Source organism: Biomphalaria glabrata, chromosome 4 (assembly GCF_947242115.1).
Source record: "Biomphalaria glabrata chromosome 4, xgBioGlab47.1, whole genome shotgun sequence".
Taxonomy (NCBI): domain Eukaryota; kingdom Metazoa; phylum Mollusca; class Gastropoda; family Planorbidae; genus Biomphalaria; species Biomphalaria glabrata.
The window spans coordinates 18,374,098-18,518,276 of NC_074714.1; the positions used below are offsets into that span (position 1 = coordinate 18,374,098).

A 144,179-nucleotide genomic window follows, 5' to 3' on the forward strand; every position below is an offset into this window, starting at 1 on the left:
TGCGCCATGTTTTCTTTGACTCATACAGCCATATGCCATGTTTTCTTTGTGTCATACAGCCATGCGCCATGTTTTCTTTGTGTCATACAGCTATGTGTCATGTTTTCTTTGACTCATACAGCTATGCGCCATGTTTTCTTTGACTCATACTGCCATGCGCCATGTTTTCTTTGTGTCATACAGCTATGTGTCATGTTTTCTTTGACTCATACAGCTATGTGTCATGTTTTCTTTGACTCATACAGCCATGTGTAATGTTTTCTTTGACTCATACAGCTATGTGTCATGTTTTCTTTGACTCATACAGCTATGTGCCATGTTTTCTTTGACTCATACAGCCATGCGCCATGTTTTCTTTGTGTCATACAGCTATGTGTCATGTTTTCTTTGACTCATACAGCTATGTGTCATGTTTTCTTTGACTCATACAGCCATGTGTCATGTTTTCTTTGACTCATACAGCCATGTGTCATGTTTTCTTTGTGTCATACAGCTATGTGTCATGTTTTCTTTGACTCATACAGCCATGTGTCATGTTTTCTTTGACTCATACAGCCATGTGCCATGTTTTCTTTGACTCGTACAGCCATGTGTCATGTTTTCTTTGACTCATACAGCCATGTGCCATGTTTTCTTTGACTCATACAGCCATGTGTCATGTTTTCTTTGACTCATACAGCCATGTGCCATGTTTTTTTTGTGTCATACAGCTATGTGTCATGTTTTCTTTGACTCATACAGCTATGTGTCATGTTTTCTTTGACTCTTATAGCAATGCACCAGGTTTTCTTTTGTTTCAATCAGCTATGTGTCATGTTTTCTTTGACTCACACAGCTATGTGTCATGTTTTCTTTGTGTCATACAGCTATGTGTCATGTTTTCTTTGTGTCATACAGCTATGTGTCATGTTTTCTTTGACTCATACAGCTATGTGTCATGTTTTCTTTGACTCTTATAGCAATGCACCAGGTTTTCTTTGACTCATACAGCTATGTGTCATGTTTTCTTTGACTCATACAGCCATGTGTCATGTTTTCTTTGACTCATACAGCTATGTGTCATGTTTTCTTTGTGTCATACAGCTATGTGCCATGTTTTCTTTGTGTCATACAGCTATGTGTCATGTTTTCTTTGACTCATACAGCTATGTGTCATGTTTTCTTTGACTCTTATAGCAATGCACCAGGTTTTCTTTTGTTTCAATCAGCTATGTGTCATGTTTTCTTTGACTCACACAGCTATGTGTCATGTTTTCTTTGTGTCATACAGCTATGTGTCATGTTTTCTTTGTGTCATACAGCTATGTGTCATGTTTTCTTTGACTCATACAGCTATGTGTCATGTTTTCTTTGACTCTTATAGCAATGCACCAGGTTTTCTTTGACTCATACAGCTATGTGTCATGTTTTCTTTGACTCATACAGCTATGTGTCATGTTTTCTTTGTGTCATACAGCTATGTGTCATGTTTTCTTTGTTTCACACAGCTATGTGTCATGTTTTCTTTGACTCATACAGCTATGTGTCATGTTTTCTTTGACTCTTATAGCAATGCACCAGGTTTTCTTTGACTCATACAGCTATGTGTCATGTTTTCTTTGACTCATACAGCTATGTGTCATGTTTTCTTTGTGTCATACAGCTATGTGTCATGTTTTCTTTGTTTCACACAGCTATGTGTCATGTTTTCTTTGACTCATACAGCTATGTGTCATATTTTCTTTGACTCATACAGCTATGTGTCATGTTTTCTTTGTGTCATACAGCTATGTGCCATGTTTTCTTTGACTCATACAGCCATGTGTCATGTTTTCTTTGACTCATACAGCTATGTGCCATGTTTTCTTTGACTCATACAGCTATGTGTCATGTTTTCTTTGTGTCATACAGCTATGTGTCATGTTTTCTTTGTGTCATACAGCTATGTGTCATGTTTTCTTTGTGTCATACAGCTATGTGTCATGTTTTCTTTGACTCTTATAGCAATGCACCAGGTTTTCTTTGACTCATACAGCTATGTGTCATGTTTTCTTTGACTTATACAGCTATGTGTCATGTTTTCTTTGACTCATACAGCTATGTGTCATGTTTTCTTTGACTCATACAGCTATGTGTCATGTTTTCTTTGACTCATACAGCTATGTGTCATGTTTTCTTTGACTCTTATAGCAATGCACCAGGTTTTCTTTGACTTATACAGCTATGTGTCATGTTTTCTTTGACTCTTATAGCAATGCACCAGGTTTTCTTTGACTCATACAGCTATGTGTCATGTTTTCTTTGACTCATACAGCTATGCGTCATGTTTTATTTGTGTCATACAGCAATGCGACATGTTTTCTTTACGTCTTACAGCAATGCGTCATGTTTTCTTTGTGTCATGCAGACATGCGCCATGTTTTCTTTGTTGTACTTTTTTTGTACACTTCGGGGTGACAAGCGGGGTACGCGTGGCGATTACGTTTTCACGCAGTTTTGGCGTACGCCCTTTTCAAGTCGTTTTGGCTATGCGCTTTTTTTTTTGGGGGGGGGGGGCTAAATGTTTTAAACAGGTTATAAATGCTCATTTTATTTTTATCGCCCCAAAGGCAGACCACGAGTACGATGGCTTGATGACGTAGAGACAGATCTACAGCAGCTAAAAGCCCGGGCATGGAGACGTAAAGCACAGGATAGATCGGAATGGAGAGATGTGTTAAACCAGACCAGGACTTTCCATGGGCTGCAGCGCCAGTGGGATGGATGGATTTTAAAAGAATGATACATATCTAATTTGTTGATTGTTTGTGTTTAATTATTGTTATGTCTCTTTCCATCGTGCTATCGTATGTGGTTCATCATTTCTATGAAATTAAGTTGATCATTTTCTTTGGCACTAGAGGTTCAAATGAAAATGTGTGAATGCATTTAAAAAGATTTTTTTTTAATTATACGAATAGATCTTAACATTTAAAATAGCATTCCTATGTAGTCTTCTTTTATTCCCCCCCCCTTTTTTCCCTATTGGTTTCAATAAAGATTTTATTTATTTTACGAATAAATATTAGGAACTAATACATAACTAAATCACAGTCTTACCCCTCCCCTCTAAATTATAGAAAGGCATTAGATAGATATCAGAACCAAATTAGACAAGTATTTATAAATATATATATATATATAAAGATTATAAAATGTTGGTAGAGGCGATTTGTTCATGGAAGGAACATTGTTAAATGACCCCACTGGGTGACACAAACCCCCCAACGCCTCTGCTTCCACCTCACTGGGTGATACCAACCCTGCAACGCCTCTGCTTCCAACCCACTGGGTTACAACAACCCCACAACGCCTCTGCTTCCAACCCACTGGGTGACAACAACCCTACAACGCCTCTGCTCTCAACCCACTGGGTAACAACAACCCTACAACACCTCTGCTTCCAACCCACTGGGTGACAACAACCCTACAACGCCTCTGTATCCAACCCACTGGGTGACAACAACCTCACAACGCCTCTGTATCCAACCCACTGGGTGACAACAACCTCACAACGCCTCTGTATCCAACCCACTGGGTGACAACAACCTCACAACGCCTCTGTATCCAACCCACAGGGTGACAACAACCCCACAACGCCTCTGCTTCCAACCCACTGGGTGACAATAACCCCACAACGCCTCTGCTTCCAACCCACTGGGTGACAACAACCCTACAACGCCTCTGCTCTCAACCCACTGGGTAACAACAACCCTACAACACCTCTGCTTCCAACCCACTGGGTGACAACAACCCTACAACGCCTCTGTATCCAACCCACTGGGTGACAACAACCTCACAACGCCTCTGCTTCCAACCCACTGGGTAACAACAACCCTACAACGCCTCTGCTCCCAACCCACTGAGTGACAACAACCCTACAACGCCTCTGCTTCCAACCCAATTGGGTGACAACAACCCCACAACGCCTCTGCTCCCAACCCACTGGGTGACACCAACCCTACAATGCCTCTGCTCTCACCCCACTAGGTGACACAAACCCTACGACGCCTCTGCCATGACCCCACTGGGTGACAACCAATCACGCAACGCCTCTACGCCCACCCCAATGGGTGACACCAACCTAACAACGCATCTACTCCCAGCTGCCGCAACCCCATTGTAATAGTTTGCACTACAGAACTGTGGTTTCTTATTATCGCTTTGTACATAGCTCATCTAGTGATTTGACTTGCACTAAATGCACTCACTTTTCCAAAAAAAGCCTAAGGCTGCATAAAAAGAGTGCGCAGATTAAACAAGCGAAAGAAAGGGCTTGAAGAGAGACTGAAACCAGGGGAGTAGCAAGGAATTCGACATCATTTGGGGGGCCCCGGAACCTCTTTGGGGGTTGCTGCATTTCGCTTAATATTTAATATTTAATGTAAGAAAACAAACTTGTTTAGTGCCCCCCTCAAGTGGGGGCACTGGGGGATTTAAAAATTCTCCCTCTATTTCCTCCACCCTAGGTACGCCACTGAATGAAACCATCATTCCCGACATTTAAATCTCCAAGTTAACGACTTCGCCTATTAAGAAAATAAAATACTTTGAAAAACAATAAAGTTCTACAAATATCTAAATATGGAGGCGCAGTGGCTGAGTTGTAAAGCGCTTGGCTTCCGAAACGGAAGTACAGGGTTCAAATCCTGGTGAAGAGTTTTAATTTTTGGATCTTTGGGCGCCTCTGAGTCCACCCGGCTCCAGTATGAGGAAAAGTAAAAGCGGTTGGTCGTTGCGCTGTGGGCAACATAAACCTTAACATCATCTAAAAAGAAAAGTCATGCACAAACTAAAATGTTTGACTATTAAAAAATTGAAATCAAACACACATGCATAAATGATTAACCATTGGGTTTATGGACAATAGTAGAATAATAAATTCACTCCAAAAATAGGCACAAATTAATATTTATTATTTTTAAAGGGAAAAAATACATATAAAATGAACAAACCAAACAAGCACGGCGCTAAAACCAAACAAGCACGGCGCTAAAACCAAACAAGCACGGCGCTAAAACCAAACAAGCACGGTGCTAAAACCAAACAAGCACGGTGCTAAAACCAAACAAGCACGGCGCTAAAACCAAACAAGCACGGTGCTAAAACCAAACAAGCACGGCGCTAAAACCAAACAAGCACGGCGCTAAAACCAAACAAGCACGGCGCTAAAACCAAACAAGCACGGTGCTAAAACGGCATTGCCTTAACGTCCTTCTTCTAAATCAGCGGCTGCCCTTGAGTCATTTACTGGGAAGGCATAAGAAGGAGAAAGAGCAGCTCACTTCTAGGGAAACTATGGGAGCAGTGGCGTAGCAAGGTACCCGTGGGCCCGGGTTCAAGAATATATTAGTGGGCCCCCCTAACCCAATAAGATGAATGTAATGTGAGACAAAACAACTGAGTTATTTGAATATATATCGCTACATTTACCAAAAGACATTCCAATACAAGTAGTGTAGCTTTTTATTTCAAAGTAATAGTTACAAAGTCATTACGTTTGATTCAGTTAGGACTCGGACAAGTGTCTCTCAAGTCAACGTTTGTACAATGTCTTATAACAGAATTAAATGACTTAATTAAAGAGGTTTCAAATGAATAAAGAAATGTTTTATGAGTTATACATTCACACATTTACATGGTACTAAAACACTTCTAGTTGAAAACTTTGAAATATTGATATAAACTATAATCTAATTTTATTTCCATCATTTAACAGTAAATACATGGAACATTTTTCTGGCCTTCAAATAGTGAAGTCTATAACCAGTGCATCTATTTCTAATCTTTTGGCTGTTTCTCGCTCATTGGAAGAACACAGAGAGAAGCTAATCAAATTTCGAAAATGACCGCTAAAATAAACAAATTGTTACAGACAAAGTGAGACATAAGATGCATGCTGTGAAAATGTTTGGAAAACAAACTTTATTATAAAATGATAAAAACAGCCAAAATGTAGATTTTATGATTAGAAAGATCCGGCAAATCTTGGACAGACTTGATATGTCGTTATGAAAGACTTCTTTAAAGGATTGCATCCCTCAACAATTTCCTATGGCAATATCATCTGGGTCAAATACGACTAAGAGAATGGTGGCATCATAATTTTTTTGGTCATTATTTGTCGTTTGCACTTGAAATGAAAGTTGCCATTAACGACTCAAACATGATGACAATTTGTCTATGTCCATGAAATCTGTCAAATAATTGTGACACAATGACAATGATAGTTCTGTAAAATACGTTGAGTTTGAAATTATTGTCTTAAATCTTTAATTTGAATTATTTAATCACAGTAATTAATTGTAGGCTCATCTAATTCCCTTATAACTATCCGCAATGGTGTAGAGCAAAAAAAAAAAACTGCATCAATACCCCAAGATCGAGCTACTTCAGCATCCTCATTTATTACTCTATAAAAGTCATTTATCCAATGATTTACTTCAATCTAGATCTTCTTCAGTTGACTTTATGCTTTATGTAGGTCTTGCTGCTCACTTTCAAATATTTTGTTCTCAACTCTGACTGCCCTATACCATTGTGTACTAAACAATAAGTACAATTATATTATCGAATGTTTCTAATTTTCCTCGAAGTGCTGCAGTTTCCAGGCATTCTTTTTTTCCTATGCAGAACACAAAGTACTTTGTGCTAACAGGTTTAGGACATCAAACTATCTGAATCTCATTGGTGTAAGAGAATCATTCCTTGATGGTCACCTTGTTGGCAACAGTTTTTGAGTGTCCTAAGCTCTCCCTATTGTGTTCAAGACGCGCCCATCTTGAGATGCTGTGAGCCAAAAAACACATACACATTTTGAACCTAGTCATAGAAATCTGTAACGTTCTTATCACAGCTGACGGAATCAGTTCAGACCAAGTTTAGGTTGTGGTTAGCAGTGATTAATACCTAAGGGCCATTGTACTATCCACTCATACTGGAGACACCAGTATAGCTTTAGCCTCGCAGTTTATTTAAGAATAAATGGGGATTATTCATTACTTGGAGCATTTGTTCAGCCAATTCTGCAAAGTCTGGTTCTCACAAATATAAAAACCTAGAAATGACTCTCTAATTGCTATTTCTTTAGGTATTCCCAGATCGGAGATCACACACAAGTAAGATCATGTTAATTTGATCCATTTTCGGTATGTCTTGAGTTCTCTCACTAATGAAGAGAAAAATAGCGCGGATTGGACCCTCATGACAAACAGTAACGGTATTTGTGTCAGATCTGCAGGTCTATTAGCTCGTGTTCAATTGATGGGGCTTTGTTTTCCTCTCCAATTTCAATATTCATAGCAATTTTAAATAAAGCATGGTTATGGGTTTTTGTATAAATATAATGGTGTTAACTTTCTTTCTATGAACCGAATACTAAGCATTGGTCAGAGAATGACACAATTCCATGATCAATGTAGACATCTCTCTAGCTTCTAGATCTTTGTTGTAAATCTGCTCCGCTATTCGGTTTCGCCATTTATTGTAATAACACAAGCAAGATACCTATGGAACATGCTATGTTTCTTTTGCTTGCTTAATATTTCATGTTATTTGTTTGTTTAGATTTCATCTCCTTTTTTTTATTCTGTTATTAATTTTTTTTACACAATACAGAAGACAAAAAACAATGTGATGAGGGCTTACACTATTTCACAAGATCTACTTTTTCGGATCGGATAAAAAGTTTTAAAATGACATTTGTTTAGTTAGCTTAGATCACCAACTCGGATTTTACTTTGATTACAATAACACAATTGACAAACATGTACATATGACAAAAAAGTTATCATATAACTTTTTTTAAAAATAAAACCAACCAATGCGGCCCCACCATGTTAATATTTAGAATTTTAAATACGCAAAATAAAAGAAAGAAATAAAGCTTTGAGAAATTGAATAATTAGCAGATGTGTCAAAATATTAATTCGTGGCCACCAGGGCTATCCATATAGACCTTAATGAATTGTTACTTCGCCCCTTTCCTTATTTTTCTGTACAACACATTAATATTTTCTTAACAAAACTCTCTCTTTCTCTCTCTCTCTCTCTGCCCCCTCCTATTAATAATACTATCAATGGCAGCAATAGTCCCCTCAAACGTAAAGTAATGGCCAGCCACCTTTACAATAAACCTGATGGAAAGCAGATATTTACATTAAAGTAATCCAGGCCGTTGGTGCATTAACTCTAGCTGAAAACACGGGTTATTGTTTTAAAACTAATATAAAGTTTCCATCAGCGTTTAAGATATTTTGAAGGAGCTTTTCAGATCTATAGACACATTTCTCCATTAGTGTCATCCCTTAAGTTCTCACGTGGGCCTCAACTGGTCAAGAGTCATGGGCCCAAGTGCAATCAACTCCTTTGCGCCATTGCTGCTACGCCACAGGCTGTGGGACCCCTAATGGTCTTGGGCCCGGGTTCATTGGACCCCTACGCGCCCTGGACGCTACGTCACTGTATGGGAGAGCCTCACCGTGGCGGGCAGCAATAAGTCAAGGAAATAATACTTGTTTTTTTTGTTAAGGAGAGAAGTCGTAATATTAAAATGTGCTGCGTCAGTTTATGTTAATGTAAACCTGCTATAATTTGTTCTTCAATTTTCATTTTTAAATATTTAGAAAATGAATAGCAAATAAATTAAGACTGTGTTTTTAGTGGTATACATTTTTTTAAATACTATTACCATGTCTGTTATTTATTATTTCAGACATCATGCATTCAATACATGATCTAAACAAGCACTTTACATGTTCATGCAAATATTAATTAAGAAAGAAGCTATGTAACAAAACAAAACACAAATAATTGTGAAGTACATTAATACCATAATTAACATATGATAATGCACATGCAAGTGTTCTCTAGGAATTCTGACACGGATATACATTAATTTCACAAAGATTTACAATAATTAATTTTTCTTAACTTCTGCAGTTTCTTCATGATGTATTTTTGTCACTTGTGTAGAGACCAGAAATTTCTAACATTATGGTTTGATATATATATCATAAACGTATGTTTGAGGCAGCACATAAAGGCACTCTATTTTTGCAACGTTTCTCTTACGTCACTCTGTATGTATGTTTAGACTTTAAAAAAGCTCTTGACCTGGTTTGGCATGACGGCATGTGATGAGGGAGTTCATAATAGATACAAACATTATCAATGTTATCAAAGCCCTTTACCACAATGCGAATAGCTCAGTACTTCTGAACAACTAAATCTGAAAGTTTTAGGACATTCATAAGAGTGCGTCAATGATGCTTTCTCTCTTTTAACTTATTTCTGGAGAATATTAAAATGGAAAGTCCTAGAAGGATGAAGGATTTACTCCTAATTGGACAATAAACGGGCGGCCCATTTCCAATCTCACATTTGTTGATGATCTACACCTCATTGGAGAAAAGGCAGACCAGGTACAAGATCTTACTTTAAAACTGGACGCTGCAAGATGCTGGCATGGAAATCAATGCTGAAAAAAGCAAAATACTACTTCGTGGTGGAGATGTTGCATACAGTTGAATGGCCAAACATTAGAAGACGTTGACTCATTTAAATACTTAGGGTCATACATAAAAAGAGATGGAAGATCTATACTAGAGAATAAAAAAACACGTTTATGCCTGGAATCCGCTATCAAGTGCAGACTGTGGAAAATCTGGAAGAGTAACATCTGCTTCCCAGTCAAATTAAAACTTCCTTCTTTGCTAGTGGTGCATCTACTTCTTCTTTTGGGTACCTGACAGCAGTTGAGGAAAGTAAAAGTGGTTGGTCGTTGCGCTGGTCCCATGACACATACATTCATACACAAACTAAACTGTTTGACTAATTAAAACATGATATCAAACACATACACATGCCTAAATGATTAACCATATGAATTAATGGATGATTGTAGAACAATACTTTCACCCCCCAAAAAATGTTTTAACACTCGTACACAAATGAAATATGTTTATTATTTGTAAGGGGGAAAAAACATATCCAAAACAAAACGACCACGGCGCCAAAACGTCCTTCAGAAATCTTCATCGGTAGTCCATCGGTCATTTACTGGCAAGGCATCAGTGAGAGAAAGAGCAGCTTACTTCAAGGGAAGATAAGCCTAGACGTGTTCTCCTTGTGAAAGCTGGACACAGAAAGCTGAGCCTGAAAGAAGATTCCACGCCTTTGAGAGTAAATGCTCTAGATAAATGCTGGGTGTACGATACTCTAGTAACTCCAGGGGCGGACCGAAAGGGTTAATGACTCAGGCCAATCACACAGCTCAACGGGTCAACGGCTAGTACTCGCAAATATGACGAGTATTATGGTCATGTTACCTTCACGGTCGAGAGACAATGTGTTAGAAAGAGAATTGAGTCCAGGACAGCAAAGCAGTAAGGACTTGTGGTACCTTTAAGTCCTCGAGAATTTAGCTGTACGAGCAAGAGAGACTTGTAATGTTTAGTTAGTCAGTTCTGTTGTGTAGCAAAGCATTTGAAATTAGTGTAGCCAATTGTGTTGAATTGGCTGTCGATGTAATTGTAATTAAACCGCCACTTTGTTACTTGAAGCTCTTGTTGTCAAGTACTTGTATTATATGTGATGTGTTGTGTTTAGCAGTGTTTGCAGAAGGCCTGATTGAGAAGATCGTAACAATCCCTTGAAAAATAATGTTATACTTTTTCTAGTCAACAACATTCTGGCTGGCCATAGTATTAAAAGACGAAAGCTGGGAAAGTTTGGTCATTGTATAAGACTCTTATCAAAAGTCGTTATTTGACGCACAGTAGAGGCAGCACGAAGAAAGTGTCGTCCAAAGAAAAGCTGGCTGGACAACGTAAAAGAATGGCTCGGCCTCTCTCTTGATATCCTGCTAAGAACAGCAGCTGCCCTGGAACAATGGAGGGATTCTTTTTTACACGCACTGTCACAGCAACCCCTACGACAAGGTCAAGGGACGGATGAGATGATGTGTCTTGTATGTTTTGATTTTTACAATCGATTTTTTTGTCCAACTCTTTCTTTTGAAAATACAGATTTTTTGCACAAAGGGCACACGTTTCGAAGGTCCACATTGTACCACAGAATGGAATGTTTATCACAGGTCATAGGTCAGGGATGTAGCTAGGAATTTTCCAACATTTTGGGGCCCGGGGTATTGACCTCTATGGGGGCACCGCATTTTGCGTAATATTTAATATTTAATGTATTAGTATCGCACAAGAGAAAGAACGTGTACTGGACTGATGTAGTGGTATAACTTGAATAGTGCCCTTTATACTTTATAGAGAGCAGATCGCCATTTTAAAGTTTGAAACTTACGATAGATAACCTTCTATTTTCATAAGTGATAGGATCATAAGCTTATAGAGAAAGCTCAAACCATAGGACTGCGCTAAACAAACAAAAAAACAAACAAAAAAAGGTACAAAAAAAATTGGCAACAATATTTTTAATCCCAGAGACAGATCTTGTTTAGTGCCCCAATGGTGCTGTAGATCAGGGGATAGGTGCAAGTGAATGCAAAGCTAGATGTGAACCTAACCTAATTAGTTGCCCCTTCAGACCATGTGGTCTAAAGGGCAGATGATGTAAAGTTCATCTGTTTTTGTGGCCTACGGTTAACGAGGGTGTTATGTAGCCAGCACAACGACCAACCACCTTTACTTTTCCCCAACTAATGTCAGGTACCCATTAGAGCTGGGTAGACTCAGGGGCGCCCAAGGATTCCGAAGTTGAAGATCCCAGTCTTCACCAGGATTCGAACCTGGGACCCTCGGTTCGGAAGCTAAGCGCTTTACCGAGCCTCTCCTAATCTTAACATAATGTAATTGATTTGAAAAGACGTAATCTTTTAATCAGATCGATAGTAGAAATACATAATAAGGTTCAAGAAAATGAAGTTTATAAGATTACTATTCGTTTTAAATTAGGTCTAACTTATAATGCATACTAATTAGCTTTTTCTCTTTAAAAAACTGCTTGCATAACTGATTTTAAAAATTAGATTTTTCGCTTTCAGGAAAAAAAAAAAGTAGCACAAAACTAATAGCGTCTTTTCCCCTTTCGGGGGCCGCTAAAAATTCAACTTAAACAAGATTTTTTTTTTAAAATGTATTGTTATGTAAAAAAGTATTTAAAAATTATAGTATAATTTCAGATCTTGCTATCTGAGTTCGTCGGTTAACGAGGGTGGCCAGTATCCAGTAATACAATACATGTAGACTTCTATAGTAATATATAGCCTCCAGAAAAATCCTGCCTCGGGGCCTCCAAATACTCAATATTTGTTTGTAAATTGTTTTACATGTTTCGGATGAAAATAATTGAGTTCCTACTCCAAACCTCCCGCAGGACGACGGTGGACTGAAGCGAGCAGGTGTTAAGCCAGGGACCATCGATAAGTCCGAACGACAGTCAAGCGCGAAAACCGCACGATTTAAAACCGCTCTTGCGGAAAGGTGACATTCTTCTATAACTTTTTCTTAGTTAAAGCGACTCATGGAATTCTGGTATGGATGGTTAGTTGTTTTTTTTTTTTTGTTTTTTTTAATGTTTTTAATGGAAATGCTCTCACCAAGAATTCTATAAAGGAAATGAATCAGAAAATGTTTGACATTCTAGCTATTAGTTTAATCCAGTTTGTTCCCTTTACGTAATTAAGAATATCGTCTGGATAGGCCTTATCTGTATATATAATTCTCTTCGTCGACAAGCATGCGGGACACCACGCACGCACGCCGACTCTCTAACCTTCAATGAAAAAGTCCATTCTTTTATTTCTGCAAGTCGGACTAGAGATATCCCACGTAACTATCGAGGCGACAGAGAGTGTAGCTCCTAAAAAAAGGATGGGGGGGGGAGAGAACAAGTCTCTACGTCGCCCAACCATGCGGAAAATACGCACATACGCCTACTCAATTAGCCTCTTCTCTCCTTTCCCGCCAGCACCCGCGACTTCCTCGCTCTCCAGGCATGCACACACAGTCGTTTGCCCAAAACCACCACATTTGGACAACTGTGTCTTCAGGAAGACACCAAATAGCGGTGTATGCTACGCCGCGAGTCGGTTAATCTTATTATAATCTCATAAATTACAGATCTTACTTAAAATGAGAAGAACATGATTACGTCCAACTGGTATCCTTGCGTCAATCTAATCATGCATGTTTATCAATGACTTAAACTCTGACAAGTCGTTGCTTTCCATGGCTGATTCAGGCAACCCATCCCATGCTCAAATAATAGCACTAGGCGAAAAGAAGCATTTTAAAGTAACAAACTAACATAGGTAATGCAAAAGTCAGTAATGAAGGTCAAACTGTCATATTGTTTTCCTACATGAAATGTGGCAGTTTTTTTTTTTGTTTGTTTTTTTAAGCAAAATGTTTATCTCTATACGATATTTCACTTGTTAGATAACGAAGACAATGACTATGACTATTTAAAAAAATGTAGCCGTTAATACGTAACATAAACCATAACTTTTGTGGTTGTCGTGGCCGAGTGGTCAAGGCGATGGACTAAAAATCTATTGGGATTCTTCCCGCGCAGATTCGAATCCTGACGACAACGAAATTTGTTTCTTCTAAATCTAAAATAAGAGCTTCATACTTTTTTTTCTAACTTTACCGCGTTTCAAATAAAAAATGAAATCTGTAATATTAGGAGCATTGAAATCAATTTTTTTTCTGTACTGATAAGCTGCATCAGTTAGTAACTCTCACTTTAGTAACCGCTAACAAAAGGGACAAAAGCCGGTTTTAGTTTTATGTAATCTTGCCGTTCATTCGGCAGTCTCACAAACTAGAAATATATTTTTAAAACTCCTATTTCATGATAGTTTGCAGTTTGCGTTAGTACTGTTCTCACTGATATTTGTTTCCTTCTGAAATACATATATATTTTTTTTTACATTTTTTTATAGGAAAAAAAAAAGAGGAAGGAAATTTTCCATAGTGCATGTGATTTTTATGGATATTTTTTTTTACCTTTATTATACTAGAGAACGTTCTGATATTACGTAACACCACAACAACTTTTTATTTTTCTCTACTTTTCAACCAAAAATGTCAGTCTCATCCTATCAATTTTTGATTCGTTAATTGTATTAAACAGATAGGAAGCATTTGACTCAATGGTGTTTGTTTACAATTGATGAATGAGGTCCAAGATCACTTGTACAACATCCGTTAGGCTAGGCTTTAGTTAATAATGTCCCGCTTCTCTCAAGCCTGTAAGGAGTATGGCTTAACTATTAGCATGAAGAAAACAAATGTTATGGGACCACCTGCTACAGCACCACCCTCAATCCTCATAGACGGATAACAAGCTGGATGCCGTAAATGAATTCTGCTATCTGGGATCCACAATTACAGATGACCTGTCTCTAGAAGAGGAGATAAAAAAAAAACGCATAGGGAAGGCTGCCTCAACCTTCGCTAAATTCAGGTCAAGAGTTTGGGAAAACGAGAAGCTCACTACAGTGACCACAATGGAAGTCTACAAGGCATGCGTTATGAGTTCACTTCTGTATGGTAGTGAATCATGAACCACCAACGCAAAGCAAGAGAGAAAACTTAACTCATTCCATTTGCGATGTCTCCGTAGGATCTTAAAAATCACTTGGAAAGAAAAAGAGTGTAATACTGAGATCCTTGCACGAAATGGTATTCCCAGCATCTATACAGCTCTCAGACAACGCCGCCTGCGCTGGCTTGAACATGTTCGCAGGATGGAGGACAAACGCATCCCGAAAGTCAAATACGGACAACTCGCGACTGGCTCAAGAAAAACTGGTCGACCTCACCTTCGTTACATAGATGTAATAAAACGGGACCTCAAATCAGTGAACATCAATACTGACCATTGGGAACACATAGCTCTAGACCGTACCTGAGATGAACTCCTATTGAAAAATCAGAGCAGGAAGGACTAGTCCTCCCGTAGTGCTCTGGCAAGAAACTTAGCCGTCCGGCGTAGTGCCTCATAGCTACCATACAAGTCGAGTGACTGCACAGGCAAGTCCCCCCTTAGCTCGCGGAGCTGGGGACACTCGTACAAGACATGCGACACTGTTTCGACGCTCTCTCCACAGTGACGGCATCGGGAGTCAAAGTTAGTGCGGAACCGGGCAAAGTATGCCCCAATAGGACAGTGTTCCGTCCTGCACTGCGCAACTATTGACTGCTCTGACCTCCTCAGTCGCCACCATGGATCGTCGCGATCTGGGTGACGCATGCGCTGCCAGACACCACGTGCTCTGTCGGATTCCTCCCAGGACTTTAACCACTTCTCATGAATGAGTGCTCGGATTTGTGCCGTTGCTTGTAAGTACGTGCTTGGTGCTTCGAGCACCCTCCCTTGCGAGGGCGTCTGCCGTTTCATTGCCCTTCACGCCGCAATGTGGAGGCGCCCACTGCATATAAACGACAGCTCCAATAGCTCGGCGGATGTTATCTGCGGCGCCGATTGCCTCTTCTATTACGGGCGACCCTCCCCCGCCGCCACCCATAACTAGGAGACTGGAGCGAGAGTCAGTGACCAACACCACCGTAGTGGCGTTAGTCTCGCGTTCGAGCATTCGGGCCCTAATGGCCTCGAACGCCCTAGTTATCCCTGTCAGTTCGGCATCCATGGAGCATGCAGCGTAGCCGCATGGACCAGAGAGCCTATCTGGTTCAGTCCGGTCGGGGTAGACAATAAGGGCCCCATACCCCGATCTATCGGGGTCCCTCATTACCGACCCATCGGTATAACAGAATATGGCATCTGATGGGTAGGATTTTATAGTTATGGATGCCAAATTTTGGAGAATGGCAGGTGTTAATCGCCTCTTGGTGGCTCCCTCTTGCCCTAACAGGGACAGGTTTATTTGTGGGGCCGGAAATCTCCTCCACGGAGGGCACGTACTGATTCTTCTAATAGGAATTCTATCAGTGGAGAGTCCAGCTGTATTTGACAAATTGGCCGCTATGTGCAGGAACGATCGCATTTTAATGCGGTTCCTCTCTCTCCACTGTCGCACTAAAATTGAGGTGGGTAGCCTAGAGTCGCCCCTTTTATAGCGCTCGTAGGCCGTAAGTACTGCCCTCTCCCTCCTAAGATGTAAGGGTGCCACGTTTGTAAAAATTTCAGCAGCGTTTGTTGGGCTTGTCCTAAAGGTGCCACAAATGAACCGTAGAGCCTGTGCTTGTACCCGGTCGAGTGATTCGAGGGCAGTTTTACTAGCATATACTTGAACTGTATAGCTGTATTCGATTTGTGATCTGACTGCCCCTAGATACAATGTGCGTAGCATGTCAGCTTTAGCACCCCACTTTGTGCTGGCCAGCTTTCTTAATAACGCTAACTTCTCCGAGGCTTTTCGTTCAACTTCCTGGACGTGCTGGAGCATTGACAGTTTTCTATCCAGGGTCACCCCTAAATATTTTGGCGTATTTTCACGCTGGAGTCGCAGCCCACCGAGTTGAAGCTCGAATGGAGCCTTAAGGATGTCGATTCCTAGGCTGAACAGGGACCAGGTCGTTTTGGCAACGTTTATCTGAATCTGCCATTTGTCGCAATACGAGGAGATGGTATGGAGGTCTGCTTGAAGTGCCGCCTGAATTTGGTCGGCTTTCTTCCCGGTTGACCAGAGGACAATATCGTCAGCATATAGCAGTTTTTTGGACCGTAGTGAGCTGGGCAAATCATTAAGAAAGGCTATGAAAAGTGTACAGGACAGGGCGGAGCCCTGAGGCAGGCCATTAAGTTGTTGTTTTGGCTTGCTAAGGGAGTGCTGGTATTTTGTACGTGTGCTCCTCCCTGACAGAAAGGATTGTATCCAATTGTATATTTTGCCCCGCACACCCATAGCTCTTAGCTTAAGATAGAGGCCTTGCTTCCACACACGATCGTAGGCCTGTTTTAGGTCTATGAACACCGCGTATGTGTTCTCGGACCTCTGGAACCCGTCGGCCACCCCCTGTGCGAATGTCGTGACCTGGTCGATCGGGCTCAAGCCTGCCCTAAAGCCGGCCTGTTCTGGCGCCAGGATACCGGCACTCTCAAAGCACCAAACTAGCCGCTCGTTAACCATTCGCTCAGCAACTTTGCCAAGGGTTGAGGTTAGTGAAATGGGTCTGTAGGACTCCACGTTAGTCGCGTCTTTTCCCTTCTTAAGGACTGGTACAATGACAGCACTCTTCCAGGCCCCGGGCAGTCTGGACTCTGCCCAGGTTCGATTCATAAACTCCAGGAGTTTATCTCTCGCAATGCCCCCAAGGTGTTTTACCATCTCGGGGGTAACCTTGTCTGGCCCCGGAGCTTTTCGGTTTTTGCACTTAGCTATCGCTCTGTCCAGCTCAGCACGACAGAAGGGCGCGTTGCACATTGCTTGGCTTTCCGGCTCATCCGGCTCCCTCTCGAGCCTCTTACGTTCTTTGTTGAGGGCTTTGGACATGGCAGACTTCTTTTCGGGCTTGCTGATTTTAGCAAAATGTCGATTCAACAAGCCGGCCATTTTGGTTACCGTCGAGACCGGCCCTCCGGGTGACAATAGAGGGGCAGCCGTTCGCGCTGTGTCTTTGGCCTCTAGGTTTCGCAGAAGACGCCAGGCTTTCGAGGTATCCCGAAGATCCATCCCGGCGCAGGCAGCGTTCCAATGGTCCGACCGGACGCGTCGGGCCAGCTCACTCGTGGCTCTACAGAGCCGATTGTACTCCCGCCGGATTTCAGGGGTACCCTTCCGCTCAGCAAGCCTCCGGGCTCGCTTACGTCTCAGGACCAGCTTATTCAATTCCTGAGACCACACGCGTTTCTGCCTTACGCCAGGATAAGTCCGCGGGACAAACCTCTTGGCCGCACCCAACATAGCTGCTGTTAATTCGCCGTATATGATGTCAACGTCCCTATCCTCCACTGCAATATTCATAAGGGCAGTGTTGACTGCTGCCTCGTAGGCTGGCCAGTTCGCCTTGGTGTAACTCCATCTACGCGGGGCTTTTGGGGTTACACCACTGGCCTCTGAGAGGGCAATTGTGACTAATATGGGTCTATGGTCACTTCCAATGTCATCTAGGACTTGAAACTGAGTATGTGATTCTAGATTAGCTGTGATTAGAGTAAGGTCTGGTCTAGATTGGCTGCCATTTCCGGTATGGTATAGAGTTGGGGGAGTATGTTTATTTTGCAGACAGAACAAATTAGAGTTATTTAGAAGCTCATGAATTTTATGTCCCGATGAGTCGGTTGAATCATAGCCCCACTGCTGAGACTTAGCATTAAAGTCTCCTGCGATGACGTTGTGAGTATTGATATTAGTACAGTCATATTCGAGACTAATTTCATGCTTAGGGGGGTTATACAGATTAGTTACCGTGAGTTTGCGCCCTAATTTATGTATCTCGAGGGTGATGGCGTCGGTACGCCCATGCACTCGTGGACCGGGGACTTGTGTAGCAACCAGATTGTTGCGTACATAAGTAATGAGCCCCCGGCAGTCTGTGCATTTGCACTTAAATGCAGTATAACCGGTGATACTGGCATTACGTTTGCCAGTTAGTGTCTCTTGTAGTAAAGCCACGTCTATTGCCCTCTCGTGGAGGAGTTTTGAGAGCTCTAACACCTTTGGGATGACCCCGCAGATGTTAATTTGTAAAATCAGGAGGGACCTAGTGTTTATGGGCTTAGTCCCTGGAGTGGGTTGGATCCCACTAGTGTCAATTTGGGTTGTTTGGGGGCCGGAGGCTCCCGTCACTATTTCGCTTCCAGTCATATTTGCCTGCGGTGTATCTAGGTCCGCAGGAGGTTGTGGCAGACTTCCATCAACCTTATTCGAATCGGACCTCCGAAGGAGGTACGAATGCAGTGTTCGTTGAGAAGAGGACTTAGGTGGAGGAATTTTAGCTGACTTTTCACGACCTGACAAATTCCCCCTCATCGAGGTCGCGGGGCGACTAGTAGCTGACTTTTCGTGTCCAGGCCTGACGCCCACTGCCCGGCGCACGGAGCCTGTTCGGGTCTGCTCGTGCCCGCTTTTTACTGTGTCTGTGTCAATCATGGTTGTATGGTTAAGGCCGTTGGCGGCCTTAGTTACTGCTCTAATGCAGCAGCGTGCATGGCCTGTACTTATGTCGCCACTAAGGGCAAGGCAGAAACCTGCCCAAGCAATCACCGCCACAGATTGGCATATAAGTTTCCTGCAAGGCAGGAGTGGGGTGGCGCGCGTTTCTCGATATTCCCAGTGTCAGAGTCGCCATTGGTCGCGGCGGATTCCTCCACTAGCGCGCCAGGGAACGGGCTAGATAGAGCCTAGCTCGTGGACGCCAACCGGTCCGCCCGACGCAGCCCGCTAAGGCCGCGCCAGTCAGTCCAGTCTTTGCCCAAAGAGAGACCCGCGAATCAGCCGAGCCCCAGGAGAACCCGACCAACCCTCGAGTTGGTGTCCAGCGCTATCCGCTTTTCGGAGAACCCGTGGTCTCTTACTAACCGTTGCCCCGGGGCCCCACAGGGGGGGGCTGGACATAACCCCTTTGAGTTCCTTTTACACTTGCCGGCTGCTCATTCATCAGCGGCAAGCAACCAGTACCCTTGGCCACTCCAGGAGAGCGGAGTGTTCACGCGGCGACCACGATGAGGTGGTACTGGAACGACGCGCTAGACCGTACCAGATGGAGAGAGATAGTGACCAAGAAAGCTATGGATAGCGAAAGAACATGGACCTTAGCCCTGGAAGAAAAACGAACAATGCGAAAAATGGCCAGCTCCTCTACACCGAAGCAAAAGCCACCTTAACCTGCGATATTTGTGGACGGGGGTGTCTCTCCAAGTAGGGCTCCACAGCTACAAGAGGAAGTGTGCGAGATGAACCATGGTCGTCCTACGACTGAAGGAGGCCAATGAGTGAATGGGTGAGGCTTGAGTGAGGCTTGAGTGTGGCTTGAGTGAGGCTTGAGTGAGGCTTGAGTGAGGCTTGAGTGAGGCTTGAGTGAGGCTTGAGTGAGGCTTGGCCTAGATCATTCGTGATAGAAGGCCTCAACACTGACTAGCTACGTGGCAACCTGTGGGCAGTTTAGACCCATAGCTCCTAGCCACGTCGTACAGACCAGTGACGCGGCAAAGACCCATTGATCTCCACTGCCCACGGGTTCTATGACGATTGGTATCGGCCTGGGTCACGCTTCATAAGAATAAGTTCGTTGATGCTTATGAATATTAACAATATTGTAAAATGAATTATGACACCGGCAGGCCAGTCCAGTAACTTGTGCAATTTGGTAGGTCATTTATGTAAATTAGAAACAGTAGTGGGCCTAAGACTGTTCCTTGAAGTACTTCAGAGTTTTCTGTTATTAGCCATATACTAAGGGCTCGCAATGGCCTTCTTTCAGAGAACAGTACCGGGCAAAAGATGTGAAGACAATTTAAAAGAATGGACAGGCCTGTCAATGCGAGAAATTCTATCCATAGCAAGGGACACAGATGATTAGAGAAAGGGTCAACAGATGGTGCTCCAACGGTTCAACAGACTAAGAAATATGTTAAGGCGATGGAATTGATTTCGGCAGGGGTGGGCAAATTACGGCACGCGGGCCACATGCGGCCCTGCGGAGTGTTTTATGCGGCCCGCCGACATCTACTGAAATTAGGTGTGCCCACGGTATATACAGATTAAAAAGCATATATTTAAAAATAACATCTATATAAATTATTGAAACTGTCTCATTATAAAAAGTTTCAAGTAAACGAAGATTATGCTTATTGGTTATACTTCAATTCACTCAATTCAAGACAATTTCAGATCAGTATTTATTCAATACTATGAAAAACTGTGTTGAATGTTGGGTATGCTTGAAACAAGATGGCAAGTGTAACAACTGATGGAGCTCGATCTTTGATAGACTAATATTGTTTGTTTTTTTGTTTTTATATAAAAAAAATATATCCCAATCTTAAACTTTAAACAGGAAAGTTTGCACAAAGCTGCATAAATTTCAATATATTATTGATCCAAATGACGTAGTAGTCAACCTTACTAGAGTTAGGGGTGTTAACCACAGGTATTTCTTATTTATTAACAAAATAATCCAATGTATCCGCTATCTTAGCATGGGCAAGGCACAAGAGAACAATATAAAATCTCAAGGAAGAAATTGTTATGTTACTTGAAGGACATTGACTGTGACTTTGTTACCAATATTTACAATGAAGATTGGAAGACAGATTTCATGTGTTTCATGATTGCTATTGCGACGTTTGTTGTTTTTTTTTGCATATGAAATGTAAATGCATGTTAAATCCTTTCAAACAAGGCTTTCCCATTTCTACCAGCAAGCAAAAGAAAACAGGTTTTGTCATTTTCCTTTGGTGAAAGGTGAAAATATTTCTAGTGAAATGATTAAAAGTACACTTATTTAGATTTCTTAATTGTGCAATTTATAAAAGCAAATTTTAAGACGTCAAGAACCAGTTTTCAATACCATCAGCTCACCATTTAGCGCAGAAGCTGATTCAGCTTCAGAGGACCTATCTCCAAGCAAAGAGAAGTTCCAGTCAATACTTCCAAGGGAGTCTTATGGATGCCAGAAGCTGTATTTCCACACTTTAAAATATTTTCTGCTGTTCACACTATTTGTGTACACATACAACTATTCTTCTTCTTCTTCGTTCTCATTTTACATGTTGGAGAGTTCAGATCAGTAATCCAATTTCTGAATAGTTTTGGTTCTATAGGAGGGTTTTTGGGCCAAAGTCTTGTTCGGGTCTCTTGATTTAGAATGCACCATTGAAGGACATGGTCAGCATTCTCTGGTGATGGGCAAGTTTCTCTCGTCCCGACATTTAACTTCCGGAACATATACTGTCTCATTCAGTGAACAAGCATTTTCTTTTGTGGAAACTAAACAAGTATTATTACTCGTCGATTTTGACTGACTGTAATTTGACAGGATTTACAAGTATAAAAACTAGTAAGCTAGTTCCACAGTTCAGGAACATTATGCACGAGTGTAAAAAAAATACTGCACATTAAGTGCAACTGTATATTTGTCAGGATATTTTAATGTAAAATTACAACAGCAATTTGAAAAAAAAAATAGTTAAATTGGTTTCAAAAATTGCTATCTCTTGTTGTAATTCCTTAACGTGAATATAATTAAGTGAAAATATGAATTAAGTGACATTCTACAGTATTCTACACAGTAAGCTTGAGTATCTCTCTAAGTTGTATATACATATGCGGCCCGCCATTCCTAATTTTTTTTTCAAATGCGGCCCTCGATACAAAAAAGTTGCCCACCCCTGATTTAAAGCCATTTATTATTGAAGTTTGTCTTCTCTGTATCAGGAAATTATGAATTCATTGGTGTAACTGTAGCGGACCGGAGATCCCAAAATATTTTTGAAAGCTATGGTGGTGAACTAGTCCATTGTTCATTATTATGCAAGACCTTTGAAGAATCATCAATTAGTTCTTTTAGTTTAGTTTCACAAGATCTAAATATCCTAAGGCGAAGGCCATGTTGGTATAAAGTTAGGACATTGTGTTTCTAGGCGATGTATAATGATACTCCGTATTATGTGTTCAAATATTTTACTCGTGATGGTTGATAGTGATATTGGTCTTCAGTTTCCTAGAACAGATTTTTCTCATTTTTTAAATAGGAGACTTCCATTATTATCTTTACTGTCCCTTGGTACTTGAGACCCTAGAAAAAAGTATTTTAAACTAGCTCATGCTGGCTCATTGCTTAGTTCTTTCAGTTTTTTAAGTCTGTCTTAAATACCATCAGGCCCAGATGCTTTGTTTGGTTTTATGCTAGATAATGGTTTGTGGGATTCCCTTTTCTAGCACATCTATTTCCTACATCCTATATTTTAACTTGGTTTCAATTAAGCAATATGTCTTTTGTCTTCTAGGACTGGGAATGCTGGTGCTAAGTATTTATTTAGCATGTTATATTTAAGTTCGCTCTCTTTTTGTGTAATCTTCAGCTTCTAATGGGGCTAATTATGTGGCTTCAATTGTCTTAGCTATGAAGTACGGTGTTTCAGTGTTATTTTTAGATATTATTACTTTGTATATATATTCACTCTGTCTGATAACTTTTTGGATCAGATGTTTAATTTTAAAAGAATATCTATAACTATAGAAAAGATCTCAATTAACTAGTAAACAGATAATTGATATAAAATATTTTAAAAAGTATTTTTTTCATTACTGGTTTATTGTTTAGTTGTTGTTTTTTACACGGAAACTGGTGAGCACATGTTACAGACTCCGCAAATTTAAAACAATAATTAGTTAATTTATAATGTCATAACGTTATTTTAACAGACAGTATGTTAGAAATTAGTATCTATGGCGGAGAAAATACAAATATAAAAATATACTTTTGGTGAATCCGGTATAGAAAAGTAAGGAAGTTTTGATGAGGTGTGTATTTTTTAAAGAATTTTTTTTTTTTATTTCTTGGCACCGCATAATCCAATTTGCAAAGCTTTTCTATTTATAAAGCTCAGTTGGAGTAACATAGCATTGTGGACCATAATAGTTTGGCCATGCCTTTCGATTATATATTACATTGCTTTTTATTAGAGTGATGTCCCTTTCTTTCAATAGATATTTATATTGTGTGCCAAACTATTATGGTCTACTATGCCATGTTACAGTTGGTAAAATAGAAGCTTCTTTGAATAACCTTGACATTTTTTTTAAACGTTAAAATCCCCCTTTACACACACACAGCAATAGAAGAGTAGACCATAACAATCCATGTTTTTGATGGTCTTAAGTGACCCCTGGCAAATCGTCAATCGACCCCCAAAGGGGTTGCGAACCACAGGCTGAGAACCCCTGGTATAGAGGGACTTATGATCCGACAGTTACGCTAGGCAGGGCACGTATCCCATATGGAGGACGATCGTAAACCAAAAGCAGTCTTTTTTTTTCGAGCTGAAAGGTGGTCGACGTGACAGAGGTGCCCCACAGAAACGCTTTATAGAGAAGCTATGGCGCCAACTAGCTTTAACTGACATAGAATAGAGCACCTGGTTGCATGTGGCTTCAGAATGAGACAGCTGAATGTCATTTACAAAGGCCGCGGGGTACACATTTGAGACTAAAAGAAAATCCGCAGCGTAGGACAGAGGTGGACGACGAAAAGAAAATCTTAATCGACCACCGGCAGACAATGGTTATGCCTGCATAAAATGTGGCAAAATATGTAGGTCACTGCTGGTGCTGCATAGCAACGGAAATACTGCATTTCTCATTAATTTTCTGACTCGAAGACAAGCCTTATTATTATTATATTTATTATTATTATTATTATTATTATTAAATTAACTCACTCTGCCTGGTAAAACGTTTCTCCCACACTCAATCTCGTATCAAGCTGAACTTTTGCACATTTCTTTTACATTTCAACTCAAAAATGAAAAAAAAACAACAATTAGTTCATTAGCTATTAGTAATTAATTTTATTGGGTATTCCAAACAAGGAAAATACATTATACTGAACTGATAAGGTGTTTTAAGTTGAATTAATTTTTATAGAAAGAAAATTGTTTAAGTAGCTATAGATCTTACACTTATAAGCACCTCCCTGGTACATTGGTTAGCGTGTTGGCTGGAGGACAGCTTCAATTGAAATACGTGATTGAAACTCATTTCTTCTGTTCTAAATGATTTTAAGTGATGTAAATGTCTGAAAAAAATATTTTGCCTACAAATTTCTGTACATTTATGAGGAAAATTTTGTTTTTAAATGTATTTTGAGGCGAAAATAAAACAAAAATATGTACATTTTTGTACACAATGTTTCGTAAACTAACAAAGATATTCAAATAAAACTTTACACATATATAGTTTGTTATATCTAAATCTATGTGAACTAGAATAAATATGAATGCTGTAACAACTTTTCTTTTTAATTTTACAAATTTGCAATGGACTTTTTCTTAAAAAAAGAGGGGGTAGGGAAAAGAAAATTATTTTGGGGAAAAAAAGTATTATAGCACAGATGCCTACATGCCAAAATGGAAATGCGTATTCCCTGAGCTGGAAATGCATATTTTGAGTGGTAAATGTGTATTTTCCCTAAATATTAAGAAATATATTCAGGAAAGACTAAAAATCATTTAAGCACGTAGTATACACGAAATGCAGCAATCCCAGAGTAAGCACAGCATTAGGTTATTTAAAACATTTTGTTTATTTGTCAAAATGTGTACACTTTTGTCATAGACATTTCTAGAAAACGTTAGACTGTGCCGTTCTTGTCACTTGGCAATGATTTTATGATCATAATGTCTCTAGTGTATTCCACATTCCATAATAGCGACAACAAAATTTCATTAAAAAAAGAATGGGAATTTTTGTTACAAGTGAAATGAGACATACACTTTACAAGATATCCAGACACTGGAAATATTTTATCACATTTTGAAAGAATTTAAAATTTTCTTCTTTAAGACCAATCTTTGCAGAGTTAGCGATGAAAGTTTTGGCATCCTCTACACTAGAGTCACTAATAATAAACATTTTAAAGATTTTTACCAGGCAGATAATCCTAATTAGCCACTGAATGTGTTTATAATATAAAAGATGAACTGTTGAGATAAAGCTTTGTGTTCTGGTTTCTGATGCTTCAAGTTGTTCTGTAATATAAACTAGAAGTAGATTTAGATCTATATCTAGATCAAAATCTAGCATAATCTAGACCTATTTAGATCTAGATCTTAATTCTAAATCTAGATGTACGTACATTCTAGTATAGGTGTCTGACATCGTAAACTATCTCTAGTTCTAGATCAAGTCGAGATGAATTAGAACTTATCAATCAATTCCCAATCAGTCTGAAGACTTCATATAAATGGACCTTATTCACCAATCGTAAACAAACAACATTTAGCCACGTGATTCTCTATATCTTCTATACAAATTATGTAATCAATAAAGGTTGTCACATGATACGTATTTTGCACTGTTTTATCAATATTATGACGTGGCTAAATGTGTTTATTTACGATTAGTGAATGATGTCCATCGACACACTGAAAGAAACTTTGTTCTAATTAGATCGGTAAAATCTAGTAAATATTTAAATCTTCGCGCGCGCCAAAACAAAAAGTGATATTATCTCGTGGTAGATCAAATAAAAATAGCCAATTCAGTATCGACGCACTGATCTCTCTATTTTGTGTGTGTGTGCTTTAGACTACTTTAGAGGGGAAAATGCGTATTTTCAGATGATAAACCTTACTCGCGCTCGCGTATTTTCGTGTCCATTTGCGTGCAAAATACGCAAGATGCCTACTTGTAGACTGTCACAGTCTTAGTTGACATTGCATGATCTAAAGTTCACGTCATGTTAAGAGTTTAAAAGACACGTGGAATTCCTGATGTAGAAAACAGGAAGTAGAATGAATAAAGTTAGACTTTGAGTTCAGTCAGTGAAGTTAAGCAGACAAGTGAAGTCAAGTTAGTTAAGTCAGTTGTATTCTTTGGACCGAGTGGTCAAGTATATTATGGTCCGGGATGGACAGTAGCGACTTAGAAAAGTCGGTAGTAATTTCAGTTAGAAAGTAACTTGTGGGCAGTTGTTGCCAGTGGTCTTTTGAGACATGTATTAGTTGATCTATATTTCTGCACAGTGTTACCCGCTGAGATGCGGACGTGATTTGTAACTAACATATATTGGATACATTTGATACCGCTGTTATGCGGATAGGATTGTATATTATTTCTTGACTTGTAGCACTAACAAGGAGTGCAGTATTATTATTATTGTGTTGTAAATAAAAAAAATAAAATTCATATTTGTCTGCTGAAACGGACTTCAGTCAGTTTATAATATTTGCCTTGTCACGTGTCAAGAGTACTTCAGGAAGCAAGAAGCCAGCATTACACGACATTCGCATTCTGCAACCTTACACCATTCAACATACATTTACACAGACAACTGTGTATTACAGATATAGAAATAAATGTAGTTCACTAGTGGCTAGATAATGTCGAATGTATATCAGAATCTAGATATGAGAGATTTAGATTTACTATAATTCAAAGCTTGATTTTATTTTTTTACTTTTTCAACTAAATTTTTATCTCTGGGGTCTATAATGTCGAACATAAGGTAGATAATAAGAATACTGAAAAGATAAATGATTGACGCTATCGCTAAGGATTACCGGGAAATATAAGTAACAATGTTTGGGAAATAAACAATGCCAGTTTTGTAAGGCGCTTTCTGATTGGCTGAAAAGTGTGCTTTTTAGTTTGCTTTTCAAAATACTAACCAATAAAAATTAAGTTTACATACATAACAGGAATGAAAAAATGTGTTTTTGTATTTTAATTCTGAAAACATTTTGAAAATAGGTTAAATAATATAAAGTTGTGCTGTTTTTTTTTTCTTGGCATAATAATGAGCTAAAATATACCTATAGTGACCTCTTTAAAAAAAAATTAAAAATATAATTTAAAGTATTTAAATTACAATAAATACATAGAATTGTAGGAAATTAAATAAACTTTATCATAGAATCATTGGTACAAATTAAACATTTTTGTCCCGATTTTTTTAAATTGGGGGTTTAAGCTGTCCTTGAGATTGCTAAAAATGCCCTAGCTCTCGAGTTTCAATTCAGGTCGCTCAGTTAAAAAAAATACTTTTAAAAAGCGATCACCAGATATCACCTTTATTTCACCCCCTTACTCAAGTGATAGGATCATGAGGCCAAAGGCCGAGCACTTTACGGTAGTATAGATTAGTTCTTTTTTTAGCATACAACTGATGACGTAGGAAGCCCGGAAAAGTGCTAAGACCGGCTCTGTTTAAACATTTGCACTGAACATTTATAAAAAAACAAACGAGGATTTCTTCTTGTAGAACACATATTTAATACACAAGTAGAATATATAAGTCACAGTACACCTTAGCTTGGAAGGAAAATATTTTAAAACCATATAAAATGTAGACAAACATAAAAAATATAGTTGACATAATCAGTATGTATTACCTTAATAACAACCACAGTAAAAATTAAATTTAAAAAAAGATGACATTTACAAAAATTTTGGTAAAAAAAGTCTCCCAATTTAAAAACTCATTATATAGTAGTACACTAAATAGAAGAAAAAAACATTGCTATAAGTATAAGGTGATTAACTAATCTGAAGTCGTATATAGCATGTTATTAATATAGCTAAGTAGTGTTACCCTGGTTTGAGTATTTATATCAAACTAAAATTAAGGAAGGATCTCATGTTGAGTTAGTAATCGTAATAATATTGCAAGTTGCTGCCCCCTACGTTATATTTTTGGACGTCCTTGAAAGTGCCAATATGAAAATAAAGACAAGAATGTGTGTTGAAGTTGGCACTCTTTCGTTGGGATTATTATGGTTAAAACGCTTCTGCGATGTGTCACACTGGCGAAGATGCAATTTTCACGTTTTATTAACAGCACTTTTTGGTACTGTCGATCGAAATTTCGTTGAAGCTATTTCGTTGGTTCTTTGCTTCTTCTTAATCCCATTTTTGGCGTGTGTGTGTGTGTGTTTGCTGGAGATGGTGTCAGGTATGAAATTCATGTATTGTGCATGGTCTAATATCAAAATTGTTGGCCTTGGTGTCATTTGTGTTGCATTGTACACGATGTGCTCAGATAGTTGCTCCATTGTCCCACTGGCGATCTCAACTGATGATGTATGCCAGTGGTGATGTTACGAATAATGCCAGGGGCGTAGTCTTGTACGACGACGACAAGTTGGGCATCTCAGTCTCCAAAAAATTATCTCGAAGTGGGAGCAAAAGAACTTTGGTATTGTTCGGTAAAATGTTTGGGGCTTGTGATGTGGGCGAATGTACAGGACATCATGGAACTTTCGTATTGTTCGGTATGATGTTTAAGGCTTGTGATGTGAATGTACAGGACATGGAACTTTTGTATTGTTCGGTATGATGTTTGGGGCTTGTGATGTGAATGTACAGGACATGGAACTTTCGTATTGTTCGGTATGATGTTTGGGGCTTGTGATGTGAATGTACAGGACATGGAACTTTTGTATGTGAGGCCGAGGACGATTTTGTTTATGGTGGCAAAGAAATGTATTTTGCAGGTGACATTGTCATTCCAGTGGCCAAATAATGTGTGTTGTGTAGTGCGTCCCTATGTAATGTGGCGCGTATTTCGGCATGGATTCTGCTGGTGACATTGGCAAATAGGGTACCGGTGGCATAGAAAAATATGGTGCCGGTGGCAATGACACGTGTTGTGCCGGTGGCAATGACACGTATTGTTCCGGATGCATTGACATGTATTGTTCCGGTGGCAATGACATGTGTTGTTCCGGTGGCAATGACACGTTTTGTTCCGGTTGCAATGACATGTGTTGTTCCGGTTGCAATGACACGTTTTGTTCCGGTTGCAATGACATGTATTGTTCCGGTGGCAATGACAGGTGTTGTTCCTGTGGCATCGACACGTATTGTTCCGGTGGCATCGACACGTATTGTTCCGGTGGCATCGACACGTATTGTGCAGGTGGCATTGACAAGTGTTGTGCTTGTGGCAATGATGAAGTGTTTTCTCTCAGCGGGAATTTTATGTGCTGTTCCAATGAAGATGTGAAGTGCGGTGATGTGAATGGTAGCGATGTCATTTGCCCCGACATGGGCGTTGTCATTTGCCCCTGTCTGTGCATTGTCATTTGCCCCTGCCTGGGCGTCGTCATTTGCTCCTGCCTGGGCGTTGTCATTTGCCCCTGCCTGGGCGTTGTCATTTGCCCCTGCCTGGGCGTACTCATTTTCCCCGGCGTAGGCATTGTCATTTGCCCCGGCGTGGGCGTTGTCATTTGCCTTGGCATGGGCGTTGTCATTGGCCTTGGAATGGACGATGTCATTTGCCCCGGCATGGTCAATGTCATTTGTCCTGGTAAGGGCGTTGTCATCTGCCCCGACATGGGCGTTGTCATTGACCTTGGCATGGGCATTGTCATTTGCCTTGGCATCGGCAATGTTATCTGCCGTGGCATGGGTGCTGTCATTTGCCGTGGCATGGACGGTGTCATTTGCCGTGGCATGGGTGCTGTCATTTGCCGTGGCATGGACGGTGTCATTTGCCGTGGCATGGGTGCTGTCATTTGCCGTGGCATGGACGGTGTCATTTGTTGTGACATGGGCGATGTCCTTTGTTGTGACATGGGCGATGTCCTTTGTCGATTTATAGGTGACGCCCTTTGGTTAAGCATGGGCAATGTCCTTTGTAATACCGATGTCGTGTTAGGTTCCAATGATGATGTTACTTGAGAGGATGGCATGTGAGATGGTAATGGCGATGTCATTTGCGGAGGCATTGGGGATAACCAGTGTAGCGAGACAGATGATTCCATGTCAGGTTCCGATGATGATGATGATACAGGAGATGATGATGTCCAAGGAGATGATGATTCTGATGACAATGGCGATGTCATGTCTGGGCGCTCAGATGATGTCGACTGTAATGCCATTGATGTCGTTGTGTTGTGCGGTGCTAAGATAGACGAAGTGTGTGGCGTCAACGAGGATGTCATCTGCAGTGGCGAGAATGACGTGAGTGACGATCTCAAATGTGAAGGCAATGATGACATCTCTGTGTGTGTGCCTAACGTCGATGTCGTTGTGGTGTGCGGTTCAAAAGACGATACATCCGATGAAGTGGTTGGCATTGACTCACGTGATGGTAATTGTGATGTTCTACTTGAAGCTGGAACATCTGAAGCCCATGTCATGTGTTGTATCGACCTCAACAGCTCTGGTTTCGGCGTATTCGCATGTTCCGCAGTCGAGGTTAAATATGATGCATTTGTTAGCTGCTGACCGTACGCTGAAACTGTTCTGTCGTTATCGCCAATTTGTGGGACGCTTTCTTTAACTGATGTTGTCGATGGCGATGGCAAAAAACTGGTCCTTGCGGAGCTATGAGATCCGACATAATGAAATCTGTTAGCTGAATTTAATCCTTGCTTTGCATGCATGCTGAGATCAGAATGACCATTTACAGAGCTGATTAGTCCAGGTGTTTGTATGTTTAAATCGCTGCTCTGACTCGCTGCCCGACTCAAAGGTTCCCTTATAAAGAGAGATTTGCTTGCATCGTTGCTGGAATTGACATTTCCACTTGAGTTCAAATCGAGCGCCACCTCTCGGCTTGGGTACATAAAAGAAGCTGTCGAAGTATGAGTATTTGTTGCACTTCTGAAAAGAAACAAAAATGCGTTCTTTCAATTACATTCAATCCTTTTGTCATAATTAGTTTGGCTTACTAATGGTTATATTTTTCTTGAAGTGCACATACTTTTTTTTTAGCTATTTTGAATATTAGCTAATTAAACTTCTAAATTAATTATTTATTTTTATAATTCAGTAAAAATGTTTTGAATATATATTCAAAGTGGTTGTATTCTAGCACATGTTTTTTAGGTGCACAATATTTGAACGCACCTTCTTTGTTACCTTGCTTCTAAGCTTATGGAGGGGTTTTGTTATTATGCTGGTGTAACGTGTGTTTGAAATTCTTCTGTGTACCCCTGTTTAGGGCGAGTATCTAAGGCAGTACTGCATTTCGCAGTTGTTTCGCTGCCATAGCGTATTAGACTAGACCTTTCAATTTGTCTTTTCTTATGGGCTCTACATGGAATTATTCATGGGATGATCAAGTTTACATTGGAGATTAGAGTCGGCAGTTGGACAGTGCTGTGCGTTCTAATGTGCTGCGTTGTGGATAGCAGGTGCAGGGTGACTGTTTAATTAATATAACCACAATATTATAATGTTTAAAACTCAATGATATTGTCGTTATAACTTTTATTCATATCTTGATACCATTACATCACCAGCGAGTCAATTATTTATTTGAAGCACGAAGATATTAGTTGAATGTCAACAAACCAGGGCCAACGAGCTAAGGCTTCAACACAACCCTGACAGTGGTTCTCAAATTTCAAGAGAGCCTGTTGTCTATACATTTTTTTTTACTGTAGTTTATAAACACTTGGAAATCCTATCCGCCGTGTAGTTCACTTTTTAGATGCTTTCATTTTACAAGGCTTATATCAGCTGACTCTGTCTGGTGCACATTTTGAACATGTTATTTCTCCCACTTCCCATTCTCAGATCAAGTTGAAACTTTGCTCTATAATACATTTAACAAAGCGTGAATCGATCAAGAAATTAACCGATTTGTTAATAAATAGTGGCAATTAATTTTGTTTTATATGGAAAAAGGGAAATAAATCAGTGTACAGTTTATATGGCTGTAAATATAGAGTTCTTCCTCTAGGATACGCTTTTTTTTTTCAATCAATATTTTGCTAGTTTTACAATACCTTTGATCCAACTGCACACGAGGAAAGCTGCTCTCTTTTTCAGTGGGTCCATCATTGCCACTTTGTAGACTAGGAACTTCTGAAGAATTGTCAGTACTTGATGCATTCACTTCATTCGGTGGTGCTGTCGTCAGGTTAGACTGACCAAAGACACTTCTACGGACGGCTTGAAGGTGTTTGCAATGCTGGGCCGGACACTGGCACTCCTTCTTGCTGAGTTGGTCTAAACTGTTATAGTATTGAGTCAGTTTGTTCACCACCCGTTGCTGCTCTGCTAAGGAATTGGTCAAGGCCTCAACCTTTTGTCTCATTTCTATGATGTAACTCACTGCAGTTTTCAGCACAGAGTATTTGCTATTCTGGCATAAAGGCCTCAGCAGTACCTTCAATTCGTTTATAGCATCACTCAAGGTCTTTTGTCTGACTCTTTCCTATTCAAAAAGAGAATATATTAAATATATGTATACACACACACACATATTTGTTACGTGTAGGACTAAACTATTTGGGACATGTTTATATTTTTCAGTAAGAATAATTTTGAGTGTAGTTAATATAAATCCTATCGGCTTACAAGTGTGTGATGTTGCGTACTGGGGAGTCATAGTCCTAGACAGCTCCATGTGAAGAGATGGTGACCAAATGAAACTTTTCTGGCTTCTTTACCACCAAAGCAAATGACACCTTTACCTACATTACGTGTGAAAGAGAATGTCTCTGTGTCTCCACAGTAGGAATCTACAACCACACGAGAAAGCGATCTAGAAGATTAGCCCTAGTCGTTCAACGACTAAAGTAAGCCAATGCCTTACCATTAAGTAATGATAAGTTCGAGCTACTAAATCAGCTCTATCCCTTTCAGTACATTGCCTCAAGCTCGATCTTTGGCCGGACAGACTGCCATGTACATTTTAGATACTAGTACAATGGTTAGCATCAATTCAGCCTTAGTAACGTCAGTTTGCATGGCCGGAACAAGTTTCAATGGGTCGGATGACACCACATCAATGTCCGTATGTGGCCCGAAGTTTAGGTCTCAGTAGCCTTTAGATTAATGGTGCATCGCAGTGCTTTTGTGTGTGTGTGTGTATATAACGTAACATTAAAGGGTAGGATTTTTAATGAGTTTAGTGGAAGGAAGTTATATATCTAAGTATGAACTGCACTCTTAAGTATCTATTTCGTTGTCTATCTTCTTACTTGATTCATTTAAAACGAGAGATGAGGACACTACTGATTGCTTAGATAACTGCTAAAGGTTGAGGATTAAGTGTATACAGCGCCATAAGAAAGTGTTTATAATTATTTTTTAAAACAAATTTATACAAGAAAAATCTTTAAAAAAAACAACCAACCTATAAAATTTCATCCTTATAATTTTGCACGATGTATTACTAATAGAAAAAAAAGCATTAAAGCTTTGTTATGTGGCATATGGTAGTTCATGTTTTGAAAAGACTTTAATACATATGAAAGATATACTTAATGATAGAATTAAATAGAAATAACATAATTGGCTTACAAATGCAAATATATTCTATTGCTTTGAAGATGCTTGTTTATCTTCTTAATAATGCTAATATTGAATAAATGAATGCAATATCTTAATGTTCAATAGCTTATATATTAATTACAATATCCGTTCTCCAAGGAACAGCTGCACGGCTTATATGGTACAGCGATGGAATATGGAAGAGTCTCCCCGGTGTGCTCAGATTTCGAGCGTTCTGGTCCAATGAACCATCGGTACCTGGAATGTAACAAATGTACATCTGCTTGGATTCTTAGAACAGTTCTTTCAGGCAGCCAGATGGAGGAGAGTTTCCGTGGACCCAGAGTTCCAAGACTTTATACGAGTCAACTCTTGAAACAATTACAATGCATCACTACAAGCTGGAAACCATACAAAACCTTGACAGCAATACTAGCATTGATCAATAATTTTCTCTTTATCTTGTACATTTAAAATACCTTTAAAAACAACATAAAAATGTTTTCTTCTTGCCTCTATATACTGCATGTATTAATCTAGTTGAGAATGCTAGATACTTATTAAACACTTAAAGTCACTGGTTTTTCTGGCTAATTCATATTCTTATACATTTTGTTTTTAGGGAAGAATGAGCACTTAGTCAGACTTAGTGTATTAGCATTAGGCAAACACCGTTAGTCTAACAAATATGAGGCGCGTGGCTGAGCGGCAAAGTGCTTGGTTTTGAACCGGGCGGTCCCGGTGAAGATTTTTTTTTTATTTTGAGATCTTTGGGCGCCTCTGAGCCTACCCAGCTCTAATAATGAGTATCTGACAGTTCTGACTAGCGAACATTTGTTTATGGTAGATAGAGACAAAGTGATTAGGCTGACAACGTAAGCCTCTGACAACAGAAATTAACGTTACGTTTTCAAGGGTCACATTATTTGGCTTATTAAATAAAGAGTATATTAAAAACAAAAATAAAGATTTATCAGAAATGTTTTTACCTGTTTGTTAGTCTTAACAGTATCCCTCTTGCGGCGTTTCTGGAAAGATAGATTTGTTTGATACCTCTGGTTCGGTGAATAAAAAGAAAAGGATCTTCTGCGCTGTCCATTTCTTAAGACACGGCTAGAACCAGGTAATGAAACCGTCTGCTCAGAGACTGCTGGGATAGTCGTGTTTTCTTCCTTTTCCATGATGTCTGAAAATTCGGCATTAAAACTTAAACTAGATAATTCAGTTTAAAACATTCTTCAAACCTTTGTATAAATATAAAAGATAATGTTTCGAAATAATTTCTAGTTGACGATTACAGAAGTGTTAAAACCAACATGGGTCGGCACAGAAACATAAAGTATAAATGAATTGTTGCACGAGCGTCGACTTTTGAATTTGGGCCAGATCCTACACCTTGGAGTTGTCATCAACACACACACACCCACACATACAGGTAGTGTGTAAACTCGTGTAAAGCGAGTCTAAATATCTAAACGTAGAACATCAATATCGGACAGTCGGACATGTCAATGTAAATATGTTAACTGTCTTAGTTTTAGCAAATAACACATCCAGTACATTTTGGTCGTGTCGTGTGTTACGGGAAAATCAGAACATCTCATCGTTGTAAGATTACAACGACTAGAAGATTACAGAGGCGGGCCCCATCGAGCGCTAAAAATGACTGGAAAAAAAACAACTTGGATAACGTGAATATATATATTAGTCTTAGGCTCTATAATTTGAATTTTAAAAATGTTAATATACTATACATCAAAAACAAAAAAAAGATTGATAAACACTAACGAAATGTATGTAGTGTCTAAACAAATAGTTTATATTTAAAAAGATCCCCTTTCAGTCTTAGTGGTCTATATGGCAGATGATGTAAAGGTCATCTGTTTCTGTGGCCAACGGTTAACGAGGGTGTCAAGTGGCCAGCACAACGATCAACCGCCTTTTCTTTTTCCCCAACTAATGTCAAGTAACGAATCTCGAATTTAAAAATATTTGTTAAAAACAAAAAGGTTTATTTGTACTATGACAAATACTAGAATTTCTAACTGGTAGTCTTACAATGTGTGGGCTGGTAGCATGAACAAGTGTGGACTTAAAGCATTCTAAGGTGTGGCCTGGAAGCACAATGCAATGTGGACTGGTAGCACAAAAAAGGTGGGCTGATAGCACAAGACATAGTGGACTGGTAGCACAACACAGTGTGGACTGGTAGCACAACACAGTGTGGACTGGTAGCACAACACAATGTGGACTGGTAGCACAACACAGTGTGGGCTGTTAGCACAACACAATGTTGACTGGTAGCACAACACAGTGTGGGCTGATAGCACAAGACATAGTGGACTGGTAGCACATCACAGTGTGGGCTGATAGCACAAGACATAGTGGACTGGTAGCACAAGACATAGTGGACTGGTAGCACAAGGCATATTGGACTGGTAGCACAAAACATTGTGGACTGGTAGCACAACACAGTGTGGACTGAGAGCACAACACAATGTGGACTGGTAGCACAACACAATGTGGACTGGTAGCACAACACAGTGGTAGCGCAACACATATTGGACTGGTAGCACAACACAGTGTAGGTTGATATCACAACACATTGAGGAATGGTAGCACAACACATTGTGGACTGGTAGCACTACACATGGTGGACTAGTAGCACAACACTGTATGGACTGGTACCACAACACCGTATGGGTTGATAGCACAACACATTGTGGACTGGTAGCACAACACATTGTTGACCGGTATTACAACTCATTTTGTACTTGTAGCATTCTTAGTTGTGGACTGGTAGCATTACAATGTGTGGACTGGTTGCAAAACACATTGTGGAAGGATCGGTAGCTCTAGGAAGAGTGGACTGGTAGCTCTAGGAAGAGTTGTTTAGTAGCATTACAATGTACAACGCGTGGATTGGTAGAACTATTAAAGCATTTCTCTTTATCACCAATTGCTTTTTTTTTAGCCCTGATCAATAGAACTTTGACTAGGATGATGAGTACAAAACTAATTTGATGCTAAGTCAGTGCATAAGTTCAGCCTGAAAACCAAATAGCTTATCAAAACCCTACACTCTACCTGATACACCTAAAAGCTAGCTAGTTATACTGTTATAGTGTCTCCACCATAGACGATGAAAATGTGAGTATATAGTAACTATATAGTTTTAGGAGGCGCCATTAAAGGTTGAGATCTTAGCCCAGTGTTGTCGTAAATCTGACCATGTCGCTGGCCATGAAAAAGACAAGTTCCGATTGTTTTTTTGTTGTTTTTTTTTGCATTACACATTATCTTTTGGTCCACTTGCACTTGAAGGTAACTAACTGTGTTTGTTTTTTTGACTCTCAACTCTAGCCATGACTCCCTTTCCCCTGTGACCTTCACGCCCCCTCTCTCAAGTCTGTCCAAGTGTAACATCCACCCCTGCTCTACACACACCCATTTTCTAAACTCGTATTTTAAGTGTTGAAATATCACGTGACTTTCTCACTTTCGTGTACTACTGACCAAGACAGACACATCGGCCAGGGAAACAAAATTACACTTATACACACGAACACACACACTCCATTCTTATCACACACAAAAAATCTAACACACTTGCGCTTTGACAAAAACACACCGATTTAAATACAAACCGTAAGGCATTTTTCACTTTTAATACGTAACCGCGCGCGTCTTAGTCGGTAGTGATAGTAAATCTTGAACATACATTTTTTTCTGTGATAATTATTTGAATAATATGAACAAATACTTTATTTTATAGAGCCTTTATTTACATTTATTATAGTATTTTAAAATATCTTTCAACTAAATATTTCAACGTCAAGTGTGAAAACAGTTGTCATTCTTGGTTTCGGAGGTCATTCCGTGATTTGAATTGTTCACAAGTGGATCATGTTTCAACTTCCCTTGGCTCAAGACATGAAGCAAGACTTCAATGACATTTCTTTGAGACAACAGAAAAATATAAAAGTAAGTCAACTCTTTGTATTTTTATTTATAATTGTTAACTTTGATTTTGTTCAACTTTAATTTTCCCTCATTTTTTTGGACAGTTGGTGCACCAGACATGATCTGTTGACCAGACGTGATCTGTTGACCAGACGTGATCTGTTGACCAGACATGATCTGTTGACCAGACGTGATCTGTTGACCAGACATGATCTGTTGACCAGACGTGATCTGTTGACCAGACGTGATCTGTTGACCAGACATGATCTGTTGACCAGACGTGATCTGTTGACCAGACGTGATCTGTTGACCAGACATGATCTGTTGACCGTTTCTCTCTATTCCTCTTTTGCGCGGTCTAGAATTTCTTTCAATGACAGCCCGTTCCGTCTTTCCATCGCTTTCTATGTCTGCCTCTTCTTCTTTTTCCTGGTACTGTATCCTGCGGGAAAGTCTCTAGGAGTCCTGAGTACGTCATAATATGACCGTAAAGTAGTTTTTGACAGTGGTAAGCTAGTTTGTACGGAGTGTAATGGCAATTGTTATCCTGCTTCAAATTTTACAATTTTTTAAATTAATTTTTGTTTCGGTAAAACATTTTTGAATATAACTTTATAGAGATAAGGAAAGTGCCAATTCTCAAATTCGTCTAGCTTTAATGAAATGCATGATGGGAATGTAATATGGTGTGAACAACTTACTACCTTACTACACATCCAACAAATCTATCTATGCACTAGCTGATTGCTTCATTTCTTTGAACTATACAGTAACACAATAATTTGCCCTACCAACTGCCATTATCGTCGTACCAGTAAAGTGTACAACAAAATCAATAAGCTGTGTTAATTTGTTATTTATTGTTTGTTATCATTGAAGTTTAATATAGCGTCCTTGCCATTAATAATAAAAATGTTATGTATAAAGAGCTGTTAACAAACAAAATGTAGGGCTCAAGGCGCCGTGATAACATTACAAACATAAACACGAGAGCAAAAATGACAAACTAATTTAAGAAAGGTTTAAACTGATAGGTCTTAATGTTCTGCTTGAATGTAGCGTTGCATGTTGTCTGTCTGAAATCAACGGAGAGAGAGTTCCAAACCTTTTGGACGCGCACTTAAAAAGCCCGCAACCGTAGCTTTTGAGGGAGAACCGTGGCACACTAGAAGCGTTGAATTCATTGCCTAGGCTTAATGTGAGTCACATTAGTCACAGGAGTCACAAATATTGAAGCAACTTTTTTTTGGCAACTTTTCGTCTTTGAGAACTGAAATGTCGCACATACTCGCCGTTCTGTGTAAAAACACATTCTATTTAATTTTAGAAAGATCACTTTATTAATTTTCAACTTTGTATAATCCTTTATTTAGCGTTGAAGCCAAGGTTCCACCTATGCGGAACTAATAATTATTATACTCTTTTTTTTCTTATTGCTGACTATCAGTAATATCCTTTTTTTTCTTTGGCTGACCCCACGCAAAGGTAAGACAGCATCTTTCTTTCGTTGATAAATAGATTATATTAAGTATTTAATTTTTTACATTTAATCTGTGTGTATAGAAATTAAGACTCCATAAGTCTTTCGTTAGTAAATAAATTATCAATTCTAAAGTATGCAGTTGAAGTCAATATGAATGCATGTATAGAAATTAAGACACAACATGTCTTTCATAAATATGTAGATTTTCCAAATTATATATTTAACTTTTTCTCTTCGTAATTATTTTTCTCATTCCGATAGTATTATTTGTTCTGCTCATTTGCATTTCACTATCCTGTTCTGAGTAAGCTTCAACAACGTTTTTGTCTGTTATCATAGAATGTTATATTTGGTATTGACAAAGCATTTTCTTTTTACACAACACCAATTAAGGTTTATAAATCCAAAAACCAATTTACTTCAACATTGGCATCGTCAATTAGGAAAGAAAGAGTAACATTTAGAGTGGTATTGGCCAGCGCAAGCCAATTATCACTATAAAAGTACTGAGCGCCTTCTGGAGGAATTGTTTCTCAACGTGTCATGCTTCACCCCTTAATATTTGGACTCGAAGTAAAGCCTTCATTTAAATGTAATCAATGTTTATAGCATTTAACATACATGTTATCTATATGAATGTCAAGGTTGGCATAATAATTGAATATAGAGTTCAAATAGATTTTTAAAAATAAAATCTTTCATGTCCTTTGTACTATTTTTCTGTTGAATAGGAAAGGCAAAGACAACAAGAACTAAACAGAATGTATGGAGAGTTGATGGCCCTGGATATACCTCCTTATTCTGAAAGCGTACCCAGTTTAAAGCCACCTGCCAGGATTACTCTGATAAGGAATGCAATCTCCCACATTCAACAGCTTAGAAGTCAGGAAATGCTTCTAGATCAGTACGCGACACTCCATCAAGAGGAAGTGAGCAGGTTAACCGTCGCATGCCATTTCCTTGAGAATAAGTGTCAGAAAATAAAGTGCGCTTGTCCGATCATGAAGTACCCACATTACGTAGCTGACCATATGCAGCTGAATGGACAGCCGACGTCCATGACGGATCATATTGCCAGACCAGAGAATGCTGGACCAAGCTGGGTGACCAAAGGAGACAGTTTTACGACCAGCATCAACGATGGAATAAGCAAAAGCATTGGGTGTCATCCCTATGAGGAGATCAACGCGATTGGGTAATTTTATTGTTTTAATTCACAAATAGTTTACATTCAATTATAAATAATTGTGGAAACATAGAAAAAAAAAGAACAGTATAGACATAGAGATACATAAAAATAGAATACTATATTATAAAAATACGCATACGAACTCATAAATCACGAAGATAATCATTACAATAAACGTCTACCAATCGCGTGAGGCCTCTGCTCAATTAATTTCTTGCAAAATTCCTGGACGATTGCGCGCATGTCCACATTCAAGAGAATACGTAGACTCAATATTAACTGCTAGACAGAAGGAATATTTTATTTCACAACTTGCCAATCAAACTTCGCAAAATGTTATCGCTAGCTATCTAGACATTTTTTAATGAAATAAACTATTACACGAAACTCATTGGTCTATATACAGGCCATAGAATATTTTTTTTGTGTTTTATAGTGCTACCGGACCGCGATTTGTAGTGATACCACATCCACACTTTGTACTGCTACTAGTCAACACAATGTAATGCTACAAGTCCGCAATTTGTAGTGCTACTTTTTAGAGTTACCAGTCCACACATTTTAGAGTTACCAGTCTGCACTTTTTTAGTGCTACCAGTCTGCACTTTTTTAGTGCTACCAGTCTGCACTTTTTTAGTGCTACCAGTCTGCACTTTTTTAGTGCTACCAGTCTGCACTTTTTTAGTGCTACCAGTCTGCACTTTTTTAGTGCTACCAGTCTGCACTTTTTTAGTGCTACAAGTCTGCACTTTTTTTTAGTACTACCAGTCTGCGCTTTTTAGTGCTAGCAGTCTGCATATTTTAGTGCTACCAGTCCACACTTTTTAGTGCTACCAGTCTATTCTTTTTAGTGCTACCAGTCTGCACATTTTAGTGCTACTAGTCTATTCTTTTTAGTGCTACCAGTCTGCACATTTTAGTGCTACCAGTATATTCTTTTTAGTGCTACCAGTCTGCACTTTTTAGTGCTACCAGTCTATTCTTTTTAGTGCTATCAGTCTGCACATTTTAGTGCTACTAGTCCACACTTGGCATATTTCTATAAATTTAAAGATACCAATTCACCCTTTTCTGTGCTACCACTCTATTGTTTTTAGTGCTACCAGTCCACACTTGGCATATTTCTATAAATTTAAAGATACCAATTCACCATTTTCTGTGCTACCACTCTATTGTTTTTAGTGCTACTAGTCCACACTTGGCATATTTCTATAAATTTAAAGATACCAATTCACCCTTTTCTGTGCTACCACTCTATTGTTTTTAGTGCTACCAGTCCACACTTGGCATATTTCTATAAATTTAAAGATACCAATTCACCCTTTTCTGTGCTACCAGTCTATTGTTTTTAGTGCTACTAGTCCACACTTTGTAATGCTACTAGTCCACACTTTGTAATGCTACCAGTCCACATTTTGTAATGCTACTAGTCCACACTTTGTAATGCTACCAGTCCTTACTTTGTAATGCTACTAGTCCACACTTTGTAATGCTACCAGTCCTTACTTTGTAATGCTACCAGTCCTTACTTTGTAATGCTACTACTCCACACTTTGTAATGCTACCAATCTATACTTTTTGTGCTACCAGTCTATTGTTTTAGTGCTACCAGTACACACTTTGTAATGCTACCAGTCCACACTTTGTAATGCTACCAGTCCACACTTTGTAATGCTACTAGTTCACACTTTGTAATGCTACTAGTCCACACTTTGTAATGCTACCAGTCCACACTTTGTAATGCTACCAGTACACACTTTGTAATGCTACCAGTCCACACTTTGTAATGCTACCAGTCCACACTTTGTAATGCTACTAGTTCACACTTTGTAATGCTACTAGTCCACACTTTGTAATGCTACCAGTCCACACTTTGTAATGCTACCAATCTATACTTTTTGTGCTACCAGTCTATTGTTTTAGTGCTACCAGTCCACACTTTGTAATGCTACCAGTCCACACTTTGTAATGCTACCAGTCCACACTTTGTAATGCTACTAGTTCACACTTTGTAATGCTACTAGTCCACACTTTGTAATGCTAATAGTCCACACTTTGTAATGCTACCAGTCCACACTTTGTAATGCTACCAGTCCACACTTTGTAATGCTACCAGTCCACACTTTGTAATGCTACCAGTCCACACTTTGTAATGCTACCAGTCCACACTTTGTAATGCTACCAGTCCACACTTTGTAATGCTACCAGTCCACACTTTGTAATGCTACCAGTCCACACTTTGTAATGCTACCAGTCCACACTTTGTAATGCTACCAGTCCACACTTTGTAATGCTACCAGTCCACACTTTGTAATGCTACCAGTCCACACTTTGTAATGCTACCAGTCCACACTTTGTAATGCTACCAGTCCACACTTTGTAATGCTACCAGTCCACACTTTGTAATGCTACCAGTCCACACTTTGTAATGCTACCAATCTATACTTTTTGTGCTACAAGTATTCACTTTTTAATTTTGTCTGAACATTTTAGTAACACCATTCTAATCTTTCTAGTACTTCAAGTTCACACTTAGTAGTGTTACAGTTCGCACTCACTATCGTTACAGTCCGCACTTAGTATTGTTACAGTCCGCACTTTGTATTGTTACAGTCCGCACTTAGTATTGTTACAGTCCGCACTTTGTATTGTTACAGTCCGCACTTAGTATTGTTACAGTCCGCACTTTGTATTGTTACAGTCCGCACTTTGTAATGCTAACAGTCCACAATTTTTAGTGCTACCAGTCCGCACTTTATAGTGCTACTTGTTTAGAAAGCGCATGAAAAAAAAATCACCACGCTTACCTTTTGTCTGACGTATAAACATTATTAAGGTTTCTAATCTTAAAAAAGATACGTAGTAATCTGTGTATGTAATATTTTTTAGGTAACAATCCCACACTTTTTGTTACCGAATTCATCATCCACAATCTTTAATTAGAAAACCAACTTCATGGATTCTTTCTTTCCTCAGAGATGTACCAGATCAAAGTACGAATTTGAATGTCCCTGGACCATCTAAAGCTAACAGATTAATAACAAAAAGGACAAACAAGGGTGTTAAGAATGTCAAGGCTTCTGACAACCAATTAAGTCTTCATTTTAACTATGGACATCCTATTAGGAAATCAGGCACAGGGTATGAGAACGCTGATAGTTCTTCCAGAGGAAACAACGCTGGATTTCATTCTGGCAATTCTACCACAGTAGACAATGGTGGATTTAATTTTGGCAATTCTACCAAAGGAGAAAACGGTGACACCCATTCTGGATCTTACGCAGAGGACGATAAGATTAATTATACCAAAGGATACGATGAAGGATATACCTATAACAATTCTATCCTAGAATCTGATGCAGGATATGAAAACTCACAACATGAAATGGCCGTTAAGGCAAATAGTAACAGTAGTCATGATCAGAACTTTCATTGCGTCCTTAGCCTTACCACAAATGGAAAAACTAATTTCATTACACCGGCCAGCGTCGTGATGAGCTCATCTGAAAGGTCTGATAGTGTTAGTGTCAAACCGACCGCTGTGTCTTTATCTCAGCCAGCCGAGACAAGGACAACGTCAGTCCTGACAAACAATTTCAAATCTCCTAAATTAACGTCTTCAGGATCTGAAACATGTATGACACAGTCTTTGAATGAAATTGTATTACCAGATGCAACAGAGAGGACGTCACTAATACGAGAACTTCCATTAACAAATACAGGCATGCTAACACCAGACCTCACAACAGCTGCAGCGGCTAACACGGCTGACACGACACAAATAATGAGTCGGTTTTTAAATGATATGACAAGTACAACTCGAACGGACGTGACACTTCCAGTTGCAACAGACATGGCGTTATCGTCTGCAACATATCTGATAGCGTCGGATTCAAGCTACGGAACACCAACTACAACATACATTACACAACCATCTGTAACATGTAAGATACTACCTACAGCAGTAGCCATAACACCAACTACATCTAATTTGACATCAGCCTCATCCAGCATGACTATTTCTGCAACAAGTGTAACACCGGCTGCAGCATGCTTAACACAACCTGCTACATATATGATACCGTCAAATGCGACAGTCATAACGTCAGCTGCATCTGATTTGACAGCGTCATCCAGCATAACTCTTTCTGCAACAAATGTGACACCAGCTGTAATAGGTTTCAAACCGTACGCAATAGGAGACACATCGTCTGGTGCAAAAGACACACTATCACCAGCTGTGTCAGAAGTGATAAGACCAATGATCTACAGAAAACAATCTGCAAGACAAACTAAAACAAATGCTTCAAGTCACTCAAGAACAACAGCTCTTGCAGAAATTACAAATATTGCAAAAACGTCTGTAGCAGCAACACAAGAGTGTCTCACAATAAAAGCTACAGAACGTTTGTTACCTACAGACCACATGACAAGTGATGCCAACTCTCCATCTGTAACACCGATGAAAAAATTATGTGCATATCACATGACACTGCCACCTGTTGTACGTCGAGGTAAGTCAGTTGCACAAAGATTGACTAGAGCTTCAACCTGCATGACATCTTCATCAAATACAGTAGCAAACAAGACGGTATTAAACAACATAGAACAATTGACGTCTCGTCTAACAGCACCAGCTATACCACAAATCTCAGCACCATCGCAAGCAGTTTATGCATCGCCTCTGACTGCCATCATGACAACACAAGCCTCCACGTACGTGCCAGCCCCTCATGCGACATCACTGGGTGCTGCATTTATGACATCTCCTCTACTGGCCTATTTCCTGTCTTCGTCATTGAGCAACATGACAGTTCCAACAGCCACAAAGTCTGTGGTACATCTAGTCCCGTGCACAACAGACATGAGAACACCAGTAGGCATGTATCCCCGATCGACCGAGGAAACATTCTTGTATACTTCCGGTTCTCACTTTAAAACACCAACTGCAAAACGAAGAATAGCTCCAAAGGCTAATTTAAAAACACCAGATATAGATGGAAAAACACCAGATGTAGGAGGCACTAGAAAAAGAACATATTCAAAACGAAAAACGAACCTTTACTGAAGTCACAAATAATTACATTTTATTTTTATAAAGTAACTTAATCTTAAACATTTATATTCATTTGAACTATTTTAGCAGCAAAAGAAATTTATTTTTAACATGTTTTTCTTCTACAAATATTTTTTTTTCATTTTTAAACTTTTTTTTCTCTTCAATAAAACACATATCTATAATAAAAAAAATAAATAATCAATTTATACATTTTATGTGTGCTTGTTTGTAATTTTTGAGTGTGTGTGACTTAAGTAAATTTGTTTCTAAATGACATACTTTGTCACTCTAGCAATATCAAATTCATTGAAGCCACAGATTTAACATTTGTAACATTCGAACCACTAGCGGATCCAGAACTTTAGAGTGGGGGGGGCGATTTTTTTCCAAACCCTAACCCTAACGCTCAGTAAACCCTAACCCTACACATAAACGTGCATACAGCGCGCGCGCACACATGCACACACACACACACACATATATATATATATATATATATATATATATATATATATATATATATATATATATATGAGAATAAAAAAAGCAGCATTTCTCAACCTTCGGCGAAAAACAAAACAACTGGGGCAGCGCTATAAGGTTCTCTGGTGAAGTTCGGGGCGCGACGCCATAAGCGTTTTCTTGCTTTTTTCACTGCAGAAACGCATTCTCCTGACAAGTACAGCTCATTATTCATCAATGGAGTTCGGGGCGAAGCCCCGACGCCATAAGCGTTTTCTTGCTTTTTTGACTGCAGATACGCATTCTCCTGACAAGTACAGCTCATTCTTCACAATGTAGTTCGGGGCGAAGCCCCGACGCCATAAGCGTTTTCTTGCTTTTTTGACTGCAGATACGCATTCTCCTGACAAGTACAGCTCATTCTTCACAATGTAGTTCGGGGCGAAGCCCCGACGCCAAAAGCGTTTTCTTGCTTTTTTGACTGCAGATACGCATTCTCCTGACAAGTACAGCTCATTCTTCACAATGTAGTTCGGGGCGAAGCCCCGACGCCAAAAGCGTTTTCTTGCTTTTTTCACTGCAAAAACGCATTCTCCTGACAAGTACAGCTCATTATTCATAAATGGAGTTCGGGGCGAAGCCCCGACGCCAAAAGCGTTTTCTTGCATTCTTCATTGCAGAAACGCATTCTGCTGACATCTACAACTCATTACCCATAAATGAAGTACGGGGCGAAGCCCCGACGCCAAAAGCGTTTTCTTGCATTCTTCTCTACAGAAACGTATTCTCCTGACATCTACAACTCATTACTCATAAATGGAGTTCGGGGCGAAGCCCCGACGCCAAAAGCGTTTTCTTGCATTCTTCTCTACAGAAACGTATTCTCCTGACATCTACAACTCATTACTCATAAATGGAGTTCGGGGCGAAGCCCCGACGCCAAAAGCGTTTTCTTGCATTCTTCACTGCAGAAACGCATTCTCCTGACCTGAAGCTCATTATTCATACTATTAAAAAACGACCTTTCGAATAATGTTGTACTTGAAAAATATTCTAATTTGAATTTATAGACCCATAATACATTGCAAATTGAAAAGATAGGATACCCCACGTATTTAGATTTTTGCTTTGAGGATCGCTGCCGAAAAAAAACTTATTCGATAAATAGTATTCAAGAAAACTCTAGCATAAATTGTGAGTTATAGTCCCAAATTTATTTAGCTAGAAAAATATCAGATTGAGTAAAGGTTGGGAAAAGGCGACTATGAAAACGTTATTTGAGTCTAGAACTCATCTCAATCATGACTCTTATACTGAAAAATTTCGTTTGAATTCTAACTTTTCCAATGCAAAGTTTTTCTTAAAATACTTATGATAACTTCATGTGAAATTACAAAAACTCTGTCTGGAAATGGGAATGGCGGTAGAGTGAAAACGATTAATCCTCGCTCCTTTATTAATTTCTGCTAAAGATTGCATTTGGCATTAAAGAATAGGTATGGGGCGACTCGATATAAGAATTTAATTTATAGTATATATAAATTATATTAGTGACAGATTTTTTTAATTTTGTAATTTCTTAACTATAATACAAAAAGAAAAAGTATTGATTTGTCCGATGGGGGAAATGCGATTGCATGTATCGCCCCTCCCACCTGGTACAGCCCTTTTTCATTTAAATTTTCTAATGATACAATTTGAGATTAGAGTGTGGTACGACATAATATACAATGGGTCACATATCAATACGTAGTTTATATTATATAGATATTCAACTAATTTTATTCACAAACTATGATTCTCCACAAAAATAGGACCGCCCCCCCCAGCACTCAGAGGGCTAGAGTGGGGAGGGCAGTACTTGCAATTGCCCCCCCCCCTCACCCCACCGAATCGGCCAAAATACCAGAAAGGGAGCGACATAATATAAAATTTATATATTAATTCAACTAATTTTGTTCACAAACTATGATTTCTCAATAAAAACGGACCGCCCCCCCCCCACTCAAAGGGTTTAGGTGGGAAGGGCAGAAGAGGTATTCGTCCCCTCCCCCCACCAATCGGCAAACAGGGAACGACATAATATAAAGATCGGTTAAAATATCAATAACAAGTTACAAGGATATAGATATTTAATTGATTTTGTTAGCAGGCTGTGATTTCTACCAATAAATTGGACCGCCCCCCCCCACTCGAAAGTTAAGGGGGGGGGGGGGGCGGGATTGATACCATCGCCCCCTCCCGACCCCACCAAATCGGCCAACATACTAGAGGGGGGGGGCGAAATAATCTAAAAATAGGTTGAAATATAAATAATTAGTATATATTTTTAACATAAGTAATAAATTCGTATACAAATTGTGTGAATCCTATACTAAAGTTCGTCCGCCCCCCCCCTTCGGGGGGGGGGTCGGCCGAGTGGGGGGGGGCGATCGCCCCTACCGCCCCCCCCCCCCTGGATCCGCCAGTGATTCGAACACATTTAAAAAAAAAAATTCTACTTATTGCATTTCTTCAATAAATCATGCTTCCTGGTTGAAGATGAATCTTCTTTCCTATGAGCTCGAAGATGGCTGTGAAGACTTGGTTTTGAAAAGGCTGCAGCATACAAGACATGGGAAGGTTGGTTCTGTTGCAGAGTTGCCCCGCTTTCATTCTCAGAATTATTATTTTTTTGCTGATAGTTGATCTAAAGATAATAATAATCGTAATAATGATATTATTTTTATTATATAATTAATAAAATAAAAATTATAACGTAATCTTAATGGCGACGCATAGTTTCTGAAGGTTTTATTTCAAATAATTAAGTATTTTTATACAATGCTTTCTCACAACTTCAATGTCTAACAAGCCAAATTCATTCAAGATGTGTATGTGATAAATACAACCGTGTCCACTTTGGTTAATATCATACTAGAAAGTTTGATCGAATGAAGAGGTCGGCATTATAGAGTGTGTCCACTTACATATTAAAGTGTGAGTAAAATAGTAAAAGTCAATTTTTAAAAATTCCTCTCCAATATTAAACATCGTAGGTCTTTTTTACTACTACAATTTTTCTGATTAAAATTAAAGACTTTTTAAAGATTTTTATTTTAACATAATTATTCAAGGTGCACAAACAATACATCTGGCATAACTTGTCTTTTCGCTACACGATTATCTCCCATTTGTTTGAAGTACAAGTTGTGCTTAGTTCCCCTTTTACATCAGTCAGATCATTGACGTCTGCATTGTAGTTCATGGGATGACTTATGTCAACAACGGCACAATGAAAACGTCGAGTCGGACACCGGGACACTTCTTTGAGCGGCTGGTTAGTTCTTAATCCGGTCCGGAAAAAAGAGAAACTAAAGTTGACTTATAACAATAATCTTTTTATATCTTTCAGACCTTGTGGTTTATAGGGCAGATGATGTAAAGGTCATCTGTCTCTGTGGCCTACGGTTAACAATGGCGCAATGTGGCCATTACCTTTGCCCAACTAATGACAGGTACCCATTAGAACTGGGTGGACTCAGAGGCGCTCAAAGATTACTTAAAAAATTCATGTAAAAAATCCGTCTTTACCAGGATTCAAACCATAGACCCCCGGTTTGGAAGCCAAGCGCTTTACCACTCAGCCACCGAGCCTCCACATATATACAATAAGTAATAATAATGACATAAATAAAATAAATAATATAAATAACTACAGTAACTGGCCTTTTTCATGACTTCATTTTGGTGCTGTATTCAATGAACATCATCTTTTCCTACAAAGTGTGAAAAAAAAATCATAATTTAAAACCTAAAATAACCCGGAACACACACAAAAAAAGCATGTCCAGTAAATTAACGGATCCATCGTATTGAGCAGGTCTATAACAGATTTAGAAATTTAGGAATCATTAATACAGGGCCGGCCTTGTACGTGGCGGGGTCCAATTTAATGGATGCTTGCGAGGCCCCTCTGCCCTCTCTCTCTAATGTGAACTTAAAAACTATGGAGGATGGGAAGGGGTGGGGCAACAATTGAGTAGAGAGAAGGCGGGGATAGACCCTACTTTTGGGGAAGTTTCAATTATTCAAAAAAGTATATATTCTCTCTCTCTCTCTCTCTCTCTCTCTCACCGCATTAGCAGTGTGCGGGACCCTAGGAGAGTGTCATTACAGGGTCACGAATATTTGTACCATGGGTATACAGTGACTAAAAATTCTCTTTATTCCACGTTCCTCCTAAGGCGAGGGGCCTCCCCAAAGGCCTCTCTCTCTCTCTTTCACGTTCCAAAAGAGTATGATGACAGCAGAGCTTGTCATTTCTCTTACCTCTGAGCGAATGATCTTATTGTCTAAATTTCATAATAGTTCGGAATAATCAGTTGACATATGTGATATCTGTATTATGTGGGTAACATAAATTGAAACTGCTAAAGGTTAATCTAGTTACACGAAATGTTAGTGTAGCCGGAGAGTCGTGAATCAAATAAACTCAACATTGCTTAGGTAAATTAGTTTAAGAGCACAAAATGAAATCATTAAATTAATTGCAACTTTTGATGTCTTAGACAGCCACCGAACCGAAAGCCGAGCACTTGAACTAGCATCTACCACACTAATAAACTACCCATGAACACCAAATAGCCAAATTGTCTTATAGACCGATATCTAAACAGTCCTTCAATCCTGAAAAACTCAAGATACTGGGAATAGACCTTGTTTTTAATGACTGTGTATAATTTAGCTCTTGAGGCGCGGTGGCTTAGGGGTAAAGCGCTTGGCTTCCAAACCGGGGGTCCCGGGTTCGAATCCTGGTGAAGACTGGAATTTCGGGATCTTTGGGCGCCTCTGAATCGACCCAGCACTAGTTGGGGACAGTAAAGGCGGTTGGTCGTTGTGCTGGCCACATGACACCCTCGTTAACCGTGGCCACAGAAACAGATGACCATTACATCATCTGCCCCATAGATCGCGAAAAAAAAATCTAGCTATTGGGATATGAAGGGAGAGTAACCTCTGAGGTATTAGGGGCACGATTGTGCCGGTGTGCCCAACCCCCCCCCCCCCCAAAAAAAAAAAAAAAAAAAAATTAAATACCTATATACAGCAACTCGAGACAGCTCTTGTAAACCTTAACACCAACACAAGAAACTTTTCTGTAATGGGTTCCAGCACGCATTGAATTAGAAGGCAATGTAAAAGAAGACATACTGGTCAAAGATGGGACAATAAGCAAACAAATACAAAATTCCTCTTTACGCAAAAGATGAAGACAATTATAGAGAGTGGAATAATTGAGAATTGGACCAGCTCACATCCCATTTATAAGAACAGCGATGTCTATCCCGACATGACAGCAGAATGGAGACATATGTTCCGGAAGCTAAAAGTTGGGACTATCGAAACACTTGCTTTGTTGAGCATCTCTAGAGAATGTTGACCATGACCTTCAAAGTTGCATACTATATCAAGAGTCTCGAACAACACGATATCATTGAATTAGGCAAGATCTTTATGGAAAACTACCAGATAAATGTACTAGACTTTAGTAATAATAATATTTTAAAATAAATTCTGCCTTGGTATTATTATATTATATCAGTATCACAATGCCAACTATGTTGTAACAACCAATGGCTAGCCTCTATCAAATGTCACCATAGAAACTCACAAACACACTCTCCATAACAAACCTCCAACATGAAACAAATGTGAACGAAAAAGTGGAAATAAACTAATTAATACTCGCAATTCTTTACTTCAGATATCTATCTATCTATCTATCTATCTATCTATCTATCTATCTATCTATCTATCTATCTTTCTTTCTTTCTTTCTTTCTTTCTTTCTTTCTTTCTATCTATCTATCTATCTATCTATCTATCTATCTATCTATCTATCTATCTATCTATCTATCTATCTATCTATCTATCTATCCATCCATCCATCCATCCATCCATCCAATCCATCGCATCCATCGCATCCATCTATCCTTCCTCTTCGTGGCCCTACCACGCGTGAAACCACGACAAAGTCATGGAAAGATAACTTTTTCATTTCTGCTAGTAGGACTAGAGTTACCCTATATACATTCGCGGCGACAGAGAGCACGGCTTAGATGGATCGCATCCATCGCATCCATCGCATCCATCGCATCCATTGCATCCATCTATCCTTCCTCTTCGTGGCCCTACAACGCGTGAAACCACGACAAAGTCATGGAAAGATAACTTTTTCATTTCTGCTAGTAGGACTAGAGTTACCCTATATACATTCGCGGCGACAGAGAGCACGGCTTAGATGGATCGCATCCATCGCATCCATCGCATCCATCGCATCCATCGCATCCATCCATCCATCCATCGCATCCATCGCATCCATCGCATCCATCGCATCCATCCATCCATCGCATCCATCGCATCCATCGCATCCATCGCATCCATCTATCCTTCCTCTTCGTGGCCCTACCACGCGTGAAACCACGACAAAGTCATGGAAAGATAACTTTTTCATTTCTGCTAGTAGGACTAGAGTTACCCTATATACATTCGCGGCGACAGAGAGCACGGCTTAGATGGATCGCATCCATCGCATCCATCGCATCCATCGCATCCATCGCATCCATCTATCCTTCCTCTTCGTGGCCCTACCACGCGTGAAACCACGACAAAGTCATGGAAAGATAACTTTTTCATTTCTGCTAGTAGGACTAGAGTTACCCTATATACATTCGCGGCGACAGAGAGCACGGCTTAGATGGATCGCATCCATCGCATCCATCGCATCCATCGCATCCATCGCATCCATCCATCCATCCATCGCATCCATCGCATCCATCGCATCCATCGCATCCATCCATCCATTGCATCCATCGCATCCATCGCATCCATCTATCCTTCCTCTTCGTGGCCCTACCACGCGTGAAACCACGACAAAGTCATGGAAAGATAACTTTTTCATTTCTGCTAGTAGGACTAGAGTTACCCTATATACATTCGCGGCGACAGAGAGCACGGCTTAGAAATAAAATAGGGGGGGGGGGCGAGAATAAGTAATATTTCTCTTTATACATTGTATATTTGACTACATTTATTATGTTTTATGTGTGTATTTTGTACACACGCCAATTCAAATAGTTGCATTATTTCATGTAGTTTGTTTTGATTTTGTCCATTCGTATTGCCCTTCGTCACCTAACCATGGCCTCCGCTTCACATTTAGCTTTTTAAAATAGAGACATATGACATGATATCATGTACGCAAAAATATATAAGCCCCAAATCAAATTGGTTCAGTATATCAGTAAACTTAACAAAAAGAAATCATCAAGACTCTTTTATTGAATAATACCGTTGTTTATTAGTTAAATAAGGCACAAGTGACAAATTTCAATTGATATCGCTTCACGTCGTGCATTCTGTGCAGCAAAGAAATCTATAACATCATCTACATCGATACTTTGAGCACACGTAATTCCCATATGAAGCTCGTTTCCTCAATATGTCTATTGGTGATTGTATTACTGGTTTGTTGATGAAAAGTGCTCGTGCATCAATGACATCATTGAAAAAGCGATTTTCCATTTATTTCATCATACAAACAGGAAAAATATCACAGTTTTTATAAGCGTGTCTTCATCTAACAGGTGTCTTGGTTGAAGAAGAAACCCAAAGGTATCAATTTTCTTTCCAGCCTTTGGAATCTGCCCTTCATCTCCATATGAAATCTGTCCAGCACTTCTGTCGCAACACGTTTGAATGGCAGTTTTATTGACAGTCCTACATTAGAACTAAACTTCCCATCAAGTCTTTTCTTTCTTCTGATTATTTTGATTACAGGGAATCCATAGTATTCACTACCTTCTTTTGCTTTTTCGATGGATTGGGTTTTTGTCAGTTTCTCATCATTTTGCAGAAAGCATGAAATGGTACTAATTTCTTTAGCAGCTTCCCGTATATGCCGTCCAGACTTATGTAGTTTCTTCTGAGCTATATTAATTGGGCGCAGGAGCTTTGACCAGAATACCAGATAGGCAAAACATTCTTAATTTTCCACTGAATGAAGAAGATTCTATACTAATATTATAATTGTATTACGTCAGTGTTGGTTGTTTATGTTTTGTGCGAAAGCAAAAGGATTCAGAGCATACAAAAGTGGAAAAGATCCATATCTCGTTATGTTCGAGTATAGAAATACTCCGATAAGTGGACTGCCATATTCACCATCACAACTGCTGACGAGTAGAAGACTCAGGGAATCATTCCAACTGATCCCAAACTATTGAAACCATCGGTAGCTGAAAATGCAGAGACATTACTCAACGAACGACAGATGAAAAGCAAAGTGAAATACGATGCAAAAGCAAGACTACCTAAAGATTATTCTGTCGGAGAGTTCGTCTAGGTCAAACATGGCAGAAAGCAGTTGTCATTAAAAAAAAAACATTTAGCACCCAGATCTTACATCATAAAGACAAACGATGGAAAAACATACAGAAGAAATCAACGCTTTTTACATAAGAGTTTCGATGAAGACATCTCTGGGTACTATGATACCGATGAAGACAAAGAACTGCAAACTGTTGGAACAAACGAAACAGACAGTTATAGACCAACGTCTAGAGAACTTGTTGTGATAGTCAAGACAACTAGAAGTGGACGAATTGTTAAAGTTCCTAGTAGACAGGGCCGGCCTTAGGCCACTGCAGCCTATGCGGTGGCAGTGGGCCCCGCGCTTTTATAGGTCCCGCGCTAATTCTAAGTGTACATTATTAAATTAAACCATTAAAACGTATATAAAGTAACAGGGTTTTCGCGACCTCCTGATTTTCCAGGGCCTCCAGGAAATCTCATGAAAAGGCAAAATATACGATAAGTCCTGAACTTTTTTTAATTTATTCAAATCTCCTAAAGAATAGACGAAATGGACATTTTGGGGTGCCAATAAATAAAAAGTGGCATAGCGAGCTTTCATTTGATAAAAATTTATTGCAAAGACGAAAGTAGGCCTATTTTCTAATTTAAAAAAAAATAATTTTGCTTATCCCTACCCAACTAGGCCCCGCGCGATCCGTTTGGCATAGGGCCCCGCAAATGCTAGGGCCGGCCCTGCTAGTAGATATCACTCTTAAGAACTTTAAAAGGAAGGGTGTGATAATAACTTCAAAAGGAAGGATGTGCTAATAGTATATGATATTACGTCATTGTTTTTTGTTTATGTTTTGTGCGAAATCAAAAGGATTAGATGGAAATAAAAAGAGAGTTTCCATTGGATTAAGGAAAGATGAATAGAGGGGTAATAACTCGAGTGTGAAGTTTAATTCTGAAATCATAGAGGCCACACCCGAATAATGGACTATTATAGCATTATTAAGAATAACTTTTAGATCTGTTATACTAGATTCTGTAAATTTTGCTTCAAGGTTAAATAGTGTAGCCATATAATACTCGCCATTTAGATCTATTATTAGTAAAGGTAACAAGATACCTGTAATTCGCTGTATATCAATAATATCATGCAGTTTTATTCGTGGCAACAAAGTTTAAAATGTAAGACTAACTTTAAAAAAAAATTTGATCTCTGTGGGAAAAATATTTTTAAAATGTCAACAAAGTCAACGTACTGATAGACCTAGATCGAGGTTTAGTCTTTGTGATAAATTTAATCCATAAATGTTGAAAAAAAAAGACATCCGTTGACACTATTTGTCAATCAAATATATAAATTTATGTATTTACAAATAAATTTCGGACAACCACTTGGCCCCCCCGGAGGCGGGCCCGGGGGGATTTTAAAATTCTCCCCCCCCCCCTTAGTTACGCCACTGTGGTAATACTTCACTGGCACAAAGACATAGACTAAATAGACAAATTAAAAAAGCATCGCACATCACTCGAACACAGCTACCATCACTTGAAGAGGTTTTTCATGAAAGATGCATTTCCAAAACACTCACAATTGTTAAAGATAACATGTACCCATTAAATCACTTACATCAGATCTGAACCAAGTCTCCTTTTCATCAGGACTTAAAAAAAAGATTTAAGAGCTCCTTCATCCCACTTTTGGTCAGAGTGCTATATGGTCATTTGTCATCACCGCTCGGTACATATAAGTCAAATTCATAATGCGCTGATATTTAGTCTGTGATAACTATCTTTAAAATGATGTTCGTATTTGCATCAGTATTGTTATTGTACAGTAGTTACGATGAGACGGTAGTCAAACTGAATTTCCATTTGATTGGACCAATACAAATTATGTTATCTTATCTGAATAATACATTGACTGAAATAATCTCGAAATAAAGGACGAAATATAATGTTCTCTACAATTTCTTAAAACGTTGTTTACGATTGGTGAATGAGGTCCATTACAGTATACTAGTAGTGTTATTGGGTAGACAAACTTATTTGTGTCGTATTCGTTTCATTATTGGTGTAAAACTGTTTATTTAGAGGCTATAAGCATAAATAGCGCCATTGATTATTGTATTCCTCATACATTTTAGAACTCAAACGATCAGTTTCAAGCAGCGTGTAGCTCTTTCACGGCCCAAAATGTAGCCATTGATCAACATCACCACCAAGCTGCAATCCATGCGAGAAATCTTTGGCCAGGACCATTTGGTATCTGTGACAGCACAAGGTACAGACAAACCATTTTTTCTCTCTTATTCTGAGTTATTTCAAAGTCATGGAAATTACTACTAGTTTTTCTAAATGAAAGTCTAAAATTCTTATGCCTCAAAAATGTCAAAATTTAAAACAATTTAATATATTTCTATAAGGATTTCAGGATTTTGATGAAATATTTTTTTTGACAAAGCTGATATCAACTCACTCTGTCTGTTTGTCTGGTAAAAAGTTTGTATTTATATTATTTCTCCCACATCTCGGATCAAGTTAAAGTTTTGCACACTTATCTAATTTTATACCTGACAAAATGAAATAAAAAAAACAAAAAAAAAAAGAAACAGATAAGTTAATGAACTATTTGTGATAAATTATTTTGTTGGGTATCGAAGGGAAACAAACAGGACTTGACTGAGGTGGTGGTCTCTCTATATATAGTTCTCTTCGTGGTTCGAGAGTTTGAGGAAGAAGTAAAGGAAAGATTTTTTTTAATTTCTGCGAGTCGGACTATAGTTACCCTACAAAAAAAAAAAGAGAGGAAGGAGAACAAGTAGTATTCACTCGTCTCAAAATAGCAGGGCCGGACTTAACCGTTGTGACCAAGAAGTCATGTAAAGATCACACTTTTTTATTTCTACTCCACGTAGGTTTAGCGGCGCAAAAAAGAGGGGGGGGGAGGAGAACAATTAATCTACTCTGTATTCACCCGTCACTAAATAGCAGGGCCGGGCTCAACCGTTGTGGGGCCCTATGCGATACGGATTTCGCGGGTTCAAGTTTGGGTAGGGATACTGATAATACAAGAAATTTAAGAGTTATTTTTAGATAATAAATTTGTCTTTGCATTTTATTCATTCTTTACTACGTACAGAACTAGTTTACTTGCCTTGCGTGCAGCGAAGTCATATAGCAGGCCTATATCATAATAATACTGTTTCCTACATAAATCACGCTCAATAGCAAGAATTACCAAATGTTTCAATCTATCTACGAGAATTGTTGACCTCAAGTAATTCTGCATTAGTTTGAGGCGCGAGAAGCTTCTTTCACTTAATTCCACAAGTACGGGTAATGCATAATGCCGTTTTTTTTTTAATCGCGCGTAGGATTGGCGTTTTCCGTACTGAATGACACCTCACAATGACAATATTTGTCTAAATATTTCAGGAGATTTGTATGAGTTTTTAAAAGATTTTAATAATTTTTGGACATTTCCAAGAAATTCTCCTATACTTTGCAATTTCAGGATATTACCAAGAGTTCCTGGTAAATCGACAGGAGGCCGCGGGAAATCTGTTATAAGTTATAAAATGGTTTTATTTAATAATTTATACACCTAGATTTAGCGCAGGTCCTGTGAAAGTGGGGGCCAACTGCGGTCGCATAGGTTGCAGTGGCCTAATGTCCGCCCTACAAAATAGCGGCGTATGCTACGCTGCCGGTCGACTAGTAAGTTAAATTAGTCCACTTGTGGAAGCTAAAGCGTGAATTCGAAATCTTCTATTATGTTTGTTTTTAAAGGGAAACTCCGATGGTTTTGACAATTTTTTATATAATATGTGTATTGGTTTACAGATAATGAATATGCTGTTATTATTATTATTTTTTTCAATAATAACTTAGTAATTGATATTTCTCTGACGTAATTTTCCTGAGCATCCAAAACGATCAGACTTTCACCTGGTATCTATGTGACGTCACAAAAACCTATTAATTTAATCTATCGACGTTTACACATTCTCGTAAAAGAAATATATCTTCGTCTATGCAGTTAGATCTAGATCTTGTAAGCAAAGAAAAAAATGCGTGTTAAAAGAGATTGACATGCTTGACTAACTACGGCAGTGTGTATTTTCTCGCCTGACCACTCAACACACAACAAACACTATCGCTTGGTTGTCTTGTCATGACCGACTACACTTAGTCTAGACTAGCCTTACACTGACCAGTTTGTTCGAATCAGTCACACACACGATCTATTTACTTATTGGGACAGGGAGAGGTTTAGATGAAAATGTTACTTTTTTTTCTCGAGTTGGTTATCCTAATGCTTTTAATATATATATATATATATAACCAGTGGCGTCACTAGGGTGGATGACACCCGGTGCGGTCCTCATGGTGCCACCCCCTATACCCCCCTAATGTTTTTTACGTTTGTTTGTTGCGCTGTAATACATATAGTTTATAATTACCCACGTTATTTGATTGTTCAACAAAAAACTATAAAATGAGTGTCTATGAATTTTGAAATTCAGTTGTTTATTACAATTTATCTATAGTTTACTGGGTTTGTGTAGTCATGTGAAACTCTGCACGCATCCTTGATTTTTGGAATCGAAGACATTGCCATTAATCTACTGTTCAATTTTGCAACAATGTTACCATAAGTAAATTACACTGTTTTTTTTTTCTGGATTTCAACGTGAAAACTTATAATTAACTTCATTAAGGTTAATGTCTTTAACGATCTCATTTTTAATAAAATTCCCCTTTGTGAAAATGTCGTTTGTTTCTCTGTCTCAAAAATTTCTAAATTTTAATTTAAAACCCTTATTCACATGACTCCATAGAACAGAAAGAAACCCCTGAAGGCTTTGTTAAATGATTTAGATATTTTCTAAGGTCTTAGTGGCATATGAATCATGCACTGTCAACTTTTATTTTATTCAAGAATAACTTTTGTTGCCTTTAGATCCCTTCTCAGTCAAGGTATTTCTGTTGGAATGTTGCCTTCTGAAAAATTATCATATGCGCCAATATTTTGAAACTGACATCTACAATACTTCTTTGGTTGTTGAACAAAAGAATTTTTCGGTTGGATTTATCTGCTACATCAATGACTGCTACCAGTCGGAGTTGAAGCTCAGAGATAAAAAAAAAAAAGATCAATACACATAAGAATGAACCTCTTTTTCTCTTCTTAAATAGTGATTCCGGCATCTAGTGATTGTTCGATTAGCATTTTCTTCTTGTTTTAAATATTTTTTTCTTCTAAATCACAGTGCTTTTAGTTTTTTTAGAAGAGCCTTTTTATAACACTTAGCGCTAAAGTGTTATGCTTTTGTTAAAGATAAGGTTTAATTAGTCACCACATTGTCATTGTCAATAGTTTAAAGATAGGCCTACTCGTGTCACACTTTTTTGTATCTTTGGCCTTCTAGTACATCTTCTACCCAAACAAAAAAAGAAAAGATGGGTAAAATAAAAGAACTTAAGATTCGCCTCTAGTAGCAATGATTTCTGAACGAAAAAATTATTTCAATTGTATCACAAAAGTTGCTCAACAAAAAGTTTATTTCTGAAAAGAATGTTGACCAGGTAGATTAAGTGAATGTTCTACACATCTATTGAATGCTATTTTGTTGCTTCTTAATACATTCCCTGTTCTCCTCCATGGTTACAGACATTGAAGCTGCATTTTTATATCTTTGAACTCCAAAAATAAATTCAAGCTAAACCTTTCTAGGTAAATTAAGATATTACGTTGATCTTATCAGCTTTATTGTCTCCCTTAAAATCTGATAAGTGATTGCTATGTTAAGAAGTGTGCTATGTCAGGTGTCAAATAAAATACAAAGGTGCTTACAATCATTCTGACTCAATCTTTTACATCTGCTAAAACATTTATAAACATTTTAACATTACAAATTTACTTTCAGCTATGGGTTTCAGCTACATAACATTTCCATCATCTCAAATAATTTCTTTATTCAATAAAGACTCGTTGATAATATAGTCGCAAAATGACAAATATTTTGCATTTTTAGAAACAGTCCGTGCAATATATCCTTCCATTGTTTTTCTTCTTTACATCAATCATAGCAACGACTTCCTTGTCAATTGTATTTGTAGCCGGATGCTCTTGTTTTCCAATTTTCCAATACAGATGAATTCTTCATACGTCTATGAATATTCCTATTTCTGACTTTATTTCAACCACACTTTAAATTAAGTTACAAATTTATATTTTATTTCTATAAAGTTAGTTGAAAATAGTCGGCAACAAAAGAATACAGCTTTTTGCTATTAAGTGACTAAATCGTCCCCATTAGGAAGCATCGGAACCATTCTTGGCACTAGACAAGAAAAAAAAATTCCCTAAAATATTCAAGTTTATCCTTTGACAGACTCGTTTCCTTCATCTTGGCTAGAACCTCTTTTACAGAAAAATGAAATGACATATGTTCACAAATATCAATGGCCTCTTATTTACCATGCAATTCTACAAAATTTACAATAATTACGTGCGAGTTCAATAATATTGAATGCCTGTTAAACAGTGACGATTGGCATCCTAGTTTTACGGTGCTAGCTACAAAGTCAATAGATTCAATTAAAACTTTTTGTTTTAAATCAAAGCAGTGTTCATATACATACGTGCAGCTGGTATATATATGAAATTAAGGTTTCACTTTTCGTTGATGTATTAAGTATAATATAGCACTTAAAATATTTTGATAGAGTTAAACAATTAAAATATGTTTAGTTCAAATGAAAAACAAAGTATGTAGATCCATTTATTAATTGTGAAGAGCATGTTCAAATAGTTAGCCTTTGTCGTTTATCGTTTTAAAATTGTCAGTTATTCATAAAGTGCATTTTTTTTACTTGGGTGTCACCCGGTGCGGACCGCACCGTCCGCACCACCCTAGTGACGCCACTGTATATAACTGTACCATAGCTCTGGACTAGGCCGTCAACTAGCCTAACAGCCTAACAACTTCTGTAAGAATGAAGCGATACGATTGGTCAAATCTTGTTTCCCTTTCAGTAATGTTGAGGGAAGTGACGTATGCCTAACCTAAAAACAAAATATCAAAGAACCCCGTTTTTTTGGAGATGTCAAGAATTTACTGGCTTATTATTAAATATAAATGTTTCTAAGCATTTAATACAAAATGGTACTTAGAATTTAAATATGTTATTAACTCAAATTTAAAAAAAACTAACGGAGTTTCCCTTTAACATTCAGTAACATTCACCTAGGTATCCCTTCTTTTCTCCCGCCTCCTTTCCTAACTGGTCCAGACAAGTGACAGGATCATAGCGCATTTAGAAAGCTAAAAGCAGGAAATTGTGCAAGACAAAAACAATATTGGTTAAAATATTTCTAATCGTCATGATTTATTACTGTAAGTTTAGATCTATTAAGAATTTAATTACATGAACAATTTAAACTAATTGATACAGTTACACTTAACATAAGCTTTGTTGTTGTTCTTTTTAGTCTTTAAAAAAAGATAATTCTTTTTTATTCTCTATTAAACAATCATTTCAGTAATGTAATTTTGATTTTTACTTGAATATTATATAATATTATCAGTTAGTATATAAGATAAGATAAGAAGATAAGATAAGATAATGTGTCTGTGTTATTTATAGCTCAATGATGGAGTCACGTGGGACACAAAGTTACGTGACAGTTGAAACGGATATGTCTAGCTCTCTTCGGGACAGGATGTCTCACGAAATCCGATTGGGGAATTCAATCCAGTCCTTAAGTAATGTTTCACTGCAAATGTCAAGACCTTCTGTCCAGGCACACTTTCCGCAACATTTGTCGCGACCTTGTTTGCAGGAAAACATTGCTCAACAAATTTCATTGCCATCTACACAAGCAAAGATTTCACAGCATATGTCAATGCCTCATGAAAAAGGGCACATTTTAAAACAGATGCCATGGGCTCATTTACATTCAAAAACTTCACATCAAATGTCACTACCTCCAGCATCCTCAAACATTTTACGACAGATGTTATTTCCAAATGGACAAACCAGAGTTTCAGAGCATGGGTCAGTGCCTCCTGTGCAGCCAAACTTTTCAGCACATATGTCAATGCCTCCTATTCAGTCAAACCTTTCAGCACATATGTCAATGCCTCAAGTGCAGTCAAAATTTTCAGCACATATGTCAATGCCTCCTATTCAGTCAAACCTTTCAGCACATATGTCAATGCCTCCTATTCAGTCAAACCTTTCAGCACATATGTCAAAGCCTCCTGTTCAGTCAAACCTTTCAGCACATATGTCAATGCCTCCTGTTCAGTCAAACCTTTCAGCAAATATGTCAATGTCTCCTGTTCAGTCCAACCTTTCACAACAGAGATCAGTACTACCAGTACAAACAAACCTTTCACAGCAGATGTCAGTGCCTCCTGTACAGGAAAACTTTTCACAGCAGAGCTCAGTGCCTTCTGTTCAAGCAAACATTCCACAGAAAAGGTCAGTGCCTTCTGTTGAAGCAAACATTCCACAGAAAAGGTCAGTGCTTCCTGTTCAAACAAACATTCAGCAGAAAAGGTCAGTGCCTTCTGTTGAAGCAAACATTCCACAGAAAAGGTCAGTGCCTCCTGTTCAAGGAAACATTCCAAAGAAAAGGTCAGTGCCTCCTGTTCAAGCAAACATTCCAAAGAAAAGGTCAGTGCCTTCTGTTCAAACAAACATTCAACAGAAAAGGTCAGTGCCTCCTGTTCAAGCAAACATTCCACAGAAAAGGTCAGTGCCTTCTGTTCAAACAAACATTCCACAGAAAAGGTCAGTGCCTCCTGTTCAAGCAAACATTCCACAAAAGAGGTCAGTGCCTTCTGTTCAAGCAAACATTCCACAGAAAAGATCAGTGCCTCATGTTCAAGCAAACATTCCACAGCAGAGGTCAGTGCCTTCTGTTCAAGCAAACATTCCACAAAAGAGGTCAGTGCCTCCTGTACAGTCCCAGTCTTCACAAAAGGAGACTTTGCAATCTAAATTAACTTCTAAACTGACGGAGCCACCTGTAAAGAGAAAAAAACATTCAAAACCGAATACTCCAGTTACATCTTTAACGTTTGAGTCTGTGCTTCCTCTCGTTTCACAACAGAAAAAAGTAATTCAATCAAAGAAAAATTCTTACCTTGACATGGTTTGGAAGACAATGCTTAAAGATTGGTTTGGCCACACTGACGACTCAATAAAAGCTAACAAAAAGTTCTTGCTAGGTTTCAGCGAATCAAGAATGACAAAAATGATTCATGAAATACAGGTGTCAGCATCCACAGGGGCGAAAGAAACTCAACTAAAAATAACAGAGCCTACTTTTCAGATGGCAGTGCCTCCTGCACATGCAAACGTTTCACAACAGTTGAAAATGCCTTCAATACAGAAAAATAATTCTCAACAGATATCAGTGCCTCCTTCACAGCCAAAAATGTCAAATAATGAAACTTCGTCTACATCACAAGCGGTCAAAACTTCACAACAAGCGAGTGTCCAGGCCTTATTACAACATGTAACAAAGCCTGGACAAGCTAGTTTAAATTTACACCAACATTTAACTTTTCAGCATTCTCCAGAAAAGGTAACAGGAAAGATAAATGCCAAACCCTCAAACTTTATCAGTCAGTCTGCACATAGTAACACTGTATTGACACATACTGGGCAAAGATCCTCTTTATATCTCGCTCATCAGAGATCTGACAATGAAGGGTTGACTTTAACCTATACTTCTGACCTCAACATGATTTTGCAGAATAAGTTTGAAGAAGTCTTGCTCTACGGTGATAAATGTTCATTCCATCACCCTAATAGATCTGATCAAATTAAAGACCCTTATAGTAGCTCCAGCATTCCACAGACTTCAGAGTGCCAGTTGGTTAGAGGTTCAATGAATGGAGGCCTCACAGTGTCTAACTCACAACAGACTAAGGTTCCACAGTTTGACCAAATTTCTTCTACTTTTGACGCCAAAGTGAAGAGACCTAACTCATGTACCGATGACACTGATAGCGCCTACTCTAGCACTTCTCCTTCGATCAATGAAGAAATTGATTGGCAGAAAATATTTGATGGTCTTACTAGCCATTCGTATAACGTTGTAAACAATTATTTAGATACATCGATTGACCTCAAAGTATTTGAAACGTTTGACCAATGAATATGTATTTTGTTTTAACTCATGCAAATATATACTTAGATATTTAATACTCAGGGAAAAAAATTAAATTATCTATTCTATAATGATTTTTTTCATTTTTAACACAGCATTTTTTTTAGAAGGGAATGAAAACGATGCTTTTAAAACACTGTTTTTTATCTGTTAAAAAAAGTTTTTTATAATTTTTTCAAGCTTTAATTTGTATATATATTATATTTTTTTATGAGACTGGAATTTTAAAAACTACTCCAGTATATTATAAATATGATGCTTCCTTTATGAAGAATCATTGGAGTCAAACGAGACATATAGGTACGTTAAAATATATGCTTTCCAGTGAAACTACGAATACTGGTTAACAAAGTGATGAAACGCTCCGGATGCAACAGTCACTATTAAAAATCATTATAGAACATTAGTAGACCTTTGTATACTGTCCCATAGGAAATCAGTGTTCTAGAAATGTTTTTGACCTTATAGGTACTGTAGAATTCAGTGTATGAGGTGTCTCCTATTACTTTGGTTTTATTAATCTCAACATGAGATAAAGCCTCACATCTCTTCTCGGTAGATAAAAGTCTTTTTAATGTACATAAAAGTCGAAGTTATATAACTTACCACATGTAACAGAAACCTTATTACTACGGGATTTGTTAAGAAAGTCAGATGTAAGTCAATAAAATGTGAATGTTTTGCTCTAATAAAATGTATGTATTATTCACTAATATAACTCTTCTTGTAATTCTTTTAAGCGGAACCCAAAAAGGGTATAGCCACTATTAGTTTTGTGTTCACTGTCAGTCTGTCCCGTTCAGATTACAGAAACTAGAAAAGATATTTACAATCCATAATAATTTTATTTTAGACATTTTAAATTTCTGATTCAACCTCTACGTTTTTCTGTTTATTTATTCATTTAATTTTCAAATTAAGACGCAGATAGATCTATTTCGTAAATTACGCCATTCTATTATTTCTTATATGTGATCAGTTAAAAAAAAAAGACTATATTTCCAATGAGTAGTAACTACTAGTATAGTTTTGAAAATATTGATGCAAACGTTTTCTGCTTTTCTTAGAAAAAAAATTTAATAAGTATTTGTATTATTATAATAAGAGTGATCTGTTATAAAATCTAATTAGATTTAGTATAAATTTTAGCTTTTTTGTTTTAAAAGTAAAAGAATGTATAAAGTGTGTATTTGTCAAATATAGTTTAAAGCATCGTTTAATAAGCATCTTTTCCCATTATGCCCTTGCAATGTAATGTCTACCTTAATACTCACTAGCGTATGTGTATTTTCCTAAAATAAAGAAATATACTAATGAATTACTAAAATCATTCAAGCTTGCAACAATCCTAAAAACTAACACAGCATAAAGATATATAAGACATTATTTACTCTTTAGAAACATATTGACATTGTCGTCGTTTTGTTTTTTTAAACTGTATACTAGAATGTTGCATTTATTTAGTGTTTTATTCCTGATACCATAATAGCATTAACTGCCACCAACAGAAAATTCATTCAAAAGAATGGGGCTTTATGCTAAAAAGGAATTTAGACTGAAAACCAGATGCAATGATTTGCTTGGCTGGATCTGTGACATCATTTTTGTTAATGGGGGCTTTCATTATAAGGTATCATCATCATCTTTCCTTTGAGTTCCTCATGGAACATAGGGCCTCAGTAAAAACACGCCACTCTCCACAGTCTCTTGCTAATTTTTTTAATGGCTTTTAATTTTTTATGGCTTTCCAACTCTTTCCTTTCCTCTCACCTTCATCTATTATACTGCGTCGCCATGTTCTTTTTGGTCTTCCTCCGTCTTGCTCCCTTGGTGTTACACACTAGGGCCTGTCTAGCTCTGTTGTTGGTATCTTTTCCAAGGGTGTGTCCAATCCATTAATTTCCTCTCTAAGATCTGCACCTCTATTTTACAAGGTATGCAGATTCCGATTTCCTTCTTTCGGACCATTCTTTGCGAATCAGCAATGAAAACTAACCCGGCATCCTCTACAATCACTAATTTAAAAAAAAATTGTTTTCAGAAAGACAAACAATTAGCTTCTTTCAATGAAATAAGATAAGCAGGACTATTAAGTCTGCTGAATATCAAAACTATATTGCTGATGTAAGATAAAGCTTTTTATTCTGTGTTCTGATAGTTGAAATTTTTTTTTTTAGAAAACAGATGTGTTGAAGGAGAGTGCAAGCAATAAAGAATGTAATGCTTTTTTTCTGCATAAGCAAAACCTTTTCTTTTGTAAACAAACTCAACCTTCAAACTTCCAAATTTCATTTTTTTGCATTTGGGCTTTAATAACTAGATATAATGGTAGCATTAGATGTGCCTACATTCTATAATTTTAGACTCAAGGCAAAGATATTGTTAGATACTAGAACTAAGTTCTAGAGCTACTAGACCTTGTCAGTAGTTTAAATCTAGATTGATAATTAGATGTACACTTTGATGTAGATCTAGATTAGTTCTCTATAGATATATGTCTAGTAGAAATTTAGAACTAAGTTCTAGAGCTACTAGACCTTGCCAGTAGTCTAAATCTAGATTGATAATTAGATGTACACTTAGATGCAGATCTAGATTAGTTCTCTATAGATATATGTCTAGTCAACAAAACGGTGTCATCGGCGGACATCATAGGTGTCATAATTAAGGTGTTGATTCTGATGATTATATAAGGCACTCCCTTAGTAGTTGTAAAGAGAGAGAGAGAAAGAGACAAAGAGAGAGAGAGAGAGAGAAAAAGAGACAAACAGAGAGAGAGAGAAAGAGAGAGAGAGAGAGAGAGTGAGACAGATCGGTTGATCCGGATTTTTAAGAAAAAAAAAGGTTATCTCTATGTAATTGTTTGAAATCGTACTTATATCTTACACCACAAATAACTTTCTAGTTAAAACATTACAAAAATATATTTATCATTAATTTTATGTTCAGCTAAACAGTGTGACGTTTCAATGAACTGCTACAACATCTCGGTTCATGTCATTACTCCAAGGTCTAGCCCAGTCCTACCACTTCTAGTTCTTCTAGTTCTTATCATCGATGGGCTTATGACACCTATGATGTCCGCCGATGAAATCATCTTGTTTACTTATCTATAACAAATAACTCAAATGACCGTCTCAGTGGGTACGCAGTGGTGAAAGATGTTATTGTTTACTCTAAATGGTGCCGTGGCATAGATAAATATTCAAGTTTGGAGTATTTGTTTAGTTTTTTTTTTAAATAGCAAGCTAGTCCCACCTTCCCCACCCCCCCCCAAAAAAAAAAGAAAAAAAAAGATAACAAAACCAAAAAAAAAATAGTCAGGGGCATTCTATACTAATGTGTAGTCACAATGGTCAACATAGTAAATATTAAAAGTGTCACTGTAGACACCGCCGCACGGCGGAAAGTTTTAAAAACAGTGTAAGGGAGTGCCTTATATAATCATCAGAATCAACACAATAAATTATGACACCTATGATGTCCGCCGATGACACCGTCTTGTTGACTTAACTATAACAAAGACCTCTAATGGCCGTCGCAGTGGACAGTTTTTGCGTAGAAAGCTATTGTTCAACCTCGGATGCTGCTGTGGCTTATATCAACAAACTCGAAAGTTTACAATCATGTCTAAAGTATTTGTTTCTTTAAGATCTCAACATACATACATAGTTAATTTTATTATATGGAGATACGCATTCTCTGTATTTGTTGTATATATGTTTCTTAAGATTTAGATGCTAGATAAGCACGAAAATAGTCAAACAGAATTAAAATATATTTATTGACAACATCAGTTTTTAAGAATACTTTGAAAATGAATTTCATTATAAATATTCGAATAGTTTCACTGTCCTTTTCTCTTTTATTCCCTTTTCTTCTCTATATCTCTTTCTTTCTCATCCTCTCTTCCTCTTTCTCTATTTCTCCTTTCTGTTGGTTAATTTCGTGATCACATAAACTTTGACCTTTGAAATAAGACTATTTTATTTCAGATATTATTTGGCGTGTAGGCGATTGTCAAGACATATATAGATGTAGTCTATTTAAAACATTTATTTCACATTTTTATACATGTACTGTAATTGAAAATTAAAAGATAAGGCTTTATATTTTATTGAGCTAAAAATGAATCGATGATTAGTTTTTTTTTTAAATAAATTATCTTTTTTTAAGAATTTTGTTTAGCGGTCCGCATTAAAAGAAAAGCCACTATTATGTTTGTGCACAATGTCCCTCTCTCCGATTGTCTGTCTGTCACATTTAGATCTCAAGAACTATGACTAGAAGAGTAATGAAAAATGTTTTTGTATTTGTGTGTAAAGGGGTGAAGGATATAAGTTAGTTTTTTTTTTTTTTTTTAACTTTAAATTTATATTAAATAATCTGGTTTAGATTAGAAATAAAGCGTAACATTTTACTTTTTCTTATTTACTACTAGGGGTGCACCGGATAGTCGCTCCGGCTCCGGCTTCTGCCTAATATCCGGCGTTTTTTACTATCCGGTGCTATTCGGCTACGGTCGGATATCACTACCGGATAGTAAACCGGATAGTAAAAAATACACCTATTTAATATGAATAAAGTGGACCTCGTTCCATTAATGTCTGTTGTAGAATGTATTAATGTTTATATTAAAACAAAATAATGTGCTTAAAAATAGAGCCTTTATGAATATGCACCAAACATCGTTTATTATAAAGACAAGGCGTGTTAATAACTTAATAACTAAATAGAAATGAAACTTTACATCGTTAATGCGCTTTACATACAGAGCTGCAATGGCTGGCACTTTTTTCAATTTGTCTTGACCTTTGAGTAGGTTAGTTAACATGTTAAAATGCTACATTCCTTGACTACGTCAAGCTGACCAGACGTCTGTCTAGCTGTGCGGGTATATCTCCAGAGGTAGAGTGGAACAACTCCCACCCTTTTTATTTGTTTAGTCCATCACATTGAGTTTTTTTTATAGGTAGGTGACCCAAGGTAAATACGATGGACGTAGGTTTAATGTCAGTGTATTGACACTCTCTAAAGGTCACACCCTTAGAGGGAACTAAGTTTGTTTACTTAGTAGTTAATCTTTATTAGGGGGGCTGGACTACAAGAGCCACACCTCTCAGCTAACTAGGTATATTTCCAGATGAACAACTCCATCCCCCTTTTATTTGTTTCGTTCATCACAATGAGTTCATTGTTTGACAGGTGACCCCAAGTCAGATACGATGGACGTAAGCACTCTCTAGAGGTCACACGAGGGAACTATGTTTGTTTACTTAGTAGTTAATCTTAATTGGGGGAGGGGGTTGACTGGACTTCAAGCTAAACATCTACACGGGTATCCGGACAAAGAAATTGCTTATTTGGAGAAACATCTTAATCACGTGGTTGGGCTAGAGGCCACACCTTTTCAAGTATGCCGAGTTACTTGAAATATAAAACTCAATTATTAAGCTGGACTAAAGATCAAACGCATCTAAACGAGTGACCTTTAGCTACACAGAACACAAATCGCGAGATTATATAGCCCAGTAAGCCAGTAACTAATTATTTTGTAGAAGACACGACCAGGGCTATTTTTAAATGGAGAGCTAAACACCCCCTACTCTTTATTTTATTTCTTTGGTCCTTGACACCCAATTTATTGATAGACATTGACCATTTATAAGCCAGAATGAAAAAAACACAATGTGCTAACAAAGGGTATTATACTATTACTACAAACATTTTAAATATTTTTTTACGTGGTGACTTCGGTGTGGACAATCATTCATGTGTCATTTGTTGCTTGTGACGTATTTGCGTGCTCTATGATTGGCTAAGCAAAACCTAGCGCGCGGTGGGGACAGCGACGGTCACTAGTGGGCGGAGTCTATTACAGAATCCAAGTCTATATAAGTTTGAGGTTGTGACTCTAGATCTGTTCAGTTCAATCTGAGTGTCTCACAGCGTTCTCATTGCTTTTTATAATATAAGTGTTTTTTAGGATTTCCAATAAGTGTTCTAATTGTTATAGACAAGTATTCATTAAGGTGTCTCTGTTTCGTGTAAAGTTTGGAAGTGTGGTTTTTTCTGAATTATTTGTGACTGTTTACAAAGATGGCTACAGTTACACCAACAAAAAGAAATTTTTATGTTGTCATCACCAGTCCTATTTCACCTCCAGAAAAAACTTCTAAACGCACAAGTGATGAACATTATGACACATCTTCCAAAAGACATTGCCTAGAGGTAAGTTTTGTTTTTTTTTCTTTGTGATTTATATCTATTTTTGCAGTAAAACTAACTTGCTTCTAGTTAGCAATGTTAGGACCAAAGCATTATGTGTATTTTCTAAGCTATATAAAATTCTAGAGCTATGTATCTATACAATAGTCTAGTTAGAGTTCTTGAATCTTGATACTAAAATGCAAAATAAGGAACGTTTGTTGTAATTGAACAATTGTCTACATGTTCACAAAAAAGAAAGAACAACACTCTTTTCATGTGATCTAGATATAGAGCTTTCTATAAACAATATTTTAGCCAACAAAATTCTGTCAGTTCTTTAAAATACACACAACTTTTAATCTATATGCGATAATACTATCTTTATTGCTTTTCTCTCATCTATCTCCTTATCTTTTATATTTTATTTAGATAATGCATCTTAACCAAATAATATCTTTAAACACATCACTTGTCTAATATTTTATAAATATTCTCATGAAGCTGTCTATATATATATATATATGGTATATCTTTTTGTACGTTAAAAATTCAAACTTTAATTTATGAGTCTCTCTACCTATTTGTGACTCCATCTATACCGTAACATTATTAACTAACTATCACAAAGTGGAGTAAAAATGTTTGGTTTTTATTTGTAACCCTTTTAATTGGATTGCAAACGTTAATATTAGTTTTTAACTAATAGCAACTTCTACACAAAGCAAGAAAACGTTTTACATATAAATATGTTTGAGATGAAGCATATAATAATAATATAATTAGCATGTGTTCTTTTAAGCATTTATCAAGCTATCACTCTCATTTAATATTTGTCTTTAATTTTTTTCTATCAGTTTGTTATTTAAATTTTAAAATTATAGCGTATACAATTACCAATTCAATATTTTTATTTTAAATTTATATAAAAAAACGATTTCTCTTACCATCCATGAATTCTATATATATTTAACGAATTATCTGTTTATTAGTAAATATTGACAATAACTATCTATATAGCCTATGCAATTATTCAATTATAAAAATATGTAACCATTTATGCAGCCATTATTGTGTTCAGCAAGGTTTCCATCTATTTATCAAAAAATATAAAAATGAAATACAGATGAATAAAAAAGTTGAATGGAGTTTGTAAAACTTTCCCATCTAGTAGAGTCTAAATAATTATGTAGTCCAATTCAAATTCAAAAGCAGTCTAGTTTATTTTTTTATTTGAAAATGTCAAGCGAGATTAAAACATTAATGGTGACATTAATCCAAGAAAGTAACATACAAACAAGTATTTGTTCCAATAAAAAAGCAAGTACTAAACAAGAGCTTTGTGGTCTAAGAATTCTCTGAAGTTACATTCAATAACGACGCATTTTATTCTAGTGGTTTTGATACAAGGACGTTTTTCTTTTAAAAGATGTTTTACAGAATTTCCTGATTCAAAATATAAATCTGGCAGATTTCAAAAAAAATATTTTGACAACATAGTTTCGTCATTGGTAGACCTTTGAATTCAACTTTGAATCTGATTTCGCATCATGAGAGATATGAGTGGATCTGGAACATTGAACCAATCAGAACCTGAAGGATACTGGAACAATCGGTAATGAATGAGACGCAAATCTTTCTGTGTCCTACAAGTTTTGTGCTGACCATTTTTTTTTTAAATTTTGTTTTTATGCGCTGAAAGTTATAAAAAGTTTTTACATAAATCATATCTATCTATCTATCTATCTATCAATCTATCTATCTATCTATCTATCTATCTATCTATCTATCTATCTATCTATCTATCTATCTATCTATCTATCTATCTATCTATCTATCTATCTATCTATCTATCTATCTATCTATCTTTCTATCTATCTATCTATCAATCTATCAATCTATAAATCTATCTATCTATCTATCAATCTATCTATCTATCTATCTATCTATCTATCTATCTATCTATCTATCTATCTATCTATCTATCTATCTATCTATCTATCTATCTATCTATCTATCTATCTATCTATCTATCTATCTATCTATCTATCTATCTATCTATCTATCTATCTATCTATCTATCTATCTATATCTATCTATCTATCTATCTATCTATCTATCTATCTATCTATCTATCTATCTATCTATCTATCTATCTATCTATCTATCTATCTATCTATCTATCTATCTATCTATCTACCTACATACCTACATACCTACCTACCTACCTACCTTCCTACCTACCTACCTTTCTTTCTATCTATTTATCTATTTATCTATCGATCTATCTATCTTTCTATCTATCTATCTACCTATCAATCTATCTATCTATCTATCTATCTATCTATCTATCTATCTATCTATCTATCTATCTATCTATCTATCTATCTATCTATCTATCTATCTATCTATCTATCTATCTATCTATCTATCTATCTATCTATCTATCTATCTATCTATCTATCTATCTATCTATCTATCTATCTATCTATCTATCTATCTATCTATCTATCTATCTATCTATCTATCTATCTATCTATCTATCTATCTATCTATCTATCTATCTATCTATCTATCTATCTATCTATCTATCTATCTATTTATCTATCTATCTATCTTTTTTTTTATAAATAAATGTCAGTTTTTCTGTCTTTTAAATTGTACTACTAAATTGTTCATGAAATAGTTACATCACTCGAAATAGGCAATATGAAATAAAATATTATAGTTAATATATTCTATAAAAATAACTATAAATATTATTAATAATGTGAATGAATAAATTTTTAAAAAATATTTTTTTTTTCTCAAATAAACAATGTTTCTAATGTTTAATACATGCAGACAAAAAAAATGTTAATCTTGTGTATTCCAAAAACATAAAAATATTTTATTAGGAACATGAATAAGTAGGAATTTATTTACCATTACTTTTATTTCATCTTTCCTAATATTAAGCATGTCGTTTTGTTTTTATTTGTTAAATACCTTAAAATCTAAAAATAATAATTATTTCTCTTCATTTATAAGATATCATTAAATTGTTTGTTAAATTTTAATTAAAAAAATTCTACTTTTAAAAAGTGCTATATATTTTTGCATTTATTTTCCATTTTAGAATTCATATGGTCACCTCCATGCAGCTTGCAGTTCTAATACTCCAAAGACAACCACATATCAACAGCCACATTTCCAGAGAAATCTTTGGCCAGGATCCTCTGATGTCCATAACAACTTCAGGTATATATTATTTGTAATTATTTTTCTTTTCAGAAACTAGTTATAAGACTTCTTTTGAACGGTTAGATGATATTAATATATGGTCAGAATAATAGCCTACTTTGTAATCGCAGTTTGCTCCTTAAAATTTGTAAATACATTATTTGTTTCAAACGTCCGTAGAGTTTTGAATTTCAACATACCTTATACTCTTTGAAATGTATAATTGTCCATCGCAAATTAAAAAAAAAGCTAGCCTTAATACTTGTCTCGAGTTACAAAAAATGATTAAATCTCAATTTTAAATGTCTGTGTATATAGAAATATGGTTTTGTTTTAAAACATTAATTGCATTATTTATTTTATAAAAAAAGTTTTTATTACATACATTAACATGTAATATTTTTGTATTTTACAGCTCAATGCTGGACACACATGGAGTGCAAAGAAGTCATATGATGTCAATTCCTCCTAGACACTCAGATTTCTCACAAGAGATTTCAGTGCCCTTTACACAGGCACCTTTAACGCAAGAAATGTCAGTGTCTCATAGAAACAGACAATTTTCACAACAAATGTCAATAGCTCCTGTAGAGTCATCTATTTTAAAAAAAGCAATTGTTTCACAGCAAATGTCTGTATCTGTACAGGACAACTTTTCACCACCAATGCCAGGTCCTCTTTTCAACAGGTCTTGGCCATATTTGCAAGAAAACGTTGCACAACAGATATCAATGCAACCTGTAAAGACAAACGCTGGAAATCAGCTGTCAGTACCCAGGGTACAGCCAAACTATTCACATCAATCGAGTCTCATTTCACAACAGAAAAAGATTCTTTCTGCAAAGAGGACAAAATCTTCAAAACAGAAAAGTGTTGAGTTATCAAAACATAAAGATGTTTTTCCTCAAGAGATTGTAATTCCAACCGAAGTAGAACATGACAAGGTCTCTAAGAATATTCCATGCCTTGACATGATATCGAAAAACATTCCCCAAGCATACTTTGACCAGAATGATGAGTCTTTAAAGGCTCAAGAAACTCAACAAATACAACCTGACGCAAACATTTCACAAATGTTATCAGAGACTCTGAAACATGGTAATCTTCATGAAGTGATACACATTGAGGAAAGTTCACTCATAGACACCTCTCTTCTAGAATGGGGAATTGAAGAGTTTAATATAGACCTTGCTTCTGAACTTGAACAATGGTGTCAAAACACCCGTCATGGCATAATTAATGATCAGAAGGAATCATTCCATCAACAGAATAAATGGGATCAAACTAAAGACACTCATAGTAGCTCAAGCATTCCACAGACTGTAGAGTGCCAGTTGTTTAAAGGTTCAATAAATGAAGACTACACAGTGTCACGGCCTGACTCACAACAGATTAATGTTCTAGAGTTTGACCAAATTTCTTCTCCTTTTGACCGCGATATGCCAAAATCTAATGCATGTAAAAATAACAATGATAGTGCCTACTGTAGCACTTCTCCATCCATCAATTCCAATGAAGACATTGATTGGGAGGAACTGTATGATACCATTCTGTCTCTAAATTGACATAGTTCAAATTAAAATAGATAAACAAAATGATCAATAGTCCAAATTGTGTATGTGTAAATAATCCTTTAGGCCCAATAGAATTTATAAATTGTATGAAGTCGTATGCATACAATGTTTACTGATGATATTTAAAAGACATTTTAAACTTTCATATTTTTAAATAAATCAGTAAATTTTTAATTTCTTTTCAAATTTTTTGGATTAGTATACAATTTTAAAAAAAAATAAACATAATACCTATTATTTCAATGCTTTAGTTGAGATTCTTGTAATTTTTTTTTTATTTTTAAATGTTTTTATGATGCAAATATGTTTTCTTGAAAACTCGTCATTATAAATGTAAAGTTTTAATATTTTTGAATGTATAAAAGACAAAGTGATATGTAATTTTTTGATATAGTTAAATCTGTAAAAGAGAAAGTTACTTAGCTTGTGATTTGTTGTTAACTTCTACAATACAACCCTATACAAATGTTTGCCAATGTAAGGTAATAAAATGTCAATATTTTTGTTTTTATTAAATAAATTATATGGTATTCAATAATAAAACTCTTTGTGTTATCTAAAAAATTGTTTGAATTTTTATTGTGTTTGTTTTGTTTTCATTGTGTTTGTTTTTCAACTTAATTAATCTAGATTACCCGACACTAAATTGTTGTTCTTTACAAAAAAATTAAATTAATTCAACAACTGGACGGCGGTCCTTTTTAAAAACATTTTACTAATATATGCAAATATTTTTAATAGATAAATTATCCAATAATCCATTAAAATAAGATTTTTAAAATTAATTGTATATTATTGGAGGAAATAAACTAGCAATAATAATAAGTATATTATAAAAATTATTATATATTTAAAATATTACTTGTTATGGAAATATTTAATTTTTGGATCCTGCAATTATGTTTGTTCTAGCGATATATATATTTTAAAGTATTATAATTTGTTTTTATTTTGTGAAAGTCATTTACTTTTATTTTGATAAAGGTTTATTTATTAGATGTTGGTTTCTTAAAAAATTACAAACACAAATAACAATAATACTTTTACAAAAAGATTTGAATGTTTTATTTCGTGGAAAAACAAAAAAAAAACTGGTTGGGACTTCATCACAAAACGCAACCATTAATCATTATAACAAGTGAAGTCATGTACCATACATATTAAAAAACGCCATACATATTCAATAGCACTGCTTAATTAGATAATTTGCTTTTATAAGTCTTCTTTCTATTTCTATTTTAGTTTTATTCACCGCCCCGGCGCAAATCCTATTTTTCACAAATCCCCTTCCCCTCCCACCCCAAACATTTTTTTTTCAATCATAGACAAAATTTCTTATCAATGGAACGTGAAACCTATGATGTCTGCCGATGACACCGGTTTGTTGACTTAACTATAACAATGACTCTAATGAAAATCGTGGTGTACAAACGGCGCTGTAGCAAGCTATTGGTTTACCACAAAAGACGCCATTGCCGACATTTCTTTAAACGAGTATTATTACGGTATTGTTAACTACAGTCTACAGTGGTATTCGAAACCAGGACCCCAAGTTTAGTAACCAAGTGCTTAACTACTTAATTACCACCCTCTCTTAAAAAAATACTTTTTACAAAATTGTGTCCTTTCTATCTAACGTCACTCAAAAAAATCATTAAATATCACTGATGTTATCTTTATGAACGTTCATTATGATAAACTAGGTCCTGAGTTATTTAGAAACTCTCCGAACTACCCAATGAGAAAAATTTTCCACTTCTCTTTTTTGTCATTAATTTGGGAAACACTTACACTCTATATCAAACTTATATTTAATAACAATACATATTAAAACAAGGTTACAAAGACAGTCTGTGTGAAAACAAAAACTCAAAATCAAAAAGTGGGCCAGTCAGGAAAGTTAAAAGGCAGTTTTCAATATTTTCAGAAAGTATATCAGAATGAAATTCTTTCAGAAGTGGTCCAGCTAGGCAGGTTAAATGGCAGGTTTCTTTATTTTTAGAACGAATATCAGAATAAAATTCTTGCAAATGCAAATAACAGAAGAATGGAGAAAGAAGTTTAACAGATCTTGTGTGTTGCCTTATAGATCAAGGAGACCAAGGGATAAATGAAATTGAATTTAAAGATAGATATAAACCTGGCCTATCTGATGTCTTATAATGAGTATCTACTTGATCTAATGGTTTTGTAAAGGTAAATCATTTATTCAAAGCCTCAAGAAAAAGAATTTTTCTTTAAAAAAAATTAGTGTTACATTCTAGAATAGTCGCACTGCAGTTAGCGTAATATTATGAAAAACTACTTATAAATTGGTGTTTAATATTTCTTCTTTTTATATGCATACTAATTAGAATTTATTTCTTTAAAAAAAGAACAATTTAAAAATGTGTTTAAAAAATTATAAAACGGTAAAATAATCAACTCCCTTTAAATAGCCTCCTGTGTTTGTTATTATTTAATAGTGAATAGTTGTAAAAATGATGTATTTTTTAAATAAAAAATACTGTTTACATAATTGATAGTTTACGAGATCTAAACGGGAAGGACGGACAGACAGACCACACAAAAGTAATAGTATCTTTTCCTTTTCAGAGACACCTAAAAAAAAAAATACAGTCCCACCACTACTATTTCTTATCATCGATGGGATTATGACACCTATGATGTCCGCCGATGAAATTATTTTGTTTACTTAACTAAACAATAAACTCAAATCTACGTCTCAGTGCGTACGCAGTGGTGTAGCACGCTATTGTTTCACTCTAAATAGTGCCGTGATAACACCTTTGATGTCCGCCGATGACACCGTTTTGTTGACTTAAGTATAACAAAGACCTCTAATGGCCGTCGCAGTGGACAGTTTTTTTGTGTATTTAGTTATTGTTTACCTCGCAAGCTACAGAGACTACTATTTCTTATCTTCAATGGGGTTTTGACACCTATGATGTCAGCCGATGAAATCATCTTGTTGACTTAACTATAACAATAAACTCAAATGAACGTCTCGTGGGTATGCAGTGGTTAGCACGCTATTGTTTCATTATAAAAAGTGCCGTGGCTTAGATAAATAATCAAGTTTTGAGTATTTGTTTAGGTTTTTTTTTTTAATAACAAGCTAGTTCCTCCTCTCCCCCCCCCCTCCACCCAAAAAAAAAAAAAAAAAAAACTAAAAAAGAAATATTCAGGTGCTTTCTATACTAATGTGTAGTCACCGTGGTCAACAGAGTATAATATCAAAAGTGTCACTGCAAACACCGCCGCACGGCGGCAAGCTTTAAAGACAGTGTAAGGGAGTGTCTTATATAATCATCAGAATCATTACAAGCAGAATAAAATAAATTAAAGTCCAGATATTTTTACCAATAAATTATGACACCTATGATGTTTGCCGATGACACCGTCTTATTGACTTAACTATAACAAAGACCTGTAATGGCCTTCGCAGTGGACAAAATCAGTTGCAAAACAGCTTACTAGTTTTATGTAAATAAGAAACAATACAATAGAATACAATAATTAATGTCATACCTGTCCCTTAGTTAGCTAAATTTGTATTACTATTTTTTGTAATTTAAAATTAGTATGATTACGCATTTTTTACTTTTTCCTGATGCTTGACATTTTTTTGAGATACAAGTTTATTACAATCGGGTAGAAGTTTGTTTGCAAATGACACTATCATCACGGACGACAAATTTTGATCAGATAATCTAGAACCGTGAGGTGATTTGTAGCTTTCATTATAGAAAAGAACTGCTCACAGAGATCAGTGCTTGCAAAAAATAGCTAGAATTCTGGCTGCAAATTTCCGCAATTCAACGTACCGTTTAGGTAAAAAACTAAATTTTGGCGCAGCAACTTCTTTATAGTTTACTTTCAACAAAGAATCTAACTGCTATTCTATCTTCTCTAGTTGCACATTACCAGCAGAATTTTCAGAAGCAAATGAAAATGGAGATAAAAACAAAAAGTCTTGTTCGTATCAAACAAAGTCATGAAAACAGCCAGTGGAAGCATCAATTAACGATTCCAGGTGTAAGACATATTTACCAAATGTTGTAGCCGTATTTAATATGTTTAGTTCCTGACACGTTAAGAAGTGAACAAGATTTTCTCTTCATATTTGGTTTATCCACAGTCGTAATTTTGCTTGAAAGCACTTCGCATAATCACACGCAGTTGTGACAATTTAGTCTTTACTTTGAAGTTTCAAATTCAAGTCTTGCAACAGGTTCACCTTTCATGTTCAGAAACAATAGAATTTCTTCACGCAGTTCAACAAATCTCTTCAATTCTTTATGACAGGAGAGCCAGCAAATTTCGTGTCCAATGTCATTCAGAAACATTGAAAATTAGCGATAATTTAAGCCACAGGCACGAATAAAATTGATAGTGACTGAAACCAGTCTTATGACATGTTTGAATTGTAATTGCTTTGTGCGTTATGTTTCTTGGTGAATGATGCACTGAAAATAAGCAAATTTAAAATTAGCATTAGTTTCTCCTATATTTGCAAGTAGCTTTACATCAAAATCATTTCATAATGGTTAGTGTGCAAACCGTTGTTAGACTAGCTAGCTTTAACAAAGATAAATTGTACTGCAATATCACCTGTTATTTCTCAAAAACATCCTCGCTTGTTGTGGCGTTATGCATAGAACAAGTAGCTAATCATGTATCTCGTAATTCCTATCACAGGTCCTTATGAATATAGCCAACTGTGATACACCCGTTACATCAGTTGACTCATCGAAAGCCAATGAAAATAAGTCAAAATCTATTTTGTTCTTTAATTGTTAACGCAAGCTGATTGACATGTGATTAATTTTATCTGCCACAGTGTTCCTAGTTAACGCTATTTTTTGAATACTTTCACCTTTTCTGGACAAATTACTTCGGCTTTAACGATGCACTCCTTCATAAAATCCCTTTCACTAAATGATTTGCTATGGCTTGCAATTAAGTTTGACAATATGTAGCTTGCTTTCACTGCAGACTCAATCTCAATGCTCAGTTTAACAAATACTATTTTTCAATTCAAGTAGCTTGTCATCTTTTATTTTCCAGCGTAATAGTTTAACATTATTTTGATAATTTTTTAGGTGGACAAGTGGGCCGCATGCAAGGTTGTCGCGGGCCGCATGCGGCCCTCGAACGCCGTGTTTGACATGCCTGCTCTAAAGAGTTTGTATTTTCGACCAAAATGTAAATGGATTGGCTTTTAAAACAATGAGCAAAGAGTTTCAATCTTCAATGGAATATTGATTTTCGAGATTTTTATAGGGTCCATCCTATTTAAATGCTTTACATTATTTGAAAGAATACTAGAAAAATATCGTAAATCGGATACTTTTCAATATCTTAAGCATCTCAGCTGAATAGACCTTACTGTCTTGTTTTAAATATCAATACCTCTCAGCATGGAAAAGCTACACAAGTACCTTGGTGTCCAGTGAATGCGGCTGAAATAATAGCTAATATAGCTCCACTAACCCTTAGGAGGGAAAGGTCAGTACTGACCTGCTATGAGCGGTATAAAAGGCTGGATGAATACCTCCCAGCTAGAAAACTCGGCGAGGGACATTTGAGGGCAACACACATTGTTGTGGTCACTGACTCAAAATCTGTATTACATGCTTTGCAAAGCCCCGGACCATGGCCCACCAATATCAACACTGTCATCATGGCTTCACATAACATCAAACAACGCTATGGCACCCCTGTAATAATGCAGTGGGTACCGAGTTACATAGTTGTGACTGGCAACACAATCGCAGACTCTTTGGCCCACCAGGGAGGGCAAATTCCACCCACTGATCAGGCTGTAAGCTTTCATCAAGACCTGGATATTATACAAAAAACAGAAATGGAAAAGTGGTTTGAGTGCTGGGACAAGTCCCAAAAAGCCCGTGGAGTCTGGGAGCGCATGAGGCGCCCTGACCGTGGTGGAGGCTGTCCAGGCCTGAGCAAGCTATTATAGCACAGTGCAGGACAGGCCACTGTCCTGTTGGCTCATATTTCTCGCGGCTATGGCCAAATTTTGATTCACGGTGCCCTCGCTGCGGGGAAGAAGAGGAAACCGTGGCTCATATTCTGTTTGACTGCCCCAGACTTGCTGATCTCCGTCTCGACAGGTCTGGGAAACCCAAAATTCTCGACCTGTATGGCGACATTCATGCACTACGCAAGACAGCAGGGTTTCTGTCCAGGGCTTTTGCAAGAGAGGATTTGAGCCTCCTCTCAAGCCCTCACTCTAATGGAGTTTTATGATGATGATGATGATGATGATGATAAACGATAATTTTTACACCAAAAATAAGACCATTTACTACAAAGAAAAAAATAAAATAATTACAACCCCAATTTCTTATTTATAATATCATATATATACATATATATATTAGTGTGTGTGTATGTGTTGTGAAGGGGTAAAAGACATTAGTTTATTATATTTTTTATTACTTTAACTTTATATTAATAATTAAATGGTCTGGACTCTGGTTTAGATTAGAAATAAAGCGTAACATTTTACTTTTTCTTATTTACTACAAACATTTTTTCATTTTTTTTAAAGTGGTCACTTCGGTGTGGACAATCATTCATGTGTCATTTGTTGCTTGTGACGTATTTGCGTGCTCTATGATTGGCTAAGCAAAACCTAGCGCGCGGTGGGGACAGCGACGGTCACTAGTGGGCGGAGTCTATTACAGAATCCAAGTCTATATAAGTTTGAGATTGTGACTCTAGATCTGTTCAGTTCAATCTGAGTATCTCACAGCGTTCTCATTGCTTTTTATAATATAAGTGTTTTTTAGGATTTCCAATAAGTGTTCTGTTTGTTATAGACAAGTATTCATTAAGGTGTCTCTGTTTCGTGTAAAGTTTGGAAGTGTGTTTTTTTCTGAATTATTTGTGACTGTTTACAAAGATGGCTACAGTTACACCAACAAAAAGAAATTTTTATGTTGTCATCACCAGTCCTATTTCACCTCCAGAAAAAACTTCTAAACGCACAAGTGATGAACATTATGACACATCTTCCAAAAGACATTGCCTAGAGGTAAGTTTTGTTTTTTTTTCTTTGTGATTTATATCTATTTTTGCAGTAAAACTAACTTGCTTCTAGTTAGCAATGTTAGGACCAAAGCATTATGTGTATTTTCTAAGCTATATAAAATTCTAGAGCTATGTATCTATATAATAGTCTAGTTAGAGTTCTTGAATCTTGATACTAAAATGCAAAATAAGGAACGTTTGTTGTAATTGAACAATTGTCTACATGTTCACAAAAAAGAAAGAACAACACTCTTTTCATGTGGTCTAGATATAGAGCTTTCTATAAACAATATTTTAGCCAACAAAATTCTGTCAGTTCTTTAAAATACACACAACTTTTAATCTATATGCGATAATACTATCTTTATTGCTTTTCTCTCATCTATCTCCTTATCTTTTATATTTTATTTAGATAATGCATCTTAACCAAATAATATCTTTAAACACATCACTTGTCTAATATTTTATAAATATTCTCATGAAGCTGTCTATATATATATATATGGTATATCTTTTTGTACGTTAAAAATTCAAACTTTAATTTATGAGTCTCTCTACCTATTTGTGACTCCATCTATACCGTAACATTATTAACTAACTATCACAAAGTGGAGTAAAAATGTTTGGTTTTTATTTGTAACCCTTTTAATTGGATTGCAAACGTTAATATTAGTTTTTAACTAATAGCAACTTCTACACAAAGCAAGAAAACGTTTTACATATAAATATGTTTGAGATGTAGCATATAATAATAATATAATTAGCATGTGTTCTTTTAAGTATTTATCAAGCTATCACTCTCACTCTATCACTCTCATTTAATATTTGTCTTTAATTTTTTTTCTATCAGTTTGTTATTTAAATTTTAAAATTATAGCGTATACAATTACCAATTCAATATTTTTATTTTAAATTTATATAAAAACGATTTCTCTTACCATCCATGAATTCTATATATATTTAACGAATTATCTGTTTATTAGTAAATATTGACAATAACTATCTATATAGCCTATGCAATTATTTAATTATAAAAATATGTAACCATTTATGCAGCCATTATTGTGTTCAGCAAGGTTTCCATCTATTTATCAAAAAATATAAAAATGAAATACAGGAGAATAAAAAAGTTGAATGGAGTTTGTAAAACTTTCCCATCTAGTAGAGTCTAAATAATTATGTAGTCCAATTCAAATTCAAAGGCAGTCTAGTTTATTTTTTTATTTGAAAATGTCAAGCGAGATTAAAACATTAATGGTGACATTAATCCAAGAAAGTAACATACAAACAAGTATTTGTTCCAATAAAAAAGCAAGTACTAAACAAGAGCTTTGTGGTCTAAGAATTCTCTGAAGTTACATTCAATAACGACGCATTTTATTCTATTGGTTTTGATACAAGGACGTTTTTCTTTTAAAAGATGTTTTACAGAATTTCCTGATTCAAAATATAAATCTGGCAGATTTCAAAAAAAATATTTTGACAACAAAGTTTCGTCATTGGTAGACCTTTGAATTCAACTTTGAATCTGATTTCGCATCATGAGAGATATGAGTGGATCTGGAACATTGAAGCAATCAGAACCTGGAGGATACTGGAACAATCGGTAATGAATGAGACGCAAATCTTTCTGTGTCCTACAAGTTTTGTGCTGACCATTTTTTTTTAAATTTTGTTTTTATGCGCTGAATGTTATAAAAATTTTTTACATAAATCATATCTATCTATCTATCTATCTATCTATCTATCTATCTATCTATCTATCTATCTATCTATCTATCTATCTATCTATCTATCTATCTATCTATCTATCTATCTATCTATCTATCTATCTATCTATCTATCTATCTATCTATCTATCTATCTATCTATCTATCTATCTATCTATCTATCTATCTATCTATCTATCTATCTATCTATCTATCTATCTATCTATCTATCTATCTATCTATCTATCTATCTATCTATCTATCTATCTATCTATCTATCTATCTATCTATCTATCTATCTATCTATCTATCTATCTATCTGTCTCTCACCCTTCTGTTTTATAAGTATTACACATTTCATAATGATCGTTTATCTATCTATCTATCTATCTATCTATCTATCTATCTATCTATCTATGTATCTATCTATTTATCTATCTATCTTTTTTTTTATAAATAAATGTCAGTTTTTCTGTCTTTTAAATTGTACTACTAAATTGTTCATGAAATAGTTACATCACTCGAAATAGGCAATATGAAATAAAATATTATAGTTAATATATTCTATAAAAATAACTATAAATATTATTAATAATGTGAATGAATAAATTTTAAAAAAATTTTTTTTTTTTTTTCAAATAAACAATGTTTCTAATGTTTAATACATGCAGACAAAAAAAATGTTAATCTTGTGTATTCCAAAAACATAAAAATATTTTATTAGGAACATGAATAAGTAGGAATTTATTTACCATTACTTTTATTTCATCTTTCCTAATATTAAGCATGTCGTTTTGTTTTTATTTGTTAAATACCTTAAAATCTAAAAATAATAATTATTTCTCTTCATTTATAAGATATCATTAAATTGTTTGTTAAATTTTAATTAAAAAAATTCTACTTTTAAAAAGTGCTATATATTTTTGAATTTATTTTCCATTTTAGAATTCATATGGTCACCTCCATGCAGCTTGCAGTTCTAATACTCCAAAGACAACCACATATCAACAGCCACATTTCCAGAGAAATCTTTGGCCAGGATCCTCTGATGTCCATAACAACTTCAGGTATATATTATTTGTAATTATTTTTCTTTTCAGAAACTAGTTATAAGACTTCTTTTGAACGGTTAGATGATATTAATATATGGTCAGAATAATAGCCTACTTTGTAATCGCAGTTTGCTCCTTAAAATTTGTAAATACATTATTTGTTTCAAACGTCCGTAGAGTTTTGAATATTCAACATAACTTATACTCTTTGAAATGTATAATTGTCCATCGCAAATTTTAAAAAAAGCTAGCCTTAATACTTGTCTCGAGTTACAAAAAATGATTAAATCTCAATTTTAAATGTCTGTGTATATAGAAATATGGTTTTGTTTTAAAACATTAATTGCATTATTTATTTTATAAAAAAAGTTTTTATTACATACATTAACATGTAATATTTTTGTATTTTACAGCTCAATGCTGGACACACATGGAGTGCAAAGAAGTCATATGATGTCAATTCCTCCTAGACACTCAGATTTCTCACAAGAGATTTCAGTGCCCTTTACACAGGCACCTTTAACGCAAGAAATGTCAGTGTCTCCTAGAAACAGACAATTTTCACAACAAATGTCAATAGCTCCTGTAGAGTCATCTATTTTAAAAAAAGCAATTGTTTCACAGCAAATGTCTGTATCTGTACAGGACAACTTTTCACCACCAATGCCAGGTCCTCTTTTCAACAGGTCTTGGCCATATTTGCAAGAAAACGTTGCACAACAGATATCAATGCAACCTGTAAAGACAAACGCTGGAAATCAGCTGTCAGTACCCAGGGTACAGCCAAACTATTCACATCAATCGAGTCTCATTTCACAACAGAAAAAGATTCTTTCTGCAAAGAGGACAAAATCTTCAAAACAGAAAAGTGTTGAGTTATCAAAACATAAAGATGTTTTTCCTCAAGAGATTGTAATTCCAACTGAAGTAGAACATGACAAGGTCTCTAAGAATATTTCATGCCTTGACATGATATCGAAAAACATTCCCCAAGCATACTTTGACCAGAATGATGAGTCTTTAAAGGCTCAAGAAACTCAACAAATACAACCTGACGCAAACATTTCACAAATGTTATCAGAGCCTCTGAAACATGGTAATCTTCATGATGTGATACACATTGAGGAAAGTTCACTCATAGACACCTCTCTTCTAGAATGGGGAATTGAAGAGTTTAATATAGACCTTGCTTCTGAACTTGAACAATGGTGTCAAAACACCCGTCATGGCATAATTAATGATCAGAAGGAATCATTCCATCAACAGAATAAATGGGATCAAACTAAAGACACTCATAGTAGCTCAAGCATTCCACAGACTGTAGAGTGCCAGTTGTTTAAAGGTTCAATAAATGAAGACTACACAGTGTCACGGCCTGACTCACAACAGATTAATGTTCTAGAGTTTGACCAAATTTCTTCTCCTTTTGACCGCGATATGCCAAAATCTAATGCATGTAAAAATAACAATGATAGTGCCTACTGTAGCACTTCTCCATCCATCAATTCCAATGAAGACATTGATTGGGAGGAACTGTATGATACCATTCTGTCTCTAAATTGACATAGTTCAAATTAAAATAGATAAACAAAATGATCAATAGTCCAAATTGTGTATGTGTAAATAATCCTTTAGGCCCAATAGAATTTATAAATTGTATGAAGTCGTATGCATGCAATGTTTACTGATGATATTTAAAAGACATTTTAAACTTTCATATTTTTAAATAATTCAGTAAATTTTTAATTTCTTTTCAAATTTTTTGGATTAGTATACCATTTAAAAAAAAATAAACATAATACCTTATATTTCAATGCTTTAGTTAAGATTCTTGTAATTTTTTTTATTTTTAAATGTTTTTATGATGCAAATATGTTTTCTTGAAAACTCGTCATTATAAATGTAAAGTTTTAATATTTTTGAATGTATAAAAGACAAAGTGATATGTAATTTTTTGATATAGTTAAATCTGTAAAAGAGAAAGTTATTTAGCTTGTGATTTGTTGTTAACTTCTACAATACAACCCTATACAAATGTTTGCCAATGTAAGGTAATAAAATGTCAATATTTTTGTTTTTATTAAATAAATTATATGGTATTCAATAATAAAACTCTTTGTGTTATCTAAAAAATTGTTTGAATTTTTATTGTGTTTGTTTTGTTTTCATTGTGTTTGTTTTTCAACTTAATTAATCTAGATTACCCGACACTAAATTGTTGTTCTTTACAAAAAAATTAAATTAATTCAACAACTGGACGGCGGTCCTTTTTAAAAACATTTTACTAATATATGCAAATATTTTTAATAGATAAATTATCCAATTATCCATTAAAATAAGATTTTTAAAATTATTTGTATATTATTGGAGGAAATAAACTAGCAATAATAATAAGTATATTATAAAAATTATTATATATTTAAAATATTATTTGTTATGGAAATATTTATTTTTTGGATCCTGCAATTATGTTTGTTCTAGCGATATATATAGATTTTAAAGTATTATAATTTGTTTTTATTTTGTGAAAGTCATTTAGTTTTATTTTGATAAAGGTTTATTTATTAGATGTTGATTTCTTAAAAAATTACAAACACAAATAACAATAATACTTTTACAAAAAGATTTGAATGTTTTATTTCGTGGAAAAACAAAAAAAAATTGGTTGGGACTTCATCACAAAACGCAACCATTAATCATTATAACAAGTGAAGTCATGTACCATACATATTAAAAAACGCCATACATATTCAATAGCACTGCTTAATTAGATAATTTGCTTTTATAAGTCTTCTTTCTATTTTTATTTTAGTTTTATTCACCGCCCCGGCGCGAATCCTATTTTTCACAAATCCCCTTCCCCTCCCACCCCAAACATTTTTTTTTCAATCATAGACAAAATTTCTTATCAATGGAACGTGACACCTATGATGTCTGCCGATGACACCGGTTTGTTGACTTAACTATAACAATGACTCTAATGAAAATCGTGGTGTACAAACGGCGCTGTAGCAAGCTATTGGTTTACCACAAAAGACGCCATTGCCGACATTTCTTTAAACGAGTATTATTACGGTATTGTTAACTACAGTCTACAGTGGTATTCGAAACCAGGACCCCAAGTTTAGTAACCAAGTGCTTAACTACTTAATTACCACCCTCTCTTAAAAAAATACTTTTTACAAAATTGTGTCCTTTCTATCTAACGTCACTCAAAAAAATCATTAAATATCACTGATGTTATCTTTATGAACGTTCATTATGATAAACTAGGTCCTGAGTTATTTAGAAACTCTCCGAACTACCCAATGAGAAAAAAATTTTCCACTTCTCTTTTTTGTCATTAATTTGGGAAACACTTACACTCCATATCAAACTTATATTTAATAACAATACATATTAAAACAAGGTTACAAAGACAGTCTGTGTGAAAACAAAAACTCAAAATCGCCCCCCCCCAAAGTGGGCCAGTCAGGAAAGTTAAAAGGCAGTTTTCAATATTTTCAGAAAGTATATCAGAATGAAATTCTTTCAGAAGTGGTCCAGCTAGGCAGGTAAAAAGGCAGGTTTCTTTATTTTTAGAACGAATATCAGAATAAAATTCTTTCAAATGCAAATAACAGAGCAATGGAGAAAGAAGTTTAACAGATCTTGTGTGGTGCCCCATAGATCAAGGAGACCAAGGGATAAATGAAATTGAATTTAAAGATAGATATAAACCTGGCCTATCTGATGTCTTATAATGAGTATCTACTTGATCTAATGGTTTTGTAAAGCCTCAAGAAAAAGAATTTTTCTTTAAAAAAAGTTAGTGTTACATTCTAGAATAGTCGCACTGCAGTTAGCGTAATATTATGAAAAACTACTTATTAATTGTTGTTTAATATTTCTTCTTTTTATATGCATACTAATTAGAATTTATTTCTTAAAAAAAAGAACAATTTAAAAATGTGTTTAAAAAATTATAAAACGGTAAAATAATCAACTCCCTTTAAATAGCCTCCTGTGTTTGTTATTATTTAATAGTGAATAGTTGTAAAAATGATGTATTTTTTAAATAAAAAATACTGCTTACATAATTGATAGTTTACGAGATCTAAACGGGAAGGACGGACAGACAGACCACACAAAACTAATAGTATCTTTTCCTTTTCAGAGACACCTAAAAAAAAACTATACAGTCCCACCACTACTATTTCTTATCATCGATGGGATTATGACACCTATGATGTCCGCCGATGAAATTATTTTGTTTACTTAACTAAACAATAAACTCAAATCTACGTCTCAGTGCGTACGCAGTGGTGTAGCACGCTATTGTTTCACTCTAAATAGTGCCGTGATAACACCTTTGATGTCCGCCGATGACACCGTTTTGTTGACTTAAGTATAACAAAGACCTCTAATGGCCGTCGCAGTGGACAGTTTTTTGTGTATTTAGTTATTGTTTACCTCGCAAGCTACAGAGACTACTATTTCTTATCTTCAATGGGGTTTTGACACCTATGATGTCAGCCGATGAAATCATCTTGTTGACTTAACTATAACAATAAACTCAAATGAACGTCTCGTGGGTATGCAGTGGTTAGCACGCTATTGTTTCACTATAAAAAGTGCCGTGGCTTAGATAAATAATCAAGTCTTGAGTATTTGTTTAGGTTGTTTTTTTTAATAACAAGCTAGTTCCTCCTCTCCCCCCCCCAAAAAAAAAAAAACAAACTAAAAAAGAAATATTCAGGTGCTTTCTATACTAATGTGTAGTCACAGTGGTCAACAGAGTATAATATCAAAAGTGTCACTGCAAACACCGCCGCACGGCGGCAAGCTTTAAAGACATGTAAGGGAGCGCCTTATATAATCATCAGAATCATTACAAGAAGAATAAAATAAATTAAAGTCCAGATATTTTTACCAATAAATTATGACACCTATGATGTTTGCCGATGACACCGTCTTATTGACTTAACTATAACAAAGACCTGTAATGGCCTTCGCAGTGGACAAAATCAGTTGCAAAACAGCTTACTAGTTTTATGTAAATTAGAAACAATACAATAGAATACAATAATTAATGTCATACCTGTCCCTTAGTTAGCTAAATTTGTATTACTATTTTTTGTAATTTAAAATTAGTATGATTACGCATTTTTTACTTTTTCCTGATGCTTGACATTTTTCTGAGATACAAGTTTATTAAAATCGGGTAGAAGTTTGTTTGCAAATGACACTATCATCACTGACGACAAATTTTGATCAGATAATCTAGAACCGTGAGGTGATTTGTAGCTTTCATTATAGAAAAGAACTGCTCACAGAGATCAGTGCTTGCAAAAAATAGCTAGAATTCTGGCTGCAAATTTCCGCAATTCAACGTACCGTTTAGGTAAAAAACTAAATTTTGGCGCAGCAACTTCTTTATAGTTTACTTTCAACAAAGAATCTAACTGCTATTCTATCTTCTCTAGTTGCACATTACCAGCAGAATTTTCAGAAGCAAATGAAAATGGAGATAAAAACAAAAAGTCTTGTTCGTATCAAACAAAGTCATGAAAACAGCCAGTGGAAGCATCAATTAACGATTCCAGGTGTAAGACATATTTACCAAATGTTGTAGCCGTATTTAATATGTTTAGTTCCTGACACGTTAAGAAGTGAACAAGATTTTCTCTTCATATTTGGTTTATCCACAGTCGTAATTTTGCTTGAAAGCACTTCGCATGATCACACGCAGTTGTGACAATTTAGTCTTTACTTTGAAGTTTCAAATTCAAGTCTTGCAACAGGTTTACCTTTCATGTTCAGAAACAATAGAATTTCTTCACGCAGTTCAACAAATCTCTTCAATTCTTTATGACAGGAGAACCAGCAAATTTCGTGTCCAATGTCATTCAGAAACATTGAAAATTAGCGATAATTTAAGCCACAGGCACGAATAAAATTGATAGTGACTGAAACCAGTCTTATGACATGTTGGAATTGTAATTGCTTTGTGCGTTATGTTTCTTGGTGAATGATGCACTGAAAATAAGCAAATTTAAAATTAGCATTAGTCTCTCCTATATTTGCAAGTAGTTTTGCATCAAAATCATTTCCTAATGGTTAGTGTGCAATCCGTTGTTACACTAGCTAGCTTTAACAAAGATAAATTGTACTGCAATATCACCTGTTATTTCTCGAAAACATCCTCGCTTGTTGTGGCGTTATGCATAGAACAAGTAGCTAATCATATATCTCGTAATTCCTGTCACAGGTCCTTATGAATATAGCCAACTGTGATACACCCGTTACATCAGTTGACTCATCGAAAGCCAATGAAAATAAGTCAAAATCTATTTTGTTCTTTAATTGTTAACGCAAGCTGATTGACATGTGATTAATTTTATCTGCCACAGTGTTCCTAGTTAACGCTATTTTTTGAATACTTTCACCTTTTCTGGACAAATTACTTCGGCTTTAACGATGCACTCCTTCATAAAATCCCTTTCACTAAATGATTTGCTATGGCTTGCAATTAAGTTTGACAATATGTAGCTTGCTTTCACTGCAGACTCAATCTCGATGCTCAGTTTAACAAATACTATTTTCAATTCAAGTAGCTTGTCATCTTTTATTTTCCAGCGTAATAGTTTAACATTATTTTGATAATTTTTTAGGTGGACAAGTGGGCCGCATGCAAGGTTGTCGCGGGCCGCATGCGGCCCTCGAACGCCTTGTTTGACATGCCTGCTCTAAAGAGTTTGTATTTTCGACCAAAATGTAAATGGATTGGCTTTTAAAACAATGAGCAAAGAGTTTTAATCTTCAATGGAATATTGATTTTCGAGATTTTTATAGGGTCCATCCTATTTAAATGCTTTACATTATTTGAAAGAATACTAGAAAAATATCGTAAATCGGATACTTTTCAATATCTTAAGCATCTCAGCTGAATACACCTTACAGTCTTGTTTTAAATATCAATACCTCTCAGCATGGAAAAGCTACACAAGTACCTTGGTGTCCAGTGAATGCGGCTGAAATAATAGCTAATATAGCTCCACTAACCCTTAGGAGGGAAAGGTCAGTACTGACCTGCTATGAGCGGTATAAAAGGCTGGATGAATACCTCCCAGCTAGAAAACTAGTGGATGGTTGGAGATGCAGAAGACGTATCCAGATGCAGTCTTTTATGCATCATACCACTATGATGAACTATCTGATGAAGCTGGCCTCTCCACCAACCGACAAAACATTCAACGCTTTCATCCCCTTCCCCCTTGGTGTCGCCCAACAACCCCAAACATACGCTTGAAATTAGTAGACCCTAATGCCACTAAGCAAAGCCGTTCATCAAACGACCTTCAAATCCTAGCTCTGGAGAAGTGCTTTCAGGGCGCCTCATCTAACGACCTTTAAATCCTAGCTCTGGAGACCATTATTACCTTCAAGCCCAGTGCTATTTTTTGCATACACTGATGGATCGGCATCAATAGATTCTGGAAGAGCAGGCTATGGAGCCTACATCGACTTTCTTGGCTCTCACACAGTCAAAATCTTTGGACCATGTGGTAGTGTTTGCAGTTTTGATGCGGAGACCATGACAGTCTGTGAAGCCTTAAAAGTCATTGACTCTCAACTCGGCGAGGGACATTTGAGGGCAACACAGATTGTTGTGGTCACTGACTCAAAATCTGTATTACATGCTTTGCAAAGCCCCGGACCATGGCCCACCAATATCAACACTGTCATCATGGCGTCACATAACATCAAACAACGCTATGGCACCCCTGTAATAATGCAGTGGGTACCGAGTTACATAGGTGTGACTGGCAACACAATCGCAGACTCTTTGGCCCACCAGGGAGGGCAAATTCCACCCACTGATCAGGCTGTAAGCTTTCATCAAGCCCTGGCTATAATACAAAAAACAGAAATGGAAAAGTGGTTTGAGTGCTGGGACAAGTCCCAAAAAAGCCCGTGGAGTCTGGGAGCGCATGAGGCGCCCTGACCGTGGTGGAGGCTGTCCAGGCCTGAGCAAGCTATTATAGCACAGTGCAGGACAGGCCACTGTCCTGTTGGCTCATATTTCTCGCGGCTATGGCCAAATTTTGATTCACGGTGCCCTCGCTGCGGGGAAGAAGAGGAAACCGTGGCTCATATTCTGTTTGACTGCCCCAGACTTGCTGATCTCCGTCTCGACAGGTCTGGGAAACCCAAAATTCTCGACCTGTATGGCGACATTCATGCACTACGCAAGACAGCAGGGTTTCTGTCCAGGGCTTTTGCAAGAGAGGATTTGAGCCTCCTCTCAAGCCCTCACTCTAATGGAGTTTTATGATGATGATGATGATGATGATGATAAACGATAATTTTTACACCAAAAATAAGACCATTTACTACAAAGAAAAAAATAAAATAATTACAACCCCAATTTCTTATTTATAATATCATATATATACATATATATATTAGTGTGTGTGTATGTGTTGTGAAGGGGTAAAAGACATTAGTTTATTATATTTTTTATTACTTTAACTTTATATTAATAATTAAATGGTCTGGACTCTGGTTTAGATTAGAAATAAAGCGTAACATTTTACTTTTTCTTATTTACTACAAACATTTTTTCATTTTTTTTAAAGTGGTCACTTCGGTGTGGACAATCATTCATGTGTCATTTGTTGCTTGTGACGTATTTGCGTGCTCTATGATTGGCTAAGCAAAACCTAGCGCGCGGTGGGGACAGCGACGGTCACTAGTGGGCGGAGTCTATTACAGAATCCAAGTCTATATAAGTTTGAGATTGTGACTCTAGATCTGTTCAGTTCAATCTGAGTATCTCACAGCGTTCTCATTGCTTTTTATAATATAAGTGTTTTTTAGGATTTCCAATAAGTGTTCTGTTTGTTATAGACAAGTATTCATTAAGGTGTCTCTGTTTCGTGTAAAGTTTGGAAGTGTGTTTTTTTCTGAATTATTTGTGACTGTTTACAAAGATGGCTACAGTTACACCAACAAAAAGAAATTTTTATGTTGTCATCACCAGTCCTATTTCACCTCCAGAAAAAACTTCTAAACGCACAAGTGATGAACATTATGACACATCTTCCAAAAGACATTGCCTAGAGGTAAGTTTTGTTTTTTTTTCTTTGTGATTTATATCTATTTTTGCAGTAAAACTAACTTGCTTCTAGTTAGCAATGTTAGGACCAAAGCATTATGTGTATTTTCTAAGCTATATAAAATTCTAGAGCTATGTATCTATATAATAGTCTAGTTAGAGTTCTTGAATCTTGATACTAAAATGCAAAATAAGGAACGTTTGTTGTAATTGAACAATTGTCTACATGTTCACAAAAAAGAAAGAACAACACTCTTTTCATGTGGTCTAGATATAGAGCTTTCTATAAACAATATTTTAGCCAACAAAATTCTGTCAGTTCTTTAAAATACACACAACTTTTAATCTATATGCGATAATACTATCTTTATTGCTTTTCTCTCATCTATCTCCTTATCTTTTATATTTTATTTAGATAATGCATCTTAACCAAATAATATCTTTAAACACATCACTTGTCTAATATTTTATAAATATTCTCATGAAGCTGTCTATATATATATATATGGTATATCTTTTTGTACGTTAAAAATTCAAACTTTAATTTATGAGTCTCTCTACCTATTTGTGACTCCATCTATACCGTAACATTATTAACTAACTATCACAAAGTGGAGTAAAAATGTTTGGTTTTTATTTGTAACCCTTTTAATTGGATTGCAAACGTTAATATTAGTTTTTAACTAATAGCAACTTCTACACAAAGCAAGAAAACGTTTTACATATAAATATGTTTGAGATGTAGCATATAATAATAATATAATTAGCATGTGTTCTTTTAAGTATTTATCAAGCTATCACTCTCACTCTATCACTCTCATTTAATATTTGTCTTTAATTTTTTTTCTATCAGTTTGTTATTTAAATTTTAAAATTATAGCGTATACAATTACCAATTCAATATTTTTATTTTAAATTTATATAAAAACGATTTCTCTTACCATCCATGAATTCTATATATATTTAACGAATTATCTGTTTATTAGTAAATATTGACAATAACTATCTATATAGCCTATGCAATTATTTAATTATAAAAATATGTAACCATTTATGCAGCCATTATTGTGTTCAGCAAGGTTTCCATCTATTTATCAAAAAATATAAAAATGAAATACAGGAGAATAAAAAAGTTGAATGGAGTTTGTAAAACTTTCCCATCTAGTAGAGTCTAAATAATTATGTAGTCCAATTCAAATTCAAAGGCAGTCTAGTTTATTTTTTTATTTGAAAATGTCAAGCGAGATTAAAACATTAATGGTGACATTAATCCAAGAAAGTAACATACAAACAAGTATTTGTTCCAATAAAAAAGCAAGTACTAAACAAGAGCTTTGTGGTCTAAGAATTCTCTGAAGTTACATTCAATAACGACGCATTTTATTCTATTGGTTTTGATACAAGGACGTTTTTCTTTTAAAAGATGTTTTACAGAATTTCCTGATTCAAAATATAAATCTGGCAGATTTCAAAAAAAATATTTTGACAACAAAGTTTCGTCATTGGTAGACCTTTGAATTCAACTTTGAATCTGATTTCGCATCATGAGAGATATGAGTGGATCTGGAACATTGAAGCAATCAGAACCTGGAGGATACTGGAACAATCGGTAATGAATGAGACGCAAATCTTTCTGTGTCCTACAAGTTTTGTGCTGACCATTTTTTTTTAAATTTTGTTTTTATGCGCTGAATGTTATAAAAATTTTTTACATAAATCATATCTATCTATCTATCTATCTATCTATCTATCTATCTATCTATCTATCTATCTATCTATCTATCTATCTATCTATCTATCTATCTATCTATCTATCTATCTATCTATCTATCTATCTATCTATCTATCTATCTATCTATCTATCTATCTATCTATCTATCTATCTATCTATCTATCTATCTATCTATCTATCTATCTATCTATCTATCTATCTATCTATCTATCTATCTATCTATCTATCTATCTATCTATCTATCTATCTATCTATCTATCTATCTATCTATCTATCTATCTATCTATCTATCTATGTATCTATCTATTTATCTATCTATCTATCTTTTTTTTTATAAATAAATGTCAGTTTTTCTGTCTTTTAAATTGTACTACTAAATTCTGTTTTATAAGTATTACACATTTCATAATGATCGTTTATCTATCTATCTATCTATCTATCTATCTATCTATCTATCTATCTATCTATGTATCTATCTATTTATCTATCTATCTATCTTTTTTTTTATAAATAAATGTCAGTTTTTCTGTCTTTTAAATTGTACTACTAAATTGTTCATGAAATAGTTACATCACTCGAAATAGGCAATATGAAATAAAATATTATAGTTAATATATTCTATAAAAATAACTATAAATATTATTAATAATGTGAATGAATAAATTTTTAAAAAATATTTTTTTTTTCTGAAATAAACAATGTTTTTAATGTTTAATACATGCAGACAAAAAAAATGTTAATCTTGTGTATTCCAAAAACATAAAAATATTTTATTAGGAACATGAATAAGTAGGAATTTATTTACCATTACTTTTATTTCATCTTTCCTAATATTAAGCATGTCGTTTTGTTTTTATTTGTTAAATACCTTAAAATCTAAAAATAATAATTATTTCTCTTCATTTATAAGATATCATTAAATTGTTTGTTAAATTTTAATTAAAAAAATTCTACTTTTAAAAAGTGCTATATATTTTTGCATTTATTTTCCATTTTAGAATTCATATGGTCACCTCCATGCAGCTTGCAGTTCTAATACTCCAAAGACAACCACATATCAACAGCCACATTTCCAGAGAAATCTTTGGCCAGGATCCTCTGATGTCCATAACAACTTCAGGTATATATTATTTGTAATTATTTTTCTTTTCAGAAACTAGTTATAAGACTTCTTTTGAACGGTTAGATGATATTAATATATGGTCAGAATAATAGCCTACTTTGTAATCGCAGTTTGCTCCTTAAAATTTGTAAATACATTATTTGTTTCAAACGTCCGTAGAGTTTTGAATTTCAACATACCTTATACTCTTTGAAATGTATAATTGTCCATCGCAAATTAAAAAAAAAGCTAGCCTTAATACTTGTCTCGAGTTACAAAAAATGATTAAATCTCAATTTTAAATGTCTGTGTATATAGAAATATGGTTTTGTTTTAAAACATTAATTGCATTATTTATTTTATAAAAAAAGTTTTTATTACATACATTAACATGTAATATTTTTGTATTTTACAGCTCAATGCTGGACACACACGGAGTGCAAAGAAGTCATATGATGTCAATTCCTCCTAGACACTCAGATTTCTCACAAGAGATTTCAGTGCCCTTTACACAGGCACCTTTAACGCAAGAAATGTCAGTGTCTCCTAGAAACAGACAATTTTCACAACAAATGTCAATAGCTCCTGTAGAGTCATCTATTTTAAAAAAAGCAATTATTTCACAGCAAATGTCTGTATCTGTACAGGACAACTTTTCACCACCAATGCCAGGTCCTCTTTTCAACAGGTCTTGGCCATATTTGCAAGAAAACGTTGCACAACAGATATCAATGCAACCTGTAAAGACAAACGCTGGAAATCAGCTGTCAGTACCCAGGATACAGCCAAACTATTCACATCAATCGAGTCTCATTTCACAACAGAAAAAGATTCTTTCTGCAAAGAGGACAAAATCTTCAAAACAGAAAAGTGTTGAGTTATCAAAACATAAAGATGTTTTTCCTCAAGAGATTGTAATTCCAACCGAAGTAGAACATGACAAGGTCTCTAAGAATATTCCATGCCTTGACATGATATCGAAAAACATTCCCCAAGCATACTTTGACCAGAATGATGAGTCTTTAAAGGCTCAAGAAACTCAACAAATACAACCTGACGCAAACATTTCACAAATGTTATCAGAGACTCTGAAACATGGTAATCTTCATGAAGTGATACACATTGAGGAAAGTTCACTCATAGACACCTCTCTTCTAGAATGGGGAATTGAAGAGTTTAATATAGACCTTGCTTCTGAACTTGAACAATGGTGTCAAAACACCCGTCATGGCATAATTAATGATCAGAAGGAATCATTCCATCAACAGAATAAATGGGATCAAACTAAAGACACTCATAGTAGCTCAAGCATTCCACAGACTGTAGAGTGCCAGTTGTTTAAAGGTTCAATAAATGAAGACTACACAGTGTCACGGCCTGACTCACAACAGATTAATGTTCTAGAGTTTGACCAAATTTCTTCTCCTTTTGACCGCGATATGCCAAAATCTAATGCATGTAAAAATAACAATGATAGTGCCTACTGTAGCACTTCTCCATCCATCAATTCCAATGAAGACATTGATTGGGAGGAACTGTATGATACCATTCTGTCTCTCAATTGACATAGTTCAAAACAAAATAGATAAACAAAATGATCAATAGTCCAAATTGTGTATGTGTAAATAATCCTTTAGGCCCAATAGAATTTATAAATTGTATGAAGTCGTATGCATCCAATGTTTACTGATGATATTTAAAAGACATTTTAAACTTTCATATTTTTAAATAATTCAGTAAATTTTTAATTTCTTTTCAAATTTTTTGGATTAGTATACAATTTTAAAAAAAAATAAACATAATACCTATTATTTCAATGCTTTAGTTGAGATTCTTGTAATTTTTTTTTATTTTTAAATGTTTTTATGATGCAAATATGTTTTCTTGAAAACTCGTCATTATAAATGTAAAGTTTTAATATTTTTGAATGTATAAAAGACAAAGTGATATGTAATTTTTTGATATAGTTAAATCTGTAAAAGAGAAAGTTACTTAGCTTGTGATTTGTTGTTAACTTCTACAACACAACCCTATACAAATGTTTGCCAATGTAAGGTAATAAAATGTCAATATTTTGTTTTTATTAAATAAATTATATGGTATTCAATAATAAAACTCTTTGTGTTATCTAAAAAATTGTTTGAATTTTTATTGTGTTTGTTTTGTTTTCATTGTGTTTGTTTTTCAACTTAATTAATCTAGATTACCCGACACTAAATTGTTGTTCTTTACAAAAAAATTAAATTAATTCAACAACTGGACGGCGGTCCTTTTTAAAAACATTTTACTAATATATGCAAATATTTTTAATAGATAAATTATCCAATAATCCATTAAAATAAGATTTTTAAAATTAATTGTATATTATTGGAGGAAATAAACTAGCAATAATAATAAGTATATTATAAAAATTATTATATATTTAAAATATTATTTGTTATGGAAATATTTAATTTTTGGATCCTGCAATTATGTTTGTTCTAGCGATATATATATATTTTAAAGTATTATAATTTGTTTTTATTTTGTGAAAGTCATTTAGTTTTATTTTGATAAAGGTTTATTTATTAGATGTTGATTTCTTAAAAAATTACAAACACAAATAACAATAATACTTTTACAAAAAGATTTGAATGTTTTATTTCGTGGAAAAACAAAAAAAAATTGGTTGGGACTTCATCACAAAACGCAACCATTAATCATTATAACAAGTGAAGTCATGTACCATACATATTAAAAAACGCCATACATATTCAATAGCACTGCTTAATTAGATAATTTGCTTTTATAAGTCTTCTTTCTATTTCTATTTTAGTTTTATTCACCGCCCCGGCGCGAATCCTATTTTTCACAAATCCCCTTCCCCTCCCACCCCAAACATTTTTTTTCAATCATAGACAAAATTTCTTATCAATGGAACGTGACACCTATGATGTCTGCCGATGACACCGGTTTGTTGACTTAACTATAACAATGACTCTAATGAAAATCGTGGTGTACAAACGGCGCTGTAGCAAGCTATTGGTTTACCACAAAAGACGCCATTGCCGACATTTCTTTAAACGAGTATTATTACGGTATTGTTAACTACAGTCTACAGTGGTATTCGAAACCAGGACCCCAAGTTTAGTAACCAAGTGCTTAACTACTTAATTACCACCCTCTCTTAAAAAAAATACTTTTTACAAAATTGTGTCCTTTCTATCTAACGTCACTCAAAAAAATCATTAAATATCACTGATGTTATCTTTATGAACGTTCATTATGATAAACTAGGTCCTGAGTTATTTAAAAACTCTCCGAACTACCCAATGAGAAAAAAATTTTCCACTTCTCTTTTTTGTCATTAATTTGGGAAACACTTACACTCCATATCAAACTTATTTTTAATAACAATACATATTAAAACAAGGTTACAAAGACAGTCTGTGTGAAAACAAAAACTCAAAATCGCCCCGCCCCCCAAAGTGGGACAGTCAGGAAAGTTAAAAGGCAGTTTTCAATATTTTCAGAAAGTATATCAGAATGAAATTCTTTCAAATGCAAATAACAGAAGAATGGAGAAAGAAGTTTAACAGATCTTGTGTGGTGCCCCATAGATCAAGGAGACCAAGGGATAAATGAAATTGAATTTAAAGATAGATATAAACCTGGCCTATCTGATGTCTTATAATGAGTATCTACTTGATCTAATGGTTTTGTAAAGGTAAATCATTTATTCAAAGCCTCAAGAAAAAGAATTTTTCTTTAAAAAAAGTTAGTGTTACATTCTAGAATAGTCGCACTGTAGTTAGCGTAATATTATAAAAAAAAACTACTTATTAATTGTTGTTTAATATTTCTTATTTTTATATGCATACTAATTAGAATTTATTTCTTTAAAAAAGAACAATTTAAAAATGTGTTAAAAAATTATAAAACGGTAAAATAATCAACTCCCTTTAAATAGCCTCCTGTGTGTGTTATTATTAATAGTGAATAGTTGTAAAAATGATGTATTTTTTAAATAAAAAATACTGCTTGCATAATTAATAGTTTACGAGATCTAAACGGGAAGGACGGACAGACAGACCACACAAAACTAATAGTATCTTTTCCTTTTCAGAGACACCTAAAAAAAACTATACAGTCCCACCACTACTATTTCTTATCATCGATGGGATTATGACACCTATGATGTCCGCCGATGAAATTATTTTGTTTACTTAACTAAACAATAAACTCAAATCTACGTCTCAGTGCGTACGCAGTGGTGTAGCACGCTATTGTTTCACTCTAAATAGTGCCGTGATAACACCTTTGATGTCCGCCGATGACACCGTTTTGTTGACTTAAGTATAACAAAGACCTCTAATGGCCGTCGCAGTGGACAGTTTTTTGTGTATTTAGTTATTGTTTACCTCGCAAGCTACAGAGACTACTATTTCTTATCTTCAATGGGGTTTCGACACCTATGATGTCAGCCGATGAAATCATCTTGTTGACTTAACTATAACAATAAACTCAAATAAACGTCTCGTGGGTATGCAGTGGTTAGCACGCTATTGTTTCAATATAAAAAAAGCCGTGGCTTAGATAAATAATCAAGTCTTGAGTATTTGTTTAGGTTGTATTTTTTAATAACAAGCTAGTTCCTCCTCTCCCCCCCCCCAAAAAAAAAAAAAAACAAACTAAAAAAGAAATATTCAGGTGCTTTCTATACTAATGTGTAGTCACCGTGGTCAACAGAGTATAATATCAAAAGTGTCACTGCAAACACCGCCGCACGGCGGCTAGCTTTAAAGACAGTGTAAGGGAGTGCCTTATATAATCATCAGAATCATTACAAGCAGAATAAAATAAATCAAAGTCCAGTATTTTTACCAATAAATTATGACACCTATGATGTTTGCCGATGACACCGTATTATTGACTTAACTATAACAAAGACCTGTAATGGCCTTCGCAGTGGACAAAATCAGTTGCAAAACAGCTTACTAGTTTTATGTAAATTAGAAACAATACAATAGAATACAATAATAAATGTCATACCTGTCCCTTAGTTAGCTAAATTTGTATTACTATTTTTTGTAATTTAAAATTAGTATGATTACGCATTTTTTACTTTTTCCTGATGCTTGACATTTTTCTGAGATACAAGTTTATTAAAATCGGGTAGAAGTTTGTTTGCAAATGACACTATCATCACTGACGACAAATTTTGATCAGATAATCTAGAACCGTGAGGTGATTTGTAGCTTTCATTATAGAAAAGAACTGCTCACAGAGATCAGTGCTTGCAAAAAATAGCTAGAATTCTGGCTGCAAATTTCCGCAATTCAACGTACCGTTTAGGTAAAAAACTAAATTTTGGCGCAGCAACTTCTTTATAGTTTACTTTCAACAAAGAATCTAACTGCTATTCTATCTTCTCTAGTTGCACATTACCAGCAGAATTTTCAGAAGCAAATGAAAATGGAGATAAAAACAAAAAGTCTTGTTCGTATCAAACAAAGTCATGAAAACAGCCAGTGGAAGCATCAATTAACGATTCCAGGTGTAAGACATATTTACCAAATGTTGTAGCCGTATTTAATATGTTTAGTTCCTGACACGTTAAGAAGTGAACAAGATTTTCTCTTCATATTTGGTTTATCCACAGTCGTAATTTTGCTTGAAAGCACTTCGCATAATCACACGCAGTTGTGACAATTTAGTCTTTACTTTGAAGTTTCAAATTCAAGTCTTGCAACAGGTTCACCTTTCATGTTCAGAAACAATAGAATATCTTCACGCAGTTCAACAAATCTCTTCGATTCTTTATGACAGGAGAGCCAGCAAATTTCGTGTCCAATGTCATTCAGAAACATTGAAAATTGGCGATAATTTAAGCCACAAGCACGAATAAAATTGATAGTGACTAAAACCAGTCTTATGACATGTTGGAATTGTAATTGCTTTGTGAGTTATGTTTCTTGGTGAATGATGCACTGAAAATAAGCAAATTTAAAATTAGCATTAGTCTCTCCTATATTTGCAAGTAGTTTTGCATCAAAATCATTTCATAATGGTTAGTGTGCAATCCGTTGTTAGACTAGCTAGCTTTAACAAAGATAAATTGTAATGCAATATCACCTGTTATTTCTCAAAAACATCCTCGCTTGTTGTGGCGTTATGCATAGAACAAGTAGCTAATCATGTATCTCGTAATTTCTGTCACAGGCCCTTATGAATATAGCCAACTGTGCTACATCCGTTACATCAGTTGACTCATCGAAAGCCAATGAAAATAAGTTAAAATCTATTTTGTTCTTTAATTGTTAACGCAAGCTGATTGACATGTGATTAATTTTATCTGCCACAGTGTTCCTAGTTAACGCTATTTTTTGAATACTTTCACCTTTTCTGGACAAATTACTTCGGCTTTAACGATGCACTCCTTCATAAAATCCCTTTCACTAAATGATTTGCTATGGCTTGCAATTAAGTTTGACAATATGTAGCTTGCTTTCACTGCAGACTCAATCTCGATGCTCAGTTTAACAAATACTATTTTCAATTCAAGTAGCTTGTCATCTTTTATTTTCCAGCGTAATAGTTTAACATTATTTTGATAATTTTTTAGGTGGACAAGTGGGCCGCATGCAAGGTTGTCGCGGGCCGCATGCGGCCCTCGAACGCCTTGTTTGACATGCCTGCTCTAAAGAGTTTGTATTTTCGACCAAAATGTAAATGGATTGGCTTTTAAAACAATGAGCAAAGAGTTTTAATCTTCAATGGAATATTGATTTTCGAGATTTTTATAGGGTCCATCCTATTTAAATGCTTTACATTATTTGAAAGAATACTAGAAAAATATCGTAAATCGGATACTTTTCAATATCTTAAGCATCTCAGCTGAATACACCTTACAGTCTTGTTTTAAATATCAATACCTCTCAGCATGGAAAAGCTACACAAGTACCTTGGTGTCCAGTGAATGCGGCTGAAATAATAGCTAATATAGCTCCACTAACCCTTAGGAGGGAAAGGTCAGTACTGACCTGCTATGAGCGGTATAAAAGGCTGGATGAATACCTCCCAGCTAGAAAACTAGTGGATGGTTGGAGATGCAGAAGACGTATCCAGATGCAGTCTTTTATGCATCATACCACTATGATGAACTATCTGATGAAGCTGGCCTCTCCACCAACCGACAAAACATTCAACGCTTTCATCCCCTTCCCCCTTGGTGTCGCCCAACAACCCCAAACATACGCTTGAAATTAGTAGACCCTAATGCCACTAAGCAAAGCCGTTCATCAAACGACCTTCAAATCCTAGCTCTGGAGAAGTGCTTTCAGGGCGCCTCATCTAACGACCTTTAAATCCTAGCTCTGGAGACCATTATTACCTTCAAGCCCAGTGCTATTTTTTGCATACACTGATGGATCGGCATCAATAGATTCTGGAAGAGCAGGCTATGGAGCCTACATCGACTTTCTTGGCTCTCACACAGTCAAAATCTTTGGACCATGTGGTAGTGTTTGCAGTTTTGATGCGGAGACCATGACAGTCTGTGAAGCCTTAAAAGTCATTGACTCTCAACTCGGCGAGGGACATTTGAGGGCAACACACATTGTTGTGGTCACTGACTCAAAATCTGTATTACATGCTTTGCAAAGCCCCGGACCATGGCCCACCAATATCAACACTGTCATCATGGCGTCACATAACATCAAACAACGCTATGGCACCCCTGTAATAATGCAGTGGGTACCGAGTTACATAGGTGTGACTGGCAACACAATCGCAGACTCTTTGGCCCACCAGGGAGGGCAAATTCCACCCACTGATCAGGCTGTAAGCTTTCATCAAGCCCTGGCTATAATACAAAAAACAGAAATGGAAAAGTGGTTTGAGTGCTGGGACAAGTCCCAAAAAAGCCCGTGGAGTCTGGGAGCGCATGAGGCGCCCTGACCGTGGTGGAGGCTGTCCAGGCCTGAGCAAGCTATTATAGCACAGTGCAGGACAGGCCACTGTCCTGTTGGCTCATATTTCTCGCGGCTATGGCCAAATTTTGATTCACGGTGCCCTCGCTGCGGGGAAGAAGAGGAAACCGTGGCTCATATTCTGTTTGACTGCCCCAGACTTGCTGATCTCCGTCTCGACAGGTCTGGGAAACCCAAAATTCTCGACCTGTATGGCGACATTCATGCACTACGCAAGACAGCAGGGTTTCTGTCCAGGGCTTTTGCAAGAGAGGATTTGAGCCTCCTCTCAAGCCCTCACTCTAATGGAGTTTTATGATGATGATGATGATGATGATGATAAACGATAATTTTTACACCAAAAATAAGACCATTTACTACAAAGAAAAAAATAAAATAATTACAACCCCAATTTCTTATTTATAATATCATATATATACATATATATATTAGTGTGTGTGTATGTGTTGTGAAGGGGTAAAAGACATTAGTTTATTATATTTTTTATTACTTTAACTTTATATTAATAATTAAATGGTCTGGACTCTGGTTTAGATTAGAAATAAAGCGTAACATTTTACTTTTTCTTATTTACTACAAACATTTTTTCATTTTTTTTAAAGTGGTCACTTCGGTGTGGACAATCATTCATGTGTCATTTGTTGCTTGTGACGTATTTGCGTGCTCTATGATTGGCTAAGCAAAACCTAGCGCGCGGTGGGGACAGCGACGGTCACTAGTGGGCGGAGTCTATTACAGAATCCAAGTCTATATAAGTTTGAGATTGTGACTCTAGATCTGTTCAGTTCAATCTGAGTATCTCACAGCGTTCTCATTGCTTTTTATAATATAAGTGTTTTTTAGGATTTCCAATAAGTGTTCTGTTTGTTATAGACAAGTATTCATTAAGGTGTCTCTGTTTCGTGTAAAGTTTGGAAGTGTGTTTTTTTCTGAATTATTTGTGACTGTTTACAAAGATGGCTACAGTTACACCAACAAAAAGAAATTTTTATGTTGTCATCACCAGTCCTATTTCACCTCCAGAAAAAACTTCTAAACGCACAAGTGATGAACATTATGACACATCTTCCAAAAGACATTGCCTAGAGGTAAGTTTTGTTTTTTTTTCTTTGTGATTTATATCTATTTTTGCAGTAAAACTAACTTGCTTCTAGTTAGCAATGTTAGGACCAAAGCATTATGTGTATTTTCTAAGCTATATAAAATTCTAGAGCTATGTATCTATATAATAGTCTAGTTAGAGTTCTTGAATCTTGATACTAAAATGCAAAATAAGGAACGTTTGTTGTAATTGAACAATTGTCTACATGTTCACAAAAAAGAAAGAACAACACTCTTTTCATGTGGTCTAGATATAGAGCTTTCTATAAACAATATTTTAGCCAACAAAATTCTGTCAGTTCTTTAAAATACACACAACTTTTAATCTATATGCGATAATACTATCTTTATTGCTTTTCTCTCATCTATCTCCTTATCTTTTATATTTTATTTAGATAATGCATCTTAACCAAATAATATCTTTAAACACATCACTTGTCTAATATTTTATAAATATTCTCATGAAGCTGTCTATATATATATATATGGTATATCTTTTTGTACGTTAAAAATTCAAACTTTAATTTATGAGTCTCTCTACCTATTTGTGACTCCATCTATACCGTAACATTATTAACTAACTATCACAAAGTGGAGTAAAAATGTTTGGTTTTTATTTGTAACCCTTTTAATTGGATTGCAAACGTTAATATTAGTTTTTAACTAATAGCAACTTCTACACAAAGCAAGAAAACGTTTTACATATAAATATGTTTGAGATGTAGCATATAATAATAATATAATTAGCATGTGTTCTTTTAAGTATTTATCAAGCTATCACTCTCACTCTATCACTCTCATTTAATATTTGTCTTTAATTTTTTTTCTATCAGTTTGTTATTTAAATTTTAAAATTATAGCGTATACAATTACCAATTCAATATTTTTATTTTAAATTTATATAAAAACGATTTCTCTTACCATCCATGAATTCTATATATATTTAACGAATTATCTGTTTATTAGTAAATATTGACAATAACTATCTATATAGCCTATGCAATTATTTAATTATAAAAATATGTAACCATTTATGCAGCCATTATTGTGTTCAGCAAGGTTTCCATCTATTTATCAAAAAATATAAAAATGAAATACAGGAGAATAAAAAAGTTGAATGGAGTTTGTAAAACTTTCCCATCTAGTAGAGTCTAAATAATTATGTAGTCCAATTCAAATTCAAAGGCAGTCTAGTTTATTTTTTTATTTGAAAATGTCAAGCGAGATTAAAACATTAATGGTGACATTAATCCAAGAAAGTAACATACAAACAAGTATTTGTTCCAATAAAAAAGCAAGTACTAAACAAGAGCTTTGTGGTCTAAGAATTCTCTGAAGTTACATTCAATAACGACGCATTTTATTCTATTGGTTTTGATACAAGGACGTTTTTCTTTTAAAAGATGTTTTACAGAATTTCCTGATTCAAAATATAAATCTGGCAGATTTCAAAAAAAATATTTTGACAACAAAGTTTCGTCATTGGTAGACCTTTGAATTCAACTTTGAATCTGATTTCGCATCATGAGAGATATGAGTGGATCTGGAACATTGAAGCAATCAGAACCTGGAGGATACTGGAACAATCGGTAATGAATGAGACGCAAATCTTTCTGTGTCCTACAAGTTTTGTGCTGACCATTTTTTTTTAAATTTTGTTTTTATGCGCTGAATGTTATAAAAATTTTTTACATAAATCATATCTATCTATCTATCTATCTATCTATCTATCTATCTATCTATCTATCTATCTATCTATCTATCTATCTATCTATCTATCTATCTATCTATCTATCTATCTATCTATCTATCTATCTATCTATCTATCTATCTATCTATCTATCTATCTATCTATCTATCTATCTATCTATCTATCTATCTATCTATCTATCTATCTATCTATCTATCTATCTATCTATCTATCTATCTATCTATCTATCTATCTATCTATCTATCTATCTATATCTATCTATCTATCTATCTATCTATCTATCTATCTATCTATCTATCTATCTATCTATCTATCTATCTATCTATCTATCTATCTGTCTCTCACCCTTCTGTTTTATAAGTATTACACATTTCATAATGATCGTTTATCTATCTATCTATCTATCTATCTATCTATCTATCTATCTATCTATCTATCTATCTATCTATCTATATATCTATCTATCTATCTATCCATCTATCTATCTATCTATCTATCTATCTATCTATCTATCTATCTATCTATCTATCTATCTATCTATCTATCTATCTATCTATCTATCTATCTATCTATCTATCTATCTATCTATCTATCTATCTATCTATCTATCTATCTATCTATTTTTTTTATAAATAAATGTCAGTTTTTCTGTCTTTTTAATTGTACTACTAAATTGTTCATGAAATAGTTACATCACTCGAAATAGGCAATATGAAATAAAATATTATAGTTAATATATTCTATAAAAATAACTATAAATATTATTAATAATGTGAATGAATAAATTTTTAAAAAATATTTTTTTTTCTCAAATAAACAATGTTTCTAATGTTTAATACATGCAGACAAAAAAAATGTTAATCTTGTGTATTCCAAAAACATAAAAATATTTTATTAGGAACATGAATAAGTAGGAATTTATTTACCATTACTTTTATTTCATCTTTCCTAATATTAAGCATGTCGTTTTGTTTTTATTTGTTAAATACCTTAAAATCTAAAAATAATAATTATTTCTCTTCATTTATAAGATATCATTAAATTGTTTGTTAAATTTTAATTAAAAAAATTCTACTTTTAAAAAGTGCTATATATTTTTGCATTTATTTTCCATTTTAGAATTCATATGGTCACCTCCATGCAGCTTGCAGTTCTAATACTCCAAAGACAACCACATATCAACAGCCACATTTCCAGAGAAATCTTTGGCCAGGATCCTCTGATGTCCATAACAACTTCAGGTATATATTATTTGTAATTATTTTTCTTTTCAGAAACTAGTTATAAGACTTCTTTTGAACGGTTAGATGATATTAATATATGGTCAGAATAATAGCCTACTTTGTAATCGCAGTTTGCTCCTTAAAATTTGTAAATACATTATTTGTTTCAAACGTCCGTAGAGTTTTGAATTTCAACATACCTTATACTCTTTGAAATGTATAATTGTCCATCGCAAATTAAAAAAAAAGCTAGCCTTAATACTTGTCTCGAGTTACAAAAAATGATTAAATCTCAATTTTAAATGTCTGTGTATATAGAAATATGGTTTTGTTTTAAAACATTAATTGCATTATTTATTTTATAAAAAAAGTTTTTATTACATACATTAACATGTAATATTTTTGTATTTTACAGCTCAATGCTGGACACACACGGAGTGCAAAGAAGTCATATGATGTCAATTCCTCCTAGACACTCAGATTTCTCACAAGAGATTTCAGTGCCCTTTACACAGGCACCTTTAACGCAAGAAATGTCAGTGTCTCATAGAAACAGACAATTTTCACAACAAATGTCAATAGCTCCTGTAGAGTCATCTATTTTAAAAAAAGCAATTGTTTCACAGCAAATGTCTGTATCTGTACAGGACAACTTTTCACCACCAATGCCAGGTCCTCTTTTCAACAGGTCTTGGCCATATTTGCAAGAAAACGTTGCACAACAGATATCAATGCAACCTGTAAAGACAAACGCTGGAAATCAGCTGTCAGTACCCAGGGTACAGCCAAACTATTCACATCAATCGAGTCTCATTTCACAACAGAAAAAGATTCTTTCTGCAAAGAGGACAAAATCTTCAAAACAGAAAAGTGTTGAGTTATCAAAACATAAAGATGTTTTTCCTCAAGAGATTGTAATTCCAACCGAAGTAGAACATGACAAGGTCTCTAAGAATATTCCATGCCTTGACATGATATCGAAAAACATTCCCCAAGCATACTTTGACCAGAATGATGAGTCTTTAAAGGCTCAAGAAACTCAACAAATACAACCTGACGCAAACATTTCACAAATGTTATCAGAGACTCTGAAACATGGTAATCTTCATGAAGTGATACACATTGAGGAAAGTTCACTCATAGACACCTCTCTTCTAGAATGGGGAATTGAAGAGTTTAATATAGACCTTGCTTCTGAACTTGAACAATGGTGTCAAAACACCCGTCATGGCATAATTAATGATCAGAAGGAATCATTCCATCAACAGAATAAATGGGATCAAACTAAAGACACTCATAGTAGCTCAAGCATTCCACAGACTGTAGAGTGCCAGTTGTTTAAAGGTTCAATAAATGAAGACTACACAGTGTCACGGCCTGACTCACAACAGATTAATGTTCTAGAGTTTGACCAAATTTCTTCTCCTTTTGACCGCGATATGCCAAAATCTAATGCATGTAAAAATAACAATGATAGTGCCTACTGTAGCACTTCTCCATCCATCAATTCCAATGAAGACATTGATTGGGAGGAACTGTATGATACCATTCTGTCTCTCAATTGACATAGTTCAAAACAAAATAGATAAACAAAATGATCAATAGTCCAAATTGTGTATGTGTAAATAATCCTTTAGGCCCAATAGAATTTATAAATTGTATGAAGTCGTATGCATCCAATGTTTACTGATGATATTTAAAAGACATTTTAAACTTTCATATTTTTAAATAATTCAGTAAATTTTTAATTTCTTTTCAAATTTTTTGGATTAGTATACAATTTTAAAAAAAAATAAACATAATACCTATTATTTCAATGCTTTAGTTGAGATTCTTGTAATTTTTTTTTTATTTTTAAATGTTTTTATGATGCAAATATGTTTTCTTGAAAACTCGTCATTATAAATGTAAAGTTTTAATATTTTTGAATGTATAAAAGACAAAGTGATATGTAATTTTTTGATATAGTTAAATCTGTAAAAGAGAAAGTTACTTAGCTTGTGATTTGTTGTTAACTTCTACAACACAACCCTATACAAATGTTTGCCAATGTAAGGTAATAAAATGTCAATATTTTGTTTTTATTAAATAAATTATATGGTATTCAATAATAAAACTCTTTGTGTTATCTAAAAAATTGTTTGAATTTTTATTGTGTTTGTTTTGTTTTCATTGTGTTTGTTTTTCAACTTAATTAATCTAGATTACCCGACACTAAATTGTTGTTCTTTACAAAAAAATTAAATTAATTCAACAACTGGACGGCGGTCCTTTTTAAAAACATTTTACTAATATATGCAAATATTTTTAATAGATAAATTATCCAATAATCCATTAAAATAAGATTTTTAAAATTAATTGTATATTATTGGAGGAAATAAACTAGCAATAATAATAAGTATATTATAAAAATTATTATATATTTAAAATATTATTTGTTATGGAAATATTTAATTTTTGGATCCTGCAATTATGTTTGTTCTAGCGATATATATATATTTTAAAGTATTATAATTTGTTTTTATTTTGTGAAAGTCATTTAGTTTTATTTTGATAAAGGTTTATTTATTAGATGTTGATTTCTTAAAAAATTACAAACACAAATAACAATAATACTTTTACAAAAAGATTTGAATGTTTTATTTCGTGGAAAAACAAAAAAAAATTGGTTGGGACTTCATCACAAAACGCAACCATTAATCATTATAACAAGTGAAGTCATGTACCATACATATTAAAAAACGCCATACATATTCAATAGCACTGCTTAATTAGATAATTTGCTTTTATAAGTCTTCTTTCTATTTCTATTTTAGTTTTATTCACCGCCCCGGCGCGAATCCTATTTTTCACAAATCCCCTTCCCCTCCCACCCCAAACATTTTTTTTTCAATCATAGACAAAATTTCTTATCAATGGAACGTGACACCTATGATGTCTGCCGATGACACCGGTTTGTTGACTTAACTATAACAATGACTCTAATGAAAATCGTGGTGTACAAACGGCGCTGTAGCAAGCTATTGGTTTACCACAAAAGACGCCATTGCCGACATTTCTTTAAACGAGTATTATTACGGTATTGTTAACTACAGTCTACAGTGGTATTCGAAACCAGGACCCCAAGTTTAGTAACCAAGTGCTTAACTACTTAATTACCACCCTCTCTTAAAAAAAATACTTTTTACAAAATTGTGTCCTTTCTATCTAACGTCACTCAAAAAAATCATTAAATATCACTGATGTTATCTTTATGAACGTTCATTATGATAAACTAGGTCCTGAGTTATTTAAAAACTCTCCGAACTACCCAATGAGAAAAAAATTTTCCACTTCTCTTTTTTGTCATTAATTTGGGAAACACTTACACTCCATATCAAACTTATTTTTAATAACAATACATATTAAAACAAGGTTACAAAGACAGTCTGTGTGAAAACAAAAACTCAAAATCGCCCCGCCCCCCAAAGTGGGACAGTCAGGAAAGTTAAAAGGCAGTTTTCAATATTTTCAGAAAGTATATCAGAATGAAATTCTTTCAAATGCAAATAACAGAAGAATGGAGAAAGAAGTTTAACAGATCTTGTGTGGTGCCCCATAGATCAAGGAGACCAAGGGATAAATGAAATTGAATTTAAAGATAGATATAAACCTGGCCTATCTGATGTCTTATAATGAGTATCTACTTGATCTAATGGTTTTGTAAAGGTAAATCATTTATTCAAAGCCTCAAGAAAAAGAATTTTTCTTTAAAAAAAGTTAGTGTTACATTCTAGAATAGTCGCACTGTAGTTAGCGTAATATTATAAAAAAAAACTACTTATTAATTGTTGTTTAATATTTCTTATTTTTATATGCATACTAATTAGAATTTATTTCTTTAAAAAGAACAATTTAAAAATGTGTTAAAAAATTATAAAACGGTAAAATAATCAACTCCCTTTAAATAGCCTCCTGTGTGTGTTATTATTAATAGTGAATAGTTGTAAAAATGATGTATTTTTTAAATAAAAAATACTGCTTGCATAATTAATAGTTTACGAGATCTAAACGGGAAGGACGGACAGACAGACCACACAAAACTAATAGTATCTTTTCCTTTTCAGAGACACCTAAAAAAAAACTATACAGTCCCACCACTACTATTTCTTATCATCGATGGGATTATGACACCTATGATGTCCGCCGATGAAATTATTTTGTTTACTTAACTAAACAATAAACTCAAATCTACGTCTCAGTGCGTACGCAGTGGTGTAGCACGCTATTGTTTCACTCTAAATAGTGCCGTGATAACACCTTTGATGTCCGCCGATGACACCGTTTTGTTGACTTAAGTATAACAAAGACCTCTAATGGCCGTCGCAGTGGACAGTTTTTTGTGTATTTAGTTATTGTTTACCTCGCAAGCTACAGAGACTACTATTTCTTATCTTCAATGGGGTTTTGACACCTATGATGTCAGCCGATGAAATCATCTTGTTGACTTAACTATAACAATAAACTCAAATGAACGTCTCGTGGGTATGCAGTGGTTAGCACGCTATTGTTTCACTATAAAAAGTGCCGTGGCTTAGATAAATAATCAAGTCTTGAGTATTTGTTTAGGTTGTATTTTTTAATAACAAGCTAGTTCCTCCTCTCCCCCCCCCCCCCAAAAAAAAAAAAAAAAATAAAAAAGAAATATTCAGGTGCTTTCTATACTAATGTGTAGTCACCGTGGTCAACAGAGTATAATATCAAAAGTGTCACTGCAAACACCGCCGCACGGCGGCTAGCTTTAAAGACAGTGTAAGGGAGTGCCTTATATAATCATCAGAATCATTACAAGCAGAATAAAATAAATCAAAGTCCAGTATTTTTACCAATAAATTATGACACCTATGATGTTTGCCGATGACACCGTCTTATTGACTTAACTATAACAAAGACCTGTAATGGCCTTCGCAGTGGACAAAATCAGTTGCAAAACAGCTTACTAGTTTTATGTAAATTAGAAACAATACAATAGAATACAATAATAAATGTCATACCTGTCCCTTAGTTAGCTAAATTTGTATTACTATTTTTTGTAATTTAAAATTAGTATGATTACGCATTTTTTACTTTTTCCTGATGCTTGACATTTTTCTGAGATACAAGTTTATTAAAATCGGGTAGAAGTTTGTTTGCAAATGACACTATCATCACTGACGACAAATTTTGATCAGATAATCTAGAACCGTGGGGTGATTTGTAGCTTTCATTATAGAAAAGAACTGCTCACAGAGATCAGTGCTTGCAAAAAATAGCTAGAATTCTGGCTGCAAATTTCCGCAATTCAACGTACCGTTTAGGTAAAAAACTAAATTTTGGCGCAGCAACTTCTTTATAGTTTACTTTCAACAAAGAATCTAACTGCTATTCTATCTTCTCTAGTTGCACATTACCAGCAGAATTTTCAGAAGCAAATGAAAATGGAGATAAAAACAAAAAGTCTTGTTCGTATCAAACAAAGTCATGAAAACAGCCAGTGGAAGCATCAATTAACGATTCCAGGTGTAAGACATATTTACCAAATGTTGTAGCCGTATTTAATATGTTTAGTTCCTGACACGTTAAGAAGTGAACAAGATTTTCTCTTCATATTTGGTTTATCCACAGTCGTAATTTTGCTTGAAAGCACTTCGCATAATCACACGCAGTTGTGACAATTTAGTCTTTACTTTGAAGTTTCAAATTCAAGTCTTGCAACAGGTTCACCTTTCATGTTCAGAAACAATAGAATATCTTCACGCAGTTCAACAAATCTCTTCAATTCTTTATGACAGGAGAGCCAGCAAATTTCGTGTCCAATGTCATTCAGAAACATTGAAAATTGGCGATAATTTAAGCCACAAGCACGAATAAAATTGATAGTGACTAAAACCAGTCTTATGACATGTTGGAATTGTAATTGCTTTGTGCGTTATGTTTCTTGGTGAATGATGCACTGAAAATAAGCAAATTTAAAATTAGCATTAGTCTCTCCTATATTTGCAAGTAGTTTTGCATCAAAATCATTTCATAATGGTTAGTGTGCAATCCGTTGTTAGACTAGCTAGCTTTAACAAAGATAAATTGTAATGCAATATCACCTGTTATTTCTCAAAAACATCCTCGCTTGTTGTGGCGTTATGCATAGAACAAGTAGCTAATCATGTATCTCGTAATTTCTGTCACAGGCCCTTATGAATATAGCCAACTGTGCTACATCCGTTACATCAGTTGACTCATCGAAAGCCAATGAAAATAAGTTAAAATCTATTTTGTTCTTTAATTGTTAACGCAAGCTGATTGACATGTGATTAATTTTATCTGCCACAGTGTTCCTAGTTAACGCTATTTTTTGAATACTTTCACCTTTTCTGGACAAATTACTTCGGCTTTAACGATGCACTCCTTCATAAAATCCCTTTCACTAAATGATTTGCTATGGCTTGCAATTAAGTTTGACAATATGTAGCTTGCTTTCACTGCAGACTCAATCTCGATGCTCAGTTTAACAAATACTATTTTTCAATTCAAGTAGCTTGTCATCTTTTATTTTCCAGCGTAATAGTTTAACATTATTTTGATAATTTTTTAGGTGGACAAGTGGGCCGCATGCAAGGTTGTCGCGGGCCGCATGCGGCCCTCGAACGCCGTGTTTGACATGCCTGCTCTAAAGAGTTTGTATTTTCGACCAAAATGTAAATGGATTGGCTTTTAAAACAATGAGCAAAGAGTTTCAATCTTCAATGGAATATTGATTTTCGAGATTTTTATAGGGTCCATCCTATTTAAATGCTTTACATTATCTGAAAGAATACTAGAAAAATATCGTAAATCGGATACTTTTCAATATCTTAAGCATCTCAGCTGAATACACCTTACTGTCTTGTTTTAAATATCAATACCTCTCAGCATGGAAAAGCTACACAAGTACCTTGGTGTCCAGTGAATGCGGCTGAAATAATAGCTAATATAGCTCCACTAACCCTTAGGAGGGAAAGGTCAGTACTGACCTGCTATGAGCGGTATAAAAGGCTGGATGAATACCTCTCAGCTAGAAAACTAGTGGATGGTTGGAGATGCAGAAGACGTATCCAGATGCAGTCTTTTATGCATCATACCACTATGATGAACTATCTGATGAAGCTGGCCTCTCCACCAACCGACAAAACATTCAACGCTTTCATCCCCTTCCCCCTTGGTGTCGCCCAACAACCCCAAACATACGCTTAAAATTAGTAGACCCTAATGCCACTAAGCAAAGCCGTTCATCTAACGACCTTCAAATCCTAGCTCTGGAGAAGTGCTTTCAGGGCGCCTCATCTAACGACCTTTAAATCCTAGCTCTGGAGACCATTAATACCTTCAAGCCCAGTGCTATTTTTTGCATACACTGATGGATCGGCATCAATAGATTCTGGAAGAGCAGGCTATGGAGCCTACATCGACTTTCTTGGCTCTCACACAGTCAAAATCTTTGGACCATGTGGTAGTGTTTGCAGTTTTGATGCGGAGACCATGACAGTCTGTGAAGCCTTAAAAGTCATTGACTCTCAACTCGGCGAGGGACATTTGAGGGCAACACAGATTGTTGTGGTCACTGACTCAAAATCTGTATTACATGCTTTGCAAAGCCCCGGACCATGGCCCACCAATATCAACACTGTCATCATGGCGTCACATAACATCAAACAACGCTATGGCACCCCTGTAATAATGCAGTGGGTACCGAGTTACATAGGTGTGACTGGCAACACAATCGCAGACTCTTTGGCCCACCAGGGAGGGCAAATTCCACCCACTGATCAGGCTGTAAGCTTTCATCAAGCCCTGGCTATAATACAAAAAACAGAAATGGAAAAGTGGTTTGAGTGCTGGGACAAGTCCCAAAAAAGCCCGTGGAGTCTGGGAGCGCATGAGGCGCCCTGACCGTGGTGGAGGCTGTCCAGGCCTGAGCAAGCTATTATAGCACAGTGCAGGACAGGCCACTGTCCTGTTGGCTCATATTTCTCGCGGCTATGGCCAAATTTTGATTCACGGTGCCCTCGCTGCGGGGAAGAAGAGGAAACCGTGGCTCATATTCTGTTTGACTGCCCCAGACTTGCTGATCTCCGTCTCGACAGGTCTGGGAAACCCAAAATTCTCGACCTGTATGGCGACATTCATGCACTACGCAAGACAGCAGGGTTTCTGTCCAGGGCTTTTGCAAGAGAGGATTTGAGCCTCCTCTCAAGCCCTCACTCTAATGGAGTTTTATGATGATGATGATGATGATGATGATAAACGATAATTTTTACACCAAAAATAAGACCATTTACTACAAAGAAAAAAATAAAATAATTACAACCCCAATTTCTTATTTATAATATCATATATATACATATATATATTAGTGTGTGTGTATGTGTTGTGAAGGGGTAAAAGACATTAGTTTATTATATTTTTTATTACTTTAACTTTATATTAATAATTAAATGGTCTGGACTCTGGTTTAGATTAGAAATAAAGCGTAACATTTTACTTTTTCTTATTTACTACAAACATTTTTTCATTTTTTTTAAAGTGGTCACTTCGGTGTGGACAATCATTCATGTGTCATTTGTTGCTTGTGACGTATTTGCGTGCTCTATGATTGGCTAAGCAAAACCTAGCGCGCGGTGGGGACAGCGACGGTCACTAGTGGGCGGAGTCTATTACAGAATCCAAGTCTATATAAGTTTGAGATTGTGACTCTAGATCTGTTCAGTTCAATCTGAGTATCTCACAGCGTTCTCATTGCTTTTTATAATATAAGTGTTTTTTAGGATTTCCAATAAGTGTTCTGTTTGTTATAGACAAGTATTCATTAAGGTGTCTCTGTTTCGTGTAAAGTTTGGAAGTGTGTTTTTTTCTGAATTATTTGTGACTGTTTACAAAGATGGCTACAGTTACACCAACAAAAAGAAATTTTTATGTTGTCATCACCAGTCCTATTTCACCTCCAGAAAAAACTTCTAAACGCACAAGTGATGAACATTATGACACATCTTCCAAAAGACATTGCCTAGAGGTAAGTTTTGTTTTTTTTTCTTTGTGATTTATATCTATTTTTGCAGTAAAACTAACTTGCTTCTAGTTAGCAATGTTAGGACCAAAGCATTATGTGTATTTTCTAAGCTATATAAAATTCTAGAGCTATGTATCTATATAATAGTCTAGTTAGAGTTCTTGAATCTTGATACTAAAATGCAAAATAAGGAACGTTTGTTGTAATTGAACAATTGTCTACATGTTCACAAAAAAGAAAGAACAACACTCTTTTCATGTGGTCTAGATATAGAGCTTTCTATAAACAATATTTTAGCCAACAAAATTCTGTCAGTTCTTTAAAATACACACAACTTTTAATCTATATGCGATAATACTATCTTTATTGCTTTTCTCTCATCTATCTCCTTATCTTTTATATTTTATTTAGATAATGCATCTTAACCAAATAATATCTTTAAACACATCACTTGTCTAATATTTTATAAATATTCTCATGAAGCTGTCTATATATATATATATGGTATATCTTTTTGTACGTTAAAAATTCAAACTTTAATTTATGAGTCTCTCTACCTATTTGTGACTCCATCTATACCGTAACATTATTAACTAACTATCACAAAGTGGAGTAAAAATGTTTGGTTTTTATTTGTAACCCTTTTAATTGGATTGCAAACGTTAATATTAGTTTTTAACTAATAGCAACTTCTACACAAAGCAAGAAAACGTTTTACATATAAATATGTTTGAGATGTAGCATATAATAATAATATAATTAGCATGTGTTCTTTTAAGTATTTATCAAGCTATCACTCTCATTTAATATTTGTCTTTAATTTTTTTTCTATCAGTTTGTTATTTAAATTTTAAAATTATAGCGTATACAATTACCAATTCAATATTTTTATTTTAAATTTATATAAAAACGATTTCTCTTACCATCCATGAATTCTATATATATTTAACGAATTATCTGTTTATTAGTAATTATTGACAATAACTATCTATATAGCCTATGCAATTATTTAATTATAAAAATATGTAACCATTTATGCAGCCATTATTGTGTTCAGCAAGGTTTCCATCTATTTATCAAAAAATATAAAAATGAAATACAGGAGAATAAAAAAGTTGAATGGAGTTTGTAAAACTTTCCCATCTAGTAGAGTCTAAATAATTATGTAGTCCAATTCAAATTCAAAGGCAGTCTAGTTTATTTTTTTATTTGAAAATGTCAAGCGAGATTAAAACATTAATGGTGACATTAATCCAAGAAAGTAACATACAAACAAGTATTTGTTCCAATAAAAAAGCAAGTACTAAACAAGAGCTTTGTGGTCTAAGAATTCTCTGAAGTTACATTCAATAACGACGCATTTTATTCTATTGGTTTTGATACAAGGACGTTTTTCTTTTAAAAGATGTTTTACAGAATTTCCTGATTCAAAATATAAATCTGGCAGATTTCAAAAAAAAATATTTTGACAACAAAGTTTCGTCATTGGTAGACCTTTGAATTCAACTTTGAATCTGATTTCGCATCATGAGAGATATGAGTGGATCTGGAACATTGAAGCAATCAGAACCTGGAGGATACTGGAACAATCGGTAATGAATGAGACGCAAATCTTTCTGTGTCCTACAAGTTTTGTGCTGACCATTTTTTTTTAAATTTTGTTTTTATGCGCTGAATGTTATAAAAATTTTTTACATAAATCATATCTATCTATCTATCTATCTATCTATCTATCTATCTATCTATCTATCTATCTATCTATCTATCTATCTATCTATCTATCTATCTATCTATCTATCTATCTATCTATCTATCTATCTATCTATCTATCTATCTATCTATCTATCTATCTATCTATCTACCAATCTATCAATCTATCAATATATTAATCTATCAATCTGTCTTTCTATCTATCTATCTATCTATCTATCTATCTATCTATCTATCTATCTATCTATCTATCTATCTATCTATCTATCTATCTATCTATCTATCTATCTATCTATATATCTATATATCTATCTATCCATCTATCTATCTATCTATCTATCTATCTATCTATCTATCTATCTATCTATCTATCTATCTATCTATCTATCTATCTATCTATCTATCTATTTATCTATCTATCTATCTATCTATCTATCTATCTATCTTTCTATCTATCTATCTATCTATATATCTATCTATCTATCTATCTATCTATCTATCTATCTATCTATCTATCTATATATATATCTATCTATCTATCTATCCATCTATCTATCTATCTATCTATCTATCTATCTATCTACCTACATACCTACATACCTACCTACCTACCTACCTTCCTACCTACCTACCTATCTTTCTATCTATCTATCTATCTATCTATCTATCTATCTATCTATCTATCTATCTATCTATCTATCTATCTATCTATCTATCTATCTATCTATCTATCTATCTATCTATCTATCTATCTATCTATCTATCTATCTATCTATCTATCTATCTATCTATCTATCTATCTATCTATATATCTATCTATCTATCTATCCATCTATCTATCTATCTATCTATCTATCTATCTATCTATCTATCTATCTATCTATCTATCTATCTATCTATCTATCTATCTATCTATCTATCTATCTATCTATCTATCTATCTATCTATCTATCTATCTATCTATCTATCTATCTATCTATCTATCTATCTATCTATTTTTTTTATAAATAAATGTCAGTTTTTCTGTCTTTTTAATTGTACTACTAAATTGTTCATGAAATAGTTACATCACTCGAAATAGGCAATATGAAATAAAATATTATAGTTAATATATTCTATAAAAATAACTATAAATATTATTAATAATGTGAATGAATAAATTTTTAAAAAATATTTTTTTTTCTCAAATAAACAATGTTTCTAATGTTTAATACATGCAGACAAAAAAAATGTTAATCTTGTGTATTCCAAAAACATAAAAATATTTTATTAGGAACATGAATAAGTAGGAATTTATTTACCATTACTTTTATTTCATCTTTCCTAATATTAAGCATGTCGTTTTGTTTTTATTTGTTAAATACCTTAAAATCTAAAAATAATAATTATTTCTCTTCATTTATAAGATATCATTAAATTGTTTGTTAAATTTTAATTAAAAAAATTCTACTTTTAAAAAGTGCTATATATTTTTGCATTTATTTTCCATTTTAGAATTCATATGGTCACCTCCATGCAGCTTGCAGTTCTAATACTCCAAAGACAACCACATATCAACAGCCACATTTCCAGAGAAATCTTTGGCCAGGATCCTCTGATGTCCATAACAACTTCAGGTATATATTATTTGTAATTATTTTTCTTTTCAGAAACTAGTTATAAGACTTCTTTTGAACGGTTAGATGATATTAATATATGGTCAGAATAATAGCCTACTTTGTAATCGCAGTTTGCTCCTTAAAATTTGTAAATACATTATTTGTTTCAAACGTCCGTAGAGTTTTGAATTTCAACATACCTTATACTCTTTGAAATGTATAATTGTCCATCGCAAATTAAAAAAAAAGCTAGCCTTAATACTTGTCTCGAGTTACAAAAAATGATTAAATCTCAATTTTAAATGTCTGTGTATATAGAAATATGGTTTTGTTTTAAAACATTAATTGCATTATTTATTTTATAAAAAAAGTTTTTATTACATACATTAACATGTAATATTTTTGTATTTTACAGCTCAATGCTGGACACACACGGAGTGCAAAGAAGTCATATGATGTCAATTCCTCCTAGACACTCAGATTTCTCACAAGAGATTTCAGTGCCCTTTACACAGGCACCTTTAACGCAAGAAATGTCAGTGTCTCCTAGAAACAGACAATTTTCACAACAAATGTCAATAGCTCCTGTAGAGTCATCTATTTTAAAAAAAGCAATTGTTTCACGGCAAATGTCTGTATCTGTACAGGACAACTTTTCACCACCAATGCCAGGTCCTCTTTTCAACAGGTCTTGGCCATATTTGCAAGAAAACGTTGCACAACAGATATCAATGCAACCTGTAAAGACAAACGCTGGAAATCAGCTGTCAGTACCCAGGGTACAGCCAAACTATTCACATCAATCGAGTCTCATTTCACAACAGAAAAAGATTCTTTCTGCAAAGAGGACAAAATCTTCAAAACAGAAAAGTGTTGAGTTATCAAAACATAAAGATGTTTTTCCTCAAGAGATTGTAATTCCAACCGAAGTAGAACATGACAAGGTCTCTAAGAATATTCCATGCCTTGACATGATATCGAAAAACATTCCCCAAGCATACTTTGACCAGAATGATGAGTCTTTAAAGGCTCAAGAAACTCAACAAATACAACCTGACGCAAACATTTCACAAATGTTATCAGAGACTCTGAAACATGGTAATCTTCATGAAGTGATACACATTGAGGAAAGTTCACTCATAGACACCTCTCTTCTAGAATGGGGAATTGAAGAGTTTAATATAGACCTTGCTTCTGAACTTGAACAATGGTGTCAAAACACCCGTCATGGCATAATTAATGATCAGAAGGAATCATTCCATCAACAGAATAAATGGGATCAAACTAAAGACACTCATAGTAGCTCAAGCATTCCACAGACTGTAGAGTGCCAGTTGTTTAAAGGTTCAATAAATGAAGACTACACAGTGTCACGGCCTGACTCACAACAGATTAATGTTCTAGAGTTTGACCAAATTTCTTCTCCTTTTGACCGCGATATGCCAAAATCTAATGCATGTAAAAATAACAATGATAGTGCCTACTGTAGCACTTCTCCATCCATCAATTCCAATGAAGACATTGATTGGGAGGAACTGTATGATACCATTCTGTCTCTCAATTGACATAGTTCAAAACAAAATAGATAAACAAAATGATCAATAGTCCAAATTGTGTATGTGTAAATAATCCTTTAGGCCCAATAGAATTTATAAATTGTATGAAGTCGTATGCATCCAATGTTTACTGATGATATTTAAAAGACATTTTAAACTTTCATATTTTTAAATAATTCAGTAAATTTTTAATTTCTTTTCAAATTTTTTGGATTAGTATACAATTTTAAAAAAAAATAAACATAATACCTATTATTTCAATGCTTTAGTTGAGATTCTTGTAATTTTTTTTTTATTTTTAAATGTTTTTATGATGCAAATATGTTTTCTTGAAAACTCGTCATTATAAATGTAAAGTTTTAATATTTTTGAATGTATAAAAGACAAAGTGATATGTAATTTTTTGATATAGTTAAATCTGTAAAAGAGAAAGTTACTTAGCTTGTGATTTGTTGTTAACTTCTACAACACAACCCTATACAAATGTTTGCCAATGTAAGGTAATAAAATGTCAATATTTTGTTTTTATTAAATAAATTATATGGTATTCAATAATAAAACTCTTTGTGTTATCTAAAAAATTGTTTGAATTTTTATTGTGTTTGTTTTGTTTTCATTGTGTTTGTTTTTCAACTTAATTAATCTAGATTACCCGACACTAAATTGTTGTTCTTTACAAAAAAATTAAATTAATTCAACAACTGGACGGCGGTCCTTTTTAAAAACATTTTACTAATATATGCAAATATTTTTAATAGATAAATTATCCAATAATCCATTAAAATAAGATTTTTAAAATTAATTGTATATTATTGGAGGAAATAAACAAGCAATAATAATAAGTATATTATAAAAATTATTATATATTTAAAATATTATTTGTTATGGAAATATTTAATTTTTGGATCCTGCAATTATGTTTGTTCTAGCGATATATATATATTTTAAAGTATTATAATTTGTTTTTATTTTGTGAAAGTCATTTAGTTTTATTTTGATAAAGGTTTATTTATTAGATGTTGATTTCTTAAAAAATTACAAACACAAATAACAATAATACTTTTACAAAAAGATTTGAATGTTTTATTTCGTGGAAAAACAAAAAAAAATTGGTTGGGACTTCATCACAAAACGCAACCATTAATCATTATAACAAGTGAAGTCATGTACCATACATATTAAAAAACGCCATACATATTCAATAGCACTGCTTAATTAGATAATTTGCTTTTATAAGTCTTCTTTCTATTTCTATTTTAGTTTTATTCACCGCCCCGGCGCGAATCCTATTTTTCACAAATCCCCTTCCCCTCCCACCCCAAACATTTTTTTTTCAATCATAGACAAAATTTCTTATCAATGGAACGTGACACCTATGATGTCTGCCGATGACACCGGTTTGTTGACTTAACTATAACAATGACTCTAATGAAAATCGTGGTGTACAAACGGCGCTGTAGCAAGCTATTGGTTTACCACAAAAGACGCCATTGCCGACATTTCTTTAAACGAGTATTATTACGGTATTGTTAACTACAGTCTACAGTGGTATTCGAAACCAGGACCCCAAGTTTAGTAACCAAGTGCTTAACTACTTAATTACCACCCTCTCTTAAAAAAAATACTTTTTACAAAATTGTGTCCTTTCTATCTAACGTCACTCAAAAAAATCATTAAATATCACTGATGTTATCTTTATGAACGTTCATTATGATAAACTAGGTCCTGAGTTATTTAAAAACTCTCCGAACTACCCAATGAGAAAAAAATTTTCCACTTCTCTTTTTTGTCATTAATTTGGGAAACACTTACACTCCATATCAAACTTATTTTTAATAACAATACATATTAAAACAAGGTTACAAAGACAGTCTGTGTGAAAACAAAAACTCAAAATCGCCCCGCCCCCCAAAGTGGGACAGTCAGGAAAGTTAAAAGGCAGTTTTCAATATTTTCAGAAAGTATATCAGAATGAAATTCTTTCAAATGCAAATAACAGAAGAATGGAGAAAGAAGTTTAACAGATCTTGTGTGGTGCCCCATAGATCAAAGAGACCAAGGGATAAATGAAATTGAATTTAAAGATAGATATAAACCTGGCCTATCTGATGTCTTATAATGAGTATCTACTTGATCTAATGGTTTTGTAAAGGTAAATCATTTATTCAAAGCCTCAAGAAAAAGAATTTTTCTTTAAAAAAAGTTAGTGTTACATTCTAGAATAGTCGCACTGTAGTTAGCGTAATATTATAAAAAAAAACTACTTATTAATTGTTGTTTAATATTTCTTATTTTTATATGCATACTAATTAGAATTTATTTCTTTAAAAAGAACAATTTAAAAATGTGTTAAAAAATTATAAAACGGTAAAATAATCAACTCCCTTTAAATAGCCTCCTGTGTGTGTTATTATTAATAGTGAATAGTTGTAAAAATGATGTATTTTTTAAATAAAAAATACTGCTTGCATAATTAATAGTTTACGAGATCTAAACGGGAAGGACGGACAGACAGACCACACAAAACTAATAGTATCTTTTCCTTTTCAGAGACACCTAAAAAAAAACTATACAGTCCCACCACTACTATTTCTTATCATCGATGGGATTATGACACCTATGATGTCCGCCGATGAAATTATTTTGTTTACTTAACTAAACAATAAACTCAAATCTACGTCTCAGTGCGTACGCAGTGGTGTAGCACGCTATTGTTTCACTCTAAATAGTGCCGTGATAACACCTTTGATGTCCGCCGATGACACCGTTTTGTTGACTTAAGTATAACAAAGACCTCTAATGGCCGTCGCAGTGGACAGTTTTTTGTGTATTTAGTTATTGTTTACCTCGCAAGCTACAGAGACTACTATTTCTTATCTTCAATGGGGTTTTGACACCTATGATGTCAGCCGATGAAATCATCTTGTTGACTTAACTATAACAATAAACTCAAATGAACGTCTCGTGGGTATGCAGTGGTTAGCACGCTATTGTTTCACTATAAAAAGTGCCGTGGCTTAGATAAATAATCAAGTCTTGAGTATTTGTTTAGGTTGTATTTTTTAATAACAAGCTAGTTCCTCCTCTCCCCCCCCCAAAAAAAAAAAAAAAAACAAACTAAAAAAGAAATATTCAGGTGCTTTCTATACTAATGTGTAGTCACCGTGGTCAACAGAGTATAATATCAAAAGTGTCACTGCAAACACCGCCGCACGGCGGCTAGCTTTAAAGACAGTGTAAGGGAGTGCCTTATATAATCATCAGAATCATTACAAGCAGAATAAAATAAATCAAAGTCCAGTATTTTTACCAATAAATTATGACACCTATGATGTTTGCCGATGACACCGTATTATTGACTTAACTATAACAAAGACCTGTAATGGCCTTCGCAGTGGACAAAATCAGTTGCAAAACAGCTTACTAGTTTTATGTAAATTAGAAACAATACAATAGAATACAATAATAAATGTCATACCTGTCCCTTAGTTAGCTAAATTTGTATTACTATTTTTTGTAATTTAAAATTAGTATGATTACGCATTTTTTACTTTTTCCTGATGCTTGACATTTTTCTGAGATACAAGTTTATTAAAATCGGGTAGAAGTTTGTTTGCAAATGACACTATCATCACTGACGACAAATTTTGATCAGATAATCTAGAACCGTGAGGTGATTTGTAGCTTTCATTATAGAAAAGAACTGCTCACAGAGATCAGTGCTTGCAAAAAATAGCTAGAATTCTGGCTGCAAATTTCCGCAATTCAACGTACCGTTTAGGTAAAAAACTAAATTTTGGCGCAGCAACTTCTTTATAGTTTACTTTCAACAAAGAATCTAACTGCTATTCTATCTTCTCTAGTTGCACATTACCAGCAGAATTTTCAGAAGCAAATGAAAATGGAGATAAAAACAAAAAGTCTTGTTCGTATCAAACAAAGTCATGAAAACAGCCAGTGGAAGCATCAATTAACGATTCCAGGTGTAAGACATATTTACCAAATGTTGTAGCCGTATTTAATATGTTTAGTTCCTGACACGTTAAGAAGTGAACAAGATTTTCTCTTCATATTTGGTTTATCCACAGTCGTAATTTTGCTTGAAAGCACTTCGCATAATCACACGCAGTTGTGACAATTTAGTCTTTACTTTGAAGTTTCAAATTCAAGTCTTGCAACAGGTTCACCTTTCATGTTCAGAAACAATAGAATATCTTCACGCAGTTCAACAAATCTCTTCAATTCTTTATGACAGGAGAGCCAGCAAATTTCGTGTCCAATGTCATTCAGAAACATTGAAAATTGGCGATAATTTAAGCCACAAGCACGAATAAAATTGATAGTGACTAAAACCAGTCTTATGACATGTTGGAATTGTAATTGCTTTGTGCGTTATGTTTCTTGGTGAATGATGCACTGAAAATAAGCAAATTTAAAATTAGCATTAGTCTCTCCTATATTTGCAAGTAGTTTTGCATCAAAATCATTTCATAATGGTTAGTGTGCAATCCGTTGTTAGACTAGCTAGCTTTAACAAAGATAAATTGTAATGCAATATCACCTGTTATTTCTCAAAAACATCCTCGCTTGTTGTGGCGTTATGCATAGAACAAGTAGCTAATCATGTATCTCGTAATTTCTGTCACAGGCCCTTATGAATATAGCCAACTGTGCTACATCCGTTACATCAGTTGACTCATCGAAAGCCAATGAAAATAAGTTAAAATCTATTTTGTTCTTTAATTGTTAACGCAAGCTGATTGACATGTGATTAATTTTATCTGCCACAGTGTTCCTAGTTAACGCTATTTTTTGAATACTTTCACCTTTTCTGGACAAATTACTTCGGCTTTAACGATGCACTCCTTCATAAAATCCCTTTCACTAAATGATTTGCTATGGCTTGCAATTAAGTTTGACAATATGTAGCTTGCTTTCACTGCAGACTCAATCTCGATGCTCAGTTTAACAAATACTATTTTTCAATTCAAGTAGCTTGTCATCTTTTATTTTCCAGCGTAATAGTTTAACATTATTTTGATAATTTTTTAGGTGGACAAGTGGGCCGCATGCAAGGTTGTCGCGGGCCGCATGCGGCCCTCGAACGCCGTGTTTGACATGCCTGCTCTAAAGAGTTTGTATTTTCGACCAAAATGTAAATGGATTGGCTTTTAAAACAATGAGCAAAGAGTTTCAATCTTCAATGGAATATTGATTTTCGAGATTTTTATAGGGTCCATCCTATTTAAATGCTTTACATTATCTGAAAGAATACTAGAAAAATATCGTAAATCGGATACTTTTCAATATCTTAAGCATCTCAGCTGAATACACCTTACTGTCTTGTTTTAAATATCAATACCTCTCAGCATGGAAAAGCTACACAAGTACCTTGGTGTCCAGTGAATGCGGCTGAAATAATAGCTAATATAGCTCCACTAACCCTTAGGAGGGAAAGGTCAGTACTGACCTGCTATGAGCGGTATAAAAGGCTGGATGAATACCTCCCAGCTAGAAAACTAGTGGATGGTTGGAGATGCAGAAGACGTATCCAGATGCAGTCTTTTATGCATCATACCACTATGATGAACTATCTGATGAAGCTGGCCTCTCCACCAACCGACAAAACATTCAACGCTTTCATCCCCTTCCCCCTTGGTGTCGCCCAACAACCCCAAACATACGCTTGAAATTAGTAGACCCTAATGCCACTAAGCAAAGCCGTTCATCTAACGACCTTCAAATCCTAGCTCTGGAGAAGTGCTTTCAGGGCGCCTCATCTAACGACCTTCAAATCCTAGCTCTGGAGACCATTAATACCTTCAAGCCCAGTGCTATTTTTTGCATACACTGATGGATCGGCATCAATAGATTCTGGAAGAGCAGGCTATGGAGCCTACATCGACTTTCTTGGCTCTCACACAGTCAAAATCTTTGGACCATGTGGTAGTGTTTGCAGTTTTGATGCGGAGACCATGACAGTCTGTGAAGCCTTAAAAGTCACTGACTCTCAACTCGGCGAGGGACATTTGAGGGCAACACAGATTGTTGTGGTCACTGACTCAAAATCTGTATTACATGCTTTGCAAAGCCCCGGACCATGGCCCACCAATATCAACACTGTCATCATGGCGTCACATAACATCAAACAACGCTATGGCACCCCTGTAATAATGCAGTGGGTACCGAGTTACATAGGTGTGACTGGCAACACAATCGCAGACTCTTTGGCCCACCAGGGAGGGCAAATTCCACCCACTGATCAGGCTGTAAGCTTTCATCAAGCCCTGGCTATAATACAAAAAAACAGAAATGGAAAAGTGGTTTGAGTGCTGGGACAAGTCCCAAAAAAGCCCGTGGAGTCTGGGAGCGCATGAGGCGCCCTGACCGTGGTGGAGGCTGTCCAGGCCTGAGCAAGCTATTATAGCACAGTGCAGGACAGGCCACTGTCCTGTTGGCTCATATTTCTCGCGGCTATGGCCAAATTTTGATTCACGGTGCCCTCGCTGCGGGGAAGAAGAGGAAACCGTGGCTCATATTCTGTTTGACTGCCCCAGACTTGCTGATCTCCGTCTCGACAGGTCTGGGAAACCCAAAATTCTCGACCTGTATGGCGACATTCATGCACTACGCAAGACAGCAGGGTTTCTGTCCAGGGCTTTTGCAAGAGAGGATTTGAGCCTCCTCTCAAGCCCTCACTCTAATGGAGTTTTATGATGATGATGATGATGATGATGATAAACGATAATTTTTACACCAAAAATAAGACCATTTACTACAAAGAAAAAAATAAAATAATTACAACCCCAATTTCTTATTTATAATATCATATATATACATATATATATTAGTGTGTGTGTATGTGTTGTGAAGGGGTAAAAGACATTAGTTTATTATATTTTTTATTACTTTAACTTTATATTAATAATTAAATGGTCTGGACTCTGGTTTAGATTAGAAATAAAGCGTAACATTTTACTTTTTCTTATTTACTACAAACATTTTTTCATTTTTTTTAAAGTGGTCACTTCGGTGTGGACAATCATTCATGTGTCATTTGTTGCTTGTGACGTATTTGCGTGCTCTATGATTGGCTAAGCAAAACCTAGCGCGCGGTGGGGACAGCGACGGTCACTAGTGGGCGGAGTCTATTACAGAATCCAAGTCTATATAAGTTTGAGATTGTGACTCTAGATCTGTTCAGTTCAATCTGAGTATCTCACAGCGTTCTCATTGCTTTTTATAATATAAGTGTTTTTTAGGATTTCCAATAAGTGTTCTGTTTGTTATAGACAAGTATTCATTAAGGTGTCTCTGTTTCGTGTAAAGTTTGGAAGTGTGTTTTTTTCTGAATTATTTGTGACTGTTTACAAAGATGGCTACAGTTACACCAACAAAAAGAAATTTTTATGTTGTCATCACCAGTCCTATTTCACCTCCAGAAAAAACTTCTAAACGCACAAGTGATGAACATTATGACACATCTTCCAAAAGACATTGCCTAGAGGTAAGTTTTGTTTTTTTTTCTTTGTGATTTATATCTATTTTTGCAGTAAAACTAACTTGCTTCTAGTTAGCAATGTTAGGACCAAAGCATTATGTGTATTTTCTAAGCTATATAAAATTCTAGAGCTATGTATCTATATAATAGTCTAGTTAGAGTTCTTGAATCTTGATACTAAAATGCAAAATAAGGAACGTTTGTTGTAATTGAACAATTGTCTACATGTTCACAAAAAAGAAAGAACAACACTCTTTTCATGTGGTCTAGATATAGAGCTTTCTATAAACAATATTTTAGCCAACAAAATTCTGTCAGTTCTTTAAAATACACACAACTTTTAATCTATATGCGATAATACTATCTTTATTGCTTTTCTCTCATCTATCTCCTTATCTTTTATATTTTATTTAGATAATGCATCTTAACCAAATAATATCTTTAAACACATCACTTGTCTAATATTTTATAAATATTCTCATGAAGCTGTCTATATATATATATATGGTATATCTTTTTGTACGTTAAAAATTCAAACTTTAATTTATGAGTCTCTCTACCTATTTGTGACTCCATCTATACCGTAACATTATTAACTAACTATCACAAAGTGGAGTAAAAATGTTTGGTTTTTATTTGTAACCCTTTTAATTGGATTGCAAACGTTAATATTAGTTTTTAACTAATAGCAACTTCTACACAAAGCAAGAAAACGTTTTACATATAAATATGTTTGAGATGTAGCATATAATAATAATATAATTAGCATGTGTTCTTTTAAGTATTTATCAAGCTATCACTCTCATTTAATATTTGTCTTTAATTTTTTTTCTATCAGTTTGTTATTTAAATTTTAAAATTATAGCGTATACAATTACCAATTCAATATTTTTATTTTAAATTTATATAAAAACGATTTCTCTTACCATCCATGAATTCTATATATATTTAACGAATTATCTGTTTATTAGTAAATATTGACAATAACTATCTATATAGCCTATGCAATTATTTAATTATAAAAATATGTAACCATTTATGCAGCCATTATTGTGTTCAGCAAGGTTTCCATCTATTTATCAAAAAATATAAAAATGAAATACAGGAGAATAAAAAAGTTGAATGGAGTTTGTAAAACTTTCCCATCTAGTAGAGTCTAAATAATTATGTAGTCCAATTCAAATTCAAAGGCAGTCTAGTTTATTTTTTTATTTGAAAATGTCAAGCGAGATTAAAACATTAATGGTGACATTAATCCAAGAAAGTAACATACAAACAAGTATTTGTTCCAATAAAAAAGCAAGTACTAAACAAGAGCTTTGTGGTCTAAGAATTCTCTGAAGTTACATTCAATAACGACGCATTTTATTCTATTGGTTTTGATACAAGGACGTTTTTCTTTTAAAAGATGTTTTACAGAATTTCCTGATTCAAAATATAAATCTGGCAGATTTCAAAAAAAATATTTTGACAACAAAGTTTCGTCATTGGTAGACCTTTGAATTCAACTTTGAATCTGATTTCGCATCATGAGAGATATGAGTGGATCTGGAACATTGAAGCAATCAGAACCTGGAGGATACTGGAACAATCGGTAATGAATGAGACGCAAATCTTTCTGTGTCCTACAAGTTTTGTGCTGACCATTTTTTTTTAAATTTTGTTTTTATGCGCTGAATGTTATAAAAATTTTTTACATAAATCATATCTATCTATCTATCTATCTATCTATCTATCTATCTATCTATCTATCTATCTATCTATCTATCTATCTATCTATCTATCTATCTATCTATCTATCTATCTATCTATCTATCTATCTATCTATCTATCTATCTATCTATCTATCTATCTATCTATCTATCTATCTATCTATCTATATATCTATCTATCTATCTATCCATCTATCTATCTATCTATCTATCTATCTATCTATCTATCTATCTATCTATCTATCTATCTATCTATCTATCTATCTATCTATCTATCTATCTATCTATCTATCTATCTATCTATCTATCTATCTATCTATCTATCTATCTATATATCTATCTATCTATCTATCTATCTATCTATCTATCTATATATCTATCTATCTATCTATCTATCCATCTATCTATCTATCTATCTATCTATCTATCTATCTATCTATCTATCTATCTATCTATCTATCTATCTATCTATCTATCTATCTATCTATCTATCTATCTATCTATCTATCTATCTATCTATCTACCTACATACCTACATACCTACCTACCTTCCTACCTACCTACCTATCTTTCTATCTATCTATCTATCTATCTATCTATCTATCTATCTATCTATCTATCTATCTATCTATCTATCTATCTATCTATCTATCTATCTATCTATCTATCTATCTATCTATCTATCTATCTATCTATCTATCTATCTATCTATCTATCTATCTATTTTTTTTATAAATAAATGTCAGTTTTTCTGTCTTTTAAATTGTACTACTAAATTGTTCATGAAATAGTTACATCACTCGAAATAGGCAATATGAAATAAAATATTATAGTTAATATATTCTATAAAAATAACTATAAATATTATTAATAATGTGAATGAATAAATTTGTAAAAAATTTTTTTTTTTTTTTCAAATAAACAATGTTTCTAATGTTTAATACATGCAGACAAAAAAAATGTTAATCTTGTGTATTCCAAAAACATAAAAATATTTTATTAGGAACATGAATAAGTAGGAATTTATTTACCATTACTTTTATTTCATCTTTCCTAATATTAAGCATGTCGTTTTGTTTTTATTTGTTAAATACCTTAAAATCTAAAAATAATAATTATTTCTCTTCATTTATAAGATATCATTAAATTGTTTGTTAAATTTTAATTTAAAAAATTCTACTTTTAAAAAGTGCTATATATTTTTGCATTTATTTTCCATTTTAGAATTCATATGGTCACCTCCATGCAGCTTGCAGTTCTAATACTCCAAAGACAACCACATATCAACAGCCACATTTCCAGAGAAATCTTTGGCCAGGATCCTCTGATGTCCATAACAACTTCAGGTATATATTATTTGTAATTATTTTTCTTTTCAGAAACTAGTTATAAGACTTCTTTTGAACGGTTAGATGATATTAATATATGGTCAGAATAATAGCCTACTTTGTAATCGCAGTTTGCTCCTTAAAATTTGTAAATACATTATTTGTTTCAAACGTCCGTAGAGTTTTGAATTTCAACATACCTTATACTCTTTGAAATGTATAATTGTCCATCGCAAATTAAAAAAAAAGCTAGCCTTAATACTTGTCTCGAGTTACAAAAAATGATTAAATCTCAATTTTAAATGTCTGTGTATATAGAAATATGGTTTTGTTTTAAAACATTAATTGCATTATTTATTTTATAAAAAAAGTTTTTATTACATACATTAACATGTAATATTTTTGTATTTTACAGCTCAATGCTGGACACACACGGAGTGCAAAGAAGTCATATGATGTCAATTCCTCCTAGACACTCAGATTTCTCACAAGAGATTTCAGTGCTCTTTACACAGGCACCTTTAACGCAAGAAATGTCAGTGTCTCCTAGAAACAGACAATTTTCACAATAAATGTCAATAGCTCCTGTAGAGTCATCTATTTTAAAAAAAGCAATTGTTTCACAGCAAATGTCTGTATCTGTACAGGACAACTTTTCACCACCAATGCCAGGTCCTCTTTTCAACAGGTCTTGGCCATATTTGCAAGAAAACGTTGCACAACAGATATCAATGCAACCTGTAAAGACAAACGCTGGAAATCAGCTGTCAGTACCCAGGGTACAGCCAAACTATTCACATCAATCGAGTCTCATTTCACAACAGAAAAAGATTCTTTCTGCAAAGAGGACAAAATCTTCAAAACAGAAAAGTGTTGAGTTATCAAAACATAAAGATGTTTTTCCTCAAGAGATTGTAATTCCAACCGAAGTAGAACATGACAAGGTCTCTAAGAATATTCCATGCCTTGACATGATATCGAAAAACATTCCCCAAGCATACTTTGACCAGAATGATGAGTCTTTAAAGGCTCAAGAAACTCAACAAATACAACCTGACGCAAACATTTCACAAATGTTATCAGAGACTCTGAAACATGGTAATCTTCATGAAGTGATACACATTGAGGAAAGTTCACTCATAGACACCTCTCTTCTAGAATGGGGAATTGAAGAGTTTAATATAGACCTTGCTTCTGAACTTGAACAATGGTGTCAAAACACCCGTCATGGCATAATTAATGATCAGAAGGAATCATTCCATCAACAGAATAAATGGGATCAAACTAAAGACACTCATAGTAGCTCAAGCATTCCACAGACTGTAGAGTGCCAGTTGTTTAAAGGTTCAATAAATGAAGACTACACAGTGTCACGGCCTGACTCACAACAGATTAATGTTCTAGAGTTTGACCAAATTTCTTCTCCTTTTGACCGCGATATGCCAAAATCTAATGCATGTAAAAATAACAATGATAGTGCCTACTGTAGCACTTCTCCATCCATCAATTCCAATGAAGACATTGATTGGGAGGAACTGTATGATACCATTCTGTCTCTCAATTGACATAGTTCAAAACAAAATAGATAAACAAAATGATCAATAGTCCAAATTGTGTATGTGTAAATAATCCTTTAGGCCCAATAGAATTTATAAATTGTATGAAGTCGTATGCATCCAATGTTTACTGATGATATTTAAAAGACATTTTAAACTTTCATATTTTTAAATAATTCAGTAAATTTTTAATTTCTTTTCAAATTTTTTGGATTAGTATACAATTTTAAAAAAAAATAAACATAATACCTATTATTTCAATGCTTTAGTTGAGATTCTTGTAATTTTTTTTTATTTTTAAATGTTTTTATGATGCAAATATGTTTTCTTGAAAACTCGTCATTATAAATGTAAAGTTTTAATATTTTTGAATGTATAAAAGACAAAGTGATATGTAATTTTTTGATATAGTTAAATCTGTAAAAGAGAAAGTTACTTAGCTTGTGATTTGTTGTTAACTTCTACAACACAACCCTATACAAATGTTTGCCAATGTAAGGTAATAAAATGTCAATATTTTGTTTTTATTAAATAAATTATATGGTATTCAATAATAAAACTCTTTGTGTTATCTAAAAAATTGTTTGAATTTTTATTGTGTTTGTTTTGTTTTCATTGTGTTTGTTTTTCAACTTAATTAATCTAGATTACCCGACACTAAATTGTTGTTCTTTACAAAAAAATTAAATTAATTCAACAACTGGACGGCGGTCCTTTTTAAAAACATTTTACTAATATATGCAAATATTTTTAATAGATAAATTATCCAATAATCCATTAAAATAAGATTTTTAAAATTAATTGTATATTATTGGAGGAAATAAACTAGCAATAATAATAAGTATATTATAAAAATTATTATATATTTAAAATATTATTTGTTATGGAAATATTTAATTTTTGGATCCTGCAATTATGTTTGTTCTAGCGATATATATATATTTTAAAGTATTATAATTTGTTTTTATTTTGTGAAAGTCATTTAGTTTTATTTTGATAAAGGTTTATTTATTAGATGTTGATTTCTTAAAAAATTACAAACACAAATAACAATAATACTTTTACAAAAAGATTTGAATGTTTTATTTCGTGGAAAAACAAAAAAAAATTGGTTGGGACTTCATCACAAAACGCAACCATTAATCATTATAACAAGTGAAGTCATGTACCATACATATTAAAAAACGCCATACATATTCAATAGCACTGCTTAATTAGATAATTTGCTTTTATAAGTCTTCTTTCTATTTCTATTTTAGTTTTATTCACCGCCCCGGCGCGAATCCTATTTTTCAAAAATCCCCTTCCCCTCTCACCCCAAACATTTTTTTTTCAATCATAGACAAAATTTCTTATCAATGGAACGTGACACCTATGATGTCTGCCGATGACACCGGTTTGTTGACTTAACTATAACAATGACTCTAATGAAAATCGTGGTGTACAAACGGCGCTGTAGCAAGCTATTGGTTTACCACAAAAGACGCCATTGCCGACATTTCTTTAAACGAGTATTATTACGGTATTGTTAACTACAGTCTACAGTGGTATTCGAAACCAGGACCCCAAGTTTAGTAACCAAGTGCTTAACTACTTAATTACCACCCTCTCTTAAAAAAAATACTTTTTACAAAATTGTGTCCTTTCTATCTAACGTCACTCAAAAAAATCATTAAATATCACTGATGTTATCTTTATGAACGTTCATTATGATAAACTAGGTCCTGAGTTATTTAAAAACTCTCCGAACTACCCAATGAGAAAAAAATTTTCCACTTCTCTTTTTTGTCATTAATTTGGGAAACACTTACACTCCATATCAAACTTATTTTTAATAACAATACATATTAAAACAAGGTTACAAAGACAGTCTGTGTGAAAACAAAAACTCAAAATCGCCCCGCCCCCCAAAGTGGGACAGTCAGGAAAGTTAAAAGGCAGTTTTCAATATTTTCAGAAAGTATATCAGAATGAAATTCTTTCAAATGCAAATAACAGAAGAATGGAGAAAGAAGTTTAACAGATCTTGTGTGGTGCCCCATAGATCAAGGAGACCAAGGGATAAATGAAATTGAATTTAAAGATAGATATAAACCTGGCCTATCTGATGTCTTATAATGAGTATCTACTTGATCTAATGGTTTTGTAAAGGTAAATCATTTATTCAAAGCCTCAAGAAAAAGAATTTTTCTTTAAAAAAAGTTAGTGTTACATTCTAGAATAGTCGCACTGTAGTTAGCGTAATATTATAAAAAAAAACTACTTATTAATTGTTGTTTAATATTTCTTATTTTTATATGCATACTAATTAGAATTTATTTCTTTAAAAAAGAACAATTTAAAAATGTGTTAAAAAATTATAAAACGGTAAAATAATCAACTCCCTTTAAATAGCCTCCTGTGTGTGTTATTATTAATAGTGAATAGTTGTAAAAATGATGTATTTTTTAAATAAAAAATACTGCTTGCATAATTAATAGTTTACGAGATCTAAACGGGAAGGACGGACAGACAGACCACACAAAACTAATAGTATCTTTTCCTTTTCAGAGACACCTAAAAAAAACTATACAGTCCCACCACTACTATTTCTTATCATCGATGGGATTATGACACCTATGATGTCCGCCGATGAAATTATTTTGTTTACTTAACTAAACAATAAACTCAAATCTACGTCTCTCAGTGCGTACGCAGTGGTGTAGCACGCTATTGTTTCACTCTAAATAGTGCCGTGATAACACCTTTGATGTCCGCCGATGACACCGTTTTGTTGACTTAAGTATAACAAAGACCTCTAATGGCCGTCGCAGTGGACAGTTTTTTGTGTATTTAGTTATTGTTTACCTCGCAAGCTACAGAGACTACTATTTCTTATCTTCAATGGGGTTTTGACACCTATGATGTCAGCCGATGAAATCATCTTGTTGACTTAACTATAACAATAAACTCAAATGAACGTCTCGTGGGTATGCAGTGGTTAGCACGCTATTGTTTCACTATAAAAAGTGCCGTGGCTTAGATAAATAATCAAGTCTTGAGTATTTGTTTAGGTTGTATTTTTTAATAACAAGCTAGTTCCTCCTCTCCCCCCCCCCCAAAAAAAAAAAAAACAAACTAAAAAAGAAATATTCAGGTGCTTTCTATACTAATGTGTAGTCACCGTGGTCAACAGAGTATAATATCAAAAGTGTCACTGCAAACACCGCCGCACGGCGGCTAGCTTTAAAGACAGTGTAAGGGAGTGCCTTATATAATCATCAGAATCATTACAAGCAGAATAAAATAAATCAAAGTCCAGTATTTTTACCAATAAATTATGACACCTATGATGTTTGCCGATGACACCGTATTATTGACTTAACTATAACAAAGACCTGTAATGGCCTTCGCAGTGGACAAAATCAGTTGCAAAACAGCTTACTAGTTTTATGTAAATTAGAAACAATACAATAGAATACAATAATAAATGTCATACCTGTCCCTTAGTTAGCTAAATTTGTATTACTATTTTTTGTAATTTAAAATTAGTATGATTACGCATTTTTTACTTTTTCCTGATGCTTGACATTTTTCTGAGATACAAGTTTATTAAAATCGGGTAGAAGTTTGTTTGCAAATGACACTATCATCACTGACGACAAATTTTGATCAGATAATCTAGAACCGTGAGGTGATTTGTAGCTTTCATTATAGAAAAGAACTGCTCACAGAGATCAGTGCTTGCAAAAAATAGCTAGAATTCTGGCTGCAAATTTCCGCAATTCAACGTACCGTTTAGGTAAAAAACTAAATTTTGGCGCAGCAACTTCTTTATAGTTTACTTTCAACAAAGAATCTAACTGCTATTCTATCTTCTCTAGTTTTCACATTACCAGCAGAATTTTCAGAAGCAAATGAAAATGGAGATAAAAACAAAAAGTCTTGTTCGTATCAAACAAAGTCATGAAAACAGCCAGTGGAAGCATCAATTAACGATTCCAGGTGTAAGACATATTTACCAAATGTTGTAGCCGTATTTAATATGTTTAGTTCCTGACACGTTAAGAAGTGAACAAGATTTTCTCTTCATATTTGGTTTATCCACAGTCGTAATTTTGCTTGAAAGCACTTCGCATAATCACACGCAGTTGTGACAATTTAGTCTTTACTTTGAAGTTTCAAATTCAAGTCTTGCAACAGGTTCACCTTTCATGTTCAGAAACAATAGAATATCTTCACGCAGTTCAACAAATCTCTTCAATTCTTTATGACAGGAGAGCCAGCAAATTTCGTGTCCAATGTCATTCAGAAACATTGAAAATTGGCGATAATTTAAGCCACAAGCACGAATAAAATTGATAGTGACTAAAACCAGTCTTATGACATGTTGGAATTGTAATTGCTTTGTGCGTTATGTTTCTTGGTGAATGATGCACTGAAAATAAGCAAATTTAAAATTAGCATTAGTCTCTCCTATATTTGCAAGTAGTTTTGCATCAAAATCATTTCATAATGGTTAGTGTGCAATCCGTTGTTAGACTAGCTAGCTTTAACAAAGATAAATTGTAATGCAATATCACCTGTTATTTCTCAAAAACATCCTCGCTTGTTGTGGCGTTATGCATAGAACAAGTAGCTAATCATGTATCTCGTAATTTCTGTCACAGGCCCTTATGAATATAGCCAACTGTGCTACATCCGTTACATCAGTTGACTCATCGAAAGCCAATGAAAATAAGTTAAAATCTATTTTGTTCTTTAATTGTTAACGCAAGCTGATTGACATGTGATTAATTTTATCTGCCACAGTGTTCCTAGTTAACGCTATTTTTTGAATACTTTCACCTTTTCTGGACAAATTACTTCGGCTTTAACGATGCACTCCTTCATAAAATCCCTTTCACTAAATGATTTGCTATGGCTTGCAATTAAGTTTGACAATATGTAGCTTGCTTTCACTGCAGACTCAATCTCGATGCTCAGTTTAACAAATACTATTTTTCAATTCAAGTAGCTTGTCATCTTTTATTTTCCAGCGTAATAGTTTAACATTATTTTGATAATTTTTTAGGTGGACAAGTGGGCCGCATGCAAGGTTGTCGCGGGCCGCATGCGGCCCTCGAACGCCGTGTTTGACATGCCTGCTCTAAAGAGTTTGTATTTTCGACCAAAATGTAAATGGATTGGCTTTTAAAACAATGAGCAAAGAGTTTCAATCTTCAATGGAATATTGATTTTCGAGATTTTTATAGGGTCCATCCTATTTAAATGCTTTACATTATCTGAAAGAATACTAGAAAAATATCGTAAATCGGATACTTTTCAATATCTTAAGCATCTCAGCTGAATACACCTTACTGTCTTGTTTTAAATATCAATACCTCTCAGCATGGAAAAGCTACACAAGTACCTTGGTGTCCAGTGAATGCGGCTGAAATAATAGCTAATATAGCTCCACTAACCCTTAGGAGGGAAAGGTCAGTACTGACCTGCTATGAGCGGTATAAAAGGCTGGATGAATACCTCCCAGCTAGAAAACTAGTGGATGGTTGGAGATGCAGAAGACGTATCCAGATGCAGTCTTTTATGCATCATACCACTATGATGAACTATCTGATGAAGCTGGCCTCTCCACCAACCGACAAAACATTCAACGCTTTCATCCCCTTCCCCCTTGGTGTCGCCCAACAACCCCAAACATACGCTTGAAATTAGTAGACCCTAATGCCACTAAGCAAAGCCGTTCATCTAACGACCTTCAAATCCTAGCTCTGGAGAAGTGCTTTCAGGGCGCCTCATCTAACGACCTTCAAATCCTAGCTCTGGAGACCATTAATACCTTCAAGCCCAGTGCTATTTTTTGCATACACTGATGGATCGGCATCAATAGATTCTGGAAGAGCAGGCTATGGAGCCTACATCGACTTTCTTGGCTCTCACACAGTCAAAATCTTTGGACCATGTGGTAGTGTTTGCAGTTTTGATGCGGAGACCATGACAGTCTGTGAAGCCTTAAAAGTCATTGACTCTCAACTCGGCGAGGGACATTTGAGGGCAACACAGATTGTTGTGGTCACTGACTCAAAATCTGTATTACATGCTTTGCAAAGCCCCGGACCATGGCCCACCAATATCAACACTGTCATCATGGCGTCACATAACATCAAACAACGCTATGGCACCCCTGTAATAATGCAGTGGGTACCGAGTTACATAGGTGTGACTGGCAACACAATCGCAGACTCTTTGGCCCACCAGGGAGGGCAAATTCCACCCACTGATCAGGCTGTAAGCTTTCATCAAGCCCTGGCTATAATACAAAAAACAGAAATGGAAAAGTGGTTTGAGTGCTGGGACAAGTCCCAAAAAAGCCCGTGGAGTCTGGGAGCGCATGAGGCGCCCTGACCGTGGTGGAGGCTGTCCAGGCCTGAGCAAGCTATTATAGCACAGTGCAGGACAGGCCACTGTCCTGTTGGCTCATATTTCTCGCGGCTATGGCCAAATTTTGATTCACGGTGCCCTCGCTGCGGGGAAGAAGAGGAAACCGTGGCTCATATTCTGTTTGACTGCCCCAGACTTGCTGATCTCCGTCTCGACAGGTCTGGGAAACCCAAAATTCTCGACCTGTATGGCGACATTCATGCACTACGCAAGACAGCAGGGTTTCTGTCCAGGGCTTTTGCAAGAGAGGATTTGAGCCTCCTCTCAAGCCCTCACTCTAATGGAGTTTTATGATGATGATGATGATGATGATGATAAACGATAATTTTTACACCAAAAATAAGACCATTTACTACAAAGAAAAAAATAAAATAATTACAACCCCAATTTCTTATTTATAATATCATATATATACATATATATATTAGTGTGTGTGTATGTGTTGTGAAGGGGTAAAAGACATTAGTTTATTATATTTTTTATTACTTTAACTTTATATTAATAATTAAATGGTCTGGACTCTGGTTTAGATTAGAAATAAAGCGTAACATTTTACTTTTTCTTATTTACTACAAACATTTTTTCATTTTTTTTAAAGTGGTCACTTCGGTGTGGACAATCATTCATGTGTCATTTGTTGCTTGTGACGTATTTGCGTGCTCTATGATTGGCTAAGCAAAACCTAGCGCGCGGTGGGGACAGCGACGGTCACTAGTGGGCGGAGTCTATTACAGAATCCAAGTCTATATAAGTTTGAGATTGTGACTCTAGATCTGTTCAGTTCAATCTGAGTATCTCACAGCGTTCTCATTGCTTTTTATAATATAAGTGTTTTTTAGGATTTCCAATAAGTGTTCTGTTTGTTATAGACAAGTATTCATTAAGGTGTCTCTGTTTCGTGTAAAGTTTGGAAGTGTGTTTTTTTCTGAATTATTTGTGACTGTTTACAAAGATGGCTACAGTTACACCAACAAAAAGAAATTTTTATGTTGTCATCACCAGTCCTATTTCACCTCCAGAAAAAACTTCTAAACGCACAAGTGATGAACATTATGACACATCTTCCAAAAGACATTGCCTAGAGGTAAGTTTTGTTTTTTTTTCTTTGTGATTTATATCTATTTTTGCAGTAAAACTAACTTGCTTCTAGTTAGCAATGTTAGGACCAAAGCATTATGTGTATTTTCTAAGCTATATAAAATTCTAGAGCTATGTATCTATATAATAGTCTAGTTAGAGTTCTTGAATCTTGATACTAAAATGCAAAATAAGGAACGTTTGTTGTAATTGAACAATTGTCTACATGTTCACAAAAAAGAAAGAACAACACTCTTTTCATGTGGTCTAGATATAGAGCTTTCTATAAACAATATTTTAGCCAACAAAATTCTGTCAGTTCTTTAAAATACACACAACTTTTAATCTATATGCGATAATACTATCTTTATTGCTTTTCTCTCATCTATCTCCTTATCTTTTATATTTTATTTAGATAATGCATCTTAACCAAATAATATCTTTAAACACATCACTTGTCTAATATTTTATAAATATTCTCATGAAGCTGTCTATATATATATATATGGTATATCTTTTTGTACGTTAAAAATTCAAACTTTAATTTATGAGTCTCTCTACCTATTTGTGACTCCATCTATACCGTAACATTATTAACTAACTATCACAAAGTGGAGTAAAAATGTTTGGTTTTTATTTGTAACCCTTTTAATTGGATTGCAAACGTTAATATTAGTTTTTAACTAATAGCAACTTCTACACAAAGCAAGAAAACGTTTTACATATAAATATGTTTGAGATGTAGCATATAATAATAATATAATTAGCATGTGTTCTTTTAAGTATTTATCAAGCTATCACTCTCACTCTATCACTCTCATTTAATATTTGTCTTTAATTTTTTTTCTATCAGTTTGTTATTTAAATTTTAAAATTATAGCGTATACAATTACCAATTCAATATTTTTATTTTAAATTTATATAAAAACGATTTCTCTTACCATCCATGAATTCTATATATATTTAACGAATTATCTGTTTATTAGTAAATATTGACAATAACTATCTATATAGCCTATGCAATTATTTAATTATAAAAATATGTAACCATTTATGCAGCCATTATTGTGTTCAGCAAGGTTTCCATCTATTTATCAAAAAATATAAAAATGAAATACAGGAGAATAAAAAAGTTGAATGGAGTTTGTAAAACTTTCCCATCTAGTAGAGTCTAAATAATTATGTAGTCCAATTCAAATTCAAAGGCAGTCTAGTTTATTTTTTTATTTGAAAATGTCAAGCGAGATTAAAACATTAATGGTGACATTAATCCAAGAAAGTAACATACAAACAAGTATTTGTTCCAATAAAAAAGCAAGTACTAAACAAGAGCTTTGTGGTCTAAGAAT

At 34.9% G+C, this 144,179-nt stretch overlaps 3 protein-coding genes and 1 non-coding gene across 6 annotated transcripts; 3 read left to right on the plus strand and 1 right to left on the minus strand.

The window, feature by feature from the left end:
* The first annotated feature begins 13,501 nt into the window (after nucleotides 1-13,501).
* Trnaf-aaa (transfer RNA phenylalanine (anticodon AAA)) lies at nucleotides 13,502-13,584 on the plus strand. The gene has a single exon. It is a non-coding gene; the product is annotated as a tRNA-Phe (tRNA).
* A 14,406-nt stretch (nucleotides 13,585-27,990) lies between these two features.
* LOC106063907 (uncharacterized) lies at nucleotides 27,991-35,260 on the minus strand. The gene is made up of 3 exons (XM_056025317.1): nucleotides 34,843-35,260; nucleotides 32,362-32,792; nucleotides 27,991-31,231 (listed from the first exon to the last, which is right to left on the minus strand). Exons 1-3 carry the CDS (start codon nucleotides 35,032-35,034, stop codon nucleotides 29,125-29,127), a joined length of 2,730 nt encoding a protein of 909 aa, XP_055881292.1. The 5' UTR covers nucleotides 35,035-35,260; the 3' UTR covers nucleotides 27,991-29,124.
* A 1,876-nt stretch (nucleotides 35,261-37,136) lies between these two features.
* Nucleotides 37,137-65,197, plus strand: LOC106063910 (mucin-2-like). 3 transcript variants are annotated; one of them, XM_056025261.1, is made up of 3 exons: nucleotides 37,137-37,837; nucleotides 56,502-56,638; nucleotides 62,011-65,197. In XM_056025261.1, the coding sequence occupies exons 1-3, from the start codon at nucleotides 37,760-37,762 to the stop codon at nucleotides 64,535-64,537; spliced, it is 2,742 nt and encodes a 913-aa protein (XP_055881236.1). In that variant the 5' UTR covers nucleotides 37,137-37,759; the 3' UTR covers nucleotides 64,538-65,197. The 3 variants fall into 3 exon arrangements, with proteins under 3 accessions (XP_055881236.1, XP_055881237.1, XP_013077854.2); XM_056025262.1 differs by lacking the exons at nucleotides 56,502-56,638; nucleotides 62,011-65,197 and adding exons at nucleotides 40,031-40,494; nucleotides 43,465-45,711; XM_013222400.2 differs by lacking the exons at nucleotides 37,137-37,837; nucleotides 56,502-56,638; nucleotides 62,011-65,197 and adding exons at nucleotides 39,732-39,891; nucleotides 40,031-40,494; nucleotides 43,465-45,711.
* Nucleotides 65,198-82,483: 17,286 nt separating this feature from the next.
* Nucleotides 82,484-87,051, plus strand: LOC106050866 (uncharacterized). Its single transcript, XM_056026457.1, has 3 exons — nucleotides 82,484-82,615; nucleotides 85,266-85,387; nucleotides 85,786-87,051. Exons 1-3 carry the CDS (start codon nucleotides 82,484-82,486, stop codon nucleotides 86,933-86,935), a joined length of 1,404 nt encoding a protein of 467 aa, XP_055882432.1. The 3' UTR covers nucleotides 86,936-87,051.
* The last annotated feature ends 57,128 nt before the right edge of the window (nucleotides 87,052-144,179 follow it).

Excerpts from the sequence above, each read along its gene's own strand:
- LOC106063907 (XM_056025317.1), bottom strand. The coding sequence starts at position 35,034 with ATGGAAAAGGAAGAAAACACGACTATCCCAGCAGTCTCTGAGCAGACG. Across the intron at positions 32,793-34,842 it reads CTGTTAAGACTAACAAACAG|GAAAGAGTCAGACAAAAGAC; the intron begins GTAAAAACATTT and ends CTTTTTGAATAG. Across the intron at positions 31,232-32,361 it reads CGTGTGCAGTTGGATCAAAG|AAGTGCAACAAATACTCATA; the intron begins GTATTGTAAAAC and ends GTTTCTTTTCAG.
- LOC106063910 (XM_056025261.1), top strand. The coding sequence starts at position 37,760 with ATGTTTCAACTTCCCTTGGCTCAAGACATGAAGCAAGACTTCAATGAC. Across the intron at positions 37,838-56,501 it reads GACAACAGAAAAATATAAAA|AACTCAAACGATCAGTTTCA; the intron begins GTAAGTCAACTC and ends CATACATTTTAG. Across the intron at positions 56,639-62,010 it reads GGTATCTGTGACAGCACAAG|CTCAATGATGGAGTCACGTG; the intron begins GTACAGACAAAC and ends TGTTATTTATAG.
- LOC106050866 (XM_056026457.1), top strand. The coding sequence starts at position 82,484 with ATGGCTACAGTTACACCAACAAAAAGAAATTTTTATGTTGTCATCACC. Across the intron at positions 82,616-85,265 it reads CCAAAAGACATTGCCTAGAG|AATTCATATGGTCACCTCCA; the intron begins GTAAGTTTTGTT and ends TTTCCATTTTAG. Across the intron at positions 85,388-85,785 it reads GATGTCCATAACAACTTCAG|CTCAATGCTGGACACACATG; the intron begins GTATATATTATT and ends TGTATTTTACAG.